At 46.0% G+C, this 134,743-nt stretch overlaps 1 protein-coding gene across 3 annotated transcripts; it reads left to right on the forward strand.

Annotated features, from left to right (window-relative positions):
• The first annotated feature begins 15,155 nt into the window (after window positions 1–15,155).
• STUM (stum, mechanosensory transduction mediator homolog) lies at window positions 15,156–121,639 on the forward strand. 3 transcript variants are annotated; one of them, XM_089777472.1, is made up of 4 exons: window positions 15,156–15,576; window positions 81,501–81,676; window positions 97,685–97,701; window positions 118,816–121,639. In XM_089777472.1, exons 1-4 carry the CDS (start codon window positions 15,384–15,386, stop codon window positions 118,901–118,903), a joined length of 474 nt encoding a protein of 157 aa, XP_089633598.1. In that variant the 5' UTR covers window positions 15,156–15,383; the 3' UTR covers window positions 118,904–121,639. The 3 variants fall into 3 exon arrangements, with proteins under 3 accessions (XP_089633598.1, XP_075781424.1, XP_075781423.1); XM_075925309.2 differs by lacking the exons at window positions 97,685–97,701; window positions 118,816–121,639 and adding an exon at window positions 101,500–105,444 and having other exon boundaries at window positions 81,501–81,680; XM_075925308.2 differs by lacking the exons at window positions 97,685–97,701; window positions 118,816–121,639 and adding an exon at window positions 101,660–105,443 and having other exon boundaries at window positions 81,501–81,680.
• The last annotated feature ends 13,104 nt before the right edge of the window (window positions 121,640–134,743 follow it).

The raw sequence follows: 134,743 nt of genomic DNA on the forward strand, positions 1-134,743 counted from the left end.
GAAGAAACAGAGTACTTAGTAAAAATCCTTTGCCTTGTGTTTACAAGGAGGGATTGAGGCCATGCCCAAAACAGCCATATTAAGGGAGACAGTAGAAACACTGCCAAAAGTTGAGCTCATGCCAGGAGCAGTAATCAGGAAAATCATAATGCCACAAAACTGACACAACATCAGGGCCAGGTGGGACCTATCTCAACAAACTAAGCAATTAACTAAAAAAATTATAGCAGATGGGTAAGGAAAGGAACATAGGAGATCAGAAAGACCAAAGTTCGCCCATTTCTAACTCTGGCAATTGCACAAAATTGACAGAGCAAATCACACTTCATCTGATCCTAATAACGATTCTGATTAAAGTTTCAGAGGAAGATAAAACTCTTAAAGTTCCTGGAAACATGCTGCAGGGAGAAACTTTTGCCCAAATCTGGCAGTTAGCTGAAACCTGGACACGTGATTAGTCGCCCTAAAAAATATATCTAATCTCATGTATACTTTATGGGAACACTGGTGTCCACTGTCCACAATATTGCCTATTACTTCTTGAAGCCTCAGAAGGTGGTTTCTGATTTTATCTTTGTGGCAAGAGAAGTTAAAAACTCCCAAAGGAAATAAGAAAGAAGAGAAGTTAATAGGCTGGAGAAAAGTTAGTGTTATGCCTAGATTTATGAAAGGATTTAAGAAAGAAACAGAAAGCTACAGCTTGACTTTCCCAATGAGGGGGCAGATGCATAGAAGAGGCACTTTTTAAGGACAAATAAGCATCACTCAGGAAGTTATAACTTCATTAAGGATAATGAATAGTTGGAGACTTATACCTAACAAATCTGATGACAGATTTTCCGATTTAATTGGACTTTAGGGAAGCCTTTCCAAACACATGCTGTCTCATATAAAAGGTTATGCTATAAAATAAGCCCAGCAGGAGTCTGAGTGTTGCTCAATGGACCAGTGAATGGGTTTGAATATGGGAGAAAAGGAACCATGAGAATTGTAAGCAGCTCCTGCAGATAAACGACGAACACTTAGGGCAAGATTGTGGCGTTCTGTCACTGGCCATCAGCTTGAGCAGGGCAGCCTGGCCCTTTTGAGTAGGTCACTGCGGGGCAGGACTGCCAAATGGGGAGTAAGAGTAGCAGCTGCCCTGGGGCCTGGCAATTCAAAAGGGCCCAGCTCCTGGCTGCTGCCCCCACTACTGCAACACAGTCCAGAGGCTGGGGCCCCAGGTTCTTTAAATCACTGCTGCGCAAGCTGGGCAGCTCTGAAAGGCTGGCTGGGGGGGGATGCAAGCCCCAGCCCTGCCACTTCCACCATAGGCCCTACCCCTTCTGGGGCTTGGAGCCACCTCTCCACCATGACACTTCTGTTGGCAGCTCTGCTGGTGAGAGGCGCAGGAAGAATACCAGCTGCCTTAGGCTGGCTGTCATGGGCAGCCATAGATTTATGCACAAGCTAAGTAAGGTACATTTTAGGGCCTCAGATTATGAGGGACCTCATAAAATTACAAGTTTTTAGTTGCATCCTCACCTATGTACTGGAATATATGCAAATATAAAACTTTATTATTTCTATTTTACTTGTCCTTTATATGAGAATAATACATTTTTTTTAGTGATGCTTCTTAAACTTGATATAGCTCAGGGCCTCAGCATGTCTGAATCCAGCCCAGGACAGTGTGGAAATGTATGCTGTAGTGAGTGCTTCTGTGCACCTAGTCCAGCACTGATTCCCTGTGAGGAGTCCAGTTCCACATCTGTCCCTTCAAGAGATGCTTTTGAGCACAGGAAAACCCCCTTCTGGACTTGCTTTTTGCTTGCAAGGGCCACTGTGCAGTGGTTCTAGAGTTCCTATGCGTCCACGGTTACCAGAGAGGGCTAGACTTGGTTGCAAACTGGGATCTTAATAAACAGGGGGAGGGGAACTTCCTGGCTGGCAAGTCCTCTAGTTGCTGGCCTGTGGTGTTTAGGTCCTCCTGCTATGCCCTGCGAGAAGTGAGTGACTCTAAAGAAGGAATGGAGTGAAGGAAAAAAGAGATCCCCCAGCATGTGAGAGTGCCAAGGAAGTAAACAAAGGATAAAATAACCAGTGAAAGTAGCAGCAGGAAGGAGGCACAGTCCTGTCTTCGTGCAGCAATGGCACTCACAGTGCAGATGGCTCTGTTGGAGAAGTTTGGTTTTGGCAGCTCAGACAGCTTCCTTTGCTGCATCCGTAGATCTGAGTGACAGTGGATGGCTTTTGATTTAGCAGAAGAATCCACAAGAATACCAGATAAATGCCCTGATATGTGCCATGGGTGATGCTGTTGCTGATATTGTATGTGCCCTACCCCTCACTGATGAGGAAAAGAAAGAATACTTCAAAGTGAAAGAGACTGCTAATGCCTTCATAGGCAGACTGAGTATTATATATAAAAGGGCCAAATTTAATAGGAGATTCCAGGACCAAGGGGAAACATCAGAGGCTTTTATTACTCCAATTCATAGTTTTGCTGAGCATTATAATTGTGGATTGTTAAAAGAAGAACCAATAAGAGAGGGGTTAGTTGTTGGCATAAGATAATTGATGTGTATAGCTTCAGTTAGATGAGATCTCACACTACTGAAAGTAAGAATGCAAGTAGGAAAGTAGGAATAAGAGATCCTCCAGAAAAGGGCTTATTTTCCGGAGAATCACGTCTAGACTGGCGCTTTTCTCCGGCTTATCCCCAAGCCGGAAAAAAGTGGCAGCCATGTTAATGCAAATACCGCGGGGGATATTTAAATCCCCCGCTGATTTTGCTATTTCAAAGTGTCTAATCTGCATCCCTTTTCCGGAAAAGGGGTGCAGTGTAGACACAGCCCTGGAGATTCCACCAGCAATGGACTTGCTTCAACCTGGGGATGAGCAGGATTTTCTTTGTACTTGCAGCTCTGGGCTGCTATGGGGTATGCTGGGTCCAGGTGCCTGAAATGTGGGAAGGAAAACTATCTGTGTGCTCTTAAAACTCTTCCTGCTGGGGCCAGGCAATGTGTAGGAGGAAGCTGCCGGAATCAAATGCAGCAGGGACAAGAACCAGACATGGAAGGGAAAATGGATCAGGACAAGGAGCTAGGGAGGTGGCTAGAGACTGAAGTGGAGGGAGGCAGGAAGGAGACAGGAAAACGGACTGGAGACTGAGGTTAGGGGACACTGGAGCTTGCTGGAGAGGGAGACTAGGAACCAAAGTGTGATGGGATTGAGGTTGGGAAAGCAGCAAGACAGATTTGATGAGAAGCTGGGGCGCTCCTGCAAGAAATAATTAAATAGTTTAAAGAAAGAGAGCCTCAGGATGCTTCCAAGTACAGCAGCTGCTTTCCCATGAAGGAAAACACCAACCAATCTATAGCGTAAAGAGAATTAAATGATCCAGTAAACAAAAAATTAAATCAGCTAGTCCCTATTACCCTGGAATTTTCCATACTTCCAAGCAAATAAATACTTGGGAGCAGTGGTGAAAGTAACTTAAAAGTTCTTACAGGTACTATCCTATTCCAACCCAGGTTCCTGCCAGGTCTTTAAATAGCTCCCTGTGGGCTTTTGCTGCAGCTCAGCCAGCTGTTGCCTGAGCGGCGCACCAGGGCGCACCCGCTTCCTTTCACCCCTGCTTGGGAGGATCATGGGTCTGTGATCTCAGAAGGGTTCATGCTGGCTTTGGCAGAAAGGACAAGGTTGCTTAAAGCAAATGACAAAATGGCTTGTGAAATGCTGTTAGAGGAACATTTCCCTGAATAGTGCAGGCAATTAGAGGAGAAAGGAGGCGGTTTGCTGCAGGGAAAAAGGTAAAAGGACCTTTTCAATACTGCCAAGGAGAATCTCTAAATCACTCCCATTACGCTCCACTGCCATCCAAGCATCAGATGGCAAAAGTCCTAAAGGGGAATGAAGATGTCCATGGCTCCTGGAAAATAAGCAAGTGGTGATGAGAATGACCAATTAAGAGTTGTACAGGTAAGAATCTTTGTGCAAGGCAGTGGGAGTGGCATGTTTCACACAAAAAAACTTTAATCCCAATAATATTCCCCATGAGCTCTTGAAAGAAGCCAGACATTGTGGTGATATAGTGATAGATACCCAGGAACTGAGAAGAGATATGGGTAGGGTGAAATTGGGGCCTTTTGTATCAGAAGTTGAAAGGGACCCAACTTGCAGGTTTGCTGATCTTGGAGTAGCTCAAAACTGGATCAAAAGCAGCACATGAATTGCCTGACTTGGGCTCGTCTCTAATAAAAAGCTGCTTGAGAACAAAAGTACTAGAAAACCAGGGTCTTAATCCTGTGGGCAGAGAGCGTGCTGGTGTAGGATGGCTCACACTGACAGCATTGTAACAAGCAGCTCTTGGAACAATAGCAGTGACACTGCTGTTGCATAGATGATGGCACAGGCTCACCCCACCCACCCAGGACTCTGAGTACTACCTGAGTGGTTACTCTGTGCTGTTGCCTGTGCTACCACAACTTTACTGCTATTGTTATTCTTGAGTTAGCTTTGATTTAGCTAGATCACAGATGGTTTGGATCTATCTACATGGGCTGCATCACATCTCCCAATTGCAGTGCAGACAGACCCTAAGGGTACACAGCAGGGCAAAAGTCAAATTAAGCTACACAACTTCAGCTATGTCAATTGTGTAGCTGAAGTCGAAATAGCTTAATTCAGCTTTTGGCACTGTCTACACAGCAGAAAATCGAGGGAAGAACACTCTCCCTTCAACTTCCCTTATGCCTCATGAAAGAGGGTTAAAGGAGTCGGAGTAAGAAGTCCTCCAGCTCACTTATTTTGAAATAACGGCTTGCTGTGTGGACGTGCATTTGGTTATTTTGAAATAACATCAGTTATTCCGAAATAACACTGCTATGTAGACGTACCTTTAGAGGTGGCTGTTTGGCAAGCAAGAACTGTGAGTGGATAACATAGGCAAAGGCAGATATATGGAGTGATAACCTGAAACGTTCGTAGGTTTTATTAGCTAACCTCTGTGTTAGTCTGTAACAGTGACAGACAGGTAAATTCTAGAGGCAATCTGTTTGAACATTTAGAGATCAGGCTAAACGCACTAAATCATTCATTTAGATTAGCACAAGCTGTCAACTAGTTTCTGTGTATCTTAGTAGCCTGAACTTGTAATTTGCAGGTGAGTCAGGGATGCGTTTGAACAAGACACAGCCAGGGAGTCAAGCACTCCTGTACTGGGAGCGAAGGATTAAGGATGTGAACGCTGATTTGCATGTGTATTTCATAAAGGGACTCTTATCCTTTGGCTAAAGCAAAACCATAGGCCCGAACAGCTCCGCTTCAGAGAGTTTAAAATCTAGACCCTGATCCAAATGCTCTGGCTTGTGCTCATCTTTCACTTCAAACTCTGAACCTCGTGATGTTCAGTTGTCACTAATATGAAAGTGTTCTTCCTCCCAAAGAATTCTTGATGTATGTAAAAGTCTTATATGGGATGAACTCCCGAGGGCTGGTACTATAATCTGTGCAAAATGAAGAAAGGCAGAATAGGACCAGAAAACCATCACTAGCTTGCCTGCCTCACGTTTATACGATGCAATGTAGGGCAATAGCTGGGGAGTCAGAGTAGTGGTTATTGCGGTGGTTGGCGCTGTAGTTTCATCTTTCAAAGCAAATGTGGATCACCCTTAATAGCCAGGGGAGGGTATAGTCGGAGGTCTATGCCAGGAGAGATTGCTGAGCAGTGTACCTACACATGAACTGTTAGCTACATAGTTCTTCACTCTGATGCCTGCTCTGCCAACTAGAATATCATCTCTCATTCTCCAGCTGTGGCGTCAAGGTTAGAGTAGAGACTGAATTTCCTAGCTGTCCTCTCCCACACCCTGCTTGGACAATTTTGCTTTTGCTCTCTTTCCCGCTGGGCTTTCTGGTCCATGTAGAGATGCATAAGAGGCCACAGAGCCTGATAAATGACAAGGGGATTTGCCACCGCCAGGAGCTGCTGGGGACAAAGGGGGGTTCTGGATACCCAGTGATGGCAGGATCCTGTCACAAGAAGGAAATCTAGATGTATTAATCCAGGAGGACCCCATTAAACCTAGGGCCTGCCTTGTGACAACAGCCTAGAGCTTCCTTTAGCCGCTTGGATATGTACAGAAAGCAAAGGTGAAGTGAGGATTCCAAAGAGTAGACCTGAGAGCTAAATGGCTGAGAACAAACGGGAAATCTGAAGCTCGTGTGCACTAGCACCATGCACTCTTAGAATGGGTCTGAACACATCTGCAAATGCCACCATTAAATCACACAGGCCAGCTGAAACTGAGGAAAGAACAGTATTTTGTGTCATAATGACAGAGACAAAGCATGTGACACAAGAGTAGGTTACAAATGTAGGGCCACATCCTTGTTCCACTTGAAATCAGAGGTGTTGCTGACCGCTTTCAGGAGAACAAGATTTTGCCCATATGTCCCCATTCTGCCTGCGGTTTGATAGGTAAGAAACATCAGTTGGAGTTCTATCACAGACTACACAATGACCATGATTTCCTCTGTACTGAAGTCAGTGGACCAGCTCCTATTCTCAGATGCATCTGTGTGAGCCCATGGACTTCTGTGGAAAGTCTTTGGTCTTGCACTGGGATGATGGTGAGATTCACTCCTGGGCAGACAGATAACATGAGGCCTAGATACCATTTAAGTCAAGTTAAAATAGAATTGGTGCTTAACCTGAGGCTGGTTCTCTGCACAGGTGCAAATTTAATCCCAAAGGGGAAGGTTTTGGCATAAGGAGAGTTACCTCTGTGTAAAGCACTGCAAATTGGGGCCTTAATCTTAGTTTCTCTGACCAGCCTGATTATCTGACAATATTATGATGTTTGCAATACAATTAATATTATCCCCTCCATTGTAGTACAGATTGAATTTCTCTAGTCCAGCCCCTTCAGAACCAGACTGGTGCTGAACCACAGAATTTGCCTAACTATGGGAGGCCAGTATTGTCTAGTAGCACTACCAACACTTCCACTGCTTACTGGGCTCTTAGAGGACATTTAGGGGTAAATTAGAGATAAATAACAGCACAGAACACTGAGAGCCAGGACTGGTGGCTGTAAATAAACTTTATGGGATCATGGGAAACTTGGCCACACCCATGATAAGTGGACATTCAGCTAACTGAAATCATGTCCGCCCACAGATCTTGCTGGACTAGGGAGTGACAACCTGCAGTTAATTGACTTTTTATAGTATGATCAAAGTGGACTTCTGGTGCAAAATTCTGCCCTCCGCCACACTGCTATAAATTCAGATAAACTGTTCAAATCCATGGAGTAACTCTGGCTTCTTGGCAGTGTAACTGAGGGCAGAAAGGGGCTGGGGCTGTTTTCCTGCCCCTAGGAGTTTGATAGTGAGCTGGTAAGTCTACTGGGTTCCCTACTGTCCCTGTTAATAACATTCCTCATTTGATTTGTATTGGGGTTTATTTTTGTATCTCTCTCCTAAAATGTTTGTATATGTCAGACTGCTGTGGAAAGAATTCAAGATCTGTGGTGTGGGGAGTGTGTTAAAGGGACAGGACCCCTGCTCACTTCAGATTTGCTAAGCCATTACCAAGGCTGCTGGAAATGTTTTTATAGCTGTTCTACCAAACTGTAAAGCCTGTATATGATGGAAACCACTTTAAGCCAGGAGGTACTGCAGCACCCCCTGCAACTCTAATTCCAGCACCTTTGGCAGTTACTGATATTAGGATTTTAAACTTGCTATGACTTAGGCCTGGTCTACATTAGACAAGGCAGGTCAGCTTTGGTTTAGGCCCTATCACTACAGAATCCTTGCTTCTGCCTCCTATTGGTCTCACCTTGGGTATAGTCCTACCAATCTGGCCTAGAGCCTTGTACCAACTGTCTGCCCCAGAAACAAAAGTCAAACAAACACAGAGCACAGGTAGCTAAAGAATGATGTTTAGACTACTAAGCTATGCCCTAACCTTCATTTCTGATTGTTTGCCTTCCACACCACTGCTGCATAAAGTCTGAGGAGGGCTTAGGGAAGATGTAATCACAGTCAGACACAGATTAAGAGATCTACATCGATACAGGGATGTTTGCACTGTGGTGCACAATGGGAGTAAAGCTGTAATCTGGGGGGCCCCAAACCCAATCTGAGTGCTGTTTTCATGCTAAGAAGATGAAGCAAGACTTTTATTTATGAATAGGGTTACCAGATAGTCATACAAAAAATACCGGACACGGGGAAAAGGGGGGAGGAACCAGCCGGGAGGGGAGCAGTGCTGGCTGGGAGGAAGGGGGGGCAGCGGGGCTGGCCGGGGGAGATGGGGAGGCCGACGGGAAGCAGGGCTGGTTGGTGGGGGGGAGGGGTGGACGGAATGGGGCTGGCTGCGGGATATTGGGAGGGGCGGCTGGCGGGGTGGAGCTGGTCAGGGTGGGGGGGGCTCAGGAGGAGAACTGGCCACTGGAAGCAGGGCTGGCGGGGGGTGCAGTGGGACTGGCCAGGGAAGATCCGGAGCAGGAACTAGCCAGCAGGAGGCAGAGCTGGCAGCGGGGGGAGGGACTGGCCAGGGAAGACCAAGAGGAGAAGTCGGGGAGAATCAACCAACTGGCCAGCTAGGAGGGGGCGGGGGAGCAAATCAGCTGGCGGGGAGCAGGACTGAACTGACTCAGGCTGTGCAGATCTCAGGGCGCTCCCATACTGCGTGAGTCAGTCTGGCTGCGGCTCCACCACACACTTGACCAGCGCGCAGGAGCATGGACCGGGCTGCCCCATCTCCTCCTCACATGCAACCAGGGCTCCGTGCCGATCGCACCCCACCTCCCAGTCACTCCCTCCGCCCCCACCAGTCTTCCGTCTGGCGCCCACCTGGAAAACCAGGAAATACCAGACATTGCACATGTCCGGTATTTTCTGGATTTTTTTACGGGACAGAGAGCCCAAAAACTGGACTGTCCAGTAGAAAACCAGACAGCTGGCAACCCTTTTTATTAATAGTAAATGTACCTGGTGTTGCCCAGGTCCTTCAGGGCAGGGCCTTGGGATAAGGGGGCAGGACGCTGAGGGCCAAAGGCATGTGCTCTCTTCCCCCAGGTTGGCTGGCCAGTCAGCCACCCACTCAGCCCATCGGGGCCTGCTATCCCCCAGCCCCCACCAACACTGCGTGAAAGGGCTGGGGCAGAGGGGCTACTTACTGGTGTGCTAGCAGGCAAGATGGTGGAGCCCCAGCCCTGCTGACAACTCCCTTAGTGGCATAGCTGCCCCCAGTGGCCACCCTGCTCTCCCCTGTGGGCACTCTGCTCCCGTGGTCACTCTAATATTGTGTCCCTTGGAACAGCAGCCCCTTCCTTTGCATGTTATGGAAAACTGTCCTTTTCCCTTGGATTCCAATTGTCCTGGCACAACTAAACCCTACCTTGCCTTAAGTTAGAAGAGGAAACTACAGACCAAATTCAGTGGTCTGAGCTCTTACCGTTTAGGAGTTCTTAAAGAAACAGACTCACAGACAGACACACAGACAAACAGACACACTCTCTCTATATATATATTAATTTGAACAAATCTTAATAAAATTTTTGGTGATTAAAAATCCCACCTTTTGTAAGAGTAAAGCTGTTCACCCCATTATCCTAGCCAAATTCCTGCTCCAGTAATCACACTCTTCTCAGGTTCCTGCTATAGTTATTCAATCAAGTATCGGGATCTTCCTCATTTTAAGTCTTTCAAAGTAGGGAGCTTTTTTCCTAAAAGTACCTACACTCTAAGGCTATATGAACAAATACTTTATTGAGTAGTGTTGCTGGATGCTACTAAATTAATGATTTGTTCCACTCCAGAAGTGACTGCATTTCAGTGATGGGTAAAGTGATCCCTAGAGATTCCTTACCCACCTCAAAGGAATCTGATGAAATGTAATTAATTTGTGTTTGTAAAGCACTACAAGTCTCTCCAAGGCAATGTTCTGTAGAAACACTAACTTATTATTAATAACATCTTTTTTAAAATTGATCAGTGCTCTTGTTTTGTCTAGTCTTTTTCGTGCAACACAATGTTTTCATGTTGTCAAATCATTTTGGTGCCTCACGGAGGTTTACTGTTTGCCTACTTTATAATCTACACAACCAAGACAAAGTGAGGGATTTGAGAGAGTTATGAAGGGTTTGCATGCAGAGAGATGGCACGCAGTGTCCCTGTTACTGGTTTAACGAAGTGAGCAGAGAGAGAGTTTGTTGTTACAGGGATCAGCATGAAACTGTGGACCCCAACCAATGGGCCAGAGAATGGAGACCTCAACAACTGATGATCTGTTGACTGGGAGACCCAGCTCGAACAGTGCAACTAGTTCTGGCCAGTGGGAGGACAATGGGTAGTGGAAAGAGGATCCCGGTGAGGTGACCAGCTGGTTCCAGCCAAGGGGAACAAAGGAAGATTAGAGGCAAGGTGGAGAAGAGAGGGGTTCAGGTGTTTACCTGGACAGAAGACAAAGAACAAAGGGAGGAGCTGCTGGGGTGAAATTTCAGAGGCTTGTCTGAAAGGAGGGGGCTTCTGGAGTGGGCAGAGAAAGCAGGCAGAGCCCACCTGGATGCAGGAGAGACTCAGACATGCTGTGTTGAGGGAGGCCAGCCCTACAGACCATGAGAGTTCCCATGCTGTGTTCATACGCCCAATAAACCCTCCTCCTGTATGCTGCTGAGAGTTGCTACAGTCTAGAGAACAGGGTTGCAATGTTTTCTGTGGGAGTGCAGGTCCAAGGGATCCAGAGTGAGGGGACTCCTTGAGGGGCCCATGATGAGAGACAGACATGCTGGAGGCTCAGAGAGGTGCAGTCCCACGAGGCGGAGGGGCTTGATCCCCAAAAAAGAATGAACCCCTGAGAAGGGCTACTGCATTTAAGGGGGTTCAAGTGTGGGCACTACCTGTGAGTTCATGACAATAATGAAGACTCATCCTCCCACAATGACCAGAATTGTTAGCAGTGTCCCACCCTGGCTGAGAATGTAGAGACTAATTCTGCTATTTATTATATACAATCTAGTTAGACAATCTTCTTGGCTTGAGGATCTTATGGTCTAAATGTAATCTTATTGCATAAATATTAGAGAGACTGATAGATCCAAAAGTAATTTCCATAAGAATTTTCCAAAAACAGGGACACACCTGAAATAGCCTTCTGATCTAGTGTATTTAAAGTCCTGGTGTGTGTGTGTGTGTGTGTGTGTGTGTGTGTGTGTGTGTGTCAAGATTTATTGTGATACGAATAAATGTTATTGTGATAATTATTCAAGATGCCTGTCAATTACTATAGTCCAGAAAAATGTCCAATTAGCTACTTAATCAAAAGAAATTAGAGAAATTTGCAGATCAAATACATTTCCAGAAGTTAGAGCTAACGAATATAGTTAACAATGTCAGAGTTTACATTGGATGTCTATATTTTGGAGGATCATTGCATATATATTTGAAAAATGATAACCAAATTTAAATACACACAATTATTAAAAAATACACTGTAGGGAACAATTATTAAAAAATAAACCTACCCTGGCCATGGGATTGTTTAGAGTACAGAATAGTCTTCTCCATACTCATTTCTGTAATCCAGTTTATATTGTTAAACTGTATGTTCACATGAGATGGAGTGCTAACTAGATGTATAAACCACTTAAGTTTGCTGTCATGGTTAAAATTCTTAAGAACCCTTAAAGCAAATGCATCTTTGAACTGTAGAGAGAGACACAGGTTCTTCTCTATTGATCATTGCCACAAGAAATACAAAATGCATGTCACGCTTACACAATGTACCGTGATTAATGCCGCTGATATTTTCCATGATTTCTTCGCTCAAGACTATCTGCAGTGATCAGCATTGTCATCATTTCTAACAACACATACCTTCAAGTTCTATTACCATTTCATCCATCAAATGGCATGCTGAATGGTAATCGCTAGTCAGACAAAAGGATATTACATCTTATGCTATTGATATAAATTAAGATATATTTTCACTCTGTTCCAAACCCAGAATAACTTCTGAGGGGTATGTATTTGTTTGTTCTTTACATTTTCAGACCCACATTTTCCCTCTAAAGCAACATTTTGCCAGAAAAAAATGAGTGTATGTGTGGGTTTAACTTTCAATTCTAACTCAAGAGCAGCTTTCTTCTAATATGAAAAGCTTTCAGTTTTAGTTATCTTTGTGTTTTTGTGTTTTTTCAATGGATTCTTTCCTTCAAAATAATTAAATCAAATACCCTTCTGCCCTGCCTTTCTCTTATCCTCATTTCCCAGATGTATAGTGTCTGAGAGACAGTCTCTAAGTGTCTATGTGCAGCATATATTTGAGATGGGGGAGAGCATGTGTGAGACAGTGTGCCTGCTTTTCTCACCAACAGCCATGTTACACCAGTGTGGCTCTATTGATATCACTGGAATTACTCTTGGTTTATGCTGATATAAATTCTGCATGTTTGTGTGGGTGAGTGACAGAGTTGTGTATGTGTAGAGTGACAGAGTGAGTTGTGTAAGTGTAAAGGTCTGTCTATATTAAAGCAGTACAGGTAGGGTGGTACCGCTGTGTTGCAGGTAGCACCATAGTGTAGATCCGTGGTCACCAACCAGTAGATCGCGATCTACTGGTAGATCTCAGGGGCTCTAAGAGTAGCTCTTGAGCCCTCTCTGAACTGCGCGCCTGTGCAGTACATTTACATTAGATTTCCTCATTTGAGGAGCAGCTACACAGGTGAGTAGCTGCGAGGAATGGTGGGAGCTGGGAGGTCGGGAGGGCTGAAACACCCCAGCCAGCTGACTGTGGCTTTCAGCTGAAAGCGGCTGTCCCACGCTCCAGCTGATCGGCAGCTTCTCCTCTGCACCTCCCCACGTGAAGCTTAGTGCACCCTGGCTGAGCGCCATGGCCAGCTGGTTGGGCAGCCACTTCTCTTCCCTCCAGCCCAGCTACCCTGCGCTCAGCCCAGGGAGGCTGCGTCTAGCTCCAGATGTGCTGGAGCAAGCTTCCCAGGCTGAGCGCAGGATCACAGATGCCCATCTGATGGACTGTGTATGACTAGCAATCTCAGACTATAACCCAGACTTCAAGACACTGGCAGATACTGTTCAGTCACAGGTGTCACACTGAGACTTTGTTATTGGAAGAAAAATATATAATTATCAATACTTGATTTTAGATTTACAAAATAGCAGAGAACAAAATGTATAATTGTAAATGCTTCATTTGACATTTATAGCATGAATTAAAAATGGACCATTTATTTAACTATAAACGTGATTTTAATTTTATATATTGCATAATTTAAAAATGAACTGTTTAACAGAGTGTATAAGGGCTAGGGATGGACAGGAGAATAGAGAGGGCGGGGCTTCAAGGAAGGGGCGGGGAGGTAGATCTTCGCCAGTTCTGAGACTTAAAAAGTGATCTTGGGTGTAAAAAGGTTGGAGACCACTGGTGTAGATATTTTCTGCACTGATAGCAGGGGATTTCCCACCAATACACCTAATCCACCCGAGTGGCAATAGCAAGCGTGGAAAAAATCTTCCATCACCGACCTAGCCACATCCATGGTGGTAGTGGTATAGGTTAAGATTTGCCAGCCCAAACAACGTAGTGAGGGGAATCTGATTTTTAAGTGTAGGGTAGACTAGGTCAAAGAGAGCCACAGGCAGGTAACGTGTGAATGTCTGTGAGTATAGATGGACATGCAGGAGGCTATGTGGGTGGATCTGAGAGACTGTGGGAAAGCCTGAGCATATGGAGGCTAGGTAAAAGGGGCATGTTTTAAAACATTAGTTAATATGCCAATCTGACATAGTCAGAGTTGACTAGGATTAACTAATCTGTTTTAATTAATTGATTTCAAACAGGACTTTGCACCCAGCCTACAAAAGCGCAAGGCATATTTGAAAATGTGAGCTTGGCCTGCTTGGGAGCTGAATCTAGGCTTGTCTATACTAGGGATGTTAACTATCAGTTAATTGAATATTCCAGTAACCTCAAGAATTCGTATCGGTTCATTGGCTACTCTATAGTACTCGGGGGCGGGGATGGCAGCCAGTGCGGTCCAGCCCCACTCCTGAGAATCCCCCTGCCACTCCAAGCTGCTGCCTCTCGTACCTGAGGCAGCAGTGTAAGGTGCCATGTGGGAGCTAGTCCCCAAGAGGCACCAGTTTAAAAACCAGCTCCCCTTGTGGACTGGCTACCTGTTGCCCTGTGCTGCTGCCACTGTTTAGGGTGGGTCTGAGCTCCCGAACCTGGTGTGAGACAGAACTGAGCCAGGCTGCCCGCCCACCTGGCTTCTAATACACTTTAAATGCAGAGCCACAGTAGGGGTAGGTCCCAGACCCGTTTCAAGTTAGGACTGAGATGGACTGCTGTCCAGCCTGCTAAAAAAATCTACTAGCAAGTGGGTGTGTGAAATGCATGTAGTCTATAGCATTAACCTATACGAATTTGCTTATTGGTTAATTGACTACACTATTACATCCCCAGTCCACACATACAATATCATATAACCATGTCACTTTGATTTTACCAGTCTGAATCCCACTATGTGGATGCTTACTTCAGAATAAGAGCATTCCAGCTTAGTTAACACATATTTTTAACATGTGTTAACTACTCTGGAAAAGGGCACTCTCATGCTGCAATTTTATTTTAAACATGACCATCTATCCTAGTCTGGAGAGACAACATGAGGAGTGAGACTGGATGTATGTATGTGTGTGTGTGTGAGAGAGAGAGAGAGAGAGAGAGAGAGAGACTGTGTGATGAGGACTGTTTGTGAGAGAAAATGTGCTTTGGATGGAGTGTGTGAGGATGGAGTGTGTGAGGCAGAACTATTATGTGTCAAAGAGGTTGTGCATGTGTGTGTGGGGGGGGGGGGGGAAGTGTACCAGAAAGACTGCGTGTGTATTGGAGGGAGATTGAGGGAGAGTGTGTGTGATGGGGGATCCTGTGAGAAAGATTTCACTGTGGGTGTGAGATTGGGTGGGTGGTAAGGGTGTATGTGAGAGAGACTGTGTGGGAAAGGGTGCGTGTATGAGAGGGGGTGTCTTGGTGTGTGTGTGAGAGAGACTGTGTGGGAGAATGTGTGTATGTGAAACTGTGTGGGAGACCGTGTGTGTGGGAGACCATAAAGGGGACTGTGTGTGTGTGTGTGGGTGGGGGGGGGGACGGGACTGCGTGTGTCTGAGGTGGTAGCGCTCTGTCTCTTTAAGCCCCGCTCTGAGGAGCCGGAGCGCTCCTTCAGTACAGCAGCCGCGGCAGCTCGCACTCCAGACCCAGGGGCTCCAGCAGAGACAGGCTCCCGGTCCCCGCACCCCAGCCCAGCGGAGCCCCCGTCGGGCCCGGTCGCCTCCCGCTGCGGGCGAGCTCCCTCAGCGCTGCGCCAGCCATGGATGCGCTTCCCAAAGAAGGGGAGCCCGCCGCGGCGGCGGCTGGGGAGCCCAGCCGGGGCACTGCCTCTTCCAGCGGGGTGGTGGTGCAAGTCCGGGAGAAGAAGGGCCCCCTGCGGGCTGCCATCCCCTACATGCCGTTCCCCGTGGCGGTCATCTGCTTGTTCCTCAACACCTTCGTGCCAGGGCTGGGTAAGGCGCCCCCGAGCTGCCGCCGTGCCGGGGAAGGGGGCCCCGTAAGGGCGCGTCGGTGCGGGGTGGGGGTCCCCGAGCCATAGGTGGCCGCGTGCAGCTCTGCCCGGCCTGGGCGTGGCGGTGCCGCGCCCTGGCGGGCTGCGCTGTGCAGCGGGGCACTGCGAGGGGTCAGGGGACTAGGGCTCCCGTCGATTCGATGGCGTGGCCATCGCCGCCTTAGCGCCCCACCGGCCCTTCTAAGCAGGCACGAGCCCGGCGCCGTCCCTGAGCCCAGCGGAGCTGCGGCTCCACTTCGCTCCCCGCTACTTGGCGATTGTGCGAGCAGTTCAGCGCCGGCTGGGTGCGGGAGGGCGTGGGGACCGCGGGCGAGCTGGAGGACTGGACTGCATCCCCCCTTGCAGCCAGGGGGCTACTCTCCCAGGCCCACTGGGGCGGCGGGGACGGGAGTAGAGGCTGCTCACAACTTTTCCTGGCCCGACCGCACAGGGAAACCAGGCACGGCGCCCTGCCCGCCCTCCCTGCTCCTCCCGGGCAGCCACTGCCCGGCCCAGCCTTGTTTCGCTGAGCTTAGCTCGGGGCGCTGATAGGTGAGGGATGGGGTCATCTGCGGGAGATCGCCCTCCAGGCGGGGCTGGCGAGGAGGGTGGGGGCGCCCCGGGCACTTGTCTAATGTGTGGCGATTATACTTTCGCAAGAGGGGAAGCCAGAGGCGAGGAAGGCAGGGACGCCTGCCTCCCGGTCCCTTGCTCTTTGACCCCGCGAAGATCGACATTTTCGTCTGGTGGGGTTGTTCTGCCCAGTGCTAGATGTGGATTGTGCAGCACTGTAACCCCGGCCCGGGGAGAGAGGCAGGTGTGGGGGTTGGCCACACTGTTCCCCGCTCCACCGGAGGTGGCAGGCAGGCAGGCCCCCCACCCGAGCATAGGGAAAGACCAGTTGGGCAGAGGTGCCAGGTGACCGCCCTTTGCCCGGGATTCCACCTATGCCAGTCGTGCTGCAACAGTTTGTGTAGTCGGGGTGCTGGGAGCCACTGAACCAAACTGAAAACCCTGTATAGAATGGAAACCGCTTCCAGCCAGAGGGTGAGGCAGCACCTGGGGCAGTCCTAGTGCCAGCACCTACACCCATGTGCACTAGTCTCTGTGATGGAGATGGCACATGTTTGCACACTTGAAAGGTCCTTCACTTCTGCTGCACAGGACCCCCTGCAAAATGCCTTTGCAGTAGTGGAGGATCAAGGCATGTGTGGGGGGAGTCTACAGTGTGCATTGTGCTGCTGAGTGCCCAGGATGAAACTCCCTTTCCCTGACTTCAAAGGGCTTTGGATCAGCTGCACGCTGGAGCTGTCACTAACCTGCTGTGCTTTGTAGACCAAGTGCTTATAGATCAGTCTCCTCAAGTCACTTCTAGTCTGTTCCTGACAAAGTTCTTCCGAACCTAATATAACTAATGGTCATAGGAGCTGAGGGAAGGGGACAATGTCAGGGAGACCCCTCCATTCCCAGCTTTGCCTGAAATCTTGGCTCCACTGAGGTCAGCTGCAGGGCTCCCCTTTTCTTTAATGGTCAGGATTTCACCTTCTGCTGCCTGTTCCTTGTTAGAGGATGTATTTATCCCCTCCCTGTTCTGGTACTTTTGTCTGCTCTGCATTGTTCTAAGGATGACACACACAAGTCAGCGGCTTCCCCCATCCGTTCGAAGAAGTGGCACAAAACCAAACTGTTGATTTTTGTAATACTCCAAAGAAGTGCATTCTGAAAAATCAGTTTGTTCGAACCAGTGACATTCAACTGTGTCTCACTTCCTGCAGCTCTGAGCACAGACACTAGAAAGGAAGCAGGAGAATGTCATTTTAGTCACAGCTGAGTTTTCCACCTGCTAGAATGAAAGCAGATTTTTCTTCAGCTGTTAAAGCAGGAATTAATAGCAGCTACTGTACTCCCATCTATATTTCATTTATTTAAAAAAAAAGTAATGATGGAAATGCCACAAAATGAATTTTTACAGCAGCCAGGAAATTATGCCAACATTGAGAGGACAGCCTTCTGGTTCCCCTATCCTGTACTCACTGCAAGGGGTTCACAGCTTGAAGGGATTGCATAGAGACTCAGCAATCTAATAATTATTCTTATCATAAAGCTCTTAGTAATGTCTACCCCTATTGACCAGTTAACATGCCTTCTAGGCAGGGCTTTTCCTCAGACTGTTTGGAAGGCATGCTGTCTAGTGGTCAGAGAAAAGGCCTAGCACTTAGGACTCCTGGGCTCTAATATCCTAGCTGGTATAGTGACTTTCTACATGACCATGGCCAAGCCACTGAGGTAAAAATTTCTGGAAATTGCCATTAATTGTGTTAGCCTCCATGTTTAGCTGCCCCCTCTAAGGAGCCTGGGTGTTTATTCACTTTAGTCAATGATGTCCATGGAAGTTGTGAACGCCAATGACTTTGACTATCAGATGTCTGGTTACTATAGTAGTAGACACGCCCAAACAGAGGCCACTCTTGAAAATGTTAGTTTTAACCTCAGTGTTCTCATTTTTAAAATGGGGATACTTGCCTACTGCAATGCAGAGCCATTTGAATTCTCCAGCCTTATCAGTACAAGGATTCAAGGAATGCAAGGCCAAGTCGCAGTTGATTAACAACAAAACACACACACACAAATCTGGAGCAACCCATACCTCAGAAATCCCATTCTGGACTGCAGAATCCTTACTGTTGTTCCTGCTGGTCTTTCTTTTATGAGAGCCTTCCTTCAGAAGATTATATATATTCTAGAAAGATTTCCCACCTTGCCCTACTCTTAAAGCCATAGCACCCTACCACAGCTATTTTGCAGGTGTATTTATGTGATTTAATGCATGCAAAATGACTGAGTTCCTGCAGTGAAATAAGTTTCATTTGTATATAATGTTGCATTTATGTATGTCTTTGTAAATGTGTGCAATGCTTTTAAAAAGCCAAGGATCTATTTCAAAGGAAAACATGAATTTTTTTAAAAAGTTTTTTGTTATATAACTATGACATTGAGGTACATGCTTCCAGGGTCCGCTATTACACTCTTCAGGAATGTTACGTTAGTGTTCCTTGTACTCAGCTACTTGTAGAAAATAGATTAATGAACCACACAGAAAAACTCCACTTGAGTACCTCAGTGTTCTCCTCTTAAAAATATTTTCAAAAGCAAAGTTTTCCATCTTACTGAATATATCTTATAATCACAGGAAAAGATTTACACCCCCCTGTAAAATTATAAGAGAATCTAGAAAGGAAGGGGCTGTTAGTACCCTTTTCCCAACTAATTTGAAGACTTTATTGGAGGACTACTACAAGCTTTTCTGAGACCCTAAAATTGCCTCATCATCTTCCCTCTGCCATGTGAGCATAGAAAGGGCTGTCCTTGTGGATCTTTTTCATTCTTCCTATTGGCTTTCTTCTGATCAAACCATGCAGAAAGCACTGTGTTGTTCATCCATGTGGTTCTTTGCAGAAGGTACTCCTTCCCTTCTATAGTCTGCTGCCTCCACAATACCTCTAGTCTTTGCCAGGCTGGGCACTTGAGGCTAGGCCAACCCAACAGCCTTTTTTCTTAAAGATTATTCAGACCCCTCTTCACCTTGACCTGCTGATTTCAGTGGTACTTTGTGGCGGGACCACTTTCCACTCTGATTTTCAGCTGGAAAAGTAACAGCAAAGAAAAAAACAAAACCCTTTCTGTGTGTGTGTGTGTTGCTGTGAAGGGGTTTACTCACAACTAGGCTATGTCTACACTGTTCCCTCTTGCGCAAAAATATGCAAACGAGGCAAAGTATGGAATATCGCCACACCTCATTTGCATAATTAATGAGGCTCTGTTTTTGCACAAAAGCCTCTTGTGCAAAAACAGAGCCTCATTAATTATGCAAATGAGGCACAGTGATATTCCACGCTTTGCCTCATTTGTATTTTTTTTGTGCAAGAGGGGCAATGTAGACATAGTCCAAGTATCTTCTTGTGGAGGGGCTTGGCAGCTGTCTCCCCATCAGGTATCTGTGGTGGAAAGTCGTTTCTGGCCTGTGGTGATCTGTCTCTTCCTGTGAATTGGTCTGTCGAAGTCATGTCAAAATTTCTCTCATTCTGGGGTAGTCAGTGAACAAAAACAAGGGGAATTGAGTTCTCAGGTCTGAGAGGGATTGAGCCCCTCTCAATGCCCATTAGTGCTGGTAATATTCAAAATGGCAGCCTTAACCTGTTGAATTCCATGCAGCCACAGAGTCAAACCTTCAGTAGGCTGCCAAGGCTGGGCGACTCAGGTAGGGGGCATTCACAAAGGCTCAGTATTCAGCAGGCCATTGGGAAGCCACTGCTGCTCGCCCAAAAATGATCAGGCCCTATCTTAGTTAGCTTCATAAGTGCTGGTGGCTTCCAACCTTGCAGCCAGAATCCCAGCCGCCCTAGCAGGCTGCAGCCCTGTCAGTAGCTCTTGTAGGAAGTTTGGTGGGAGGTCCTTCTCCTGGATTGCCATCTCACCTAGCAGCTGTTGCTGTTGGGCTGTTTGTAGCTGTTGTTGAATAGCACTGTTGCAAGACTTGCTGTTGAAACTACTGTAGCTGGTTGCTTGTTTCACTGTTCTCTCCATAGGCCACTTGCACCCCTGCTCTGGATCAGTGGTGCTTAGATTCTCTGTCTCTTCCGTGCATGTGTTTCCCACTAATTTACCCGTGTGTAATGGCTGGAAAGTGCTTACCTGCATTTGTAGCAACCCACATCTCTCTACCACCTTTGGAGAGAGGGTGGATGCTGCTCCTGTCTCAGATCCAGGTGTGATATTCAAGGCATTGAATCTCTTGTAGGAGGAGGGGGGAGTTAAATTTATTGAAACAAAATATCAGTGTGTTTCTTCAGGCCACAAAAAGCACAGTCCTAGGCCTGTGAGAAGCCAACGAAAAGAAAAATATCAGCTCTTCTCCTTTCTGAGAGGACCAGGGCAGCCCAGGCTTACAAGCTGTTTCACAGGTCAGCAACCCCTGCTTCCAGGGGCCAGGGAGCTCTGAGTTACAGGCCTGCTCCCTCAGAGCCTCACACTACACACTGAGCAGGGATCCTCTCCTTTAAGGACCTGCCCATTTCCAGGCTTCACAGGCACACTGATTAGGGGGTGATTATGCACAGCAGAACACTAATGCCTTTCTGACTGGGGTAGGGATCTGCCCCAACAAAACATGTCCTAAACCAAACTTTATCACTTTGTAGAATCTGACAACTTTAAACATCTAATTTATTTTTTACTTGTAATGCTAATTGCTCCAGTTTTGAGAATGAAAATGGGTTAGTGACTTCCCCTTGCTTTGCCATAACTTTAAATTCAGGCCATATACCACCTGCAAAAGTCCCTTTAGATCATCGCATTGCATGCTGAGGGTACTTACACACTGCTTGAATTCATTTGTGATATTTAAACATAACAGCATGTGGAGATGCTGGGTCAGAATTTTCAACAGGCCTGTGCAATCTGCATTATCTGCACTTCTTCTAGCTCTGCCTGACTGTGCAAGACACAGTTGTAGAAATAATGGTGGGGTCACAAGTTCAGGGTCAGAAAATACAGACTATGAGAGAGAAAAGGGAGAGCCAGACTCAGACAGAGAGAGAGAGAGTGTGTGTGCGCGCATGCGCGCGCGTGTGTGTGTGCAGGTGCGCATCTCTCCAAAGCATAGGACTGAGCATCAGAAGGTCGGGCTTCTGTTCCTGGCTCTGCTTCTGACATGCTGGTAACTTTGGGCAAGTAATGTCCCAGCCCTGTGCCTCAGTTTCCCCTTCTGCAAGCGGAGGTAATGATACTGCTCTGCTATATAACAGTATAGTGCTTTGAGAGCTACAAATGAAAAAAATTAGCAGAATGAAGCATTATTTCTAGCTCTGTCCGAGCTTATATCCACTTACCCCAAGATGGATGTTCCGGAGATTGATCTCCGAGGATTCCATTTAGCAAGTTCTGTAAGGACCCACTAAACTGACCATTGATGGCACCCAGTACGCCACTGGGTTGCAAGGAGCAAGGGAAGTCAATGGGAGTTTCTCCTGCAGTGGGGATGCCGCAGAAATTTGACTTAAGGTACATCAACTCCAGTTACACAATTTACATAGCTGGAGTTGCATATTTTAGGTTTACTTTTTCCAGTAGTGTAGACTTGGCCTCTCAGCCATTTCAAAGTCTATATCCTGCAGTGAGAACTTCAGGAAGAGAGGCGGTTTTTAAGCCTCGGTGCCAAATCCTGCTCTGGACTGTGGGAGTCAAAGGATGTAGCAGAGACAGCTCCATGGATCCCATAGGTCTTGAAATGAGGAGTGTAGGGGTGCTGCCATACCCCTGGCTTGAAACAGTTTCCCTTATATACAGGGCTCAGTTTGGTTCAATGGGTTTCTGCACCCACACTGTACAAATTGTTCCAGCATCGTTGACAGATCCTGCTGGATTTCACAGTGCGAGCCTCCAGCTAGCATTTGCTGCAGATGGTTGCTGAGATAACGGGCTGGCCATGCCCCTTTGCTAGCAGACTATACTCCCTTGGGGCTGCCATGTGCCAGCCAGCGTGGGAGTAGATATGGCTCCCTAGCATTCCCTCTGAGCCAATACACTAAAGTCATGCACCCCTCCCTAAACATTTCTCTTCCACTAAAGCACATGCATATGTCTGGTGCTGTGGGGAGTGTTGGAGGAAATATGAAAAGTGAGTGAAATGATCTGAAAGTGGGAGATATGCTCCGGTACAACAACCTCCTTTTGGGGGCGGAGAAGGGGGTTACGTTTAGAACATCCTGTATTGTTCAGACTTGGTGGTTTTAAAGGGAGCATCTTTGTGCATTAATTGAAAGAAATAGCATGAAATAATGAAAAAAGAAGACAGGGGGAGCTGCCACCAGGTAACCTCTGAAGGTCCCAGTTGAAGAATGTGCAGTCCACTATCTCCTACATATATGCAAAGAAGCAAGGAATGATTCTCATCCCACTGAATGGTGGTTTTTTTTTTTTTTAGTGCTCTGCCATTCTTGTTTATCCTGGATGTTTCCACTCACAACTCTTCCCTTCTTGTCCATCTGTTTATTCAGTTTACAATCTCCTTGTCAAAGTTTAAGGGTCGGATCCTTAGCTGATAAATTCATGTAGTCCCATTAACATCAATGGAGCTACATTGATTTATTCAAACTAGGGCTCTGTCTGACGATTCTGTGACAGAGGGCCCCATTGAGTTTCTACAGACAAGCTGAATAAGGTCTCAAAATACATCACCAGCAACAGTCAGAAGAATGAAATCTGCATCAATATCCTATTTATTTTTGCAGTCATATTAATTATATGGATGCTTCAGGACAAAGTTTCTTCCTTTGTTATCAAGACTAGGGTGGCCGTATAGCAAGTATGAAAAATTAGGATCAGAGGGTCAGATTGAATTACTAGGTCCTGTATAGGACACATTGGGTTGTCTGCTCACTATTACCAACAGCACTCCAATTTATTAAAATGAAGAATTGTAAAACATTCTCATCGCCACATGTAGTGTCTGGCAAATAATACAAAAAGGAAAAAAAGCCTTTCAAACCTCTGTGCACTAAACCCAGGAACTTGTGGGGTTTTTTTTTGTCCACAAGTGGGGAAACTAGTGCTTTTGTTTGTTTGCAAGCAGGTGTGTAGAAGGCAAATAACCTGTGCATGTTTGTGTTTGCGTGAAGTTTCACAGTGGAACCTTAGTTCAGAACTCTGGCTAAATTTGCACTGTCAAAAAAGACCTGTCAGTGGTTGCTGTCAATGGTGAAAGGTGTAGTATAGATGGATCTCAGGGTTAGGTAATTCAGTGACTGTAGTAAGAACATTTGAGCTTGCATACACTACAACCCCCACCATTGCATTCCCACCACTGCAGATCCCATTCTGCCAATATAGAAAAGGGCTTTGATTTCCCTCCTCATGTTTACAACAGTTTCACTCAGTTCAGAAAGAATACCAGGTGTCTTAGACTGCTGACTGCAAATAAAGCGCTGGTCAAAGTGAATAGCTCTGCAATATGTTTGTACCATGAAGAGTATGGACAATGTGGGATAACAAACAAACTCATAGAGTGTCTATTCTCAGATCATTTGTGTACAGAAGAAAGGGCAACATTCACCCAACACATAATTTGTTACACAGTCGTTCTGGCTTCAGCCGTGTCTCAGGTCCAAAAGGGCTGAGGTTTTAAATGTGCTGTGCACTAGATGGAATTCACTTCCCATTGAGAGCCACCTCCATCCACCTTTCCCTATATCTAGGCAACAGCTTGCATCTGTTTTCCTCCCCATTGTATTTGATTATGGCCACTACTGCCCCTCCCATCTTATTACCTTCCTCTTCCCCACTTTTGATGTGTTGGACTCCTTCAGTTGGGTTTAATCTGCCTGGCTTTAAGAGATTATGAACCGACTGTTTATTATAGGGCACAATATTCCAAGCACTTGAGCAAGGACGGGCATGGGCTGTGCTTTATAAACACAGTTCTTAGCTCCCTGGGACAGGGACATGGCTGTCTGTGTATGGTGCCTAACTGAAAGAGGCTCTGATCCTGACTGGGGAGACTTCCATGATACAAATAATATTTTTATTTGTGTTGTTTAGTTTTTGCACTTTATTCAGCTTGGCCAGTGAAAGAGCTCTGGTCAGTTTTGATTACAGTGACTCTAGTCAATTTCATTTTTGGGCTGCCATGCACTACCAGCCCATAGCCTCAGTATTTGGGGTGTTGTCACTCAGGACTGGATTTACATCTTGGGTGCCCCAGGCACAGGGGCTCTGAGTCTCCTCCTGCCATCTATGATGACATGGAGCACCCTAGGTTGCCTGTGGCAGCTTGGAGCCCCACCCCTCTGCCGACCACAGTGTTCAGCACGATGCCACTGCTACCTGCAGTGGCTTGGAGTCACCCCCCCTTGTGCTCAGGAGCTCTGGGGTACCCTCCACCCTCAGCAGTTTGCAGCTCTTAGCTGCTGTGGGTGGTAGGGGTACCCTGCTGTTTTTAAACTTTTATGCATTGTACAGTGTTTCTTCACATACAGGCCCCTGAGACCTGTGTCTCCCCTCCCCCAGAGCCCCACAACAACTCAGTACCCTCAACAGACACCCCAATGTCCAGAACCCCCCCAAACTCCTCCATACTCCACCCCCATTCTCCCAAACGCTGACCCTCTGGCCATACTCACCAGCCCCGCTGGGAGATAGTGGCTCTGTCTTTAAAATTGAGTGAGGAAGGCTTCAGCAGGGCTGGATGGGGTGGTTTCACCCTCAGCTGGCCCCATCCCTGCCCCTGATAGACCCGGGAGAGGCAAAGTTTGTATTTTTAGGCACCCCTAGAATGCTGACACCCCTCGGCACTACTAACTACTTTGCCTAATGGGAAATCTGGCCCGGCAGCCACTTCAGAGCCTGATTAAATCCAAGCAACCTTTCCCCACCATTTTCATCAAAATGGGGGTGGAAAGAGGTAAATAAAAGCATGTCTGTTCATTGCTGTTGTCTATGTCAGAGGTGGATGTTGCACTTATCAAACAGCCACAGAAGACAGAGTTCGCTGAGCATCTCTTGCAATCCAATTCATTCTCTACTGTAATTTAGACATACTTTAGGAAGATTAAAGGTGAAGGTGGGAGCAGACAGCAGCAGGGAGAGGAGATTGGTGATACATGGCTACATGAATAAAGTGATTTTTAAGGAGGCTATTCCAGTCACAGAATATATGATATAATGGAAAGCACAATGTCAAGTGTGGGAGGAGAAAGGCACTTTCAGGGAAGAGGACTGGATCTGAGGGGGCTTTATACAAGGAAATGAGAGTTGAGCTGTTTGCAGGGGTCAGAGCTGTGATGGGGGGGGGCAGGGAGCAGAATAAGGAGCTTGCACTCTGTGCAAAGGGAGGGGGAAGCCAATGAAAGAATTTGAAGAGACTTGGACAAGGAAGGTTCTGTTAGCTGGAGCATGTTGGCCAGACTGGAAGACCGTAAGAGGCAATATTCCTATACTCCCCTCCAGCTACAAATCGCACAAGAGTACTTTTATCAAGGTCTGTCAGGCTCTCTGAGAAGCAGGTTAGTATTATCATCCCCATGTTTACAGTGAAACAGAGAGGTTGTAGATTTGCTTGAGAGAGTCAGTGTGACACCTGGGAATAGAACCCAAGTTTCCTGACACCTTAGATCCGTGGTGTCCAACGTGCTAGCCACATGTGGCTGTTTGAGTGTGGCTAGTTGGCTTGAATAATCTGGCTATTTGGCCCATTGAGTGTGGCTAATTCAGAACTGGTGGGACCATAGCCTTAGATGCTCATCCCTGATCATCACCTCTGTGCCAGCAAAAGAAACACTATCCCAGTATAAGCACTTTGGTACCATTAAACATGCCTCCAACACTAGTGGTAATATTGATATAACTATAGCAGTAATAGATAATGACATCATTTTACCAGTGCAGACCAGGCCTTGGATATAGCAAGAGTGGCAAGTCTGGATTTTCCTGGTTTTGATGAAGGTATCTGTTGCAGATTGCAAGCTTTTTCATTAATTTGAAAGGGCAAAGGTGTCACATTTTTAACAAGGAGATTTTCCCCACACATTTTTTAGGTGTTAAAAAAAAATCACATCTAAATCAGAATCACTTCCTCTGTCATTTAACTGGTTTTCACTTGTTGATATATCTAATGTACACTTCCTAGTTCTGTAGTCCATGGACTCTTTCAGGAAAAAACCATGGTAGATAAAAATTGAATTTCTAATGTAAAATACAAGTAGAAAATGTCCTCACCCTCTTTCTTTCTTTTTAAAACTGCTTAGGCCTTTTACATATGTGAAAATGCCCCTCCCCCTCTTTCTCCTTTTGCAAGTCACCTTTAAGATACACTAAATCTTTGTTTTAATCCATGTGTCATTGCCCACTAACTCTTTGTTTTAATCCATGTGTCATTGCCCCTACAAAGGGCCTATGTAAGCTCTTGCAATACAGGCAGTCCCCGACTTATGTCGGATCCACAGTTACGAACGGGGCTTTTCTCGCCCGGGAGGACACGGACTGCGGGACCTCGCGGTCCCGCCACCCGTGTACTCGGGGGCGAGAAAAGCTGCTCCGCGTCTCCCTGGTCTGCAGACCAGGAAGACGCGGAGCAAAGCCGTGGAGGGGCTCGGGCAGCGGGGCAGCCCCGGCACGCCTGGGCTGCCCCGCTGCCGGCTTCCCCCGAGGCTTTGCAAAGCCTCTGCTCCGCTGCCTGAGCCCCTCCACGGCTTTGCAAAGCCTCGGGGGAAGCCGGCAGCGGGGCAGCCCAGACGCGCCACGGCTGTCCCTCTGCCGGCATCCTCAGCGGCTTTGCTCCCCGTCTCCGTGGTCTGCTGGTCTCCAGCAGACCAGGGAGACTGGGAGCAAAGCCGCGGAGGACCCGGGCGGCGGTACCGCAGTGCGTCTCGGTCCGCCACCCGCGTCTTCCTGGTCTGCTGGGGCGGGGGGGGGGGGCGCAGCTAGTACGCCTCATCCCCTCCCAGCAGACTAGGCTTTTATCTGGATGCCTGTGGCAGAGCAGTTGGGGCACTGCCGGTTGGTCCCGCAGCGCCGCTCTGGGCGCTACTGGACCAACCCGGCAGCACCCCAGCTGCTCTGCCCCAGGCGTCCCCAAGTCAGCTGCTGCTGAAACTGACCAGAGCTGACTACAGGAAGCCTGAGGCAGAGTTGCTCTGCCCTGGGCTTCCTGGAATCAGCCGCTGATCAGTTTCAGCAGCAGCTGACTTGGGGACGCTTGGGGTTCTTAAGTTGATTCTGTATGTAAGTCAGAACTGGTGGTCAGTTTCAGCAGCGGCTGAATCTGGACGCCAGTTCCGACTTACATACAGATTCAACTTAAGAACAAACCTACAGTCCCTATCTTGTACGTAACCCGGGGACTGCCTGTAGATGGTACTGTTCTTAGTTGTACTCCAGGTGCTGGGAATCTATTTCAGTTAAAAAAAAATCACACACCTAACTAAAATAGCTATACTGGTATAAAATCTATGTGTAGACCAGACCAAACACCTATGGGAATGCTAATTTAGGCATAGAATAAAGATCAGGGATGACATATTGGAGCAGGGGGAGGAGCATGAAAGATCACATGCCACCAAATTCCATGGATGAGAGGCCAGCCAGCAGCTGCTGGGAGAACTAGAGAGGGGTGGCCTTTCCCCCCCACCTTACTGGCAGCAACTGGGGGAAGTGAAGCAACTCGGCTTCAGCTACGTTTTTCTTTTGGCCACACCGCTCTGGGAAAGGGGGCAGGATTGCCCCTGCACTCCACGACAAGAAGTGGAGATAGGCAGCCAGGGGAGTAAAGCGAGCTGGGTCTGCCTTGCTCCATTTCCCTTGCCACTGCTGGTGAGTGTGGGGGGGACAGCACTGGCAGCAGGGGTCCGCCCCAGGCTACCTCGGTTGGGGGAAGAGGTGGAGCAAGTGCAGAGAGGGGTGGGGAGCAGGGGTGGAGAGGGTTTGTAATGGCCCTTCCCCAAGCTGGGGTGTGTGTCCTATGGCTGGTGGCCACTGCCATACTCCTTCACTGGTCGCCTTGGATAAAGATTCATAAAGTCCAAGGCTAGAAGGAGCCATTGTGATCATCTAGTCTGGCCTCTTGTACATCATGGCCCTTAGAACTTCCCCCAAATATTTCCTAGAGCAGAACTTTTAGAAAAATGTCCCATCTTGATTTAAAAATTGCCAGGGATAGAGAATCCACCATTATCCTTCATAAGGTGTTCCAATGATTAATTTACTTTTACTGTTTAATACATGCACCTTATTCAGGGCCGGCTCGAGCCATTCCTGCGCCCCAGGCAGCAGGCACACGATGCATGTACGGCTCCACCCCTGGGCATGACGCATGCACGGCCCCGGCACACCTTACAGCTGCCATCAGACGCCCCCCCCCCATAGGTTGGCGCCATGGGCAGCTGCCTGGCTAGCCCCCTCCTTAATCCAGCCCTGACCTTATTTTCAGTCTGAATTTGTCTAGCTTCTCCCCCTCTCTCTTTGTTGAGCTAAATAGTCCAGCTTCTTGAGTTGATCACTAGAAGGCTCCTCGAGTCAATCACTATATAGGCACTAACCCTACAATCATTCTCGTGACTTTTCTCTGAACCCCCTCCTATTTATCCACATCCCTTTAGAATGGTGGACGATAGACCAGGACACACTATTCCAGCAGTGCCTATTGCAGAGGTAATAACCTCTCTACTGCTATTCAAGACACTTCTGTGTATGCATCCAAGGATTGCATTAATCCTTTCGGCCAAAGTGTAACACTGCAAGTTTATATTAATCTGATTATCCACTACAACCCTCAAATCTTTTTCAATAGTCAGGGCTTCCAAAGCTAGAATCCCCCATCCATTTATGTATGACCTATGTTCTTTATTTCTAGATGTGTATATTTACATTTAGCTGCATTAAATGCATATTGTTTGCTTGGTAAACTGAGCACAAGCAATCTAAATTGCTCTGTATCAGTGACCCATTCTCTTCAGTTTTTAGAACTTCCCTCAACTCTCTCAATTTTTCTTCCACTAGCAAACTTTATCAGTGATGATTTAATGTTTTCTTCCAGGTCATTGATAAAAAGGTTAAATAGCAAAGTTCTACAAACCATTCCTACTGGCCCCACTTAGAACACATCTGGTCACTAATGATTTCCCATTTACATTTTGAGAGCTATCAGTTAGCCATCATTTAATCCATTTAATGTGTGCCCAGTTCTTTGTATATTCAGTACCAAGTCAAATGCTTTACAGAAGTTTAAGTGTATTACATTAATACTATTACATTTATGAACAAAACTTGTAATCTCATCAAAAGAGACATCAAGTTAGTTTGACAGGATTGATTTTCTATAAACCCATGTTGATTGGCATTAATTTTATTCCTCTACTTTAATTCTTTATTAATCAAATCTCATATCATTATCTTGCCTAGGATTAATGTCAGATTGACAGGCCTATAATTATCTGGGTCATCCCATTTACCCTTTTTTAAAATATTGGCACAACATTCAATTTCTACCCCTCTTATAGAGCTTTGCCAGTGTTCAAGATTTATTGAAAGTCAACATTAACCGTGCAACATGCTCCTCAGTAGCTCTTTTAAAACACTTGGGTACTAGGGATGTTAGATGTTGTGTAATTGACTAGTCACATAACCACATGAAATCTTAGTTACACAAATAGTCGATAGTCCTTGGGGGTGGGTGGAAACTAGTGTGTTCATGGCATCACTTCTGGGGAGGCCCCTGCCACCCCATGCTGCTGTCTCTGTATCAGAGGCAGTAGTGCGGGGTGGCAGGCAGGAGCCAGTCGGAGGGGAGCCAGTTTAAAAAACTGCTCCCAACAAACACTAGCTGCCTGCCACCTTGTGCTTCTGTCTCTGATATAGAGGCAGCAGTGCGGGGTGGCAGCAGTGCCGATCTGCGGTGGGGTCTAAGCTCCCCATGGACACAGGCTGCTCTGCATCCCACAGAACGGCCTCTGTCCGCGGGGAGGTGGGGCCCTCTGTGGACAGAAGCTGCTTTGCAGCAGCCTCCTCTGCTCCCCATCCCTGCATTCTGCTGCCTCTCAGAGGCAGCAGCAGAAGGGCAGGTGGCTCCAGGAAGCTGGTGCTGGAGGGAACTGGCTTTTAAGCCAGCTCTCCCCAGCACAGGCTTCTGCCTACCCCCCTTTGCCTCTGTAGGATGCAGCAAGGTGGGGGCAGGCGGGTCCACTGGAACCAATACGCATGGGGAGCTGGCTTTAAAGCAGGCTCCCCACATTTATTGGCTCCAGCCTGTCCCCCTTCCCCCGCACCTCCACGCTGCTGCCTCTGTCAGAGGCAGCAGCGTGGAGGTGCGGGGGGACAGGTGGATCTGGTGCTCATGGGGAAGCTGGATTTTAAGCTAGTTCCTCATGGGCATTGGCTCCTGCTCCATGCCCCCCTTGCTGCCTCTGATATAGAGGCAGAAAGGGGTGGGGAATGCGTGTAGTAGACAAGGTTAACCGATAAGCCCATGCTTATTGGCTAATCGTGTATTCATCTACATGCTGACATCCTTATTGGGTACAAGTTATCAGGAGCTGCCTATTTAAAATGCCTGACTTTAGTAGCTTCTGTTTACATTCTCCATACTAATGGAATGGAAAGTGTTATTATCATTGTGATATAACATCTTTTTTTCTCTTCAAATACAGAACAGAAATATTTATTGAACGTGTCTGACTTCTCTGCATTTTGATTGATAATTCTACCCTTTCCATAACATAATGGACCAATATCATTGCCAGGATTCTTTCTGTTCCTAATATGCTTTTTAAAGAGGTTTGTCCAAAGCCACAAATATTTGTTATTTACTCTAGGCTGAGCTTTCAGCAAACCACAAACATTATGCATGTCCAAGCTGGAGTTTATAGCCAGGGTAATTAATACAAGTCTATTGGCAAACAATTAGCTTGAGTTACACTATGACCAAAACACACTATGACCAAAACTCAAGCAAAGGCTAAGCCTAAATGTCCAAATTGTTTTCTTTGACAAATTTTCAGTTAAAAAATCATCTAAATAACCAAAGAGCTGCTTTGCTGTAACCTGGAGCCACATACATTTTCAGAGGAGTGTTATAAACCCCTGAGAAACTGCATTTTAAAATGGAGATTCACAAAGTCAGAGACACCAGGATTAAATACTGTTACAAATGTACTAGGTTAAAAAACAGAATAATCTTACTGAGTATGAATCATAATATTATTTGTGACACAATATTTTACCTGGTGAGAAACCAATAACTCTAAAGTGTTCTGTATGATGATCACACTGAAACTGAGCACTGCTTTTCTGAATTAAAGAAGAAAGCATCCACCAACATCAGGAAGCAAAATCTTCACTTTAGAGAATCTCTTTCTTGTGTAGGTAAACCATTTTTAAAATTCTGTATTCTAAAAGAATGGATTTGGGATTTCATAAATGGGTTTTGTTAATTTGCTATTTTTAAAATACTGGTGAGACCTTTGCTGTTGCCATGACAATTTCATTTCCATAAACATGATTTTGTATGTGAGTGCATATTCAACATTTCAGTTCTGGGAAAAGTAGGTGGCAACTTGGCATGGGAACATAGGAATTTACCATTCCAAATCACACCAGTGGCCCATCTAGTTTAGTATCCCATCACTGATAGCTGTCATTACCAACTGCTTTTTAGAGCAAGGTGCAAACAGCCCTGTTATAGACAATTATATAGCTTGCCCAATAAAGGAAGTTCTTTCCTACATCCATGTAGTCAGTGATTAGTTTGGATGCTGGAATCATGAGAGTTTAGATCTCCATATCTAACATAACTGGGGAAATTGTCATTATTCATGTAACTGACTAGTCCTTTTCTGAATCTCAAGCAAAGGCTGAAAATTTAATTCTAAGAATCCTAGGTGGAAATTCTGCCAAAAAGCACAGCTGGGCCCCAAATGGTTGCACATCTACAAAGCAGTCATGAGAACTGCATCTGAGAACTACCAAGTATCCTCATCGCCCATTGCCTTATAATCCTCTCTGTGGCTGCTGACATGGCTTTGAGGCGGGAGGACACAGAATCACAGGACTGGAAGGGTGCATCTACACTGCACCTTTAGCTCCAAATAAGCTATGCAATTTGAGCTACGCAAATGACATAGCTTATTTTGTAACTTTTTTCTAACTTTAATTTCAAAATAAACCACTATTCCAAAACATCCCTTAATCCTCATGGAACGAGGTTTACAGGGACGTCAGAATAGCGAGTCTATTAGATTTAGAAACAACAGGCATAGCGCCGCAGTGTAGACGTACCTGAAGAGACCTTGAGAGGTCCTCTGCACAGTGGAGCCAGTGATATAGTGATTCTGAGACTCTGCTGGTCACAGTCACATGTCTGTGAGGGACGCCTATAGCATTCTAAGTTTCCCCATGCTGTGCCTGGGTAGGTCAGAACTCCATCTGAAGCCCTGTGTAAGGCAAGCCCTGAGTCTGATCTCATTTACTCCAGACACTTTCTCCAGTTATTTAGTGTGAATGCTGGCTCATTGGCATTGCGATAAGACGACTCCTCACTGATGTAAGGATTTTCAGGATGGGGCCTTACATTAGCCAAATAAATCTGAAAACACCGCCAGCTCCACCCATATAAATGGCAGTGATTATATATGTTTTTATGATGTGTTTTCGGAATAAAAGGAGTGAAGGCGTTTCTGAGCTCTGAATTTGACAAACAAACTATGATTAATGTCTTTGGAGGTAAAAGGGGATTGAGAGAGAGATGTTCAGAGTAAATGATATTTTGGTCTCTGTATAGGGAAAGACGTCAACTTTCTTCTCCCACTGTCGATTCTTTACGGTTATGGAGACCATTTCTTGTATAACAAAGGGAAAAGGAGCTGCTAGGAGACACTTGTATCGCATAAAAGAGCAAATAGATAGCAGGAGCTATACGATGCTCTAGAGCTATACGGTTCAAAGGGGCCTGGAGCTCTGGCTGCTGCTGCCACTACTGCAGCAGTCGCTGGATCTCTGCACCATGCTACAAAGCCCCCAGCAGCGTGCTCCAGATTATGCTGGGGAGGGAGAATGGTCCAGGTGGTGCTGATGACTAGCTGCCCTGGCCCCTCCCATTCCTCCAGAGGCCCTGTACTTTCCATGAGCCTGGATCCACTCCTCCCCATCTTGCCCAGAGGCCTGCCAAACCTGTTGGCTCACCTCCTGCCCAGTGACTGTCCCTCAGGGCAACCCTACACTACAAAATTAAGATGACATAAATTACATAGACATATAACTTACCACAGTAACTGAATTGCTTGTGTGTGTCTGCACTACACTCCTTGTGTTGGCGGCGTGTCTCCTCACCACAAGCAATTGCGCCATTTACACGGTCATTGTGGGCATTGAGAGACAGGTTCTCAAGTCAGCAACAGTTGATGCAAGCAATGTAGTGACTTCACTGACTGCGTTCACCTAGCTACATCAACCTAAGCGCTATGCTTCTCGTAGTGGTGGAGACACTGCAGTGAGTTGGTTCCATTGATGGGAGCTACATTCTAGCTAGAGTTAGGTCAACATAAGCATAAGCTGCTGTGGACCAGTCCTCAGTTGCTATACAAAGGCCTCAATGTTGAGTATTCTTTTAAACTGTTTTTCCTTCTCTTCCCTCACACTATGGTGACTCATGGCAGTTCAGATCGGAGAAATTCCCAGTAGTCTTAATGTCTTTCCATTAACTTCAGTGGTCCACTGTTATCCTTTCCTGGACTGGACCACGGATAATTACTTGGAGTCAGTTTATGTAAATATCTGGTAGGGGAGATGCGCTTTCTTGGGTAACTATTCATTGCCCAGCTAAGAGGTATAGCTGAATGTTGAAGCACAAATTATGAGTACAGTATTATGTATTTGTCTGTATATAAATGCATGACCACAATCTGTCTACATCTCATAATGACCATCAAGTTCAGAACATTACAAGTGTTCCTAAAATACATTATCCAGGATACTTTTATAGTACAATAATACCTCATGCAATCAGTTGGTTTAATTGCTTAGTTGTGGGGGAGGTTAAACCTTCTGTCTTCCTCTTAGTGAATTTGGACCCTGTTCATCACGCCACTCTGAGAGGCAGTAGCTAGGCTTACAGAATAATTGTTGTCTAGCTGCAGCTAACAGTGGAGGCTTAGGAGCTTCATGGGCTAACCGAGTTAGTCTGTTACAGAAATAAACAAATGGTCTGGAAGCACTTTATAGACTAACAAAACATGTAGATGGTATCTTGAGCTTAGGTCAGCCTAATCCTACGAGCTGAGACATTTTCACTGCCTCAAGCAATGTATGGGTGTAGTAGAGCAGGCCTTAGTGAAGTGGACATTCAGCTGCAGTGGAACTGATGTATTAGATAAACTTCAGGTACCCTGAATGGCCTCACTCAGATACCACAAGGACTAGCTCCTTAGTTGGGGCAAATGAGCAGAGCTCCATTGCACAATGGCATTTTAGATCACCTTTGCACTGCTGCGAATGGCTGTGCAAGGTGCAGGGCAATGCTGAAGCAAGCCTTTTCTGTGATGAAAAGGAAGGAAGTCTGTGACGGTGTCTACACTGAGGGTACATCTACACTAGCCCCCTAGATAGATCTAGCGAGGCTAGTGAGGGCAACTGAAATTGCAAATCAAGCCCGGGGTTTAAATATTCCTCAGCTAATTCGAGTTAGGGATTTAAATCGGAATCCCGTTTCACTGCCGCGTGTAGACACGGGCAGTTACTTCGGGCTAGTCAGTTTCTAAAAATGGTGACCAGACAGGAACATGCAAATCAAGCGCGGGATATTTAAACCCCGGGCTTGATTTGCAATTTCGGTCACCCTCATTAGCCTCCCTAGATCTATCTAGGGGGCTAGTGTAGGCGTACCCTAACAAAACACCTACCGCTGGCATACGCTCATGGGGTTCAAGTTGTGGAGCTATGAAATTGCAGAGTAGTCGTTCAGGCTTCTGCTGGAACATTGGCTTCTGGGGTCTTGTGAGTGATGACTGAGAAGAGAATTGCTCCCTTATAGCATGCACATTCAATGGAGATCTGCTGATTTATACCAGTGGATGAACTGGCCATAAAGGCCCCCCCCTTTCATAATATTTTAAATCCACTGAAGACATTGTCACTGCTCCTTGAATACGTTGGCATCCAGGTAATTAGGGAGGTAACCAGGCCCATAGAAACCCTTACTTCTAATTACCCTTACTTCTAATTACTCTAAGGACTTGATCCAGCATCCCTTACACTTCTGCAGTAATTTACACCCGAGGAAAGTGGGTACAAGATGGTATCCTTCAGAACTGTCAGCGTTTTATACCCACATAGCAGGGCTGTGGCTACATAAAGTTCAGGGCAATATCAAATCAAATCCTGAGGACTTAATTCTTCAACTTCTGCTCACCTTGAGTGATTATCTTCTCACACTGGTGGAAATCAGTGATAGTTTCACTGGTACCAATAGGTTACACCAGTGTGAAAAGAGAGAGATACTCAGGCCCACAGAGTTGTACTTCCATGCAGGGCCCCATTGAAATAAATGGGTCTGCTCATGTGAATAAATGCTACTCAGTAAGGAAAGGTTGCGGCATGGGGCCACCTTAAACTCCACACCAAACAATAAACACTGGTTATTTGCACTAACGACTAGGAAATCTATTGAGAATTGTGTTTCCAAATGAGCAAACAGCCAAGATTAAAAATCCCGGAATAATGCCTCCCAGAGCATACTTTTCTTTATTTGAGAAATGCAGTTGTATGCTAGGTTGTATATTTTGTAAAGTATTGAAGGCTTAATAAAAGGCAACCTCACTCCAGTGACTGCTCTGAAATCTTTGCTAAGAAGTGCACAGAGACTGGCAATTACTGTGTTTGAAATATAGAGTAGGCACATTAACAAGGCTTGACTATAGTATTATCATTTTTGATTACAGTAGCACTTAAAGGCACCAAACAAGATCAGGGCCCCATTGTGTCAGGTGATGTACAAATATATTGACAGACAATCCCTGCACTCAGACCGCTGACAATCTAAATAGACAAGACAGACAAAAGTCTCCTTCCTTGCATTAATCCTATCAAGTGGATCATTTGATGATTAAACTGTTCTGCTCCTTCCCTCTAGGTCATCTGGTATTGGCCACTGTCAGAACAGAGGATACAGGGCTAGATTAGCTTTTGGTCTGACCCAATATGGCTGTTATGTTCTGTGTTATGAGCACACTATTCAAAAGTGCTTGGTTCAATGCCATATCCTCTATCACAGCACATGCTAATATATCTTCCCTCATGACATCATAACACTTTTTTCTTGGATTGGCCTTTTTCTTTCTCTCTTTTCCCTTTCTTTCTGATCTTTTGTACTCTTACCCATTTAGTTGTCAAGACTGTACTTTATGTGACCAAACTGTCTGAGCCTGCACTCCCTCATTTTTTCTTTCATGGGCATTATTTTGAACATGTCCCTAACATACACATCCCTCAAGTGTTGCTTACACCACTCAATCTCAACCACCACTTTTCTGTGGAATAGTCATTTGCTCAGGTTTCCTCTGTTATCCAACTTTCAGAGTCAGACATGAATACTGGATGGCCCACCACTTTATAGACTTGGTATTTTCCTGTCACACACTACATCACTTATCTCTCTGTACATTTGAACCTGCTTCTGATTTTGTCCTGCATTTGCCCACATTCTGGAATCTAAATTGTTGAAACTTTGTATTTTCAGTATTATATGCCCATCTAGGTTCAAGGAAATTCTTTAGCGTTTACATTGTTGAATATACATCCCATACACTCTGTTTTCCTTTTGCTTCTTTGGGCCTGTAACTCTCTAAAGGTATGTCTACACTAGCCCCCTAGTTCGAATTAGGGAGGCTAATGTAGGCATTTGAAATTGCAAATCAAGCCCGGGATTTAAATATCCCGTGCTTGATTTGCAAGTTCCCAGCCAGTCGCCATTTTTTAAAAATTTACACGGCCGGACTAATAACAGGTAGTTCAATTTAGGGCTTTATTTCGAATGCCCGTTTCCCTGCGACGTGTAGACACGGGCAATTAGTCCGGCTGTGTAAATTTTAAAAAAATGGCGACTGGCTGGGAACATGCAAATCAAGCACAGGATATTTAAATCCCGGGCTTGATTTGCAATTTCGAATGCCTACATTAGCCTCCCTAATTCGAACTAGGGGGCTAGTGTAGACATACCCTAACATACCTCTTCATTTATGTTGATCCTCTTCTAGGCCATTTATCACACCCCTAACAAACAACATTTTTGTCAACAAAAATGCTAATGTACACACAGCCTTAGTAGGTGCCCATTAGATGCCAGGCACCTACTTGGTGTGGCTAGCCCATAACATGGCTCAGGTGGCTATACTCCATATTTAGCACACTAGCTGGATGATAGCTAGTGTAGATATGTCTCCTTGAGCTGGGAATCTCATTCCAAGTTCCAAAAGGGTATGTCTTCATTGCCTCCTAGTTCAACTTAATTTAAATATAGCAACATGGCCATAGTAGCAAGGGTGGTGGTTTGGGCTAACTGCCCAAGTGTGTACCTTAGATGTCAATGGGATTGTTTGAGGTGCCATCCATGCCACTGAGGCCATATTAATACCTTCAGCATGCTAGCTTGAGCAGAATTAACATACGTGGGTCTACCCGACCTGGACATGATACCCTTAGGACATGTCTACACTGGAATCAGGAGGAGCGATAGCTTGGGTATGTCTACCAATCATTGCAATCTGTGACCTAGGTGCATCAAGCCTAGTAAAAAGAAATTTATAATAAAACACACACAATGCAATTAAGTGAGAAATATTTTCCTGAGTTGTATGTTTAAACGCAGAGTTTTAAAGGCACAGTTGGGACTGGTTTCTTAGCAACAATGCTCATCTAAGCCACGTGAACCCTGTCATGTTGTGAAAAGATGCCCACTAGAAAATTGCAATATAAAAGGACTAGAAACAGCCAGTTTTGGGGATGTCTTCCTGAACACATAGGAACATTTAATCAGCACTACAAAGCCTTCAGGTGGTGGTCAAGGACATTCTGATAAAGAGCACTAATCACAGCAAATAAATGTGGGAAAGATCTCACTTTCACCTGACTTGCTTAAAAGGGAAGAATGACAAAAGTATTAGAAAAAGGAATAGGTTCTTCAGTTCAGATCCTCTCCTCCCCTTTTCATCCACAATAAGTTCATTTTTTACATTAGGGCTATTGCAGTCACTATGCTGGATCAAACCCATGGTCCATCTAGTCCAGTGTCCTATCCAGTACTAGATGCTTTGGAGGGAAGTATAATACATTTATTTTGAACATAGGTAATTATTGGTTTACTTATGCACTGAAACATGGAGTTCATATGGCTTATCAATTAGCGAATGGTGACTGTTATTCTCATTAAGTACTATGTAAAAGGAATGTTGCCTTTGATCAACTTTAAATGTGTTTCCTGTTCATATTATTAGCTGTCCTCTTGTTCTTGTCATTATGCGAAAGAATATCTAGGGCTGACCTTAGAGTGTTCATTAATTTATATTGATCTAACATCTAATATTATTTGTCTCTTCTCTAAGCTAAACTATCTTAATCTTTTTAATTACATCTCACATAAAAGCTTTTCTGTGTCTCTAATGGTCATCATCCTTCTTTGCACCTTTTGTGTTTGCTACATCCTTTTGAAAATGGGGTGACCAAATATAGTATTCCCAAACAGTATTCAAGAGGAGGGCATGCCATTGATTTCTGTACTGAACTTGATGTGCTGAAATACCACTGAGCCCAAATACCTGCCCTCTTGGGCACCCCTCAATTATGTCTTGCTGAGCAAGGCCCTCCATTCCCCTCCAGCACTGACACAAGTAGTAACACAGCCCTTTACAGTATAATAAGGATAAGGGAGAAGCGGTGGATGTCATGTACCTAGACTTTAGTAAGGCATTTGATATGGTCTCTCATGATATTCTTATTGATAAACTAGGCAAATATAACATAGATAGGGCCACGATAAGGTGGGTGCATAATTGGCTGGATAACCGTAGTCAGAGAGTTGTTAACGGAGCTAAATCCTGCTGGAAAGGGATAACAAGTGGAGTTCCACAAGGGTCTGTTTTGGGACCCGTACTGTTCAATATCTTCATCAATAATGTAGATATTGGGATAGAGAGTACGCTTATTAAGTTTGCAGATGATACCAAACTGGGTGGGGTTGCAACTTCTTTGGAGGATAGGGACATAATTCAAAATGACCTTAGCAAGTTAGAGAAATGGTCAGAGGTAAACAGGATGAGGTTTAATAAAGAGAAATGCAAAGTGCTCCACTTAGGAAGGAACAATCAGTTCCATACATACAAGATGGGACGCAACTATCTAGGAAGGAGCATGGCGGAAAGGGATCTAGGGGTCATAGTGGACCACAAGTTGAATATGAGTCAACAGTGTAATGCTGTTGCAAAAAAAGCAAATATGATTCTAGGTTGTATCAACGGGTGTGTTGTAAGCAAAACTCGTGAAGTCATTTTGCCGCTCTACTCTGCACTAGTTAGGCCTCAGCTGGAGTACTGTGTCCAGTTCTGGGCGCCACATTTCAAGAAAGATGTGGAGAAATTGGAAAGGGTACAGAGAAGAGCGACAAGAATGATTAAAGGTCTAGAGAACATGACCTATGAAGCCAGGCTTCATGAACTGGGCTTGTTTAGTTTGGAAAAAAGAAGATTAAGGGGGGACATGATAGCGGTTTTCAAATATCTAAAAGGGTGTCACAAGGAGGAAGGAGAAAATTTGTTCCTCTTGGTTTCTGAGGACAGCACAAGGAGTACTGGGCTTTAAGTGCAGCAAGGGAGGTTTAGATTGGACATTAGGAAAAAATTCCTAACTGTCAGGGTGGTCAAATATTGGAATAAATTGCCAAGGGAGGTGGTGGAATCTCCCTCTCTGGAGATATTTAAGAACAGGTTAGATAGACATCTGTCAGGGATGGTGTAGACGGAGCTTGGTCCTGCCTGAGGGCGGGGGGCTGGACTCGATGACCTCTCGAGGTCCCTTCCAGTCCTATTAGTCTATGATTCTATAATTCAGACACTGAGATCAGATTAGCTCTGGGAAGGCTCAGCCAAAGGGACTTGGCTCAGCACCCAAATGCACAGCGTGAACCCCAGATAAATCCATCTTACTTTTTATAAGACTATATACAGAGTAAGCTCATGTTGTTCACCCTCTTAGGGTAAAGAGAGATATGCACAGACTCCTTGCCCCTTCCAGGTAACAATTACTTACATTGTGTTTATTATTAAACAAATGCGATTTTATTAAGTTTAAAAAGTAGGCTTTAAGTCATCACAAGAGACAGCAGACAGAACAATGTAAACTAAACAAAATAAAACCCCCCACACAAATCAAGCTTAATACACTAAAAAGCTGGTTACATGTAATATCTCACCTTCAATTATTCTTTCACAGACTGAAGAGCTTCCCAGTTTGGGCTCAATCCTTCCCCTGTTCAGTTGAAGGCAGGGTGGGCAATAATTTTTCCCTGGGTGCCACTTCAAAATGTTTTGAAGTAGTCCCAAGCCACCCTGGAAGGGGTGGAACCTAAACAGGAAGGGGCAGGAGTACCCCACCCCCAGACTATGATTGATCTGGGGTTGGGGGAGCCCTTTTACCCCCTCTTCCCACTAGGAAGAGGCTTGGCACACTCCTCCACTCTCAGGTCAATCAGGGTCTGGGGGAGCACGGAAACCCTCTCGCTCTGAGAGGAGCACATGACACTTTGAAGTGCAGCAGGCTCCTCACAAGGCTGGGCCAGGGAGAAGGAAACTTCATGCAGCTCCCCCATCTCCAGGCCCTGATTGGCCTGGGGGCAGGGGAGCACGCAAAGCTTCCTCCACTCTCTCCCCTGCCCTGTGAACAGCACTTCAAAGCACCACGTGCTTCTGGCAGGGCGAGAGATGCTTTGGGTGTTCCTGTGCCTAATTGGCCTGTGGGTGTGGGAACGGCAGGGCCTCCGTGGGCCAGATCCACCCGCTTGGCAGGCCAGATCCGGCCCACAGAGGCCCTTTTGCCCACCCCGGTCTAAGGCCATGCCTACACTGGCAGATGTAAAGCGTTGGTAGTTACAGCGCTGCTCACAGAGTGCTGCAGGGAAACCGCTGTTTGTGTCCACACTGTGATGGTGGAGCATGTCCACATTAACAGCTTTTCTAATGCCACAGAGAGCAGTGCATTGTGGTACCTATCCCACTGTGCAACTGGCCGGAGAGTGCTTTGGGAAGGGTTCGTAAGGTCACATGGGACAGTCAGCATCACATGATTCAGGATTCCCAATCCCATTGCTCCATGGTCATCTTGCTACAATGACAGTTGCTTTTCAAGATAAGTCAGGGGAAGGGAGGGCAGACTGCGTCAGGAAATAATCCCTCCTGAGGAAGGGGGAGAGGAAAACCCCAACATCTTAGCCCCCTCTCCTTTGCTGGCTCTTTGCACAGCAATTTCTCTCTCTCTCACACTCTCACACACACACACACACACACACACACACCCACCCCTCTGCCTCTCTGTTCAACAGCACAAGCATTTCATCTGAATGGTTTGCTCTATGTGCAGAGCAAATTAGCACAGCATGCAGGCTGTCAGAAGTAGAGCTGTGAAAGGGCATATGTACATGACTGCAGGGCAAACAGACAAGTTCCACAAAGAGCAGAGGGAACTTGAGGGATTATGGGCCATTTCCAGAGGCCAGTCACAACACCAAACAGCTGAAGTGTCCACACTGCTCCCCCAGCCCCCAAGCACTATATCCAGAATGCAGCAGGCTTGTAAAGGGTCCACATCAGCAGGAGGCTATGCTGACTCCCTAGACCACTCGGTTAAAGAACAATGCAGTGTGTCAGTCTGTAAACAGTTTGCCTGGCACATCTCAGGCCTAGCCACAGGCTGAGCAACAGTTTATAACGGCCACACCCTTGGCCAGGGTAGGCACCAAATAAGCAGTTTAAACAGTCAGGGACTCAAGCCTCTCAGCCTTCAGTTTGGGCAGAACCACAGATCATCAATTAAGGGCCCAACCTGGGATGCAGCCTGGGCAAGCAGTTTATAAGGCCCAGCCCTGGGTCAGGGCAGGGCAGACAGACAAGAGTGAGTCAGTAACAATTTAAAGCTCCATCCAGTTCCCAGCTGGGCAGGGGTTGGGTCTCCTTGCTGGCAGAAAGCCGACAAGCACGGGGATTTTCCCCCCCACGGGGAAGCCTGCCACCCAAGAGGAGGGATGGCAGGGTGGGGAGATGCAGGCCCACCTGCTCTGCTACGTCCCAGCCCAGGGCCGTAGCAACACAGCAGCCATTGGGTTGGCAGGGATCTGGACCACAAACACGCCAACCAGGTCTGTGGGTCAGCAGGGTGCCAAGCCTCAGTTGCCCCGGGGTCGGCTGTCCCTGGGCCACTTCCCAGTTCCCACAGGAGCCTACCTGGCTCAGGCATTTCTCCTTGGGGTCAGAAGGGGACAGAGGTGCGGACAGCACGTCCGTAGGTTCCGGATCTGGCTTAGGTAGGGGCCCAGATGGACTGGTCCAGTCGTCAGGGCCCAGTGAGAGCCTCGGAGGTCTCGGTGAATCTTCAGGTCATGGCTGTGGTCTCAGTAGCCTGGACCAGTCCTCAGGGACCTGCAGGGGTCCTGGCAGCCCAACCCAGTCCTCCCATCGAGCGCAGCTGGGCCCTTTGCTGCAGGAGCTGTAGCCAATCACCTGTTCAGCCACCGGGCTCCAGCTGAGCTCTGATACTCCTGGTCCCACCTTCCTGCGGGCAGGGCTGGGTGAGCCTAGATCCACCCACCAAGGGGTCTTAGAGGGACCTTCCTTTTCCAGGTCAGAGGGAAGCCATGCTGCTGTCCTAAACTCATTACAAGGCACTATGGTCCTCATCAAGGTGATTTACCTGAAGTGCAGTTACTGCAGAACTAATGTGCATTAAGTGCTTTGCCAGTCTGGACATCTTGAGAGTTACATCTCTGGGAGCTGATTGACTGTACAGTAACTTGCCAGGGTAGATTAGGCCTTAGATGTTTCCAGCAGTTATCTTGGGTGGTAAACAGGGGTATCCTAACAACTGGCAGCTGCCTCTATTGTTTGGCTTCCTACCTTTACGTCAGTTTTTCCAAAGGCAGGAATCCTTTGTGTTCAGTTTAAACTCTCACATTCGGTGAGAAAGTAGTGTCCAAGATAGGTCCCAGCACCAGGAGACACTGCCATAGCCCCTCCTCCCTGATTTACAGGAAAACCACATCCATTTTCAGTTCATTGGCAAGAAAACAATGAGCCGTTGTAACCAGGTTTGCCTCACCACCATGGACACCCCCTGCTGGTCACTCAGGAATTAGCTCATTCAGTCCTGGAACACCCTCTTGCAGCCAGTGTCTCACCCACTGTTACCTATTTTCTCTCCACCTCAGGGTACTGCCCTACCAGTGTCCCCACTTTCTGGGGTCCTCCTCCTTTGGGAACCCCTAACCCTCTATACCCACCTTGCCTCAGTGACCCAGGTCCTGAGTCAGTCTTCATCTAGCCCCTGCCACAAGGACAAACTACAGTCTGAAATAGCCACTCACCATTGGCAGGGGTGTATGGACCTGCTGCCTTTGCCTACCCCTCTGCAGCCCTAGTAGCCTCAAGCCTTGCCACCTGGGAGCTTGTCTGGCCAGAGCTTCCCCAGCCCTACTCTTAAGTCAGAAAGCCTCTAGCAGCTAAGTCCCTCCTGTTCCCCAGCTAGATGAAGGGTGAGTCTGTCCTTCCATTCCACCAGGAGCCTTTATTTATACTCCCATCAGCTGGGCCGTAATTAGCTAGTACCTGCCTCAGCTGTGGGGCTTTGCTCTCAGCCCTTTCCCAGGGCTGGGTTTTACCCTTAAAAGGCCAGGGCGGAGCAGATGCCCCATCACAGCCATCAAGATCCCGAAGTACCATTATTGCCCTCCCTTAACAGGACTACATTAATAACAGATTTATACTCCATATTTCTAATTTCAAATACATGAATGGTACATTCATACAAATGGGTTAATCATGTTCAGTAGATTGCAAGCATTCCAATGATACCTTAAGCGAGGCATTTTGTGTAAACCATATTCCAGATAAGTCATATTCATAAACCTATTTTTACCTCTGGGGAAACTGTGGCAGGGTGATTAAGTGACTTGCCAAAGGCATCAGGGGAGTCTGTGTCAGAGCTTATGGAATTCCCCATGACACCCTAATCCTGACCGCTATGAAAAGTTAAAACATTCCTAGAACCAACAAGGCGGATGAGGTAGTATCTTTTACTGGATCACCCGCCTTGTCTGCCTAATACCTGGGGACTAACATGGCTACACTTGAAGTAACATGATTGATGATAAACTTCATCTCTCACTACTTTGCTTTGATCCTCATCTGTACTGTACCTATTTAGTTCATAAGCTCTTTGGGCCCAGGATCTGTCACTCTTTACCTTGTCCCAGCTGCTATGCTACCCCCACCTCCTGTGTCCTGGCTGCCACATGGCCTAGCACCTGGGGTACCTAATGCTGCTCCACTGGGGGTCTTGGCTGCAGCTCTGGGACTCCTCTCCTGGATCCGTGCTTGTTCCCAGCTCGGGGGTGTGTGTGTGTGGCAGAAGACAGGGATAAAGGACCCAACTTTCAGCATCCCCACTAGTAAAAATGTTCCCATGCCACTGTTGAGGCTTGACTGTAAAGGACCTAGCATAATTGCTGGTATGAAGATCTAATACTAATTGTAACAGTTTAAGTCACAGTGACCTGCTGGGCAAGTGTGGCCTTCAGAGTTCTATAATTTGTAGATCTTTAAGAGGGAGGAGACTACTGGCCACAGCACATATGCTCCATGTTCATCACAGCAGAAAGCCTTGAGGAGAGGCATGGTGTAAACCAGGAACACCTGAATTTCAGATGAATTTCAGACTAGCTCTGACACATACTCCCTTGGGGCCTTTGGCGAGTCACTTAATCACCCTTCCACAGTTTCCCCAGAGGTAAAACAGGAATAATTCAAAGCTACCTGCTTCACTGGAGTAGTGAAAGGATTTATTAATATGCACAAAATACCAAAGATAAAAAGTGTCACTTTCACTCAAAATGCTTAGCTGAGTTAGGAGAGAAGCAGCAATATGTGCAAATCAGAATAAAATAGGAGGATATGTGCAGAGTTATTTGCATATGTTTAAAAAATTCCATTCATTATAAATAGTTCTGAGCCAGACATTTGAGAAACATGAGAGCTATGTTGGTAGTGTCTCCTTGGAAGGAATTTGGCTTGGCTGCTAATATTCTGCAACAACTGGAAAATAAAAGGTGCTTTGGAAAAAGGTAGTGGTAGAAGGGTAGCTGAAATTTTGCAGTTAGATTTGCATTATAATTGTGATATTGAGTGGTGCCCATCTAACACTGTTTGCCATACAGCTAATAATGCTGATACTTAGAACCTAAATAGCACTGTACAGACATAGACACTGTCACGTTTCTCCTAACTCTCACGCATTGTTGTAGGGCAGGGGTTCTCAAACTTCATGATACCATGACCCCCCTCTAAGTTGCTCGTGACCCCTCTCTAAGTTGCTCGTGAGTCGGGACGCACAGTTTGAGAAACATGGGATACAGAGGCTACGTCTAGACTGCAGGCTTCTTGTGTAAGAAGCTTTTATTGAAAGAGATCTTCCGCAAAAACTTATTGCGCAAGAGCGCATCCACACTGCAAAAGCGCTGCGAAAGAGAGAGTCCAGACTGAGTGGATGCTCTCTCAAAAGTGAACTCTCATTGTTATGCACAGAATGGCCACCAGGGCACCTGTGCTTTTTTCTCTTTCCTCTTTTTGCACAAAAGCCCCCTCTTCCCCGTCCACACACACCTTTTTGCAAAAGAGCTCTTTTGCAAAAAGGTGTTCTTCCTCTTAGAATGAGGAATACTGATGTCGGAAAAAACCCTCTGTTTTTTTTATTTTTTGGGGGCAAAAACGCATTTGAGGTGTGGATGCTCTGACTTTTTTCAGAAAAACAGACTTTTTCCAAAAAAACTCTGTAGTGTAGACATAGCCAGAGGGTGTAAGCAGTCCTGGAACATGTTAGGAAAGCCAGATGATTGTTCAGGTAGTGAGGGCTGGAGGTGTTATGTCTGTGTTATGCAGGATCATGCCTACAAGACACTGGAGAGAACATAAACAAAAATTCCTCTTGGTTTAACATTAAACATGATGCAAACAGTGCCCTTGCAATGTTCCAGCCCACCCACTGATAGTCTTTGGATAGTGGAGTGCCGTTAGCAGTCCATGGAGAAATTACTTACAGGGAATCTAACATTAAGACATTATTTTTATGTGCATTCATCTGTCTTAGTGCAATATGTTCTGGCCATTGTGAAAAGCATTAATCATCCTGCCTGCTGTTTTGCTCCATTTCTTCTCCCCATCCCCACCCTTCTCTCTGTCAGGAGACCAATAAGAGCAGTCAGGGCCAAAGGGCAGAGCAGGGGAAAACCTGTAGCTAGGAGCAGCTGACCAGTTTGTAGTCAGGTCTAGGCCAGGGTCAATACAGAGTCATCAGAGTCCACGTCAGGAGGCAAAGTCCAAATCAAGCTAGGAATTCAAAAGCACAGTAATGACAGCTAGAGTAGCTCCACACCATTGCCCGGGCACTTCCTGAAATGCCTCTTGAGTTTATATAGGGCAGGGAGCCAGTCAGGAGCCAGGGGACTAATGACTATCAACCACTTGTGGTGGAACTTCCCATGATCTGCGCATACAACAGGTCATGGGAAGTGGACACAAGCTAGTTACAGCTGCTGCAGGGTGGTGGTGTGAAGATGCCAGCTATCTGGTTCTAGACCCATGGTGCCTTACACTCTCATTTGCATGCACAGAGCTAGTTCCCTGTCACTAGTCAGCTCTGCATGGAGTACCAGCAAGTGGCTCAAATTAGTTAAGAAACTTCTGCTGTAGTAGGCTATAAAGTACTGCCTCTCCAGTAAAGCTTGGAGGGCTCGTTGCAGTCTTTGTATTAAAGATCTCTGCATTGTTCTAGTTAAAAAATGTAGCCAAAAGATCAAATGGTGACTATGAAGTCCTATACAGCGCCTCATATCTGCTTGCTGGGCAGGGAGACTTTAAACAAACAGCAGGTTTTGGTCATCTATCGCAGCAGTTCTCAACTTTTCCAGACTACTGTACCCCTTTCAGGAGACTGACTTGTCTTGAGCATCCCCAAGTTTGACCTCACATAAAAACTACTCACAGACAGACATAAAAATACAATAGCGTCCCAGTGCACTGTTAGCGAAACTGCTCACTTCCCTATTTTTACTGTATAACTGTAAAATAAATCCATTGGAATGTAAGCATTGGACTTACATTTCACAGTGACATTGAGCCTGTTTTTCAATTGTGAGCCTTGTGTGAAGCCCTAGCTCTGCCATCTGGGGCTGGAGCATGTAATTTAGCTTTGCTGGGGTCAATGGAAGGGTCTCTATGGCGTGGGGCCCTGGCAGTTGCTTGCCACCTCCTAATGCTAGCCCTGCATTTGTGATCCCCCTAAACCTGTCTCATGACCACCCTTGGGGCTGCAAGCACCAGGTCAACCTAGATGAGTTGAGTACCTCCTGGAAGACCTCCGAGTATCCGCAGGGGTCCATATCCCCTATTAAACTAGATACAAACAACAGCAGCTGTGATAGTTGTAGCAGCTGGTGGTAGCAGCTGGTGGAATATTCTAAACCTCAAGCTCAACACAAGCAGACCCATGTCCTCCGCTGCGGTTGAAGAAAGCATAATGTAACTTAGAAAGGAGGACACATAGGGGGCTCTAAGTCATGCTTCTGCTCTCCTGAAGCTGAACTTAGTGGCTGTGTCTAGACTGGCAAGTTTTTCCGCAAAATCATGGATTTTGCAGAAAAACTTGCCAGCTGTCTATACTGGCCATTTGAATTTCCGCAAGAACACTGACGATCTCATGTAAGATCATCAGTGTTCTTGCGGAAATACTGTGCTGCTCCTGTTTGGGCAAAAGTCCTCTTGAGCAGATCATTTGCACAAGAGGGCCAGTGTAAACAGCACAGTACTGTTTTCTGCAAAAAAGCCCCGATCGCGAAAATGGCAATCGGGGCTTTTTTGCGGAAAACCGCATCTAGATTGGCCACAGACGCTTTTCCGCAAAAAGTGGTTTTGCGGAAAAGCATCCTGCCAATCTAGACATGCTTTTCCGAAAATGCTTTTAACGGAAAACTTTTCCATTAAAAGCATTTTTGGAAAATCATGCTAGTGTAGACGTAGCCAGTGAGTGTTGCCACAGATCCAGTTGGGCTCCCCCTGCCAGCAACCCACCAAATTTCTCCTCACTCTGGCTCCCCCTTCCTTTGGGTGACATGCAGACCCAGCCTTGGAGCAAGGTGAGTTGCCTTTGGTCCCGTGCCTTCAGGGCCCCATGCTTCCTAGCACATGCCCACCCGCCCAGCTGTGCGGTGCAGCCAACCACAGAGACAAAGTTTGCCAGGCTCCGCCCCTTCTTCCTTCCTGTAAAGGGGAGGAGACAGAAACAGCCACCAGCCCATCCTGTGACTGCTCGCAACAGAGCTATGCCCATACCCCTGGAGCCTGCCCTGCAGAGGGGATGCACTGGCGAGGCAGAAGAGATTCCCAATCTGGGATCATCCCTGCCTAGGGGGATACCCTGGTCAGAATGAGCAGAAGAGAAACCCTGCTTCATTGAGAAAATTCCTCCTCCTCCCCATATCCTGTAACATGATGGGGAGGATGTCTCATGTAAGGGGGAGGAACAAGGTAGAGGGATCCCTAGATCTCACACATGGGGTAAACTTGCACCAGTTTACTGAAACACTGAGTTGTCTTCAGCCATATTGAAAATTGTCTTAAGTCACAGAAAATTGTAAACTAATCTCTGAAATGAAAACATTCACCTTCAGTGCGAGTGTTTTACTCTGTTAGACAATGGGGCTGTGTCTAGACTGCATCCCTTTTCCGTTAAAGGGATGCAATTTAGACATATCGCAATTGCAAATGAAGCGGGGATTTAAATCCCCCCCGCTTCATTTGCATAAACATGGCTGCCGCTTTTTTCCGGCTCGGAGCTTTGCCGGAAAAAAGCGCCAGTCTAGACGGGGAACTTTCGGAAAATAAAGCGTTTCCTTTTTTTTTTTTTTTTTTTTTAAAAAGAGGAATAAGGGATCTTTCAGAAAAGGCTTTATTTTCCGAAAGTTCCCCGTCTAGACTGGGGCTTTTTTCTGGCAAAGCTCCGAGCCGGAAAAAAGCGGCAGCCATGTTTATGCAAATGAAGCAGGGGGGATTTAAATCCCGCTTCATTTGCAGTTGTGATGTGTCTAATTTGCATCCCTTTTATGGAAAAGGGATGCAGTCTAGATAAAACATGTGGTCAGTACTCCCAGGCTGTAATAGATGTCAGATCTGTTAAATATACACCGGGGCTGTGTCTACATTGGCAAGATTTTGCTTTTGCGCAAAAATCTTGCCGCCTGTCTACACTGGCCGTGAGTATTTGCACAAGAACACTGACATTCTACTGTATGAAATCAGTGCTTCTTGCGCAAATATTCTGACGCTCCCGCTCAGGGTTAGAATCATAGAATAATAGGACTGGAAGGGACCTCAAGAGGTCATCGAGTCCAGCCCCCCGCCCTCAAGGCAGGACCAAGCTCCTCCTACACCATCCCTGACAGATGTCTATCTAACCTGTTCTTAAATATCTCCAGAGAGGGAGATTCCACCACCTCCCTTGGCAATTTATTCCAATATTTGACCACCCTGACAGTTAGGAATTTTTTCCTAATGTCCAATCTAAACCTCCCCTGCTGCACTTTAAGCCCATTACTCCTTGTCCTGTCCTCAGAAACCAAGAGGAACAAATATTCTCCTTCCTCCTTGTGACACCCTTTTAGATATTTGAAAACCGCTATCATGTCCCCCCTTAATCTTCTTTTTCCCAAACTAAACAAGCCCAGTTCATGAAGCCTGGCTTCATAGGTCATGTTCTCTAGACCTTTAATCATTCTTGTCGCTCTTCTCTGTACCCTTTCCAATTTCTCCACATCTTTCTTGAAATGTGGCGCCCAGAACTGGACACAGTACTCCAGCTGAGGCCTAACTAGTGCAGAGTAGAGCGGCAGAATGACTTCATGAGTTTTGCTTACAACACACCTGTTGATACAACCTAGAATCATATTTGCTTTTTTTGCAACAGCATCACACTGTTGACTCATATTCAACTTGTGGTCCACTATGACCCCTAGATCCCTTTCCGCCATGCTCCTTCCTAGACAGTCGCTTCCCATCTTGTATGTATGGAACTGATTGTTCCTTCCTAAGTGGAGCACTTTGCATTTCTCTTTATTAAACCTCATCCTGTTTACCTCTGACCATTTCTCTAACTTGCTAAGGTCATTTTGAATTATGTCCCTATCCTCCAAAGAAGTTGCAACCCCACCCAGTTTGGTATCATCTGCAAACTTAATAAGCGTACTCTCTATCCCAATATCTACATCATTGATGAAGATATTGAACAGTACGGGTCCCAAAACAGACCCTTGAGGAACTCCACTTGTTATCCCTTTCCAGCAGGATTTAGAACCGTTAACAACAACTCTCTGAGGGTTAAGTCCTCTTGCACAAGTGTTCTTGCGCAAGAGGCCATTGTAGACAGGTAACATCAATTTCTTGCGCAAGAAAGCCCGATGGCTAAAAATGGCCATCTTTGTTGCTCAAGAGAGCATCTACACTGGCACGGATGCTTTTGCGCAAAAGCAAATCTTTTGCGCAAAGGCACATGCCAGTATAGATGCTCTCTTATTCAAATACTCTAACGCAAAAACTCTTGAGTTTAGAGTATTTGCACTAAATCCTGCCAGTCTAGACGTAGCCCAGGTCTTTAATACAAGCTGGGGGTCTCGGAGAGTTTGTACTAATAGATGCTGGGGGCTTCTATTGGGAGTTTTATAATAGTGTATAATGATGTCATAGTGAACAGTGAAAGCATAGCAGATGACATTGAAATGGACACCAGTTGAAATTTTTCTTAAATGTAGAGGTGTTATGGAATATATCTTGCAAGCGACTTGTGCTGCTCGGGCTGGGCTCTGTAACCCCTCAACTGAGTTTGACTTAAACTAGAGTGTCTACCCGCTGGGTCCAACTGTAAGCATGCTGCCTTGGGCCCACAAACTCTTTCACTGGGCCTAGAGATGTGGATAGCATTCTTCCTCCTCTCCCCTGATTACCTCATCCAGCTCATGCAGTAGCTTCCCTCATCTTAAGCTGGTAAAAAATTGCCAAAGAGAGACCACAAAAAGAGCACCTTTTGCCCTTTTTAATCTTTTCATCCCTCAGTCAGGAGACTTCCAGTCAACCTCTACAGAGGCTACAGAGTCCTACCAGGTTATTTCATTTTGGTGACCTTCCTCTACTAAACTAGTTCTTCTAGTTGGCAGTCAGTCTCTTGTTAAGGGTGATTACATTTAAATGAGAGAGCACATAAGACAACTATCCTCTTTTGTAAGCCCTTTGACACCCAATCTTGCAAATCCAATCTAATATGGAGGCAGATGAACAATGGAGAAAGTAAAGTGCTACATATTGAAAAGGGAGTGTGCCACTTGATAAAGGGATAGACAGAAAGTTCAGAAACTCATATGGAATTCATAAAATTGTACAGACAGACTTCCCAAACAATCATGGGACCACACCTGTCCCTTTGTGTGGGCTGAGCTCCCTTAAGATTTCAAGTAGACACAAAGGCTCTAGCTATCCCTAATTTCTGCCATCCCCCGGCCTCCTTTAGTCAAGCGACTACGTCTAGATTGGCATGATTTTCCGCAAATGCTTTTAACGGAAAACTTTTCCGTTAAAAGCATTTGTGGAAAAGAGCGTCTAGATTGGCACGGACGCTTTTCCGCAAAAGCACTTTTTGCGGAAAAGCGTCCGTGCCAATCTAGACGCGCTTTTGCACAGAAAAGCCCCGATCGCCATTTTCGCGATCGGGGCTTTTTTGCGCAAAACAAATCTGAGCTGTCTACACTGGCCCTTTTGCCCGAACAGGCACAGCATAGTATTTCCGCAAGAAGCACTAATTTCTTACATGAGATCATCAGTGTTCTTGTGGAAATTCAAGCGGCCAGTGTAGACAGCTGGCAAGTTTTTCCGCAAAAGCAGCTGCTTTTGTGGAAAAACTTGCCAGTCTAGACACAGCCTTAGGGTATGTCTACACAGCAGTGTTATTTCAGAATAACTGACTACAAGCAGTTGTTTTCATATAATGTGAGCTGGAGGATTTCTTATTCCAACTCCTGTAACCCTCATTTTATGAGTAAGGGAAGTCAGAGGAAGAGTGCTCTACCTTGGACTTCCGGCTATAGTCCAAAAGCTGAAATAAGCTATTTCGACTTAAGCTATGCAATTGATGTAGCTTAAGTTGCATAACTTATTTCAGCTTTAGCCCTTACAGGAATAGTGGTGGAATAGAATCTGCTATGGAGGCATCATGCATCCTCACAATCAGCTTCCTCTGGGTTGATCTTTCAGTAACAAGTTACTTTATTTTTAGGGCTGCTTTGTACCACCAGTGCCCCACAAAAAAAACACAGCCCAGCCCAACTCCAGCTAGTGTCAGTGCAGCTCTTCATTCTTCCAAGGCAGAGGTACTGAACACAGAGTAGGTTAGAGTGCAAGGGAATTTGGACAAGATCCTAAATTCTGAGATTAGCTGCATGTGGTCATTAAAGACCCCATGGCACTTTTCGTAAGTGCACATGTTTGTGCCATCATTTTTGGCCCTAAAGCTCCCATCCCTCACTACTGAGATGTGCGCCAGTTTGCTGCTTTCTATCCCAACAGGAAAAAAGTGCTTTTTGGGGGTAGTACACAGTATGGTACAGTGGTTAGGGACATTCTCTCCTGTTGCAGTTTTGACACAGACATCTGCAAGCTATGTATGATTTTTCCTAGGTGGCCATGTGTGTCTTAGAGTCTAGTTGATCCTATTGTAACCTGTCTCAGAGCAAAGGCAAAGGGATGGCCTTGGTACTTTGGTATCTCTGGATTTCACTTGGAACCAGCAAACTTTTTCTGTAGAACATTCTGATCAGAAAAGTGAAGGTAATTTTTTTGACTGCATCTGATTAAACAAGTGTTCTTTTGAACAACAAACTTCTGCAATCAGACTGTTCTGGGTAGCACAGTCAGCTAAAAATACTTGCTTATTTTTTCACAGAATTCACAATAAAGGAGGGCAGAATGGCTCCATCTAATGTGGCAGTGTGAGCTATCTTTGAATGATAGTGAACTTAGACTTTTTTTTCTTGTAAAAGACTGATGGGAGAGAAATGCTACATTCCTACCTTTAAAGAGAAAGAAAAAGGAATTTTAGCTAGAAATGTGGGGTTATTTAATGCTTATATATTAGGGTATAATGACTATATAATTATGCCATAGACACCTCTGTGAATTAAAGTAGCAGAATTAGGGATCCTCTTTGGAGCTCTCTTTCTATGGAGCTAAGCAGACTAATGGCACATTTCACTATAATCTTCCTATCTAGGATCCCTAATTCTGCTGCATCAGAGAGCACACTTTACACTTTCTACTGAATCATCAGGCAAATTCTCCTCAATTTGTGTCACTGGTTAAAAGTAGCAGAGGGAAATTTCTTCCTGACCTTAGTTCATCCCCTGAGGCATAAGAATGTAAGAGCCTTTGTCATTTTATTTCAGGTGTTAGAACTGCAGGTGCTTTTCTTATTCATTGAGATTTCTAATCTACTGCTTGGTCTTAAATTTCTGTGACAGAAAATTGCCTGGATTCACTTTAGTAAAGTCCTACAGCAGCAAGTGTCACAGATTAACCTCAGTGAGATCCTGTGAAGGAGAGAACCATGGATTAATCACTGAAATCTCCTGCAGCAACAAGTGCCACTGGGTAGGATCTTGTCATGCTAAGACCTCTAACAGTAAGCATTCTGTATGGACTGGAGGAGGAGGGGTGGCTTTTAGGGAGGCTGGAGAGGAGGATGTTGTGGTCATTGAAGTGGGGGGCAATGAGTGACTGGATGAGAGATTTAGATGTGGAGATGGAAAGAAAAGGAAGATGGGCAGGATTTGGAAAGGGTCTGGATGCACGTATAACACTTTCTCAGGATACCCAACGTAATAACTTAGCTGGAGTTGTGTATCCTAAGTTGACCTTCCTCTGCAGTGTGGAGCAGGTCCTAGATATTTACCTAGATTTCCAACAGGCTATATAAAAAGCACTAGTGAAGTCAGTTCAGATTAAAATTTCATACAGACAATGACTTGTTTATTCTGCTGTATATATTATACACTGAAATGTCAGTACAATATTTATATTCCATTTGATTTATTTTATAATCAGATGGTAAAAATGAGAAAGTGAGCAATTTTTCAGTAATGGTGTGCTGTGACACTTGTATTTTCATGTCTGATTTTGTAAGCAAGTACTTTAAGTGATGTGAAACTTGTGATATGCAAGATAAATCAAATTTCTAAAGGGGTATAGTAGACTGGGGAGGTTGAGAATCACTTCTTTGTAGTGTTGGAAACCAAAACACAACAGCACTGCCCAAGACCATAGATCCAGAAAGAGAAACTGAATGGGTACAGACTATGACTCAGTCCACTTTCTCAAGCTAAAAGAATTCCAAAAAATAAGTAAACATAAATCTATCCTTTTCTGCTTAGGCTATTGCAGTCTGCCTGTCACTGTAGTATCTGCTATACCAGTGTCCATGTTCATTTTTAGAATGTTTGGTTTTAATAATCTAAAGTGCTCATAGCCAGGAGAGGAAATGTATAGAAATGTGAGACTTATTTTGACATTACCCTTTTAATATTAAGGCCAGTATTTTCAGTAGTTTGCCAGTAGAGATTTAATCTATTTCAATCCACTTATGGACCCCAAAGCCCAATATATCCATTTTTAATTCTCAGATAAAATAAAGAACCACAAATAACATGAAATTGTGTTAACTTCTGGTTTACCTTTTTATGGCATTTCGCCCAGTACTTCGCAACCTCGTATGTATCTCTTCTCTAATCTTTAAAGCAAAGCATTCTTGAATCTTGGCATAATAGAATTGTAATTCTTCATGCTATACTCATGATATAAGTGATGCAGGAAATTCAGTTCTTTGATATATATGAACATATACATTTTTTCCATACAAAGACATGCACAAATACATATTTAAATGTGTGAGTGCATACCTAGCCATAGATGGTCAAAATGTGACACACCCAAACCAAGGGTAAATGAGATCCAATTTACAGGAAATTGGAAGCCCCAAGAATTCCCAGAAACAGTGGTAGGTGGGACACATTCAGATCAGTGATTCTGATTTGGCCCATCTCTAGCAAGCACAGCGGGTGAGCACTCACACTCATGTACCCTTCACAGTTTTGCTCTGATTAGGTCTTGATGCAAATGCAGCTGTAGGAAAGCGATGAGACAGTGGCTAAAGAATTTTAACGGGATTCAAACAACCCATATGCTGAGTGTGGGGATCTGCAAAGCTATTTCTCTGACTCACCTTGGCAGCTATACGAGGTGGGTTCCTTCAGCCCACATTTGGAGATATAAAAGGCTGAGAGGCTTTCTGTGGAAAAGAATTTTGGCTGACATAACCCATTTTACATGTGGAAGCATAGTTCTGCTTTAGGGCTTTGCTACTAAATGCAAACCCCAGGAAGTGTGGAGAGGGCTTGGACAACAACATGTATGTGGTCACAGAGATGAGTGTGGATTGTTGCAAAAGTATTTCCCATTCAGACGTAATTCCTAGGAAAGTAACTGGATTCATATGTTCAGGTGTCAGACAGATGAATATGGTGTGGCCACACAGCCATGAGTGTCATGTTCAAGGGTGGTCCATGCCCTGGTGGCACAAGAACATTGCATGGTAAAAAGAAGCTGAATTTTGATGTTGATCATGACAGACAGAGTGTATTTTACTTGTGTATAAAAACCAAGGGAAAAGGGAACAAGGGAGGGGAAGGCAAACTCCCTGTGGAGATTACCCAGGCTTGTCTTTATCAGCAGTTTATTTTTTTTAGTATGTAAAACACAGATGCTTCAAAAGGTTTGGGAGTCTATTAGGTTTCCCATTAATCAGCCTCTATTTATATCAGCTAAACCTAGAAGAGACTGGCTGGAATTCCTGAAATATACAGGATATTTGCTAAGTGCCTGGTAGTGCTGAGATGGTGCATCAGCTTCCATATTCTCTGCATTCTGTTAGCCCCAATAGGAAATCTTCCTTTCAGAACATGGAGCACGTTATCTGTAGCTGGGTTTATATTGCCTGGTTTATCCCTAAAATGGACTTTCCTATCTAGTTGGCTACGGTTTCTCTTGTGCACAGCCATAGTGAATTTCATCTCATCTTCACAAAGCCGGAGCTTTGGCTTTCTAAGGTGATCAGTGCGTAAAATCTATTGACTGAAGTAGCAGCCCCGTCATTCTACATCCCCTAGATTGCAGAACCTGTGCAGTCATGTACCCCCCTGGTCTAGAGTCTCCCCTTCAGCCTCTCACCACATGTCACTTATATACTGGGTGGTTTGGAGCCACCAGAAAGCACCTTTCCTAGCATGTAGGTGGGTTGTAGTTATGCCTCTGCATTCACGATCCTCCCACAATTCTTCTCTGAGACGCTAAATGGCAAGGCATACATTGCGTGTAGAGCCCTGCATTGAATTTCACCTGTCACGATTATGCACACAATTATGCCAGTCACACCCAACCAGGTTACTCTTGTCATCCTCACTTCAGGCTGTTCCTCTCTAGAAACAATCCTGCTTTGAGAGTCATCATTCAAAGGATGTTAGTGTTTGCTTTGACTCCTGGCCAGTTATCTGATTAAAAGTAGGTCTGATAACGTCCCATGCACCTTTCCCCATTTTTCCAAAAGGGACAAGTGGCTTAGTTTCCTTACAGGTTTTAAGTAGCTACCCTGGTGAATTTGTGTGCCCATTTATCCATCCAAACCACTAAAGAGCATGAGAGCCACTTTAATGGAGAAGCCGCATTACCCTAAACTGGGAAGCACCCTGAATATTGTTAATGCCCTAAAAAATAAGTGGCTTTGCTGATAGTTTAGAAGCAGCACCAGGTGGCCCACAGAAACAAGAACCTGGAGCTTGTCACCGGTCTCTTCTGTAAAAAGTGTATGATGGTCAGCTGTAGCACAACTGAGATCCGGCCCCACTGAGGAACTGTATAGACACATGATACGAGACAGACCCATGCCCCCAAAGTATTTACAAAAGGCAAACAAGGAAGTATCATCATCCTTGTTCTATTGAGGGGAAACCAAGGCAGAAGCAATTAAAATGACTTGCCCAGGATCAGATAGTGACTCTGCAGCAGCTCCAGAGACTAAAACCTGATTTCCCAAGTCACAGACAGTGCAGTGGTGGACTGCATGTAGCCCATCAGGGTTTTGTGTGTGGCCCACAAGATATTTTGTTTAACATTGCCCTTGTGCAGGGTTGCTAGATTCCATCTATGTATTTTTTTTCCTTTTAGTATTACTAATGTGACATGTACATAAAGTAAGTGCACATGAAGTCAGGTGCACGCTAATTGCACAGAACACTGACTGCAAGAGCTGAGCATTCCCTCTGTATCCAATCAAAGCACTTGTATGGTTCAGTTGGCACCCCGCAAGCTCTAAGTAAGCAAATGCAATTAGCAAAAGTACCCTGTGCTGAAAAATTGTCTTAGGGTAGATCTATACAGCAACATTATTTTGAAATAACTTAGTCTGTGTCTACACAGCAGGCAGTTATTTCAAAATAATCATAGAATCATAGGACCGGAAGGGACCTCAAGAGGTCATCGAGTCCAGCCCCCCGCCCTCAAGGCAGGACCAAGCTCCACCTACACCATCCCTGACAGATGTCTATCTAACCTGTTCTTAAATATCTCCAGAGAGGGAGATTCCACCACCTCCCTTGGCAATTTATTCCAATATTTGACCACCCTGACAGTTAGGAATTTTTTTCCTAATGTCCAATCTAAACCTCCCCTGCTGCACTTTAAGCCCATTACTCCTTGTCCTGTCCTCAGAAACCAAGAGGAACAAATTTTCTCCTTCCTCCTTGTAGATATTTGAAAACCGCTATCATGTCCCCCCTTAATCTTCTTTTTTCCAAACTAAACAAGCCTAGTTCATGAAGCCTGGCTTCATAGGTCATGTTCTCTAGACCTTTAATCATTCTTGTCGCTCTTCTCTGTACCCTTTCCAATTTCTCCACATCTTTCTTGAAATGTGGCGCCCAGAACTGGACACAGTACTCCAGCTGAGGCCTAACTAGTGCAGAGTAGAGCGGCAGAATGACTTCACGAGTTTTGCTTACAACACACCCGTTGATACAACCTAGAATCATATTTGTTTTTGCAACAGCATCACACTGTTGACTCATATTCAACTTGTGGTCCACTATGACCCCTAGATCCCTTTCCGCCATGCTCCTTCCTAGACAGTCGCTTCCCATCTTGTATGTATAGAACTGATTGTTCCTTCCTAAGTGGAGCACTTTGCATTTCTCTTAATTAAACTTCATCCTGTTTACCTCTGACCATTTCTCTAACTTGCTAAGGTCATTTTGTATTATGTCCCTATCCTCCAAAGAAGTTGCAACCCCACCCAGTTTGGTATCATCTGCAAACTTAATAAGCGTACTCTCAATCCCAATATCTATGTCATCGATGAAGATATTGAACAGTACGGGTCCCAAAACAGACCCTTGTGGAACTCCACTTGTTATCCCTTTCCAGCAGGATTTAGCACCGTTAACAACAACTCTCTGACTACGGTTATCCAGCCAATTATGCACCCACCTTATCGTGGCCCTATCTAAGTTATATTTGCCTAGTTTATCAATAAGAATATCATGCGAGACTGTATCAAATGCCTTACTAAAGTCTAGGTATATGACATCCACCGCTTCTCCCTTATCCACAAGGCTCGTTATCCTATCAAAAAAAGCTATCAGATTAGTTTGGCATGACTTGTTCTTCACAAACCCATGCTGGCTATTCCCTATCACTTTATTACCTTCCAAGTGTTTGCATATGATTTCCTTAATTACCTGCTCTATTATCTTCCCTGGGACAGACGTTAAACTGACCGGTCTGTAGTTTCCTGGGTTGTTCTTATTCCCCTTTTTATAGATGGGCACAATATTTGCCCTTTTCCAGTCTTCTGGAATCTCCCCTGTCTTCCATGATTTTTCAAAGATCATAGCTAAAGGCTCAGATACCTCCTCTATCAGCTCCTTGAGTATCCTGGGATGCATTTCATCAGGACCTGGTGACTTGCTGACATCTAACTTTCCTAAGTGATTTTTAACTTGTTCTTTGTGTATCCTATCTTCTAAACTTACCCTCTCTCTGCTTGTATTCACTACGTTAGGCACACCTCCAGACTTCTCGGTGAAGACCGAAACAAAGAAGTCATTGAGCATCTCCGCCATTTCCAAGTTTCCTGTTACTGCTTCTCCCTCCTCACTGAGCAGTGGGCCTACCCTGTCCTTGGTCTTCCTCTTGCTTCTAATGTATTTATAAAAGGTCTTCTTGTTTCCCTTTATGCCTGTAGCTAGTTTGATCTCATTTTGTGCCTTTGCCTTTCTAATCTTGCTCCTGCATTCCCGTGTTGCTTGCCTATATTCATCCTTTGTTATTTGTCCTAGTTTCCATTTTTTATATGACTCCTTTTTTATTTTGAGATCACGCAAGATCTCCTTGTTAAGCCAAGCTGGTCTTTTGCCATATTTTCTATCTTTCCTACACAGCGGAATTGTTTGCTTTTGGGCCCTTAACAACGTCCCTTTGAGATACTTCCAACTCTCCTCAGTTGTTTTTCCCTTCAGTCTTGCTTCCCATGGGACCTTACCTACAAATTCTCTGAGCTTATCAAAATCTGCCTTCCTGAAATCCATTACCTCAATTGTGCTGGTCTCCCTTCTACCTTTCCTTAAGATCATGAACTCTATTATTTCATGATCACTGTCCCCCATACTGTCTTCCACTTTCAAGTTCTCAACTAGTTCCTCCCTATTTGTTAAAATCAAATCCAGAACAGCTTCTCCTCTGGTAGCTTTTTCAACCTTCTGAAACAGAAAGTTGTCTCCAATGCAGTCCAGAAACTTATTGGATAGCTTGTGCCCCGCTGTGTTAGTTTCCCAACATATGTCTGGATAGTTGAAGTCCCCCATCACCACCAAATCTTGGGCTTTGGATAGTTTTGTTAATTGTTTAAAAAAGGCCTCATCCACCTCTTCCACCTGGCTAGGTGGCCTGTAGTAGACTCCTAGCATGACATCACCCTCATTTTTTACCCCTTTTAGCTTAACCCAGAGACTCTCTACACAGCTATCTCCTACGTTCATCTCCACTTCAGTCCAAGTATGTACATTTAATATACAAGGCAACCCCTCCTCCCTTTTTTCCCTGTCTGTCCTTCCTGAGCAAGCCATACCCTTCCATACCAACATTCCAATCGTGCGTCCCATCCCACCAGGTTTCTGTAATACGAATGATATCATAGTTGTATTTATTTGTTAGCAATTCCAGTTCTTCCTGCTTATTACCCATACTTCTCACATTTGTATATAGGCATCTAAGATACTGATTTGATCTTGCCTCCCTGTTGTGCCCTGACCCTCCTTTCTCCTTGCCATTATAGGCCGTAATCCCCCCATTTCCAACCCATCTCCCAGTCCCGCATATAATGTCCAAATACTGTCAAGCTGGAGGATTTCTTACAGCCCTCATTGTATGAGGAGTAAGGTAGTTGAAGGAAGAGAGCGCTATTTCAGATTAAGTGCTGTTTAGATGCTCCCAATTTTGAAATAAGCTATTTCAAAATAAGATATGCAATTGACTTTGGTCTTTGTCCACCATCAGTGCAGATTACCAGTACTCTTGCGAGCTAGTTGCATATATTGCTCCAAAACCTGGAAGTGCATGTTTATGTGTTTTGTTATATTCCTATGTAGCTGCACTACTGGGTGGTGGGCACTTACTCTATTACAGATACGCTCAGGTTATTTTGGTCTGCATCCCAGTCTAGTTGCTATAGGTCCCCATCTTAACTTTTTAATAAAATCGATTCTGTCTTGTGTCTCTGTAGCCTTCAATTAATGTAATTTGTCCCCATGGTAAAAGGCTTTCAGGCATCTCAGTAAACCATTATTCAAACCACCAAGCACTGAGGAGTGAATCTGGGAAGTATTTAATCTCTTCCTCCATAAATGAAGAATTATTATTAGGCAGGTGAATTAGTTATTAGGTAGGTTATGTTGTTATTTAAAAGGGCCAGATTAGATTTACAATTCAATTGGAGATGATGGCTGAAGAGACACAGGGAGAGGCCTCAATCCTTGGCTACTGTTGGACTGTACGCAGAGGATTGTTGTGGGTGGCTTAAAGGTCAACTTTATACTCCCTTGCTCCTGCTGCTATGGAAAGTGCAGGTCTGATCTCCTTGTGCTGAACTAGAGCAGCCTGGCTGCTTGGTCTCTCACTAGCTTCTAAGGGGCTGAAACCCCAGTTGGGGATTAATGTGGACCATGGGCATCCCGACCATGCCCCTTTTTCTCTGGGCACACCATTTTTCCCTACCATACTGGCAGCAGGTAAAGGGAGTGGGACAAGAATCCCCAGATCTTGGAGATTTTCCTTTATAGAAACTATGTGGACTTTTCCCCAACAAATTATGTTCATCTGTGTAATTTTATTATTTACCATAGTTTCAACTAATTTGCCCAGTACTGATGTTAGACTTAGCAGTCTGTAATTGCCAGTATCACCTCCAGAGCCCTTTTTAAATATTGGCGTCACATTAGCTATCTTCCAGTCATTAGGTACAGAAGCAGATTTAAAGGATAGGTTACAAACCACAGTTAATAGTTTTACAATTTCATATTTGAGTTTTCAGAACTCTTGGGTGAATGCCAAGTTTTTATATCCATTCCCTTCTTCCTGACCCTTTTCTTTCTCCTTAGCTCCCCTCTCTTGACAATATGACTATGCCTAGACTACAAGCCTCTTTTGAAAGAGGGCTTCTAGATTACAAGCATATTTTTCAAAAAAGCAAGCCTTTTTTGAGAGTCTAGACGCTCTTTCGAAAAAGCACAGTTTGAAAGAGTACTTCCAAAGAAAGGCATTAGTCCTCATAGAATGAGGTTTACTGCGATTGGAAAAAAAAAACTGCCGCATTCTTTCGATTTACTTTTAAAAGAACGTGGCTGCAGTCTAGACACAGGTGACGTTTTCAAAAAAAGGCTATTTAAAAAAAAAAAAAACCTGTAGTCTACACACACCCTCATAGTCAAACCCCTTTCTTTACTCCCTCCACATTCCCTCTTGAACTGCCGCTCCCCCTCCTTTCTTCTCTTCCTCTATGCACACCTGAATGCACTTTCTATAGCTGTAGCCTCGGATTCACCTCCAACTCCATCCTCAGTTTCCTCCAATCTTCTGATTCCCACCCTCTCCCTTCAACTGAAGTGGCCAAGCTCACTAATGCCTGCTTCATGACCAAACTTAGGGCCTCCACTTCATCCTTCCCTGGCTCCTTTTGATGCCATCTTTCTACTTTAAATCTTAGGCCCTCTCTGCTTCTATCAGACAGTGCAGTACTCTGTCTTCTCCCCTGCAGTGACACCAGCCTTCATGATCTGTCTGTCCATTTCTGACACAAATATCTTTGCATTTATCTTTCATGCCTCCCCAAACTAGTCCATAAAGCCACTCCAGTCTTCCTTCAAATCCCTCATCAAGATCTTCTCCTAATAAGATCCCCACAGAAAACCGAACAGAATCAGCCAGTAGGGGATTTCCAATTTCCATTTGATTTATGTAAAGACGTTCTTTTACCAACATTTCTATCATTCTTCCTCCCTCCCCCTCCCCTCCAGTCTTTCCAACTGTTTCTTATCCCCACTTGTTGGCTCTTTTCTTAAACTGTAAACTCTTTTGGATAAGGGCCATCTTTTACTCTGTGTTTTTACAGCCCCTCCCATCATACAGCCCCAATAGAATGCTGATGCTAATAGTGCTGCATGGACAGAAGTTTGGGAGAACCCCCCCAGGCAAAGAAAGGATTGAGGCTCACTATTATAAACTAAGAAATGCCCCAAAACAGCTGTGGTGAGGTTCTCAAGTCCAAATTGGGAATGGAAAGTGCTACATGTGCAGCTACTTGTTTTCTATTTGATATTGACAGCTTCTGTTTTCCCTTCCATTTCATGTCTTTCCAGATATAGTGGACAGAAAGCAGCCAAAATTGCTAATTGAAGCCTCCCATAACTATTAACTCAGTTTGTGAATACAGAGGCTATTGTTTCAACCTCCCATTAGGAAAATCACCAGCTGTCAAAGTTAATGAATTTGGTAATCCTCTTGGTCAGCAGACAAGACCATAAGAAAACAAGAGACGGATTTCATTAGATTTTCTGTTTTAGGAAATTCTCAGAGTCTTTATGGGCCCAGTCCTGCAAAACACCAAGCACTCTCCGCTCAATAGATTGTAACTGGAGTTGAGGCCAGTCAGCATCTTGCTGGAAAAGGCCCAAATGTTATACTTTGCCAGAAGTACTTGCAGTTTAGAAATCCTATTAGGTCCTCTGTGTGGGAGATTCTGGAGCCAGGACTCCTGGGTTCTAGTCATGGCTTTGCCATTCACTGTGCAACAGTGGGCTAGCTTCTTACTTACCCTCTCTGGTCCCTTAAGGTCTACATCTGTAGTAGGGAGATACCTCTGAGACAAGGAATGATCAGTATCATAAGCAGAACTGGATTTTAAGTTGCACACAGTGGGGCACCAGTGTTCCAGGGCCACCTGACCTCTCTAAAATTGTGTGAAAAATGAGAATCAGCTGCAGGTGGGAGGGGTGATGAAGATGCTGTGCTTAGAGGTGCGTAAAGTGTAAATTGGCCCTGAGAAGAAGCCTTGGTTCACTAATGACTGCAAAGTGATTTGAATGTAAGTCAGTAGAGATTGGTAACGAGATAATTATTGTTAATGGGGCATCAGCAGGGTATAAGCGTGACTAGATAACAGTTGCTATTGATAAGTTTGGGTTGAACTGATCACCAATTTAGAGCTGGGAATTTCACCCTGTTGTCTGTTAGGATGTACCTTGGGAGGGTGGGGTTGTTAGTCCTAAAAACTGAGTGAGGCTCATTCCTTAGGACCAAGAGAGCTTTTCCCAGCTGATAGGTTTCTTGGGATTGCAGGCACTGGTTGGTAGGTTCCAGTCTTTCCTGCTTACTATTCCAAATTTTCTTTGTAATAAATGTTTGTTTCCCTTTGGGAGATTATAACTTCACCCAAGAATGTCCCTGTGGCCTGCAATGCTGCCTGAAAAAATCTCAATGCTAGGAACACATTTTTATTTAATGCCCTTGTGAAGAGATATGTTAGTTAACCTATTGAGCAAGTGTAATGACAACTGTAAAATCAGCAGCATTAGCTACCAGTCTTGTATTGAGATTGGCATGGGCAGACCTGTACACCCATTTTAAGTGCCCCACTGAAGTTGAAAGGGCTCCACATAGGTCTGCCATTGCAGGACTGGGGCCTTAAGCAGCAATTTAGTCAAACACTTGCTTAACTTGAAGCATGAAGTCAATGGAATGTAAGCCTCTGCTTAAAGGCTTTGCTGAACTAGGGCCTTAGGCAGAGACGTGAGGGGTTGGACTCCTAACTAATAAAATTATTAAGAAACATTGGCAGGAGAACATGATGTACTGTGGTCTAACTATTTATCAGTAGTTGCTGCTGGAGATTTGTTTACTTTTTTTAAATGTACAAAAGTATAGTAGTGTTACAGGATAAAAATAATCCGTTGGGTTAAAGGAGGCATCAATACATCACTTTACTTCACAAAAGCCTGTACAACTTGACATATTTGCTATCTATATTTTATATTTTCACAGCTGCAAGTGTGTCAGTGAAAATCATTTCACAGCAATCATTTTGAAGCTTACAGCAAAATTTGGAACATTTCAAAATTAACTAATAGGTTTTTTCCCCCATGGAAGAAAACCTCAACTTTGAGGCAGGAACTGCATCTTCGTTTTGTGTGCATGGACAGCACTTACTACTTTGGGGATGATACCACAAAGCAAATTAATAATAATGAAGGTCATGCTGACTGCATGAAACAAACCAAATTAGAATGTAAACAACTGGAGCTCTTTTTTTCTGAGCTCTAATGACATATTTGGAGATGTTCCAATTTATCTTGAATAAATTATGTGGTTTGTAAACATCTTTTAAAGACATAATTAATTAATGGAACAACAAGATAATTCACTATCAAAAGCTGCTTCTTAAAGGGACATTGAAGTTGGGATAAACCTAACAAAGAAGGGAGACAGAAAGTGCAAATATAAGTCTTCAGCTTACACTCTTCAAGTTGTGTATTTTTGTTCATAGTGAGTCAAGGACTGGACAGCGAGTCAGATTTCAATTAGAATTTCCTTTCTTTGCTTGGCTTCAGCTATAACCTTTGAATATTATCCTAAACATAGCTGTTTTCATGGCAGACAAAAAAAATTCATGAGAGATGCACTCAATGGCAATGGCTGGATTCCAGTACATTTAATCAGAGTTTTTTCCCCTCTAGTTTTTTCCCTCTCCACTTCCTATCCCCTCTACTCCCATTTGTTACTAGGATCCTATGTGAATTCCTCCCCCCCAGCCCCATGGGGACAAGCTTTAACATTTATGGTAGCTGGTCTCATTGAGGCGGGTGTGTACCTGTTTATCTCACTAGTTTTTTTGTCTTCTTTCCACCCCAAACACAACAGTTTTGTCTGTTGTGCTGAAGGCCATTATGCTTGATGATCAACATTGGCTTGTGGATCTGCAATTCAAATTCCCCACTCTAAAGTATGCTCTTTAGGACTGAACAAACCTATTTACTGAGCCCTTTCTTCATCTGTTAAAGACACTTATCCCTCCTAGCCTTTTTTCACCTTATTTGTGAGGAGAGTAAGTAGGCCTTGTAACATTAGCTGGAGGGATAATGAAGCTTGCATAGCTATCTAATAAAACTTGATTTGAAAGTGAAAATGTATTACATTTAGGAGACCAATTCTTCAAGAAGAGAGGCAGCTAATTGCAGAGATTGAGTCTCGATATAATTCCAGCATTTAGATTAACAGGGTAATTGAATGCTATGTGTTGTGTTTCATTGACCTGCATATCTCCTTATCGGTGAAATTCTGCAGCTTGTCAAGTAATGTCTTATTTCTAGAGCAAAGAAAATAACTGGATCTTTAACTGATTTTTTTCCCCTCTTATTGATTACAGCAGTCATGCTATAAGATGATCATCCGCTCATTTGAGACAGGCCAATTCTGCACTAGAAACTTTAGTCGATATAATAATATCGACTGAAGGTGTAATTTATAAAGAAAATTTTCTACTGACAGAAGAGTATAGTGTACTGTAGGGGCAGTTGTACCAACAACTGGTATACCTTGTGGAGAATCAGTATAAGCCATAAAAGCACTATTTTGCTTAGGACAGCTTACTGGTATAGTGTCACGCAGCAGCCTGTGCCACTCTTTGGCCTCTCCCCCATGTTCTCTCTCCGTGATACTCACGTGCACTTTGAGTTCACCATTGGTCCAGTGTTTATTTACACATTTGCCCACACACCCTGGGGCACACACCCCTCTCCTTTTGCTTCAGTTCCGCAGTCCCAGCCAAGTTCCCTCTCACCAGGCAGATGCCTCTTTTAGCGCAACTCAACCGGTGGAGGAAGGGAGACCTGGGCCTCACCCTCATTCCAGGTCCTGACCCAGGGTCCTAAAGACAGGAAAACCCTTCCAAGTTGGTTGCTGGGGTGTTTCCCCTAAACTCACCAACTCGCGGGCATCCACTTCGTCCCCAGTGCCTCTGTGGTATCCCGCTTCCCCGTCCTGTCGACAGGTTCCCTCTTTCCTTCCCCCAGCTACCCTCCCTTTGTGTGCCGGATTTCCCATGCGCCGCCCCCCCATCATGCCGGGGCCCCTCCCCTTTTATGTCCGACGTGGGAATGTCTGCTCTCCTCCGCTGCGTCTGTGTCCTCAGCAGGCCACCGTAGCTCCCCTGCGGGGCCCACGGAGTCGCTCTGCCAGGAGTGTGGGGTGTGGCTGCCCCATCAAATATAGCTATACCAGCAAATCTTTTCTGGTATCGATTAGGCCCTAGTTACAGCCAGAATCATTCATCTGTCCTTGTGGCCAAAGAAGCTTCATCCCTAACAGTCTATTTAAGGGCTTTAGCTAGTCTGCCACTTCAAGCAATGAGACCTGTTTTGAGAAACTATTCCAAAGTAGAAGGGAACATATGCTCAGGAGATGTTTCCAGATCATCAGCTTGAATTTTATTTTACAGTTTCATTCCATGACTTATAAGCAGTGCCCTTTGGACAGTTCTGTATTTACTCAGATTGAAAACCTGAGGAAGAAAGGAGAAATTGTATAGATAGTTAACAGACAGCCCCCTTGTTTGGCTAAGCATTTACCTTAGTTATTTTTCTCTCTCCTCAGAGTGTAACAATCACTGTCTTGACTGACTCTGGCATTGAACTGAAGACATGCAGAGCCAAAAACACCTGCCTTTATAGCTACCTCTTAAAAGCTAAGGCCTGTAGTATGCTCACAACATCTGTGGCTCATGCCCAGAGGTGATGCACAACACAGATTGACTAGTGGGTTACAAGTGTACACGTATACCTCACCCTGCACCATTGACCTAATCCTCACACAAGTTTTTTCCTCTTTTTGTGTCACATGCTCTGAGCAAGCCTTGGGTTTACTACACAACCCCACAACACTCAGTCACCACACCCACAGATACCTGCCAACACAGTTCAAACACAACAGAGCATCATTTTCATGTACGTGAAACTGAAAATGCAGCTGTACATTCCTCAGCAATTCTGTTCCTCAACAATTAATTCTGCTGCCTTTCCTTCTCACAATCAAATTCTACCTCCCAACACAGTTGCCCACCTACCTCTCATACACTCCTTTCTGTTGTGCTGTCACTGTGCCCTTTTGCCCTGGGCTCTCACCTCTACTTCTCCTGCTCTGTCTCCATGCCTTGCCACTCCCTATTAAATGCTTCTGTTTCCTCTGCTAGGGAGTGGGAAAGGGGCCCTTTAGACATCTTAAGGTTCTGCCCCCTGCACCTATTTCAGGCAATAGGGGCAGTATCATGAGAATCATCCAGTTTTGGAAGAAAGTGTGCTCACTAGCAGAATTGCAGAGTCAACAGGGAGGAGCTGTTCCCTAGCTTGTTTGCAACCCTAGTGCTTCACATCTTGGGTATGTCTACACAGAAACTAGACACTCATGGCTGTCTCATGCCATCCAAATTGGGCTCATGGATGAAGGCTGTTTTATTACCATGTAGACTTCCAGGCTTGGACTGGAGCCCAAGTTCTGGGACCCTTCCACCAAATGTAATAGTCTAGACAGCAATGAAACATCTCTGCAGCCTAGGTCAGCTGGCATGGACCAGCCACCAGTTTTTTCTTTTCTGTGTAGACATAGCTCTTGGATTTGAATGGGAGAGGAAACATTGGCTGTTCCATGTGCTCAGAGACCAGCTGTCCGTGATCATATGGAGCATCTTTGATTGCTTGCCCTTCTCCATTCCCCAGCTTCCTAAGGCAGACAGTCAGATGAGGATTTCCTTGTTGGCTAGGGTTTTTCCTTTAGTCGATCCAGAAAACCCCTAGTCTATGGGAAAACCCATGGGATTGGCTGGTGTGCCCAGCGCCCCTACAGTTATCCTGCATCCCAGTCCTCACACCATCACCCTTATCTCCTGGCTGGCACTCCTGCTTTAATCAGACTCCCCCACTCCTGTCTCAGAGAGGAGACTATCATACAACTAGCAACAGAGAGAATGAGCTGGGAGTTTGAAGCCATCAGTGTGTTTGGGATGGGGTGGAGAGCTGCGTCTTGAGTGATTATCAGGGAAGAGCAAGAGGTCTTGTCTGGTAGAGGAAGGCAGAAGGGAGAAGAACCGTGGAAGGAGAGGAGTTGACAGACTGGCTCCTGAGTACATCTACACACCAAGCAGCAACTTGTCTCAGAGAGCCCAGGTTGACCCTCAGGTCTCAGGCAACTGTGCTAAAAATAGCTGCATTGCCATTCTGGCTCTGGCTGGAGCTCAGGCTCTGTAACCTAGATAGGACAAGGAGCGTCAAATGTCAAGCTCCAGCCCAGGCAGCAACATCCTCAGTTATTTTTAGTTCTATAGCACAAGCCCCATGAGCCTGAGTCTGCTGATCCATTGCCGCAGGCTATGTAAAGTCCCCCCACACCCACGAGTGTACTCCCTGCCAGGGTCAAACTGCTGAAATGGAAGCCTTCCCAAAGTTGCTTGTATCATTAGAAATAGTTTGATTTTGTTGATCCCGAAAGCAAACACAGCTTCTCAAAGGCTGCTTATCTTTGCTCCTGCAATCTGTCTTCTCTTTCTTGCCTATTATCCATTATGAGGTCCATATCCTACTGACAGCCTGGTGAAAAGAGAGCCGTGACAGTGCCACAGGCTTCCTGATCCTGTCCAACACTGCTGCATCTGATGGTTTCACAGCTGCGTTCCTCAGCTGCTTTAGAGATCCAAGATTCTACCCCAGTCTACCGTGCAATCTCTTCCCACTGCCTCAGGACCTAGCACCTGAGAGTTCCTTACAGATCCCAAGCTGAGGCTGTGAAGAGCAAAACAAACACACCCAATCAGTGTCTATGAGGATCATTCACGGGGCTGTGATAGGACTTGACAAACTGAAGTGCCATCACCATTAAGCAGAGCTGACAAATTATTTGCCACAGTCTGTCTTTTTTTTTGTTTGCAATTTGTCTACACAGAGATCACAACATGTATTCACTGCTCCACATTACTACAAAATATTTAAAACAGTTAATTCTTGGATGCTGTGTCTATATTGTGTTGCCTAATGCAATTTTTTCTCAGTACAATCTAGGGATGTGAACGGGTAATCACCTCCAGCTGGGAGTCAGCAGCAGCAGCCCCAGCATAGGGACCAGGAGCTGGTGGCGGTAACTCCTGCCCCAGTGTGGGAAACAGGAGCTGTCATGAACAGCGCCAGTCCCGGGGCTGGAAGCTTGCAGCCAGCTTCAGCATGGGGCTGGAAGTTGGCAGGCTGCCCGAAACGGAAGCCCCCCAGGCTGAGGGCTATCCCCTGCCCAGGATCCCATTTAGTCAGTTAACCAATTTAGCATTTAGCATAAATCTAGCATGATTTACCTCAAATGCTTTTAACGGAAAAGTTTTCTGTTAAAAGCATTTGTGGAAAAGAGCGTCTAGATTGGCACTGACACTTTTCCTCAAAAGCAGTTTTTGCGGAAAAGCATCCGTGGCTAATCTAGACGCGCTTTTGCGCAAAAAAGCCCCGATCGCCATTTTCGCGATCGGGGCTTTTTTGCCCAAAACAAATCTGAGTTGTCTACACTGGCCCTTTTGCGCAAAAGGACTTTTGCCTGAACTGGAGCAGCATAGTATTTCCACAAGAAGCACTGATTTCTTACATGAGATTGTCAGTGTTCTTGCGGAAATTCAAGCAGCCAGTGTAGACAGCTGGCAAGTTTTTTCCGCAAAAGCAGCTGCTTTTGCGGAAAATCTTGCCAGTCTAGACACAGCCTCGATGTTCCCAGACATGGTCAAGTTAACTTGCTTTAGAATTCACAGAAATACTCCGTAGTGATTGTCCCACCCAACCATCGCTGAGCTCTGTTGGACTTCTCACTGGGTTCTGTCATTTCAGATGGTCACTGGCAGGCCTAAGGTTACCATCTCTCAGGTTCCCAAGCAGAGACATGGGAGGAGTGCAGGGGGAGGTATTGTAGAGAATGGGTGGGGCAGGAAGAGCAACCGGAGGGGGTATTTGGTGGAGAAGCTGTGTCTCCAGATGTCACCCTGCTATCCAGGCTCTCAGACTGGATGATCACAATGGAGCTTTCTGGCTTTACAATCTGTGAATCATACATATCCTAGTGTATAAACAAATTCTCTCTCTAGGCTTGGCCACCTCACACTTCTCTGTGAAAAGGAACAAACGTGCTTCTCCATGGACATGGTTACACAGCAGCGTTATTTCGGAATAACAGATGTTATTCCACAATAACAAAGTGAGCGTCTACACAGGAAGCCTGTTATTTCAAAATAATATCTAACTAACCGGTGTCTTTATTTTGGATTCTGTAACCCTCATTTTACGAGGAATTACACCTATTCTGAAACTGCTATTTCAGAATAGGGTGTGGGTAGACGGGGCAGATAGAGTTATTTTGAAATTAGTGGCCTCCAGGAAATCCCACAGCTGCCACACTCTGTCCACACTCATCAGAACTCGATAGCTTCCCTTCCCCTGCAGGTTTGAAAGCTGCAGGCAGAAGGGAGTGGCTTGTGGCATGAAACAGGCCCTGATTGCACCATTATACACAGTAGGACCCTACACAGGCTTCCCTGCTGCTGTGCTGAGCTCACTGCTCCAGCTGAGCCCCCCCACAGCTGCCAGCATTGCCTCAGGTAGCTTTGAAGCTCCTGCATGGGCTGCATCCTGGTCTGGTGCAGAGATCCTGGATCTCCTTGAGATCTGGGATGAGAAGGAAACCAGTGGGATCTCCGTACCAGATGCAGGAATGTAGACATTTATGGTCAGATGGCAGAAAGCCTGGGCCACAAGGGTCATATCTGCACACAGGAGCAGGTGCGCATGAAGGTCAAAGAACTGCGTCAGGCCTACACGAAGGCCAGGGAGCACAGCTCCCGCTCAAGGGCGGTGCCACAGACCTGCCCCTACTACGGGCAGCTCCATCGCATCCTGGGAGTGGGGGCAGTCCCATTCGCCACTTTGTTGTGGACTCAGGTCTGGAATCGCTCATCATGAGTCACCCGGACATGGCCAGTGTGGACACGATGCCCACCAGCCAGGAGGTCATCTTGGCCCTGGAACCGGTATCCCCCTCCCAGGGTGTCAGCTAAGGATTGGACAACGGCAGGGAAGGCCTATCAGGTGAGTTCCATTACTTGGGCCAGAAGTCCCCACACTTGGGGCGGGAGGCAGGGGGTGGTGAGGGGCTGCATGCTCCTCACTTGGCCTTCTCAGCCTGGGGATCGCACAGCAGCCCGTGCACATGGGTGTATATGGAGAGCCAGTCCACAGCACACAGCCCTGGAGCCTGCCAGAAAGGAACTTTGTGCTCCTGCTGACAGGGTTTCTGGAGAGGCCTGCTTTGCTCCCAACTCTGTGGTGGGACACCACGAATGAGGATGTGGTCATGGACACACACAGCAGTGCCGCACACACCACACAGTCCTGCCCATTCTCCCGGGGCAGCATGTGCTCCTGGGCAAGTGCAGCGAGGTGAGGACACCGAGCCCCTACATAGGAACCTGCCAGGGGGAAGAAAGCGAAGGGGGGCTCAGCAGCACCCTCCCCGGCAAGCAGTGTCTGCTGCGCGCGCACACACACACACACACACACACACACACACACACACACACACACACACACACACACCTCTCCAACACCCTCTCCCCTCTCCTCCAGGGGGCAAAGATAGAAGTCCTCTCCCTGTGGGACACCGCCACTGCCAGACCTGGCATGTGCACAGCATGGAGGGAAGCCCTGAAGCACTGTGGCCCCTCTCCTGCCTGCAGGCTCCCAGTCTAGGCAGCACTTTCCCATGCCAGCTTGTCCCCAGGATGTGGGGGTAGCGAGACTCCCCTCTGGGATATGTGTGCCCCTGCAGGAAAGCCCACTGCCCACAGATGGCCTTGCTCAAAGCACATCACCTTTGTCTGGCTCAGAACTTCTCAGTCTCAGCTCAGAGATGAGGGCTGGCTCCAGGCAAAGTGTCTCCAGGGATGACTGCCCTTCTCTTTGTTCTTCACAGCTGGACCAGCTGTGAGAGGGACACACTCAACACCTCCCATGCCATCCTCCTGACCCTGCGAGCCCTGCAGGCACAGGCGAGCCCAGGATGACCTGCAGCGAGAGCACAGTGCCTCCCTGCATGCCCTGCAGCACTCCCTGGACCAGCTGGACCGCAGACGAGATGGACCTGGAGTTGTGCCGAAACACCTGGCAGGAGCTGCTGCAGCAGGTGGCTGCTCCTGCTGCTGCTCCCAATCCAGCTCTCACCCCAGCTCCCAACCCTCCAGCTTCTCCCCTTACCCCTCATGGCCGCCAAGGACCCTGCATCCAAATCGATGGGACCCCCTGATGGCAGGCACGGCTTCCAGCACCACCCAAGCCTCTCCTCCCCCTTCCAGGTTCTTTCCCCAGTCCCTCCCCAGTTACATTTACCCCAATAAAAAAAACAGAGTTGTTTATTTCAAAACAAAAAGTGTGGTTTATTGTCTGTGCAGGGGAGGGCCAGGGAGTGGAAGGGAGAAGTGTGGAAAGAAAGGCAAAGAGGGGCAGTCCACAGGTCCCTTGTGGGGAGGCCCAGGGGAGTGTCACTGTGGTCCTTGTGTGAAACTTTCCCTCCGAGCCTTTTGGATATGCACAGCTCCCTGCTGGGCCTGCTGGATAGCAGCCATGCGCGGCTGCTCAAAGGTCCTGCTGAGCTGTTCGGCATCTGCCCCTCACCCTGGCAGGAACGTCTCCCCCTTGTTTTTGCAAATATTGTGAAGGACACAAGAGGCCACCGCCACTTGTGGGATTTTCTACTCACTGATGTTCAGGCGTGCGAGGAGGCAACAGAACCTCCCCTTCAGATGGCCGAAGGCGCCCTCCACAACCATGCGGGCCCTGCTAAGCTTGGTGTTAAAACGTTACTTGGTGGGGTCCAGTGTTGGGCTTAATTAGCCAGAGAAGCAGAGGGTAGGCTGCATCCCCTACAATACAGATCGGCACGTCTACGTCTCTGACCCTGCTGGTGTGATTGGGAAAAAAAAATGCCAGCGTGCAGCTTCTGGAAGAGGCTGGGGTTTTTGAAGATGCATGCGTCGTGCCCCTTTCCCGACCACCAGATGTCAGTGAAGCAGCCTCGGTGGTCCACAAGGGCCTGCAGCACCACAGAAAAGTATCCCTTCCGGTTGATGTATTCAGATGCCTGGTGGTTGAGGACCTGGATGGGGATGTGAATCCCGTCCGTGGCCTCCCCACAGTTGGAGAAGCCCATGGCGGCAAAGCCAGTGATGATGGGGTCCACATTGCCCAGGTTTGAGAGCCTACGCTGCAGGATGGTGTTGATGGCCTGCACCACCTGTAGAAGGCAACACACAGAGAATCACAGGGTTGCCAAGGCCCTTGGCAATTCCCTGAGCCCAACCCCCTACACACACACACACACACACACACACACACCACCCCAACTTGTCCCCATCCCCTAGCAGGGCTTTATGAGGACGGGACTTGGGACAATAGTATGAGAGCACCATACCTGCATGACCAAAACCCCAACAATTGATCTCCCCACACTGAAGTGGTTCCCAGCAGATCAGTAGCTGTCTGGCGTGGCAAGCTTCCAGGTAGCGATGGCTTCTGTAGGGGGATGGTGGGTCGCATGTGAGTGTCCCATCGCTGGAAGGCAGGGGCAAGCGACACACAGAGATGAAAGAAGGTGTTCTTCCACAAGCTAAAATTCTGGTGCCACTGCTGGTCGTCCATGACGATCTGGTCCCACCAGTCAAAACTGGTGTTCCGTCACCAGAAGCAGCGGTGCATGGTGTGCAGGGGAGGTCGGGAGGGGTTGAGCTGGATGAGCAGCACATGGAGAGGAGAGGAGGTGCCCTGCAATGAGCTGGGGGTCCTCCTGCAGAGCCACGATGGCAGCCTGTAGAAACTGCAGCAGGAGTTGCAGCATAAAACATAAGAGCTGTTGGTTGCTTGGAGGCAGGTCTGGCTCCATGGCAGGAGTGCTGTGGTGTCTGCAAGGGCAACTAGAACACTCAGAGAAAAGGCTTTGCTGTCCCTCAAGGACAGGGATGGGCAAAAGGTCCTCCGTGGGCCGGACCCTCCCTGCCAAGCAGATGGATCCAGCCCACGGAGGCCCTGATGCTCCCCGGTCCAGGCCATTTATGGTCTAGGGGCTGGGGAGCGCCCGAAGCCTTCTCCGCTCTGCTCCCACCCTGTGAGCAGCACACAGCGCTTCAAAGCTGGGGGTCCTCCAATTAAGGCCTGGCGGTGTGGAAGCTCCCAAAGCCTCCTCCCGCCCTGCCAGGAGCATGTGGTGCTTAGAAACGCTGCGCGCTGCTTCTAGGGCCGGGGGGAGAGCGGAGGAGGCTTCGTGCGCTCTCCTGCCCCCAGACCAATCAGAGCCTGGGGGCAGGGGAGCTGTGTGAAGCTTCCTTCGTCCTGCCCCGGCCCTGTGAAGAGCCTGCCGCACTTCAAAGTGCCATGTGCGCCTCACAGGGCAGGAAGAGGCTTCCTGTGCTCCTTTGCCCCTAGACCCTGATTGGCCTGGGGTGGAGGAGCGTGCCAAACCTCTTCCATGGGTGCCTAGTGGGAAGGGGGGGGGGCAAAGTGGCTCCCCCACCCCCAGACCAATCATGATCTGGGGGTGGGGTAGCCCGCCCCTTCCCGTTTAGGCCCCACTCCTTCCGGAGTGGCCTAGGGCTACTTCAAAAATTTTTGAAGTGGCCCTGGGCAAAAATTATTGCCCACCCCTGCTCAAGGAGGTAGGCAAAAGTGAGGAGCCTGAGACACGACTGTACAGGGGGTCCCTTTAAGCACAAACCTCACATGGCCTCAGGCAGCAGCTACAGGAAGTGACTGCTGTCCTGATGACCTGCCTGAACTGCTTCCGGTTGGCCTTAAATGCAATTCAGCATCGAATGAGTGTGGACACTCTGTTTTGAAATAGCTCAGCACCCTTTCAATGGGCATTTGCTGTGTAGAAGCACTATTTTTATAATAAGCTATTTCAAAATGGCTTATTTTGGAATAAGCATGCAGTGTAGACAAAGCCTATAGTACGAGGTGTTTGGGAAGGAAGACTAGTTCATGCGATTCAGCATTCTATTGAGAATTATTTTTCATTTACAAATTATTTGGTAAGCTTGGAGATTAAGGTGGGGGAGGGAGGGTGGTTGGGTTACTTTAAATGTACACTTAAACTGCTGTCCACTGGAATAGAAATGTTCATTCATCTTCTAATCTATCCCTGAACCAAGTTGGATCAATTCTCCATTCCTAATCCAGTTTTCTGCAAGGTTGGCAGATATGCCAACCCCTTTTCTTGCCTTTTTAAACATAAGGTACAGGGACAGTTAGGTGACATGGGGAGAGCGGCATCAGATATTTCCTCTGAAATGATAGCAAAGCCATTGTCAGAGCAGGTTGCTTCTGAAAACAAACAAGAGGGAGACTGATACAGCACCAAAAAATTATCCTCTTTCCTGCCCAACCAGAAATTGGCTCAGTCATCTGTCCTAGAAAACAAACTTCCTTATCCCACATCACTGACTACCCACAGCCAGGTGGCACCAAAGTGGTTAATGTTACTTGCCCTTGTTTTCCAAAGGAGGATTTCTTTCCCTTCCCGATCTTCCCCAGTTGGGCCAGGTCTACACTAAAGGGGAAGGTTGAATTTAGATACACAATTCCAACTACATTAATTAAGTAGCTATAGTCAACATTCCTTAATTCGAGTTTCTCCGCCATCCCTACAGCGGGAGGCCAACAGGAGCAAACACTTCTTTGGCTTCCCTTACTCCTCGCGGGAGCAAGAATACCAACCGCCAGTGGAAGTTCCCTCTGAGTTTAATTTAGCAGGTCTTTACTAGATCCACTAAATCAAACCTCAGAAGATCGATTGTGGCAGCATCAGTCTTCTCCCTAGTGAAGACATGGCCTTAGAGAGACAAAGTGGATGAGATCGTATCTTTTAGTGGACCGTGATGGGGTGTCTGTCCCACGCTGGCCCTACAAGGGTTAAAACCGAGACCTGGGAGAAGACTAGAGTTATGGAGCAAGCAGCTGCAGCAGATAGCAGTCAATTAGGGCCCAGCCCAGGGCAATATAAATAAAGGCTCCTGGAAGGGAGGAATCTCTGACTCACTCTGGCTTCCGCTGTGGAACAGGAAGGACCTAGCTTCCAGGGAAGCTAGAGACTTTTTTTCTTAGAGCAGGGTTGGGGAGAGGTAGGCAGAGCTGGGAAAGCTCTGGCCAGGCAAATTCCCAGGTTACCGAGCAAGAAGCAAGGCCTGACGATATATGGGCTGCAGACAGGCAGCCAGGGCAGCAGATGGCAGCAGGTTGACACCCCCTTGCCTATGATGAGTGGCCATTTCAGACTGTAGTTTGGGGCAGGGGCTAGATGAAGACTGGCAGTAGGTTCACTGAGGGAAGGTGGACTTAGGGGTTGGGGTCCCTGAGGGGGAGGACTCCAGAGTGTGAGAGCACTGAGGCAAGGGGAAGGGCACCACAGTCTGGGAGGGATGTGACCCTAACACAAAGTGGTGGAGGAAAAAAAGGTAACACCAGGCATGACACCAGCCAGAAGGGGGAGCTCCAGCACTGAATGATGCTAATTCCCAAGTGACCCAACAAGAGGCACTGTGGCTGTGAATTCTGCTGTGTTATATGCACCAATATGTTGTAAGTTGTTGAGAGAGACAAGCTTTTGAGTTTCCACAGAGTCCTTCTTCAAGTTGCTAAGTGAAACTACTTTTTTTCCCACCAGTAAAGAGAAAGGTGACTGAAAAATGACAGTTCATTGTGGAGGGTGGCAGTAATTCAGCAGTCTGTCAAGGAGTTTTTCAAGAGACTTTCTACCACAGAATTAAAAAAAACCCCAAAACAAATCATAGCTAGATTCCTATCTTCTCATCTCTCTGTCCTCTGCCACAGCCCACCCTTCTTTTAAGTCAGCCTTCTTGGCAAACTATTGTAATATCACTCTCTGCCTGTCTGCCAGACTGGGCAAAAAGCCCTCAGGATAAGTAAAGTTTGTTTGTATCTAAGTCCAGATCATCAATGCTAGTCACAAGAAATTGTGGGCACCAGCATACGTGCAAACATCTGATCTGAATGTTCATATCACACAGATTTCCTATAGATTTAAAAGTGTAGCTGACATGCATGGAGGCAACATAGCTGATGCGCATGTGTGTGCAATATACCTGAGATGTGCATATATGTCTGATTTTTGTATGTCTGTACATTTGCACACATCTCTTTTATGCATGTCATCATAGGTAGGGTTGCCAGATGGTTTCAGAAAAAATACTGAACCAAAAAACAAACAAACAAACAAAAAACAAAACAAAACACATGCCAGGAAAAACGTTGAGCAAAAAACCCCCCAAAACACCATGGCCCCTTTAAAAACCGCGTGGTGAGGCTTTTTTGCCCTAACATCTTGCCTTCTTGTGCTGGGCAGGCACTAGGGTTGCTAGACTGCCTCCATATTGAGCCAGACATCCCGGGATTTTCGCCTCCTAGCCAGGAAAAAAAATCAGAAAGTAACGGACATTTTAGGTGTCCACTATTTTCTGAAATTTTTTACTGGACAGGAGGCAAAAATAATGGACTGTCCAGTTCAATATCGGACACCTGGCAACCCTAATCATAGGCTGCCAATGAGGCCATAGCCTGGGACCTCAAAAGTTAGTTGCAGCAGTGCTTTAAACAGGAACACACCACACAAGCTGAATAGTAGGTTATACATGCTCACAAATGCATGTTTCCATCTTCTGGGAGGAACTAGATTTGCCTGTCCATCCCTGCTAATCTGCTAGACTCCACGGATTCCTCTGTGCCATACTGCCCCACCTGGAAGAAAACACATGGCCAATATAGAGGAAGAGCTGTCTCCAAAGAACAGCATAAGACACAGTTTGCTGTTTACCAGGAAACTGAGATGAGGCTTTGATTGCCCTTGGCTGACAATAGGAGTTTTTCCAGCCTGCATACCTGGCCCAGGGGCTGGTACTGAAAATACATTTTGTTTTAATGGACATGAGGCAGCAATGCAGGGGTTAATTACACAGATGAAACTTTAGGCTTCAAAATCTCCAAATGTAAAACCCTGGGTATCAGAGACTTAGTAGTAGGAGGCTAAAGCCTGAGGGGATTTCTCACTTGGGGGAAGGACTCCCATCTTCCCTCCCCGCAATGTTCTCATGTGGGGCTGCCTCCTACTGCTTCAGCAGTTCCCACCTACTCCATTTCTCTATGTTGCTTCTAAACTGCTTCCCCGCTCCCATCTTCAAGCTGCTGCAAAGGAAATCAAGTGGGAGTATGAAATCAGTTCAAGGCAGCCTCAAGAAGAGAAGTGGGGGCTTTACGCACTTGGGAAGCATTTGAAGGCAACTGGAGTTGGAGCCTGCAGAAGTCTGAGATTAAAAATAGACTGTAGCCTCTCTCCTTTTGCCTTCAGCAGGTTTTTTGTTGTCTGACAGTCCGCCTCACCCCATACCTCATGGAATAGTTAAGACCAAAGCAGACTGTGAAGAGCTTCGAAAATAACTCACCAAACTAAGTGATTGGGCAATAAAATGGCAAATTAAATTTAATGTTGATAAATGTAAAGTAATGCACATTGGAAAAAATAATCCCAACTTTACATACAATATGATTGGACTAATTCAGCTACAACTACCCAAGAGAAAAATCTTAGCATCATTGTGGATAGTTCTCTGAAAACATCCACTCAATGTGCAGCAGCAGTCAGAAAAGCAAATAGAACGTTAGGAGTCATTAAAAAAGGGATAGAGAATAAGATAGAAAATATCTTTTTGTCTCTATATAAAACTATGGTATGCCCACATCTTGAATACTGCGTACAGATGTGGTCGCCTCATCTCAAAAAAGATATATTGGCATTGGAAAAGGTTCAGAAAAGGGCAACAAAAATGATTAGGGGTTTGGAACAGGTCCCATATGAACAGAGATTAAAAAGACTTGGACTTTTCAGCTTAGAAAAGATGAGACCAAAGGAGGATGTGATAGAGGTCTATAAAATCATGACTGGTAGGGAAAAAGTGAATAAGGAAAAGTTATTTACTTATTCCACAATATAAGAACTAGGGGTCACCAAATGAAATTAATAGGCAGCAGGTTTAAAACAAACAAAGGAAGTTTTTCTTCACTCAGTGCACAGTCAATCTGTGGAACTCCTTGCCAGAGGATGCAGTGAAGGCTAGAACTTTAACAGGGTTCTAAAAAGTGTTAGATAGATTCATGGGGGTTAGGTCCATCAATGGCTATTTGCCAGGATGGGTAGGAATGGTGTCCCTAGCCTCTGTTTCTCTGGAGGTAGGTAACAGGAGAGAGATCACGTGAGGGTAGGTAACAGGAGAGAGATCACCTATGTTGATCCCTCCCTCTGGGGCATCTGGTATTGGCCACTGTCAGCAGATATTGAGCTAGATGGACCTTTGGTCTGACCCAGTATGGCCGTTCTTATGTTCTGAACCAAAAGAAATCAGAAATGGTTGAGCTCGTCCAGTCCGCCCCCCTGCCAGGGCAGCAGTAGAGAACCTTCTCCTCCCTACCAATGATCAGCTCCCTGAAGACCTCCTTACTCAGTACATGAGAGAAATCGAATGGCCCCTCTTCAGTCTAGAGCAGAGCACAACTGTAAAGAGACCTTTGGTAGAAGGACTCAGGCATGCAAGTCCACTCAGCATTTGAGCATGTGCCACTCACATTTGTAAAGCTACTCACATGTTTCAGTGCTGTGCGGGACTGGGGCAATACTGCATGGACATAGCATAGAGGTAACTGGACATGTTTACACAGGACTCTTTGGGCATGTTTACACTGCAATAAATAACCTATGGCTGGCCTGTGCTCCTGGAGCTCAGGCTAAGGGGCTATTGAATTGTGACATTTAGACTCCTGCAGGATCCTGTGCAGCTGTACCTCATGGAAGGAGTCAGTGCCTCTTGAGATGTCTGGGCTAACACTGCGATGTGTTCTGTGTCTGTACTATTTCTTTAGCTGCAGCAATAAAAAGGTGGATGCTGTGAACCAGGGGTGAAAGTAACTTACATTTCTTACAGGTACTGTCCTATTGTAACTCAGGTAGCTCCCTGCTGGCTGTTGCTACAGCTCAGCCAGTTCTTGCCGGAGCTGTGCACCAGGCACACTCCCTTATTTTCACCTCTGTTGTGAACACTAGATCTAAAACAAGAGTTTGGTGCAGAGGTCAGGAAAGAGTTTTGCTGTTTTCTGGGGCAGCGCCATCATCCCAGCTCAACTCCTGCTGGTTTTGTGTCAGACTCTCCACTGATCATTTCCTGTTGCTGTTTCCATAGGGACGTTTGTGTCGGCCTTCACTGTGCTGTGCGGAGCCCGGACTGACCTCCCTGACCGGCACATGTGCTGTGTCTTCTGGCTGAACATCGCCGCGGCACTGATTCAGATTCTGACGGCCATCGTGATGGTTGGCTGGATCATGAGTATATTTTGGGGGATGGACATGGTCATTCTTGCTAGTAAGTACAATGTGCAATCATTTTCTCCACCTCCACATTGCTAGTGCTCAGCTAGTGTCCTGGAACCCAGCCCTCGAAATGAGGAAAGTGGAAACTGTACCAGACAGCTTTTATTAAATGGGGACAGTCACACTAAAACATGGGGCGAAGAGACACAGAGTGGATCTGCCTCAGCACAAGGGTGAGGCTAGTGTTCGCATCTGTTTGATTTCTTCCCATGATATCAAGCTCTGCTCCCAACCTCAGAAGTAGCTGAATATTTCTGTAAAATGATAAGCACTGAATTGCTTAATAAAGTTCATCTATTAATTGGCATCATTGTGCTTCAAAGAAAACAGTGTTGTTGCATTCAGTGGAGCAGCCCTCACTTCCCAGAGTGATTTTTCCTCTGCTGCCTGGCAGACTTAGGAGGAAAGCACCCGTTGATTCACAATTGGAAGAATTTTTCCCCCCACAACCATTAGCATCACAACCAAGTGATGGTCTTTTCCATTTTAGAATGAAAGCTGTAGAAATGAATGGGACCGCCAGAGAAGGGCTGGCAAATAACACTGGTTCAGCCCAACCCCCGTTTCACGGTGCCCCATTTCCTGATGTTGCATCAATCAATGTTCAAATAAGCACTCTTGCCCTCAGCAGTCCTGCTGCATCCTCCCATTTTACCATACACCAGCTATCAGAGGTGAACCCAAGTTTCGTTATACTCTCTGGTGTTGTACTTTTAAATTATATCTACACTATGCACTAGGGGTCTGTGTTCCCTGCTTCTGTACACACAGATTGGTTGCCATGAAGCTAGTATGAGTATAAACAGCAGTTTAGCCATGGTAGCATCATCGGCACCATTTGGGAGGGAGGACTAAAGGGACAGTAGCTCCCCCTTCCCAATTTTGGGTTTTGTGTTTGAGGTCTGCTTAAAGCCGCATGCCCTGACTCAATAGGCAGTTCTTAATTGCAACAGAGTTTGAGCTGCTTGCAGCTTTGCCTTTGGAACAGGGAGTTTGTTATAAAAAGAGGGAGGGACAGGGTGATTAAGAATAACAAAAGACTGGGCACTCCAGTAATTGAAGGAGCATTAGATCATCATGAAAATTTAACTTAAAAGATGGGGGGAAGAGAGTAGGAATGAGTGTTGTGCTGTTGGGATTTGCATTTGGACCACTGCTGATAAACTTCTCATAAATGTTCTTGAAAAAGGAGTAAACAGGAAGTAGTCCAAAGCCAACAGCAAAAGAGCTACAAAGGGATCTCACAAAACTGGGTGACGGGGCAACACAAAGGCAGATGGAATTCAGTGTTGATAAGAACAAAGTAATTCACGTGGAAAAATATAATTCTAACTAGAGATACAAAATAGCTGTTACCACGCAAAAAGGAGATCTTGGAATCATTGTGGATAGTTCCCTGAAAACATCTGGTCAATGTGCAGTGGCATTCAAAAAACTAACAAGCTAACAGACAATTGGGAATCATTAGGTAAGGAATAGATAATAAGAAAAATTCCATATTGCTTCTACATAAAGTCATTGTATGCCCACATCTTGAATACTGTATGCAGACCTGATCAACCCATCTAAAAAAAGATATATTGGCTTTGGGAAAGGTACTGAAAGGGCAACAGAAATGTTAAGGGTAAGGAACAGCTTACATACAAGGAGAGATTAACAAGACTGGGACTTTTCAGCTTGGAAAAGAAATGACGAAAGGGTGGGGAGGATATGTTAGTTGTCTAGAAAATCATGAATAGTGTGGAAAAATAGAATAAGGAAATGTTATTTATTCCTTCACTAACATAATATGAGAAGCTGACTGTTATAAGTCTCCCCCTCTCCCCAGGGTTCCAGTGGTCCCGCAACGCCACTTGCTGTGGCTCCGGTTCCCTCAGTCTCAACTTCTACAGTCTATGTTTGTGTCCATTCTCACACCGCTACCGTCTGGATGGACGGTCAAACGCCCTGTAGCTTACCCCCGGCAGGGTTCTCGACTTGCCTAGAGTGATGGGGGAAGGGAGCTCGGGCCCACCCTCTCTCCGAGCCCCAGCCCAGGGCCCTAAAGCAGGGAGCTTTGTGTGCTGGAATGCTTGGCAGAGGGGGCAGTAGCCCCTAAACCCCTCCACTCACGGGTTCCATGGCCCTGCCCTGGGCTGCTTCTTCCCCCATCCCTGGGCCTAGCTCCGACTTGCTGGGTTGGGGCAGGACTCACCACTGCCGACCCCCAGTCCAAGCCCTCTTGCCGGGCGTTCCTCCCGCAATGTCTCCTCTTCTTCTTTCCTTCTTTCTTCTCCTTCTTCCCTTTTCTCCTCCTCCCCTCGGGGATCCCCACACCCTTTTAAACTGCCCACCAATGCAACCAGAGACGTCCTCCCGCTTACATCCCCGCCCCTGCCTCTTGGTGCCCCCAGCGTGACGCTGCAGATGACGTCATCTGCAGGCGCCCCCGGTGGCGGGAACACCGTGGCTCCTGCTTTGCCGCTCTTCCTCGCCCCGGCTGCTTCCCGGCTGGGGCTTTCCGGCGCGCTTCCGTCTCCTCTTGGCCCCTCCTTATACTCCGCGGCTCGGGATTCGGGGCTTCCCCAAGTGCAGGGCAAAGGCGCCCCATCACACTGACCCAATTACATTTATAGACAGCAGATATAAAACAAACAAAATAAATTATTTTTTCACCATCAGCTTGTGGAACTCTTTGCCAGGAGATGGTGGAAAAGGCCAAACTATAACAGGGTTCCATTAAAACAAAATAAGTTCAAGGAGGCTAAGTCCATCAGTGGCTACTCACCAGAATGGGCAGGGTAGTGTCTCTAGCTTCTGTTTGCCAGAAGTTGGGAATAGGTGACAGGAGATGGATCATGATGATTGCCTCTGCTGTTTATTCCTTCTGAAACACCTGGTATTGGCCGTTGTTGGAAGACAGGATGCTGGGCTAGAAGGGCCTTTGGTCTGACCCTGCATGGTCATTCTGATGTTCTTATATAGAGCTGAAATGTATCTGCCCCCATCCTGTAACCCACTAGATCCCACTCTCCTTCTAGAGCTGAGTTAGAGCCCAGTAGTCCTGATGGGGTCTCTCTCTCCACAGAGTTAGTAACAAAGTAAGAATATGTTAGTGTTAGAGTTGAGTTGGTCTAATATTTATTTAAATTTTCTTTCTTTTATACAGGACTTAGAGACAGTGCTTTTGTTAGCTAACTGCTAAGTTGTCTGCCAAGAAAAGTAGAGTTTTCCAGTACCTTGGTAGCCCTGGATAGAGACGATGTGTGTGTGTGGGGGGGGGGGGTGAAGGGGGAGGATAGGGCAGATGGGGTTGGTTCCCCTACTTACCATTTGGTGCTTGGCTTGTACTAAGCATGCTCAGTAATACTACTGAAGCCTCTGTCCTCAGCCACCCCCCATGTTTTCACTCTTCCCCCCCCCCCCCATCATGGCATGCATGGGTCCCCCCTCAAATCTGAAATGGCATCCCTGAAAAATATGCATCCTTGGAACTCTGGGAAGTAGAACTCAGGTTCCTGACATTCAATTTGCCTCATCCCATAAATGTCCCATCATTTTTATACTTTTAAAAAAATATCTTGCAAACCCACCCAACAGATTTTGACACTAGCCATCTTGAACAGAAGCTGCAGAGCTACAATTACAGGATGCATAGCCTCCAGTACGTGCTGCCCTGCAGTTAGAAGTGCAGCAGCAGGAGACATGAGGATTTCTTCGAGGCCAGTTTGCTAAGGAACATAGCAGAAACCAGTTCCAGGTTGTCGCTAGCATTCATGAAACAGCTGCAGATGTTGAAGCGCTGCTTCTGGGCTTTAGAAATGAGCACTGAGTGGTGGGAATGCCTTGTAAGGAAGGTTTGGGACAATGAGCAGTGGCTGCAGACATTAAAGGTCATTTTCCTGGATCTGTGCCAAGCTTGCCTGGCCACTCTAGCACAGGGACACCAGAATGAAAGCTGTATGGATAGTGGAGAAACAAGTGGCAATCACAGTCCAGAATCTTGCAGTGTCAGATCTCTGCCAGTCAGAGGGAAATCATTTCCATTTTGAAGCTGGAAAATCCACAATGGCAGTCATTGTCATCATGGGCGGTAGGTTTGTATAATTTTTGGTGGTGCCCCATTAGCCACGCCCCCTGGCCCCTGTTAGCCACTCCCCCTGCCCTCCCCTCTGTTAGCCACGCCTCTGGAGGTAACACGCTCGGGGCAAGATGGACACATGACCAGAAGTAAACGGTGTCATGTCACCCCTCTCGAAGGGCTTTTCCCACCATCCTCCCCACCAAAACCCCCTTATGCAACTGTCCCGTTCAGAAAGCTGTAAGTAGTACTCTAAGCGAACGGTATTTGTAAGTGTACAGCAAGCAGCATGTAATCCAGAGAGAGTCAGGAAACATGCAGTCTTAGTTATAAATGCATAATCCACTTGTGGTCATTCTTTCCTGCCTGCTGGATTACCACGGGCAATAGTGAAATGCCTATAGTGATTCTGGGGAACCTACCCTGCCCCTTGCTCCTCTGGCTCATGAAACTCTGCACCAGTCACTGGAGAGTACAAAAGAAAGATTCAGCTCCCTGCTTAGCAAGTGCAGAATGACAGTTGAATGTTTTTGGTAGCCCAGAGGGATGCTTGCCTCTCACTTAGACTAAAGCTCAGCAAGAACAATATCCCAATCGTTATCACTGCTTGTTGTGTCTTACATGGTATCTGTGAGGCAAGTTGCTGCCAGGATGAAGGGTGAGCAGCTGCCTGCTGCCTTTGAACAGCCAGACACAAAGGCCATTATAACAACAAAACATAGAGATATGTGGTTGAGGGAGGCATTAAAAGAACATTTTAGCAACAGTAGCGTTCTCCATTGGAGCATTCTTTTGGCCTTTGGGTGCCACTAAAAATTGTTGTGCAGTTATAAGTAGGACTGGGTGTTTTTCTGAATCTCTGGATTACAAGATGCTTGCTGTCCATTTACAAATACTGTTCACTTTGAGTACCACTGTGCATTCTGCAATATGCATTGTCAATGAATAAAGATAGTTTTATTCTCCAAAAATAAAACTTTGAGTAGGAAAACAGTGCAGAAAATCAGCGTGATCCTACCCTTACGAGGCAATATAATACAAACTTTTGATAAACTAATGCAGTGGAACTTGAAACTGGAAAGGTAGCAAACATTTCTGTCCATTTCAGTGCACAAATGTAGATCATTGTAGCTACATGATACACCAGCCATGGTTCTCAGTCACGGGTCAGTGTACATGCAGCGGTGTTTTTCTTGGCTGTCCTTAGGAATGGAGTGGTAGGGTAAGGATGTGGTTTGTGATACCACATGGTATGTTGGGGGATATAAGAAGCAGTGATGGTGGAGCTCTCCAAAGGCTGAAAAGAGTAAGGAGACCAGGAGTTTTGGATCTGGAGGTCAACCAGGACCTACAGCAGTGGTCCCCAACACGGTGCCCATGGGTGCCATGGCGCCCGCAGGGGCATTTGTTTGCTCCGGCCAAGAACTCGGGGCTGGCCCCGCTCCAGGTGCGTGGCACATGCGTGGTGCCGGCCCCGGGCGCATGGCGCACGGGGAGCAGCCCTGGGTGCACGGCGAATTGGGTGCTCTGGCCCCCGGGCGCGTGGCGAATTGGCTGCCCCGCCCCTGGGTGCATGGCTATGGGGGGTGCCAGTCCTGGGCGCGCGGCTATGGGGGGGTGCTGGCACTGGGAGAGCGGAAAATTGGTCTCCCCGCCCCTGGGCACGCAGCAATGGAGGTGGGCCGGCTTTGGGCATGCAGCTCTGGAGGACGCTGGCCCCAGGCTTCCTGCGAATGGGCAGCCCGCCGCCCGTGGCCACGCGGCGCATAGGGTTGCTGGCCTCAGGCATGTGGCTCATGGGGGTGTGGCGTATGCACGGCCCTGCCCCCAGTGTGTGAGTGCCCCGTCCTTTGGCGCCCGGCAGCTTCAAATGGTTAGGGACCACTGACCTACAGCATTTGGGTTTGCTATCCTGGTGTATTTTCATCTCTTTTCATGCTGGAACTCCTGGGCCTCTCCTGGCATGCGCTTATATCAGCCTAACTTTGTAGCGTAGTCCAAGCCTTTAGAAATACATTTGTCTCTTTCTTCCCCTAAGACTGAGGTCCTTCTTAGTGTTTCAAGGTTTCAAAAGGGGACTTTTACATTGGAGGAAACTTTTAAGATGCATTGATAACCCCATTTGCTTACAAATTAGATGAACTCTCATGAGACTTTTGGATAAATGGGATTTATGAGGAAATGGAGAGACAGCCACTCAGAGAGTGAAGAGGATTTAAGGCATCTGTGGAGAAAGCTACCTGAGGTTTTGTCTACATTATGAGCACAGCTGAGCCATGCAGAGTATGTATCCCAGGGGCATATGCACTCTGCATGGCTCTGTTATGCTTCCACTGTCACTACCCATGTTACCCAGGGGTGCCATTTCGTACAGGGGCAGCATATACAGGAGGATATGCATCTTGTAATTGTAATGTTCATGAGAATAGTGCAGAGCTCTGCAGGCTCTGTGCTTCTATTAAAGATGGCCTGCGTCCATCTGTTGGGTGGGTTTGCGAAATATTTTTTAAAAAGCATAAAAATAACAGAACTTAAAAAATAACAAATAGTCTTGTAGCACCTTAGGGTATGTCTACACTACCCTCCTAGTTCGAACTAGGAGGGTAATGTAGGCATACCGCACTTGCAAATGAAGCCCAGGATTTGAGTTTCTATTATCAAAACAATACCATAGGTGCCAGCATAGTTGCTAGATGGAAAAGAGCCACCAATTAATCTAGATACTCAGGGGAATCCCCTGGGCTCAGGACTTAGTTACAAAAGAGAGGGAAAATCCACTTTTAACAGCACAGACATCATTTCCACATTCCCAAACCAGAAAAACAATGAAACCTGATGGATGATCTAACTTTGCCCTACTTACACATTTTGAGGAGACTTTTCTTGGAGAGAGACAGGCCTTCCTATCTCTCTGTTACTTGGAAGAAACTGCTCTGTCTCAGACAAAGGAGGGAAAGTTAAAAATTCCTTTGTCCCAGTTTGAAATCCCTACCTGCCTTACCATTGGCTGACCAGATACCTGGCTAGGTACAAGGGACGTAGTTAACTCCTTAGTCCCCAGGTGTTGGCCAACCCTCATAGCTATGACCATCTCCTTATTTTCAATCTAGGTCCAATAGGCTATAACTTGGCAGGCTAAAAATTAAGCTAAAGGTGTTAAACTAACAAAACTGGAACTTTCAATCAAGTTAAACTAACTTAGTTGAGCTAACAATCAAACAAGCACCTTTTCCCATAGTTTAGGGTCTAGGCAAGGCCCAGCTGTGCCTCTCTAATTCATTGGATCTATGCCAACCTACCCCCTGGGGTAGATGCAGCAAGGCTGATGAAAGAATGCCTCTGTCAACCTAGGTCCTACCATTCAGGGAGGTGGAATTCCTTCAGCGATGGAAAAACCCCTTATATAGCTGCAATATTACAGTACTAGTGCTATAACCCCACAGTATAGCTGAATCCCTAGTCCCACTGGTGAGCAGACAGTGCAATGTCAATCATCTGGGCAGCAGCAGAAAGCCTGGGTCTCAGGAGGCTTTCAGTAATTTTCCAGCCTGGTTGCTAGGAAGGAAGGTGCAATGGAAAGCATCTGACAGGAGTGGCCTCTGTTGCAAGTGTAGATCTCCGTTGAATTTGAAAGCTGGCAGATACCATCTCAGAGAGCAACACACATCTGCCAAGCAGAAGGAGGCATGTGATTAAGTTCAGGTCAAGAAGTGCCAGAACATAACAGCAGGATTTAGCGAGTGCTGCTCTGTTTGTTCTGTGCAGGGAAGGAGAGAGACACCAAAAGCACATTTATTCTCCTAGGAAATATGCATGGCAACAACTATTGGCAATCTGGCAGCCAGGGCTTGTGTCAGCTTCTGATTTGGTATCTTCTCAGAAGAACATCCCTTTCCCCCCCGCTCCCTCCCCCGCACTGTGCTGGCATAAGGGCCTCTAGATGTGCCATTATATGGCTTATGAAGGGCTTTTTGGAGGGTGAGGTTAGCAATGAAAAAAGGAAGTAGGAAGTGGGAGAGTCCTAAGTCTTTGTTTTGGGACACCTTTTGGTTTTGTGCATGCTCAGTGATGGAGTAGTGTAGTTTTACTGGCTAGATGCTGGTGTAAGGCACTGGGTGCTGACAAAGGCTTTGGCCATCTAATGGTAGCTTTGTAGTGGCAGTTGTATCCTGAATGGTGACTCCCCTTGCCATTCGGGACCTGAGTAGATCTGGCACATTTTTTCAGGCAAATAGTTTGACTAAAAACCACAGCTTTGGTTGACTCAACCCACAACTTCAACCTGAATTTGCCCACCAGTTTTGGCCATAAATTATTTTTTACACTCACAGAATAGCTGGCAGAGGAGGTAATGTCCAGCTTGTAGTGAGATGGTTCAAGCACTCACCTGAGAGGTGGGAAACCCAGGTTCAGTTCTCTCTGCTCTAAAGCAAGGACTTAAATACAGGTCTCCCTCCCCCCAGGTGAGCACCTGAGCCCCCTGGCTATAGGCTATTCTAAGGTTGGGCCTTATCCATATTTCCCACTGGGTATAAATATTAATTGGAGTGGGGACAGGGACTTCAGTTTGGGTCTTCTTCCCACCCCTGTTGTCTGTGAATGTTCAGGCTAATGGAGTCATTCTCTTTCGGGCCCATATAGTTTAGCACAAGCAGAACAGCTTTATCCAACTAGCCTACAAGCTGGAGGTTAGGGTACTCACTTGCCAGTGGGGAGCTGGCTTCAAATCCCGGCACCAGAGAGGATTCCAGCTTGGATCTCCCACATCCCATTTGTGTGTCCTGACCACTCCTCAGGGCAACACATTTTAAGTGGCAACACTATCTCCTTCTCCAGCCACTATGTGAATTTGCCCCTTTAAAAGCACCCAGGAACAAAACATTGTGGCTCAGACATCACCTTTCATTCAACCCAAAATGGACTTTTTGGACTCACCAAAAGTCTTCGGCATTTTCAGCTTTGGTTCAGCAACAACCACATTTTCCCCCAATCGTTCTGAATGGCCAATGAACTGAGAAATCAGTTATTCACCTAGAGCTGGACCCCACTACAGCTCTGCTAAGCTTAATTACTAAAAAGATGTCTGGTGTGTTATTGATGACAGTGGTCCCAGGCTTATTTTAGGCATGTATTAGATAACTTACGCTTACAGCTGACCCAGTAAAGGAGTCAGAAGAATAGTTGCCTCTCTCATAGGAGAGCTTTGTACTTAGAGAAGAGACATCAGGATCTCGTTTTAGATCCCTGCAAAGTTTCATCAAGAACCCCAAGGGTGCAGGTTAAACTATAAATCCTGTGTGTAAACTCCCAGGCAACGTCTACACCGCAGAGTTTTTGCACAAAAACAACTGTTTTTGCCCCAAAACTTGCGGAGCGTCCACACTACAAGCGCATTTTTGCGCAAGAAAAAGTACAGTAGATTGTCAGAAGACAGGGCTTTTTACGTAAGAGTTATTCCTCTTTCTACAAGGAATAAGCCTTTTTGCTCAAGAGCTCTTGCGCAAAAAGGCATGTGGATGGACAACAGGGGTTTCTTGTGCAAGAAACCCCTGTCAGAAAAAGTACAGGTGCTCTGATGGCCATTCTGAGAATGGCCATCAGAGCTTTCTTGAACAAGAGTGTCCATGGTAGTGTGGACGCTCTCTTGCGCAAAAGCACATCTCTTGCACAAAAGCACATGGCAGTGTAGACGTGCTCTTGCACAATAACTTTTTGCGGAAGATCTCTTCTGCAAAAAGTTCTTGCACAAGAAGCCTGCAGTGTAGCTCCAGAGAGATAAGCATAGATCACTTTGCAAAGTTTCTCCCTGTAAGAGCCTGCTAGATTCCAACATTTTGTGTGGAAATTGTTGCTGGAGATCTCTTCAGCTTTCTAGAATAAAAGGTGTGGGTTGAGTTAGTTCGATGAAGAGGGCACAGAGGATGAGGCCCTTTTGTCAGGGAACAACTTCAAGAGAAACAGTACTTGAACTTTATTTTCACAGATAATTATTTTTTGACTGGCCAATTTTAAGGCACATTTCCCATTTCTTTCCTAATTTAAATGAATTGCCAGCTGGCCTCATTAGCTAGCAAACAGGTGCCATCTCTAACCAACCATATATGGCTTTGGAAACATCTTCCTGAAAGAAAAAGAGCTGGCTGGCAATAGAGGTAGGGAACTTTTCACAAGAGTGCCTCCTTGTGGCCATGTGTGGCATAGTAGCTCTCTCCCCACCAGATACCCGCTACCGCCAGTCACTCTGACACTGCAGTGATTGATTTTCTTGTAACTCAGCCCTCTGGGCAGGGCCCAGTTTAGTTCATGCCTTCCAGGGTAACAGAATGCCCAGCAAATAAATGATCCAAATGTCCTCAACCAAAGATTTTTGGCCCCAATTCCAGACCTTTTCGTTATCACAACAATTCCTCTCAGAGCACTTTTCTGGCCCTTATGCCCTTCTCAGGGCTTCACACCACCTTCTCCGCTGGCTGGCAGGGGAACCTATGTTTTCCCTCATCACTAGATACCAGCCCACCTGGCTCCCTATAACCAGCAGCCAAGGGCTATGCTGACTCACTCCTTTCTGCTGTTTCCTGGGGTATCTTCCCACTCAGCCTCTCTCAGGCCTTCCCTCCCCCCACTCCCCAACCACTCCAGTGTCAACCTTTTTACAGAGGAGGGACTTTCAGGGCCCTCCCTTATGGTCCCCTAACAAAGTCCCATCACGAAAGCACAATCAAAAACCCACTTCCTCCCTCTGAGTTTGACTGTACATCTCTCAATTAGATGCATTTCAGGCCCTCTGACTGACAGTCCAGTTCCTGCCCTTTTGTCAGGGCTTCTCCAGAGCCAGCTCCTCTCCAATGCCTTTTCTGTATCACCTATGGCCATTTGCCAACCTCTTGTACTTAGGCGAGGATCCCAGGATTTATTCCTCCCCTCTCCCAGTTACTCTAATCCCAGAGAGTGACTGTAAACTCTCCCTCTACTGCTCCCTTCTGCTCCAAAGCTTTCTCACTTTATGATCACCATCCAGCCCCTCCCCAACTGCTAGTGGCTGAGCCGTGTTTAAAGTCTAAAGCAGTGGTCCCTAACCATTTGAAGCTGCCGGGTGCCAGGGGGCGTGGCCGTTCGCCTGCTGGGCGCCAGAGGGTGGGGCACTCGCGCACCCGGGGGCGGAGCCGTGCATATGCCACACCCCCACGAGCCACGTGCCTGGGGCCAGGAATCCTATGTGCTGCGTGGCCACAGGCGGGGGGGCTGCCCATTCTCAGCAAGCCTGGGGCCAGCGTCCTCCAGAGCTGCACGCCCAAAGCTGGCCCCCCCAAAGCTGCGTGCCCAGGGGTGGGGAGGCCAATTTGCCACGCATCCGGGGGCCAGAGCAGCCAATTCGCCGTGCGCCCAGGACCGCTCCCCGTGTGCCGTGCACCCGGGGCCGGGGCCAGCACCGCGCATGTGCCACACGGGCACCGTGTTGGGGACCACTGGTCTAAGGTTTCTGTGAATCCTTTACTGCATCCATATAGAAGCTGCACTGATCCACAGTGAAATGGAGCTAATTTTGTGTTACCTGTCCAATGAAACAGATGTTTTTGTGTGAGTTCCTTCTCCCCCCCCACACACACAAAAATCAGCCCTTGAGGTATGTTTTCACCATCTCAAATGTTAGTCAAATGAATGCCAGAAAGTTGGAATAAAATTGCCCTTTTTACAAGTTCACACATTTGCTAGAGGTAGTGCCTCACTGGCACAAAATCATACTAGTTGTTGCAATCTACACAGAAATCAATACCATATCTAGGTAGATAGGCTAGCTAGCAGGAAGGGACACACTGGCTCAGGAGATTGGTAATGATCTGTGGGGGGAGCCTTTCACCTTTAGGTTGAGTCTCAACTCTACTGATGACTTTAAACCAGTTAAAAGTCATGACATGTGAAATGAGCTGGGGATTGGTCCCAGCCCAAGTCCTAGGGTCTAGTGTCCACAGCAGAAAAGCCCTCCATATTAATGGTCTCAACAGAAAATGAAAGATCTTAGGGTAGGTCTACACTTGCACCCTAGTTCGAACAAGGGATGCAAATGCAGGCATTCAAAATAGTCAATGAAGCGAGGAATTTAAATATCTCGCGCTTCATTAGCATGATCTCGTCGGCTCGCTAGTTCGAATCACAGCTGATTCGAACCAAAAAGTGTGCGCCGGGATGCGTCAGTTCGAACCAAACCCCTTGGTTCGAACTAACGTTATTCCTCAAAAAATGAGGATTAAACAAAGACTGTGAATGGCTAGCTAACTACAAAAGCAGCTTCTCCTCTCTTGGTATTCACACCCCCAGATCAGCTACTAAAAGTGGGCCTCATCTTCCCTGATTGGATCCACCTCGTCATCTCTAGCCTGATTCTGGCCTGCATATTTATACCTGCCTCTGGAAATTTCCACTACATGCATCTGACGAAGTGGGTCTTTGCCCACAAAAGCTTATGCTCCAACACTTTGGTTAGTCTATAAGGTGCCACAGGACTCCTCGCTGCTTTTGCAGATTCAGACTATCACGGCTACCCCTCTGATAAATTAATGTATCTAGTTCTCTTTTAAATCCTGTTATAGTCCTAGCCTTCACAACCTCTTCAGTCAATCTGTGGAACTCCTTGCCTATGCACTGTGTGAAGAAGAACTTCCTTTTATTTGTTTTAAACCTGCTGCTCATTAGTTTCATTTGGTGACCCCTAGTTCTTATATTATGGGAACAAGTAAATAACTTTTCCTTATTCATTTTCTCCACACCACTCATGATTTTATATACCTCTATCATATCCCCCCTTAGTCTCCTCTTTTCCAAGCTGAAAAGGCCCAGTCTCTTTAATCTCTCCTCATTTGGGATCCGTTCCAGACCCCTAATCATTTTTGTTGCCCTTCTCTGAACCTTTTCTAATGCCAGTATATATTTTTTGATGAAATATATTTAATATATGAAATATAATTTATGCTATCATGTGCCGAAAGTGTCAGTCTGCTATGTACATTGGACAGACGTCTCAGACACTTTGCCAAAGGATCAAGGCCCACAAAACAGATATTAGACAGGATCACAAAGAAAAAACAGTTTCTTGCCATTTCAACCAGAAAGGACATTGTCTCAACGACTTAATTACCTGCATCCTGCTTCAAAAGCCTTTTAAGACTGCACTTGAAAGCGAATCCTCTGAACTGTTATTCATGCTTGAATTCGACACTTTACACCTGAGTCCGAATAAAGAATCTAATTATCTTACCCATTACAAAGATAGCTTCCCCAATTATCACCTCTAATATCATTAGCTCACAGACATTTACCTTCTCCCCCCCCATTCCCCTTCTGTTCTGAAATTTGATTTGTCCTTTTCATATGTGTTCATTTTTTTAAATTGTATCCTTTGGTATACATGGTTGTGACAATTTTCTTCCACTATTTGATCTGAGGAAGTGGGTCTCGCCCACAAAAGCTCATCACCTAATAAACCATCTTGTTAGTCTTTAAAGTGCTACATTGTCCTGCATTTTGTTCTATTTCGCCCATCTTATTTTTTAGACTTCTAGCACTTGTGTACAAGCACTTTAAAAACTTGTCACTGTTTATTTGCCCTTTTCTGATGTGTCAGATTCTTTTTTATGTGAATGTTTTTCATCTGATCTGGCCCATACTTTATCCTCTTCCATCCTCTCCTCCTGATTAAAACCTAGAGAATCTCTATCAATAGACTTTCCTCTAAAAGACGTCTCTGCCCGATCCATGTGCTTCAGTTGGCTTTCCCCTATCTCTTAGTTTAAAAACTGCTCTGCGACCTTTTTAAGGTTAAGTGCCAGCAGTCTGGATCCATTTTGGTTTAGGTAGAGCCCATCCTTTCTCTATAGGCTCTCCTTATCCCAAACGTTTCCCCAGTTCCTTATAAAGCTACCTCCTCCCTACACCATCATCTCATCCACACATTGAGACTCTGAAGCTCTGCCTGCCTACCTGGCCCTGCATGTGGAACTGGAAGCATTTCTGAGAATGCCACCATAGAGGTCCTGGATATCAGTCTCTTTCCTAGAGGCCTAAATATGGCCTCCAGGACGTCTCTGCTGCCCTTCCCTATGTCATTGGTACCTACATGTACCACGACCACCAGCTCCTCCCCAGCACTACACATAAGTTTATCTAGATGCCTCAAGAGATCCGTAACCTTCGCACCAGTCAGGCAAGTCTCCATATGGTTCTCTTGTTCATCGCAAACCCAGCTATCTACATTTCTAATGATCGAATCTCCATTACTAACAGCTGCCTTTTCCTACTGACTGGAGTTCCCTCCCCCAAAGAGGTAACCTCAGTGTGAGAGGATACCCCAACATCTAGAAGGAGGGTCCCAACTATGGGAAGGTTTCCCTCTGCTTCCGTTGACTGCTCTCCTTCCCTGAGCCTTTCATCCTCCTTAACAGTGCAGGGGCTGTCTGACCAGAGATGGGACAATTCTGCAGTGTCCTGGAAAGCCTCATCTACATACCTCTCTGCCTCCCTCAGTTCCTCCAGTTCAGTCACCCTGGCCTCCAAAGCCTGTACATGATCTCTGAGGGCCAGGAGCTTCTTGCACCGAATGCACACATGCACCACCTGTCCATAGGGCAGGTAATCATACATGCTACACTGAGTGCAATAAACAGGATAGCCCCCACTCTGCTGCTGGGCTTCTGCCTGCATTCTCTCCTACAGCTACCTACGTTATTGATAGGGTTTCTAGTTAAATCAGAAACCCTAACTTTTGATTAAAAGTTTTAAACTAAACTATAAAGAAAGATAAGTGTACCTTGGCCCCTTCCCAACTCCCTCTCAAAACTCCCTGTTTGCTGCCCCTAGTTGCTGACTCACTGCTTTATAAAGCCCTGGCCTTCCTGATAGCCCGGCCCCCTGACTAAGACTCAGCCAATTAACAGAGGCTTCTAGATTCAAACCTTTAGACACCCACAGCTTCCAACTGCCGGCCACAGCACACACTCCTTCAAGCAAACAAAACAAACAGACAAACACAAGCTCAGCACACAGCAAGTAACCCCCAAACACACACTACAGACAGATACTTTCCTCAAGGTTCCCATATTTGCTCCTCCTTTACCTGGAGAACTCCCTCTCAAAACTCCGTTTGCTGCCCCTGTTTGCGAATTGTCTTCATTGGCAACTGGTAATAAAAAACTATCTGTAATCATGCTGTCCACATGTCACTCATTTGCTAATTGCTGTGCTCAGAACCTGCTAGCAGCACAGAATGATTACATGGCTGCTGTACTTTTGGACTCTAGGGGACTTTAGAAAAGCATATCCAGCATTCTTTTCTTCATGTTGCAGCTGCTGAACCAGATTTCAGTGGCTAGGTGGGAGGGTAGCAAGTGTTGCTAAAACACACAGTAAAAGAAAAGCCAAAACCAGTTATCTGATTGAGAAAGCTCTCCTGCAAAGAAAGAGATTGAGATGAAATTTTGGTTGCTTATGTGTTTTTTTACCCCCAAAGCTGTACTTAACCTCTGCCAGGGGAAAGTATGTAAAAGTAGCCTGTTCTGCACTTTCATACTCAATACTGATCTACTTTGTAATAGGATAAGAATCTCAATGCATTTTACAACTATCACCAAGCATTGCAACACTTGACCGAAAGATAGGCATTGTCCTTATTTCTGAAATAAGGAAACAGACACAGAGTGGGAGCTGTGAGTTATCTGTGGGCACAGATCAAGTCAGTAGCAAAACTAGAAAAAGAACTCAGAAGTTTTGTTTGCTAGTCCTCTACTCTGACAAATCGGATGTACTTCTATTCAGAATTGCTGTGTTGCTAATGCAAGTTTTGTCAGGTAATTATTTTGGTCATGAAGTATAAAAGTTTGTTATTGGCATAGGTCTAGTTCAGGGGTCTCCAAACTACGGCCCGCGGGCCGGATGCGGCCCGCGAGGCCCTCTCATCCGGCCCGTGGAGACCTTTTGTCTGGCCCCGCCTTCCGCGTGCCGGTGTGACGAGGCGACCCCCGCCCGTCCCTGGGGCGCCGCCGAACGGGCCCTTCTTGCCGCGGGGAGGGGGGCCCTGTCAGGGGTGTGCGGCGTGTACTCACGCCGCGCCGGGGCAGGAGAAGCGGGCCGCTCCGCTGACAAGCGGCCGCGCGGCGGCAAACGGCGCAGGGGGCGGGGGTTAGCACGGGCGGCGTTCCCCCGCCCAGACTGACAGGGCAGCCGGCCAATCAGGGGGCAGGATGGGCGGTGGTGGTAACGCCCGCCCGGCGACGTGGGGGGGAACGTGAACCCCGGCGGGAACTTTAAAAAGGTGACCCCTTCCGCCCGGGGGGGGGGGGAAAGGAGTGAGCGGTGGCAAGCAGGAGGGGAGGACAGCGTGCAGAGGAAGGGGAGAGCGGGGGAAAAGCCCCCCCCCTCTCAGGAGTCCAGACCCGACGGCCACCCAGACGGCAGGACCAGCCCCGGCGGGAGGGGTGGGCGTCTGGATATACGACCGTCAGCCTGACGGACGAATCAAAGGTGACCGCCCCACGGTGGGGGGAGGTAGAGGGTCACACGAGGAGGGAAAGGAAGCAGCCCAGGGCAGAACTCGTTAGAGTTGGCGGGCTGACGAGTTACGGCAGGAGCCCCGTCAGCCGGACCGGAGCCAGCTGGTTCCGTGTCCTTAGGGCCCTGGGCTGGGGCCCGTGAGTGAGGGTGGGCCCGGGCCCCCCTTTCCCTCCCCTTCAGCACTGGAGGGAGTGCATGGTCAGAGTACCGGCCGCGCTGCGACAGAAGGCGCAATAGGCAACTGAAATTCCCCGTCGTGAAAGCGGCCCCTGAACTGCTGTTTGATAGTTAATGCGGCCCTCGGGCTGAAAAGTTTGGAGACCCCTGGTCTAGTTACATAAAAGCAAGTAGGATTTTCCCCTCACAGAATGAAATCAGATGCTTGAAACTGAAGGATTTTAAATCAAGAAAGTTTTGACAATGTTTAGCTGTGTGTGGATATTCAATTTGAATCAAAGAATTGTAGGACTGGAAGGGACCTAAAGAGGTGATCAAGTCCAAACCCCTGCCCTCATGGCAGAACCAAGCACCATCTAGACCATCCCTGACAGGTGATTATCTAACCTGCTCTTAAAAATTTCCAGTGATGGAGATTCCACAACCTCCTTTGGCAATTTAGTCCAGCTCTTATCCACCCTGACAGGAAGTTTTTCCTAATGTCCAATGTAAGTCACCTTGCTGCAATTTAAGCCTATTTCTTCTTGTCCTATCCTCAGAGGAAAAGGAAAATAATTCTACTTCTTCCTCTTTGCAACAGTCTTTCAGGTACTTGAAAGCTATCATCATATCCCCTCTCAGTCTTCTCTTATCCAGGCTAAACAAACACAGTTCTTTCAATGTTCCCTCATAGGTCATGTTTTCTAGACCTTTCATTATTTTTGTTGCTCTTCTCTGGACTTTTTCCAATTTGATCCTATCTTTTCTGGAACGTGGCTCTCAGAACTTGACACAATATTTCAATTGGGGCCTAATCAGCAATGGGTAGAGTGGAAGAATTTCTTCTTGTTTCCTACTAACAACACTCCTGCTAATACATCTCAGAATGATATTTGCTTGTTTTGCAACAGCTTTACGCTGTTAACTCATATTTAGCATGTGGTCCACTATGACCCTGGTACTTACTCCACAGTACTCCTTCTGAGGTAGTCCTTTCCCATTTTGTATGTGTGCGGTTGATTGTTTCTTCCTAAGTGGAGTATTTTGCATTTGTTCTTATTGAATTTCATACTGTTTACCTCAGATCATTTCCCTAGTTTGTCCAGACCATTTTAAATTATAATCCTATCCTCCAAAGCACTTGCAGCCCCTCCTATCTTAATATAATCTGCAAAATATGTGTACTCTCTATGCCATTATCTAAGTCATTGATGATTATAACTAAACTGTTCTCTGTTTACTATGTAGCCTCAATTTACTTATTCTTTTCTAGTTCTTTATATGCTTCAGATGTTACCTGTATTGTTATATTTTTCCCTTTTTTTCCCCTTTTATTCTTCTTTTGCTTCCGTTTGTTCATCTTCAAAGTTTCACAAGGTAAGGTTTTCTTATTCTTATCAACTTCCAGTGGGTAAAATCCTGCTCTAACTACTGTAGCAAATTTCCACTGAAGTCAATGAATGTTTACCTCAATTAAAGACCTTAGGATTTGGCTGAGCATGTTTTACTCATTTTCAGCCAAAAATCTGACCTTGTATGTGTGTACAGAAGGCTTCCAGTTATCTGAGTAGGAAATTTTTGCAGGCACAGCCTAGGGAAGAGTTCTCCCCTCTGTGTGTGTCTGTATGTGTGCGCGCGCGCGTGTGTGTGTGAGAGTGTTGGTTTTTTTAATGCTCCATCTGCACATAAAACTGCCTCGGTTTAAGTAAAGGTGTGATACTAAATTGGTGCAAATTTATGTGTGAATCCTAAGGTCTGTTAACACAGTGTGGGGATGATTCTAACTTGGGTTTTGTTTTTTTAAATCTGTATCTCTCTATTGCTTGTTGAAACAGTTCCTCAAAGATACAGGTTGGGATACTTTCCAGTAGTTTACATTGAGCATTTGTATTCACAGGGTTTGACAAACTGTGCTGTATAAAAAAAGAAAGAGTAGAAAGCTGTTTTAGGATTGAAATGTCCTTCTGAAATGCTGGCCATTTAAAAATTGCTTGAGATTCAAGAAGTGATATTGACCAGTCTAATTTCACTATCCAAGGTAAAGGGTGGGAAAAAAGGTGAAAACGAAATGGCATTTTAATTGTTTCATTTTAAACATCTTCATTGTTATTGGTCACACAGAGAAGGATAACTGTTGTTTTTTATATAGGTGAGTGCCACATTGATGTAATGATAATAACCATTGGCTCTGTTGGGAAAAGTCAGGTGGCCATATTGGTAAAAACATTGTGAGCACCTAGAAAAAGTAAAAAAAAAACCAAATGCCGCCCGTCATGGTCATATGGCATCATGACAAATAAGCAGAGGGAGGGTTTTCCAATAAGGTTTCTCTCTCCTGACCATTGTCATCTGGGGAGCAGTTGCAGGGAATAGAATTCTGACCTACACTGCAGCTGTACAGTCAATAAACCCAACACAAGTGACATGATTTCAATAAGCTGCAGTCCCCGCATGCCACTTGCTCTGTTTGCTGTCTAGTGTTTGTAGGCAGCACATCAGAGGTAAATTTTAAGGGGAGATTTGAAGGATGATTATATACATTCCAAAGGGAAGCCTGGGCTGGGCAGGATGGAGGTATTGCCAGATCCCCTTATCTTTCACTGGTCCCTCCCTCCATAGCACTCTGAGGCCAGCCATATGGGAGGGAGCTGCAGCCACTGCTCCCCAGTGTACTTAGCACAATGCCCTAATAGGCACCCTGAATGGACTGGCTCTGTGTCCTCCAAACCACACCTCCCAGCCCTCCCCAACACACCTGCCACAACACATACCCAAATTCCTCTCAAAACTGCACATCAGAAAGGGCAATGACCAGGCTACCCCCAAATGGGTTAGTCAGAAATGATGACCCCAAGCCCAAGCCCCCCTTAACGCATGCCATTGCACAGGGGGAACTAAGTGAAAGGAAATTCTCTGCCCTCCTTCTTAGCTGACCAGGGTGGCAGCAGGTCCTGTTAAACATGACCCATTGGCGATTCATTGTTTGCCATTCACCAAGGCTATGGACCATGAAACAACATTTTAATCATGTTCCCTTCCCACCTCCCCCCAACAGGCTACAAGGAGCAGGGGATCCCACAGCAGCTGTAATGGCTGGGACAAGGGTGTTCCAAGGAACATGGTGAGAGGTTATGTTTGCCACTGTGGGCACAAGGACCTTTCCATTTTCATTTTTCTTTTCTTTTTTTTTTAAACCAATGCGTGCGCCTGTTCAGCGGAGCGGAGGTGCAGAGCAGCAGATGGAGACCTTCACTGAGCCCTTTTAGAACCAGAGATGAGTCAAACACGACAGAGGTTAGGACTGGCACAGCCAACACATCGTGATGGGCAGCCACTCCCAAGGAGGGAGGAAAACTGGTAGAATGAGATGCTGCTAAGGAAGATGGCACTTGGGTCAGCGGTGAGAAGAGCGGGGAAGCTGCTTTCTCCATCCTCAGGGTGTGAGGCAGCTGGAGACATTTGGCCTCCTTGTAGTTCACCATGAAAGGAGCCCAGCTGTGAACAGCAAGATGAAGTAGATATTTATAGATATATGTACAGTATTTAAATGCAAAAGCTGAGTGGTACCTTGTTTCCTGAGAGCCCTTTTTGACTGCTTCTTGATAACAGGGGCTCAGCTCAGCTTTGTCTGCTGCCTGTGTTTATGATGCTCTCTCGAGCTCTGTCGTTGCAGATGCCCTGAGGTTTTGCTTGTGGCCATTCTAAATCATACTTTACTGGTGACCTAGGCTGTGAATATGCCCTGCCTGCTTTTCTACCTGTCGAAAGAAAAGATTGGACCTGCCATGAGCCAACAACAAACTGGTTCTTACAGAGGATTGGGATTCCGTGGCATGGCCTGTGCTTTGTGTGTGTATGGGGGGGGGGGGGGGGGGGGAAGGGAAGGTTAACATGCTGTCTAAAGCTTCTGGTGTAAACTGGTATTTACAGAGACTAAGATCACTCTCCCCCACCTGCCCATGAAAGAGACTTCAGTTAAATAGCACCATACTGGGAAAATTAATGTAGTGTGTGTTTTAATTAATGTACTGGGCTGCATGATTTAGTGGTCTTGGTCCTTTTTCTAGTGGACAAGTGCCCATATTTCAAAGACCACTTCAACAGATGGGGCTATCTGGACACCATGTTAGTAACCTTGGCTACAAGGTTAAGGACTTACTGAGGCATGGACAATTAACTACCCTTTCCAGCCTAAAGCGGTGGTCCCTTCAGGTCAGGGCTGAGCCATACTGGTATTGTGAAGCACAGCCTCTGTCTATTGTCTGCCTGAAGGCTAAAGGCAGGACTTCACTCTCCAGGCCCTTCAGAGTGAAATTGATGGGAAGACTGATGGCCTGATGTTCAGTGGTACTGTGGGTATTCAGCACTTCTGAATATCAGGCCCATGGAGCATTGTAAGTTTGCCAGTCACTTTCCTTCAATGAGAAGATGCCAAGAGGAGCCCACAAAGGAGCAAAATCCTACTGCCATTCCCACCCTTTGGGAACTATCTTTTCTGTGAACTAATTAAAAATCTGCGTAGCCTTAATTGAGATGCATCATAACAGAGACACATCCAAGTGCAAGTCTCCTCAGTCACTCCCTCTCCCTTTCTCTTATGCACACCTCTCTGTTTCATAAGTAAGAGAACCAGTGGGGGAGGGGCTAGGATAAGCTCCACATAGCTTTCTATCCAGATTTCCCTTGCCCTAACAGTCCGCTTTTGGACCATGCTAAGGTTTCCAGACACTCAGAGCAAACAGTTATGTTCAGTGAGAATGACCTTTAATCTAGTTGAAAGAGATAAAGAAAGAACAGAAGTAAAGTCTCTATGATGGACTACCAATGGCAGATATGGGCCTCCTCTATGATAGTCAGCACTAGCCTGAACACAAAAATGGCTGCTTCGCTGTGCAGACAGCCAAATCCTTTCAGATTTAAAAGTGGCAATGCTGAGAAAACCAAGAAATAACAGTTATGTAATTAGATACACCACAACTCAGCACCTCTCTCCAGACTAAGATGTGCCCTGCATCTGGATGTAAATAATTACCACAGGAGTCATAGATGGGAGAGTAACCCAATTTCAACACTATCATCACCACTAAGCAAGTAGCTCAGACCATCTCAGATGCTCTTCTCCCAGCTGTAACAGGACAGCTGGTCTTCATTTAAGGCTGTGCTCTCTCTTCTTCTGAAGCCAGGGTTTCATCCCTCACCCCACACATCACTCACATCTTCCTGTTTGGTCAGGATTTCACCTGTGCATTTCATTCATCTTTTGTCTAAATTTCAGAGACACTCCTCCAATATTCCCTCTAATCTTTTCCATTAATGTGCAGAATAAATTTTGTTGTGGCAAAATGTGCAAATGTGCAAATGTGCACTACCAGTAGAAACAAAAGCCTTTCTGTGGGTACACTGCTAATCAGCTAGGCAGCATTTAAATCTCTCCTAAGTGGCTGCACAGGCATCCAGTTTACAAGGAACACTGCTCCCCTCAGCCTTTGTTTGGCTAAACTAGCCAAACTCCTGAAGTCTCATCTCATAAGATAGGTTCTCCATTCCTCTTATCATCCTAGGAACCCTGCTCTATACTGTTCCAGCATGAGTTTATTTTTTGGAAGAGCAGAACTGCACACAGTATTCCAGATGAGGTCTCACCCGTGTAATGGTAATATCACATTTCTGTCTCTGTGAGCAATACCTCACCTCAATCTGGGCATTGAGACTGAGAACACAGTGAGGACATACCCAAAGACCAGGCATGGGAATATAGATCCACACTGAAGTCAAACTGCCCTAATGGGCAATGGGTTGAGGATCTGTCAGACATGGAAAGAAAGGAGAGTGAGTTCAAGAGCCCAGGTATCCTCACTGAAAGTTTCCAGGCCTCTTACATTTAAACTTGGGGGGTGCTAGCTGAAGTACTTTAACTGATCTCAGCTGCCTTGATATCCCACATGGAGACTGCAAGAGACTAGCTATGATGACCCAAATCCTCAATATAAACAACTGATTTTATGTTGTTATATGTTTATTAGGCCGCTGATGTACTTTAGGCACGCAAAGACACTACCTAATGGGTAAGCACCAAGCTAGGAAGATCTCTAACCAGCCAACATGCTTACACAGATGCAGGGTTACTTGTGAAAATGAAGAAGTTCAGCTGAAAATGAATCCCAATATGTGGGGGAGAGGCGCACAGCCTTTGATTAGTTTCTGAGGGTGGTGGACATCTGGTTCTTCAAGGACAACTGGCACAAATTTAGAAAAAGGAGCAGCACTGGGCACAGCTCACTGAGGGAGCATCTACACTGCACCTGTAGCTCAAAATAAATGACATGATTTGAACTACACAAATTGTGTTACTTATTTCGAGTCAATCTCAAAATAGCCTATGTTGAAATTTGGCACTGTCTACACAGTATTTATTTCAGAATAAATTGCTATTCTGAAACATCCCTTACACCTCGTGGAATAAGGTTCATAGGCACATCAGAAAAGTGAACCCATTATATTTCAAAATAATGGGTGTGCTCAAAAGACGTGGAATAGCTATTTGGCGATACCTCCAGTACCCGAAATAGCGCTGCAGTGTAGACGTAGCCTCAGGGAAAGATCAAACAGCCCTGGGTTTGCAGCTCAATCAGATCAGCTTTCCTTTCCATGGCAGAGCTGCCTGAGCTAGCCTTTCATGCACAATAGCGCTGTCTGCCTCCAGCTCTCAGACCACTTTATGAATGTAGGCATCAGTGTCTCCATTTTATCAATGAGAAACTGAGGCACAAGGAAGTGAAATGACTTGATGAAGATCATGCAGCAAACCCATGACCTTGGCCTGATGCCCTTTGCATTGGACTCCACTGCTAAGTTAAAGACCTAGGCTACGTCTACATTGGCATCCCTTTCCGGAAAAGGGATGCTAATGAGACGAGTCGGAATTGCAAATCCGCGGGGGATTTAAATATCCCCCACGGCATTTGCATTTACATGGCTGCCGCTTTTTTCTGGCTTGGGGATAAGCCGGAGAAAAGCACCAGTCTAGACGTGATTCTCCAGAAAATAAGCCCTTTTCCGGAGGATTTCTTATTCTTATTCTTGAAAGTAGGAATAAGAAATCCTCTGGAAAAGGGCTTATTTTCCGGAGAATCGCATCTAGACTGGCGCTTTTCTCCGACTTATCCCCAAGCCGGAAAAAAGTGGCAGCCATGTAAATGCAAATGCCGCGGGGGATATTTAAATCCCCCGCGGATTTGCAATTCCGAAGTGTCTAATCTGCATCCCTTTTCCGGAAAAGGGGTGCAGTGTAGCCACAGCCCTAGCATTCTGCACCCATTATAAAAAGAGAAATAAATGCCCCTTAAATGTGGCTGCTGTGCATGGCTAGAACTCGCCTTTCAGCTCTGCACTGCAGAGAAGAGATCTGCAAAGTGGGGCAGAGAGGAAAATTTCGCCCTTTAAAATTATGGATGAAAGTACATTTAAAGAACAAAACACCAACTCTGGAGACTTTTTTTTTTTTCTAAATCACACAAAGCAGACAGCAGCAAAGTGGGTTTGTTTGAGTGATAGGTGCCAGTTTTTGCTTTTCCTTAATACAGGACTGGGAATGATGAACAAAGAAAACTGCTATCATTGTCATTACCCAACATGCAGAGGCAGAGATGGTTACTTCACTTTGTCCCTTAGAAAGTTCCACAACAGCCTCATGTTAAAAAAAAAAAAAACAGGGCCTGGTTTATCAATAGTGAATGACATGGGGAATACTCCCCAAGCATTGTATGAATCACCTGGATTAAAGCCAAGTGACAGGATCATCAGGATTACTATTACTACAGTAATTACCCTCAGCAATCCCCCTCTGAATTTAAATCTTTTTTGTAATTGACCCCATAGAATACAATACTGCATGGCTGTTCATTATTCACTGATCGTACTAGGCTATAATAGTAGCTTGCACTTCTTAGCTCCCTCAGGCTCAAAGAACGCTACAAGTATGGAGGAATTAAGCTTCAAAACACCTTGCAGCATGTAGGGCTTGTCTTCACACACACGTATACAGTAGTAAGTTGCACCAATGCAGCTGTACAGCTGTAATATTTGAGTGAAAACTTTACTACCCTCACATAGTTAATCTGCCTCCCCAAGAGGCGGTAGCTAAGTCAGCAGGAAAAGCTCTCCCCTTGACATAGAGCTGTCTCTACAGGAGGTGTTAGAGAAGTATACTTATGTTGCTCAGGAGGAGTGTTGATTTTTCACCTCTCTGGGCAGCGTATTATACAGATACAAGTCTGGCTTTAGCCCTCACTTACTCTCCCCACAGACAACGATATCCCTTTTACAGCTGGGGAAACAGAGGCACAGACCTCACTATGGTAAAAAGGTGAGTTGGTTGTACAGCCATGAACAGAACTCCATCATCATATGCTCTGGCCACTGGGCATCACTCTCCATCTGGGTACATAGTTCATTGCAACTAGTGGCTGACCCAAATCAAAGGGCTCAGTGATTCGACTGAGGTGAGGGCGGTAATGTAGACCCTCTAGTTTTCAGTAGTTTCAGCAGCTCAGAGATGAGGCAGTAGCACAAACCCTCCAGATGCTGCTCTTACCTTTGAGTCTGAACATTCAGATACTGTCAGTGTTGTAAATAGACCAGTGCTGCCACAGGACACTAAAATACCCACAGACATGTCTCCTGTGACTTCAGGTACCAGACTCTATATCCAGCCAACACATGCCTCTGGCACAGCAGTTGGGTCCGACATGCCGGAGTTCAGGATGCCTCAGAAAATCTCTTGATACCAAAAGGTGATAAAGGATTTAGCAGCTTGTCTGCATTGCTGAGATTTTGCCAGTCTCTTTTTTGTCTAATGTTCGGTGTTTTCCATCTGCGCTTTCTAGCAAGAGCAGGAAAATGGGATTAATCAGGGGATAGTTGCTATGGAAATGTTGAACTCTGAGGGGCTGCTTTGTATCTTTTGAGACTGCAGCGTTTTAATTAGTCCTGTGTCTTGGCTGCTTTTATTGTGTTAGTGATATTGGCATAGACAGCATCATGCATTGCATAAACAGGCTATGGGACGTATCATTTACATGCAAGTTCTGGTGTTTTGTTAAAAATGGAGCTATTTTATCAGACTGACTGAGGCACGGAAGTAGCCAGCCTGCCATTTAAGAAATTCTGAAATATGTAAGCTGAAGCAATACTAAGTCCTGTGTGTGACACACGAAAGGCAATATTTTTGCCTGGCACATTAGATTTGCTTAATCAGTTTTAATTAGATCATTCCAGCTGATGCTGTTTATTATTGATGCCGCTTATTGGCTAGTGATTTTCAACAGTGACTGAAGAACAAGCTTAGAATTGGATTTTCCTCAAAGTACCACCATTCAAATGAATAATCACCTTATTCCTATCTAATTGCTCTGACTAAAGAATGAGTCTTGTTTCGGTGGCTAGGACTGGAGTGAGCACACTCTGGGTGTGTCTACACTGCACCTTTAGCTCGAAATAGGCTATGCAATTTGAGCTACACAAATTGTGTAGCTTATTTCAAGTTCATTTTGAAATAGAGCACTATTCCAAAACATCCCTTAATCCTCATGGAACGAGGTTTGCAGGGATGTCAGAATAGCATGTCCCTTATTTCGAAAGCTATTTCAAGATGCGGCATAGCTATTTTGGGATACCAGAAGTATCCAGAAATAGCATCACTGTCTAGACGCACCCTCTGAGTTCTGTCACTGATTAATTGGCCTTGGGAAAATTGCTTCACTCTTCGGTCTCATTGCCTCCCTCATCTGTATAGTGAGGGTAAGGCCTCATCAAGCTCTTATGAACATTGATGAGGGAGGACCAGATCATGCTCTTAGTTATACAGCTCCAATTCCCATTGCACCATTAGCCATCCAGATCTGAACTTTCCCAAAGTTGAGAGCTGATGTTTTAGTCTAGGCCACAGTATAGAGCAGAGCCAGCCATAAGGTTTGGGTTTGGATCCATATGTCCCAATGTTTCTGCTCATTACCATCTTCCTTCCCAATAAACAATACACTAAGATGTATCAATCTGACAAAGCAGCTGCAACAAATTCTTCCGTAAATCTAGAAGCAGGAGGTAGGATCTGAATGATCCCTAATGGCCTTCCTCTCCTGTCCTGCAATTGCTTCTCACATTACTTTCAGTGCCCCCTGCGAGACGCACTGGAGGTCCATCTTCTAGCATTCGATTTATGGGTCTGACCTGTAAATTGAACACGGAGGACAGCCCCCACTAGCGTCTGGTACTCCTCCTCTTGTGAGGAGTAACAAGCCAACGGGAACATTAGCTCCCATTGACCTGCTGCAGTGTGGACTCCACCAAGGCTTGGCTTAAGGCAGGGGTGAGGAACCCTTTTTGGGCAGGGGGCTGCTGACCCACACAAAAAATTACAGTTGGGGGCTGCACAAAAGTGAAAAGCAAAAACAGACAAACAACCCTCTTCACTGAGCTGGTACGTGGCCCCTGACACGGAGAAGCAGAAGGACATTCCACACATACCTCTCACACCAGAGACTGCCCCTCACCTGCCAGAGCCTGGGGGCCCCAGTCTAGTTTCTGGGGCAGGGCCAAAAATGAGGGGTTCAGTATGTGAGGGGGTCTGCCTGGAAGCAGGCTTGGGTTGTGGGGGCTGGGCAGGAGCAGGCTGGGGGTGCGGGGTCAGGGCAGGGGGTGGGGGCAGAGGGTGCTTTCCCTCTGCCAGGCAGAGTCTGTTGGTCAGATCTAGACCCTGACTCCAGACTGTGAGGCTTGGGGCTCCTCCTGCCCCCTACAGCTTAGAGCTGGTGCTGCTGCTCTAGCCCCGCAGGAGGAGAACTGAGGGGCTGCAGGGCTGGAGCACCAGGACCAGCTCCCTGATGCCTCGGGTGGGGGAGGGGGAGAAAGAGCACTGAGTCTCAGGGGGCTGGATCTAGGCAAGCCAGAGGCCAAAGCTGATCCCCGGGCCTTAGGTACCCCACATCTGGCTTAAGGTAAGCCAACTTCAGCTACACATTTTATGTAGCTGGAGTTACATATCTTAAACCAACTTTCCTGATCTCGTGTAGACCAGGTCTAAGAGTCTGAGCAAGGAGCTGAGCACAGTAGAATCAACCCTATTGTATGTAGTTCATTGGAAAGAGCAGAGAACCACTGCCTTTTTATGGAAGGCACCCAAAATCCTCTCTTCGGCCAAGAGGATACCATTTTTTTAAATGTTTGGTGAGCTCCAAACAGAGAATTTTAAGCACTTACAGAAGGGAAGCTCATGTCAACTAATAAATTAAAACTAAATATTGGTTCTGGATTCTGTCCCCGAAATGAAAAAAGAGTCATACAGGTAACATTCCTGTAGAAGTGTGGAGTTGGAAGGTGGTGTTTTCCCCTCTATGTAAGAGGGTGGTTTTTATTGTTGTTTGGTGAGGGATGGATTCATAACCAGGAGCGTTTATACCTCCTCCTAGAAAAATCACACCAGAGGAAGGCTGCCTCCTTCAATATGCCAGCAAGCAATGTGGGTTTGATCATTTGCTTGTTGACCATGGGAGTTATACAAATGCTTCCTGTAACTAACTCCTGCCACACCATGTTACTCAGATTACCTGCTAAATGCTCAGCTCTTGGGAGAAAACAAAAACTAGGAAACAGGAACCTCAGTCACATTTTTAATGCTTCCACCAAAACGGTCAGTCAAATCTCTCCCAATTTTCACAGTCTCAGTAAAGAAATCTCCAAAAGCCTCTGACTTCGTTTGCTGTTTAGCTCTATATTGTTTAGCAGTTTATCTGATCTGCTTTTCCAATGTGCACAGCACAGGGTATATATAGATGTTTTCCCCTTTATATATATGAATGTGTTTGAGGTGAAAAGCTTTATAAGGGGGACAGCACTTGTCTCTTCTGCATTTCCATTGTCTTGAAGGCATGAGACCACACCAAAATGTTGCCTGTTGGCATTTCTCAAAATAAAAACAAAGGGCTTATTGCAGTTATTCTTTGGTACCTGTCACTCTAGTTTCTTTTTGCCTCTCCCAATGGTGCTGTCCAGTAGAGGTCAGAGCACCACAGTTGCCCACCTCCCACTGAGCGGTGAGTGCTTGGACCAGACATGGATATTCCACACCCCCATCTCATAAAGTGCTCTCACATCTGAAGGAGAGGTGGCACACACTGGCTGATACAACAGAGTTCTTGATCTAGACATCTGGCAAATTGATCCATTTGCCTGAAAAGGCTGAGACTCGCTGTTCAAGCACACTGGGTAATGAGATCAGTGGTTAGTAGAGTAGGAGCCCTCTGATGGTTCTGCAGCCTTTGCTTTCTTTTAAAAAAATGCATGTGCCATAAGTTTGTGAAAGGTAACACACAACTGATTAAAAATCCTTTAGGTGCTGGTGTAAATTCCCCCGTGCTCATCTCTCTCAGCTGTATGCAGCATGCAAGTTCTTTCGGGAGAACTTCTGTTTTAAGGCACTACACAGATCACACCGATTTGAGCTGGGGAACCACAAACCAGTCCAAAAATCTAGGTTTTAACCCCATTTTATTCCATATGTATTGTGGGTATTGCAGCTGCACAGCAAAGTGCACCGTACCATTCCATTGTAGTTATACAGACTATCACAGCAAACAACAGTGAGGGAAGAAGTCAAGGACCTCCTGTGCCATAAACATAGGCCTTTCCGCTTGGAGCCAAAAGAACATCTGTTTGGTGTACAGCAGCAATTAAAGCTTAGAGACACTTAGAATCCAGCCTCAACCATAAGATCTCAAGAGGTGCAACAGTCCATCCTGGAAAAAGCAGTGCTCTTTTGCTAATTCACCCTCTGTCCCCAGCCAGTGTGTGACAATTCCAGTAATACTGTACATCCAACTTTCCTTCATGTTCAGGCAGACACCATACCTGCAAGTCACTATCCAAATTAGGACTATAGTATGCATTATCTTCCCTCATGTACTACTGATCTGATGTGAAATTAGATTAAATTTAAGTCAGTTTTAAATTATTTCTAATGACCTCCACTGTACACCTAGAACCCATACCTTTTCCTCTTAATCTTCTGTATTTATTGCTAGGGCTCAGATAGGATTAACTGATTGGTTTTCTAGTGCATCAGTGAACAAGCCAAAAAAACCTTGTTTCCTTTCCATGATGAAAGAGTAAAATGGAGGGAGGGGAATATACAGCGAACACAAATAACGGTTAGGAAAGTCTCCATACATGTGGAAATTGTGCTTTAATTTACAATGATAAATCCAGAGTAATTCACTGAATCATCTTCTGTCTGCTACAAGGCTTGTTGACTTAATCAGGAATAGCATGCTTGCAACTTGGTCCCTTGATGCAGTGGGGTTATTCTGGGATTACATGAATATCATCAGAACATGGCCTATAGCCAGTCTCCTTGAAGGCTAGCAAGAAGGTCCTGAAGTGACCTCCTTCAGCAAATATTTACACAAGAGTTGCTGCTCTGTATGGAATAGGGTAAAATTCTTTGCTATCAAACAAAAAATTGGATGATGCCCAAGTAGTATCAAGGAATATTTTTTTCCCCCCATCAGCTATATATTTTTTTCCATCCCCAAAGGCAATGGCTGTGTATGTCTGGTTTCCCTTCCTATCCTTACAGGGAAGCTAATGGTTAGTCTTGATTTTAATTCATATGCTCTGTATTTGTTTATATACATACATACACCCACTCATACACCCACTCATCCACCCACCCACACAAAGGGCTCGACAATCTATTGAATCTACTTGCCCATGGTGAGTAGATTTCAGCCCGGCGCCCCGTTTACTGGCAGCGTGCACATGCGGCTCTTGCGCATGTGCAGTGCGGGGCTTACAAGCGGCTTTTGCCGCGGTTCGTCAAGCAGTGTGTGTGTGTGTGTAGAGAAAGAGAGAGAGAGAGAGAGAGAGAGAGAGAGAAACTGTTTGAAAAAAAAATGTGCGCTGACTATTTATATCACAAAGTATGTTACTGTGACTTGCTGTGTTTGGATACTGTGTATTTTTTTTAGTTAAATATATTCACTTTCTGTATAGTTTGAATGAAGCAGAAGGGATTCTCTCTATACAGCCATGAGATGCTGTATTCTTATTAGGTTGAAGTTAACATGTGCCCCTTTCTTGCTACCCACCAGTTGTAGACCTGGTAGTGATAGGGTTGCCAGGTGTCCCATATTGACCTGGACAGTCCGGTATTTTTGCCTCTTTTCCGGTAAAAAAATTCAGAAAAGATGGGACACCTAAAGTGTCCAGTGTTTTGATTTTTTCCTGGCCAGGAGGCAAAAATACCAGACTGTCCAGGTCAATACTGGACACCTCGCAACCCTACACACACTCAGCAACCAGGGCCAGCTGCCCTTTCCCCCCCGCACCCCGACTTACCTGGTTCTGCAGGGGAGCTGTCTGGCTGCCTGCGGAAGCCTGTTAGAAGGGGCAGAGCCCAGCCTGTTCTTAAAGGGGCCATGCTGGGTTTTTTTAAGGTTTTTTTTTTTTTTTTGCTTAATAACTCTCAAGTATTTTTGGTTAAACCATCTGACAACCCTAGGTAGTGATGAGTAAACTTAGACACACACCCATAATGTCTAAATGGAGACTGGGAACATGGCTCAGCTTTCTCAAGCATTAATGAACCCATCTAACATAACCTGAGTCCACAGCCTAGAAATCAAGGATTGAACAAGACACATTAGCTTACCTGGTTCATTCCCCTTCTAAAGCAGACTCATTCCCTGTCTTGCTTTCCTTATTATTTATCCAGCTTTGAAATAACTCTAGCAATGGGGCTCCCAACACTTTATCTAGGAAACCAGTCCACAGTCTAACTGAGCCATCTCCGCTGTAGGAAGATTTTCCTACTAGCCAACCCAAGTGTTCCATTGCTCAGAAAACTACAAATAGACATGGGCAGGGGGCTGTTTGAATATGGGGACTATCACAGTTTGATGAAGCTGTGTACGGTGAATTTTCAGCTATCAGGGGCTGTCCATAATGACCCCTTATAAAAGGTTCCTGTCCACAGTAATGTCCATATTAACATACAGTGTTTATTAGACATGTTTCAGAGAGGCAGCAAGGAATTAATCTTCCAGTGGTAGCTACATAGATTGACATGGACCTTTCAGACATAATTCACCTTTTGCTGTGTGAAACTGAATTTCATGGTCACAGACAAAGATCAAGGCAGCCAGACAGCGGTGGCCACTGGTAGGACCCCCAGCTCTGGAGGCAATGCTGCTGCAGCCAGCAGCAGCACAGAAGACAGACTAGCCAGGTGTATGGTGTATTGCCACCCTTATTTCTGCACTACTGCTAGAGGTACTGCTGCCTTCAAAGCTGGGTGTTCACCCAGCAGCCGCTGCTCTCCAACCACCCAGCTCTGAAGGCAAAAAAATCTCGAGAACTGCTAAATTAGATGAAATGTGTTCACACTGTTTCACATGTAATTTTGGGAATGAAAAAAAATTCAACCTTGGAAGGCTCTACAGAACAGCTGATCTTTCTGTACATCATGAAGATGGCATTTCCTATAGGGTGTCTCTTATCTGCTCCATGTGGCTAATTTAATACAATGCCATGAGAAAACATCATTTGTAGATCATCTTTCCTTCCTGCTGCCCTGTTATTGCAGAGTTAATGTTTTAAAACAAAAGGATAAAGACTTGTTTTACCTGTTTTGTTTTTGTATTTGTAATAAAAAAATTCTTTCAAACATTCCAATAAAACAAGATAGCAGAAATTCCTGTAGTGCCTATCCATAACTGGGGAATTGAGTTTCAAGAGATTAAGGGTTAAAAAACATTAATAATAACCAGTTAACAGGACACAGAACACACAGCACTTGGTTCGCCAGGGTTCTGTTGTTATAATTGTTTAACTTAGCAACTACTTAGCAATTTCTTGGTTGGCTAAAAAATAAAAAGAAATAATAAAAATATATAAATAAGTACAAAACCCATGGCATAAGTGGTATACATTTTGGACTTGGACATACATTGCCCAAGTGGCACAAAAATTATAATTTGATTAAGCTACTCAGTATTGCAAAAGTTGATTCTAGTGCTTATTCTGAAGAAATTATCTTTATTAGGATTGAATTTGTAGGGAAATTCCTTCTGTGCAAATCCATACATTTAACAACATTTTAATAACACATCTGCAATATCTCTCAGAATCGGCAAGAAAACACGCTTTCTCTCTCACAGCACATGCTCTATATAGCCAACAAGAGTGCCATCTGTAATTGTTAATTCAGGATGCAAAGACTGTATGGTACAACAGTGGTATGGTACAACTGTATGGTACAACTATGGGTCACACTGTTGAACGTCAGGCACTGGGTCTCATTGTTGCAGGATGATCAGGTGACCAATGGGGGTGCTCAGGAAGGCTGCCTCTCCTGGCACCCCAGACTGTGCCGCACTCCAGAAGTAGCTGGCAAAAGGCCCTGATTTGGGGGGCAGGGTAGAGCGCATGAAGCTCCACACACTGCCCCTGTCCTGAGCATTAGCTCCACACTCCCATTGGCTAGGAACCTGCCGCTGGCTGCTTCTGGGGCACAGCATGGTTTATGGTGCCAGGGAGCTTGCCTTAGCACCCCTGCTGCACTGCTGACTGAGAACCACTCAAGGTAACACCCTCCTGCCCCAGCCGTGGCCCTCCCTCAAAGCCAGAGCCCCCTCCTACACCTCAAAGCTCTCACCCTCAGCCCCACCCTAAAGCCCACACTCCAGTCAATTTACATTGGGCCACAGGCATCAACAATTTTCTTCAGCTGGGTCATGAAAAAAAAAAAAAAAAAAGTTTGAAAACCACAGTGGTAGAACATAGAACTGTTCTTTACTCCTTGTGGCAGTACCAAAACATTAGGGCTGCGTCTAGACTGGCATGATTTTGCGGAAATACTTTTAACAGAAAAGTTTTTCCGGTAAAAATATTTCTGCAAAAGAGCGTCTAGATTGGCACAGATGCTTTTGCGCAAAAAGTGCTTTTGCGCAAAAGCATCCGTGCCCAGTATAGACGCACTTTTGCGCCAGAAAGCTCCAATGGCCATTTTAGCCATCAGGCTTTCTTGCGCAAAAAATTAAGGTGCCTGTCTACACTGGCCCTCTTGCGCAAGAGGGCTTATCCCTGAGCGGGAGCGTCAAAGTATTTGCACAAGAAGCACTGAATTCTTACATTAGAATGTCAGTTCTCTTGCGCAAATTCAAGCGGCCAGTGTAGACAGCTGGCAAGTTTTTTGGGCAAAAGCAGTTGCTTTTGCACAAAATCTTGCCAGTCTAGACGCACCCTACAAGTTTTACAGACAAATCAACACAGATATACTGCTGCTCCAAAACTCTGAAGTGATGAGCTATGGCAGAGGCTGGGGACAGATCTTGCAACTTTCAGGAGTTCAATGGGTTTGAGCATATGAGTAAAGACTCCTTGCAGAGTCAAGGTTGCATGGTCTAATCTTTGGCTACTGGTAAGTGGGGCATTGAGAAACCTAAGACTAAAGTAAGGGAAAGAAGGGGAGAACCCAGATGAAGGGAGAGGTGGACTCACCTTGTGCTAGAGCAGAGAAGCTGAGGGATGGTCGTCACTGACAAAACTGTGTGTGATTTCACATATCAAACCTGAGGTGCAGGCCTCAATTTATTTGTAAACTACAGAACAATAATCAGGAATAACCCCTCGCCCTCTAAGCAGCCCTCTAGCAGCCAACCCCTCCTGCACCCATGTGGAATCATGGAGGAACCATCAGCAGTGTCAGGCATTGCCCCCCCCAAACATCCTCCATGGGGAGGAAACAGGGAGAAATCTGGATGCCCTCCAATGCATTGCCTCTGCGAGTGCCCCTGCCCAAACTCTGTTCATGTGCAGTGCTCCCATTACTCACTTCTCCAGGCGATCCCCTGCCCACTGGCAGCGTACACGGCACTCCCCTGACCAGACCAAGGCTCCCTGGGTGGTCACCCACTTTACCCCCCAGGATAGCCCTACGGGGTATAGCCAGAGACAGGTTAGGAGCGACTCAGACGTGTGGCCCATCTATTGCCCTAGAACCTAGGTACTAAGTGCCAAGTGTTAAAAAGGTATTTAGGCCCCTAAGGATGCAGATAGATACTAGCTGGATTTTCAAAAGCACTTGGCATCTTCAGGAGCTAATTTCCTTTAAAAATCTGGCCCCAAGTTCCTGCCAGGCTTTCTATTTATATTATCCCAACATGTTAGTGTGCTTAATACAAAATAAAAACACAAAAAATTATCTACAGAATTTTGTTTTCATTCCTATGTGCTTGAAAATGATTTGACTGTTTCTCATAAAACTTTCTGGCTGACAAGTGTGTCAAAATTCAGGCCCAAAAGGTGAAACTTTGAGAAACTTAGAAGCCACAAAGTGACTCTATAATGGAAACACTTAAGCAACTTTAAACAAAGGCCTTGCTCAGAGTGCCCACTTATTACACAGCTACATGTACACACACAAATGCCTGGGTGCCATTTTTTTGCAGGCTCTGCATTGGTAACGTTTTTTTTTTTTTTAACAAGAATGTTTCAGTACCTTTATCTTTTCCTTCCCTGCCTTTATATGTAACAAGCACTAGTGTGACATTAGGGTAGGGGAAGGAGTTTATAGCAGTTTTCTCTCAGCCTTTGGGGGGGGGGGAGGTCCCTGATGTGGGTTCTTTAAAACAAACCTCACCCCAATTTCTTTAAAAGTGCCTCAGCGTGAGCTCACCTGGAGCTTCTCCTCCACTGACCTGTTAACGTTCTCAGGCAAAACCAACCTGGCTGATGAGACATGTGCATACTTTTGGAGTGGTTGATTGGACACTCAGCCCAAAGAGTGTGGAACTGCCATTGGGACCCACATCTTCTGCAGGGAGAGTACTGGACTCTAGTTGTGATATGTGTGAATAAGGTGGGTTGCTGCAGGGGAGCCTGACCTCTCATCCCTCAGGCAATAATAGCCTCCCTATCTCCAAACTTGGCTTCATGCTATTATACAAGAGGCTGGGTGGAAAAATGCTCTAGGTAAAGCAATAAAGGGAAAATCTGCAGAGGGAGGAAAGAGTGGATGTGGAAGAAGCGGCAAGTGGATTTTATAGGATTCCTTTCCCTCTGGAGCAAAGATGGTTGCGGCAAAGTCAAATGATTCCACCATCACCACACCCACTGCTGACCCCTCACCAAAAGGAAGACACAGATCTTCAATCTCCATCAGTACTTGTGTCCCTCCCACATACCAATATTAACTGAGAGGAGGTCAGGGTGCATCTCCCACTCAGTTAATCCTGGAGTCCTTCCCACACAGAGACACTCCCCTCCCCCCCCCATCAATATCGATGTCACACATGGCCACAGCAGTTGGGGGAGGCTCAGCCCCGTCCATGAATCCACCTTCCAAGTCAGCTTTAGCTCCCTGAGCTTCAGGTACCTCTCCTGTCCCTCCGTTCCCTCACTCCCTTCCTAGCTCTGTCTGAGAACAAGGATGATGGCAGCCCATCACAATGTGCGAACAATGGACAGACTGGGGGTCCATTTAGCCCAGTATCCTGTCTTGTAACTGGCACCCCAGAGGGAATGAACAGAATAGGCAGCTGTCCCCCTCCCCCGCCCCAGTGATCCATCCCCTGTCACCCATTCCCAGCTTTCTACTCCCACCCAGGGCCTGAGATCATCCCAGACTCCTTACACATGGCACAGAGCCAGAAAGGAGAGAACAGGACTCAGCACTCCCAGAGGGCTCCCATCCCAGCCCTTCAAGTGGAAAAAGGAGCTCTGCCTAGAGCAGGACAACTCTCAGCTCAGGCAGCAGCTCTGAGGGGCAGGCTTTTCCCAGGAGGCAGGGGGGCGGAGGAAGCATCCTGACCACCCTACACCTAGAGGAGGCTTTGGTGATGTCTGATAGAGTTGGCAGCCTTGCTTTAGGAATGCCTGACTCCGACCAGCCTGCAAGGCTGACTGTTTGCCCCATGACTATTCCACACTGAGCTCTTGGTTCCACAGCTGTGATGTTTCCACTCAAATTGCCATTGATCGTATTTATTTGCCACCTTACCCCACGTCCCCGCGAGCTGCTGGCAGGCGACAGGCTGGGGGTTCAGGCCAGGTGTTGCAGGCAGGCAGTTGGAGCGAGGGAGGCTGGCTCAGCTTTCTGGTGGAAATGCTCTTCTAATACATGGGGGGAGGATGTAGGAAGGGATGGGAACATGGGGGGGGGTGAGCCCATTTCACAGACAGAGATTGCTGTGCAGGTGTGGGGCACATGTTAGCAAGAGTTGGGGGAGGTGCAAGTGAAGGGCATACGCTCACCCTAGGTACTTCCCTGTAATTTCATGAGGATGTTTATATTCATCCTTAAGGTCCTAAGGGTTAGGACAGGAATCCTGCATGTGAGGCTGAAAACTCCAAGATGGCCACGTTTCAGCAGTGAAGCAGAGGTAGGGCAGCAGCCAGCACTGTGATGTGTATCTGCTTGCTGTCCACCAGCCACCTGCTTGGGTGGACTCAGTGGGAAGATTCACATATGGGAGGAGACTGTGCCACTCTCCTAGATGTTGGCTCTAAGGCAACGTCTAGACAACAGGGCTAGTTCGAGATACCAGAAGTATCCCAAAATAGCAATTCTGCATCTTTAAACATGCCCATTATTTATTTCAAAACAACAGGCACACTATTCTGGCATCCCTGTAACCCTCATTCCACGAGGGCTAAGGGACTTGTTGGAATAGTGCTTTATTTTGAAATTACCTCAAAATAAACTATGCCTTCCGCACAGAGCATTCAGACAGTTACCAGTGCTCGTGGATATTTTGTAAACAGAAGAAAGGGTTCCCAACTATTTCTAAAACTGAAGTCATTCTGTCTGGGAACAGAGCTATTGCCATGTGACAGAAGTAATATCTTATGGCTCAAATAACAAATAGAGTGAACAGAGTGGCCATTGCTGGAAACAATGCTCTGCTAATTTACACTAATAATTCACCAAATGATTATGAACATTGAATAAACTTGTACAAATCACAGTCTGTTTGCAGATCTTTTTTGTTAAAAAAACTAACTAGACTGTTCATGATGAATGTACCGAGTCCAGCTTTGTACCTTGGCATCTGCCTCTTGTGTGATTTCTTAGTTAAGCTACCTGTTCACTGATAAAAACAGCTGTCTACTCCTGTTCACCCTGCAGAGCCAATATCTCTCTAGAGGCATGAGCTGGATTCTGTTCTGATTTTCAAAATGGCCAAGTAAGTACTGTTGAAGAGCTGTTAGTGGTGATAACACAGGAGTAGGAAAATACATAACTTGATTTTTCAAATCCAAGGTTGCGTTTACAGGGTTGGAAATTAGAAAAATCATTTGACACACTGAGAACGCTTGATGCGGATGCCATTAAATAAGCACATCTTAGTGGTTTTCTAAGATGCCTCCCCTTTGCAATTTAGTTCTGTGTTCTACACTTCCTAGTTTCAAAGACACAAAAAATCCCAACCTTTGTTCCAAGAGGAAAACACCAGGGAGAACCCTACAATGGATCAGTCATCATCAGGATTTGAACCCAAGAGTTTCAGCAGAGATCTCTACCATGTAAATTAAAGCAGTAACTCCATTATCAGAGAAACTATGTAGCACTTTAAAGACTAACAAGATGATTTATTAGGTGGGCCAGACCCACTTCCTCAGATCATATTTTGGAAGAGAATTGGCATGACCAGGGCTTGCCAAGTGGCGGTGAGCCCTGCTCACCAGCCGCGCGGTTTCATGCCGTTCTGCATTCTGCGCATGCACAGATCGCTCTGCGCTGGCTCTTCCAGGTCGTAATCTACTCACCACGGGTGAGTAGATTACATTATTTGTCGAGCCCTGGGCATGACCATATATACCAAAGGAATACAATGAAAAAAAGCGAACAAATTATTAAACTGACAAATCAGATTTAATACAGAAGGTGGGGTGAGAGGGAGGAAAGGAATAGCTATTTATGAGTCAATGAATGGCTAATCAGGGATGATAAGTGGGGAAGCTATCTTTGTAATGGTTAAGGTAATTAGCATCTTTCTGAAGGCCCATTCGTAAAGTGTTAAATTTAAGCTGAAAGAAAGTTCTGAAGTTTCCCTCTGTAATCTGGGGTTAAAGTCTCTTTGAAGTAAGATGCATGTAGTAAGGTCGTTAAAGTTATGCCCAGGTAGGCTGAAATGAAAAGCAACTGGTTTTTACTTGTGAAGATGTCTGATTTGTGGGCATTAATTTTTTGGCGAAGCGTCTGAGAAGTCTGTCCAATATACATAGCAGAAGGACACTGTTGGCACATGATGGCATAAATTATATTTCTGGATGAACAGGAATATGTGTTCTTGATCATATAACTGACATGGTTAGGGTCAGTGATGGTGTCACCAGAGTAAATATGTGGACAGAGTTGGCAACGGGGTTTGTTGCAAGGGAAAGTTCCAGGGTTGGTATTTGTGTGATATCTGAGGAAATGGGTCTGCCCCATGAAAGCTCATCACCTATTAAACCATCTTGTTAGTCTTTAAAGTGCTACATAGTTTTTCCTTTTGTTTTTGCAAGATCAGACTAACATGGCTACCTCTCTATTACTATCCATTATCAGAGAGGAGAGGTAGACTATTGTTCTCCAAGACCACAGCTACAGTAGACCTGGAAACTAACTAGCTGCTTGGGTAGACTTACCCACAGTAGCTCTGCTCAAGATAGCTTGCTAAAAATAGAAGCATAGTTGCAGGTGCATGAAGGCAATAAGCCAAAATCCATGCCTAGAGTTTCAGATAGGATCCTATTTGTGCTGCCACAGCTGCCCTTCTATTTTTAGCATGCTAGCTCGTGAGAGCTAGCCAGGTACATCTGCTGAAGCTGAAATGTTTACCTTTCAGCTCTACTGCATACATGAACCAGCCACTAGAGAAGGGACATCAGACATGCTGTCCAAATCTTTTACAGGAGCATAGACTTTCTCCGTGTCCAACAAAATGATGACTTCTGGTCAAACCAGCACTGTGTTGTAATATTACATTGCTAAGTTGAGACCTTGCAATTTTTTGTCTCACGCTCATAAATCTCCTAAAGCTGACAGCTGTTGCTATTTCTTCCCCCAAATCCAGTGAAGCAACTCATGATCAACAGGGATGTTTAAAAACAGAGAACCCAACCCTGCAAGGTCTCCTATGAAGACCATAGGAATTGAGCACACTGAGGCTACGTCTACACTGGCCCCTTTTCCGGAAGGGGCATGTAAATTTCACTAGTCGTCGTAGGGAAATCCGCGGGGGATTTAAATATCCCCCGCGGCATTTAAATAAAAATGTCCGCCGCTTTTTTCCGGCTTTTAAAAAAGCCGGAAAAGAGCGTCTAGACTGGCCCCGATCCTCCGGAAAAAGTGCCCTTTTCCGGAGGCTCTTATTCTTACTTCAAAGTAAGAATAAGAGCCTCCGGAAAAGGGCACTTTTTCCGGAGGATCGGGGCCAGTCTAGACGCTCTTTTCCGGCTTTTTTAAAAGCCGGAAAAAAGCGGCGGACATTTTTATTTAAATGCCGCGGGGGATATTTAAATCCCCCGCGGATTTCCCTACGACGACTAGTGAAATTTACATGCCCCTTCCGGAAAAGGGGCCAGTGTAGACGTAGCCTGAGTGCTTTCAGGATGATGGCTCACATGTGGTTCTGATGAATGATAGTGTGCATAAGTCACAGTAGTTGCCAGAATACCTGGGGGAGTGAGGGCAGAGATGTATTTAAATACTAAATAATGCTTTACCAAAGTTATTAGCTGAGTTTATAAACCTAGCGCTGGCACTACCGCCATAGCACACAGCCCAGAGTCATAATCGGGAATTGTAGCTCAAGCCATTTAGTATGTGACGTGGTTCTTGTTTATTGAAATAGAGTAGTTGTCAGTTCAAATTACATTTATTGAGCACTGCATGGTTTTATTGTGAATTAATTTACCTCACTGCAGTCATGTACCTAGAAATACCAGATCCTGCCTCTTTCGCTCTCTTTTTGTATAGTTTCAACATTTTTTTAATTGATGATTTTACATTTCACAAAGGTAAAAAGTCGGGCCATTCACCACTTTTTGGGTGAGGCCATATGAACCAGTTTCCTGTAAGGAGCTCTAAGGTACTTGTTTGTGCTTGGTATCAGGGCTCCCAGATGCTAGACACTGTACAAACTAGGGCTATGTCCATACTGCACAGTTTTGCACAAGAAATATGCAAATGAGGTAAAGCATGGAATATCACCGTGCCTCATTTGCATAATTAATGAGTGGCTGATTTTTGCACAAGAGGCTTTGGGCAGAACCACCAGAGTGCCTTTCTGTGAGAACCAAAATGGCTATAAGTTAATAGTTTAGACATGGGGGCATGCACATTAGCATTTTCCTTGTGCCGTATGAGGAGCTGATGCTCATATTTCTCCTTGTGTTTCCCTAGAAATTAAAACACTGCTGCCACAGCACTGGTGAACTAAGAGAGGAATTGGTCCTCAACAAAGAAAGCCTCTAGCTTGGGAAGGCAGGTTTGGAATAGTCTGGCCCCTTCCCCTGCCCCTTGCTATGACAGAGAGAGACCGTAAGTTCTTTGTAGGACACCGTGTAACTTTCTTTCCATCCACTGAGACTGAGGCTCAATGTGCGCCATGCATTTAGACTTAAACCATCTGTAATCACAATCATAAGAACATAAGAATGGTCAGGCTGGGTCAGACCAAAGGTCCACCTAGCCCAGTATCCTGTCTGCCGATGGCCAATACCAGATGCCCCAGAGGGAGGGAACACAACAGGTAATCCTCACTTGATCCCTCCCCTGTCTCCCATTTCCAGAGAAACTACATCATAACACCACAATATGAGTACGTTCCTTTCATTATGCTTATTCCTAACATGGCCCTGTGCCAGGAAACTCATACTCAACGGAAGAACATTTAATTAAAAGTTCTGCATTCCTGGACAATACCTAGACCTTTTTGATTCCTTCGCCCAGATAGAAAATGTTTGCTGTAAGCACAGAACCTCTGCCCCATCTAATTTTAGAAACAGAGTATGTTTCTCCTGGCTTCCAGCTGTCTCATATTCAGTAAGTCTCACATGGACAAGCCCTGTGAAAGTTCCAAACTTGCTGGCTTTCTTTCCCTCTCCCCTTTTGAAACCCAGTTTGAGAGGTTTATTAAAAAACCAAAAACCTCACAGGAGCTTTATGTGAAAGGACATTTGATGAGCAGCAATTTAAAACCAGTTGCATATTTTATGAAGAAATTTTGTCTTGGCTTAAGCTACTCTAAACCAGAAATAAATCTTCTTTATGTTGTTTTGTTGTCCTAGCTTCTAAATACCTGTAATGTGAATTTCAATGATACTAAGAGCAAAAATGCCCCTAACCAGTGTGAGCTGGAGAAAATAGATGTATGTCTACACTACAAAGTTAATTCGAACTAACGGACGTTAGTTCGAATTAACTTTGATAGGCGCTACACTAGCGCTCCGCTAGTTCGAACTTAATTCGAACTAGCGGAGCGCTTAGTTCGAACTAGGTAAACCTCATTGTACGAGGACTAAGCCTAGTTCGAACTTACTAGTTCGAATTAAGGGCTGTGTAGCCCCTTAATTCGAACTAGTGGGAGGCTAGCCCTCCCCAGCTTTCCCTGGTTGCCACTCTGGCCAACACCAGGGAAATTTGTATGCCCTCCTCCCGGCCCCGGAGCCCTTAAAGGGGCACGGGCTGGCTATGGTGCCCGTGCCAGGTGCAAGCCTGCCAGCACCCAGCCAGCAGACCCTGCACCTGGCACGGCTCGAGCCAGCCACCCGATGCCCCCCAGCCCTCCCCCTCTTCCCGGGACCAGGCTGGCGGCTCCCAGGAGCTTGCCCAGGACCGCAAGAGGCAGGCACCCGCCTGGTCCAGTGCAGACATCGTGGACCTCGTCCACGACCTCCACATTAGGCACAGGAAAGTGGCCGTCTAGGGCAGGAGAGCTGCCAGCCTGGCCACCCAGGAGCAGGTGTGCATGAAAATCAAGGTGGTCCACTGAGACCCCCGACCCTGAGCCCTGAGCTTAGAATGGCCGTACTGGGTCAGAACAAAGGTCCATCTAGCCCAGTAGCCTGTCTGCCGACAGCGGCCAACCCTAGGGACCCTGGAGAGGATGGACCAAAGACAGTGACCAAGTCATTTGTCTCGTGCCATCCCTCTCCAGCCTTCCACAAAGTTCAGGCAGGGACACCACTCTTACCCCCTGGCTAATACCTCTCCATGGACCCAACCTCCATGAATTGATCTCACTTCTCTTTAAACTCTGTTCTAGTTCTAGCCTTCACAGCCTCCTGCAGCAAGGAGTTCCACAGGTTGACTATTTGCTTTGTGAAGAACTTTCTGTTATTAGTTTGAAGCCTGCTACCCATTCATTTCATCTGGTGTCCTCTAGTCCTTCTATTATGAGAACTAATGAAGAACTTTTCTTTATGCACCCTCTGCACACCACTCATGCTTTTATAGACCTCTATCATATCCCCCCTCAGTCTCCTCTTTTCTAAGCTGAAAAGTCCCAGTCTCTTTAGCCTCTCTTCATATGGGACCTGTTCCAAACCCCTGATATTGTAGTTGGCCTTCCCCTCTCCCACCCTCTCTCCTCCCCTCTCCCACCTCCTTTTCCGAGTCTCCCAGAGTTTTGTTCAATAAAGAGAGTTTCTATTTTTGAACACACATGTCCTTTATTTTGTACATCAGGAAGAGGGGCTAGGGAGGGGTAAGTGGAAGGAGGTGAGGGAGGAATGGGGTACGAGCCCCCGATGGGGAGGACTGGGCTGGCTCTGCGGGCTCCTCGGGGTGGAAGCTCTCCTGCAGCCCCTTGATTGACCCCCCCCCCCCACTCCGGATGGCAGCCTGCGGCAAGTGCAGCCGGGCTGATGGCCGAGTGCTGTGATGTGCCGAGTGTGGGCACTCAGGGCACTCCAAGCCAGGACTGCTTTGCAAGCGGGGAACCCCTGAGAACTGTCTGTCCCAGATAGGGGTCGGGTCCCTTTAAGCACAGACCTGGGCTAGCCTGAGACAGAAGCTCCACACTCTAAGTCCTAATCTGATGCCCTGCCGGCACTGCTTCCAGCCATCCTTAACCCCGGTTCAGGGTCCACTCAGTGTGGACATGCTAGTTCGAATTAGCAAAACGCTAATTCAAACTAGTTTTTAAGTCTAGATGTGCTAATTCGAATTAGCTTAGTTCGAATTAACTAATTCGAACTAAGTTAGTTCCAATTAGTGCTTTAGTGTAGATATACCCTAAAAGATTTATTTGGGCATAAACTTTCAAGGACAAAGACCGACTTCGTCAGATGCATGCATAAACCCACAAAAGTTTATGCCTAAATAAATGCTAGGGTACATGTATACTACAGAGGAAGATCAAAGCCGCTGTTGATCTTCTAGGGTTTAAATTAGCAGTCTAGTCAAGACAGCTAATTCAAAGTGAGAGGGGGCACACTGGTTGATGCTGGTAACCCTGCTCTCATGAGTAGGGGAAGACAAAGGCAGAGTGCTCTTTCTTTGACTTCCTGCTGTGCAGACAGCGCCAAAAGCTGAATTAAGCTATTTCGACTTCAGCCATGCAATTAATGTAGCTGAAGTTGCAGATCTTAATTCGACTTTGTCCCATAGTGTAGACATACCCTTAGTCTTTAAGACTCCAAAGGACTAGTGGAGTCTTTAAGGCACCACAGGACTAGTGTTTGCCTAGCTACTTACCAACAGACTGGAGATGGAAATCTTCTAACCATAAGCACATACACTGGCCATACTCAGTTCCTCAGACCAGATTTCATCACCTGTGATTCATTATGATCAGGTACAATGCAGGGACTCAGAAAGAAAGGAGACTACAGCTAGGCAATCCAAGCCCATAGGAGAGAACTGGGCCTTGAAGCACCTGTACTATGGCTCTCCTGAGGTGCTGTAGCAGCACTTCCAAATAAATATTTCTGAGTTTTGGCCAAAAGTTTTTTGATTTTTCAGCTGGAGCAATTAATATTTGGATGTTTGGCTGCAAAAAGGCAAAAATTTCCACAGAAGGAAATCCCATTGTCTGACCACACCTAAGGGGTAACCACACTTTTTTACTGCACTTCCTTAACTGTTAAAAAGCAGCTTCATTTCATCCCAGTGAATGCTTTTCAGTTGTTAGTGATGCTTCTGCTTTATGTATTAATAATAATAATAATAATAATAATTCGCTATCACCTTATGCTGTGGTCTGAGACACTTAGGCTACATCTACACTGGCATGATTTTCCTAAAATGCTTTTAACGGAAAATTTTCAATTAAAAGCATTTTCGGAAAAGCACGTCTAGATTGGCAGGATGCTTTTCCACAAAAGCACTTTTTGCGGAAAAGCATCTGTGGCCAATCTAGATGCGGTTTTCCGCAAAAAAGCCCCGATCGCCATTTTCGCGATCTAGGCTTTTTTGCAGAAAACACTACTGTGCTGTCTACACTGGCCCTTTTGCGCAAAAGCCTTTCGGAAAAAGACTTTTGCCCAAACGGGAGCAGCATAGTATTTCCGGAAAAGCACTGAAGATCTTACATGAGATCATCAGTGCTTTTCCGGAAATTCAAGCGGCCAGTGTAAACAGCTGGCAAGTTTTTCTGCAAAATCAGATGATTTTGTGGAAAAACTTGCCAGTCTAGACACAGCCATCGGTTATGTCTACACTGGCGGGTTCTTACGCCAGAAATATGCAAATGAGGCTAAGCTTGGAATATCACTGAGCCTCATTTGCATACCTAATGAGCTGCCATTTTGCAGAAGAGACTCTTGTGCCAGAAGGAGCATCTACACTGCTCCTTCTTGCGCAAGAAAAACCCTCTTGTGCAATGCCGTTATGCCTGAAAATAATCAGCATAGCAGCATGGCACAAGAGGGTTTTTCTTGCGCAAGAAGGGGCAGTGTAGACAGCTCCTTCTGGTGCAAGAGCCTCTGCCACAAAAATGGAGGCTCATTAGGTATGCAAATGAGGCTCGGCAATATTCCACGCTTACCCTCATTTGCATATTTCTGGCACAAGAACCCACCAGTGTAGACATAGCCACAGTGTCAGACTGAGTCCGTATTATCATTAAACTTCTTAGGGTACATTCACCCCCCCACTCTCACACACACCCAAAAAGCTCCCAAAGCTGCAAGTCTTAGAGCTCAGGTCAGCTGTAACCTGAGTTTCAAGACCCTCCCATGTCCCAGAGACCAGCTCCAGGCCGAGCCTGAACGTCTATATTGCTATTTTTAGCTCAGCAGCATGAGCCCTACAAGCCCAAGTCACTTGATCCGGGCTCTGAAGCCTGGCTCTTTTTTCTGCTGTGTAGATGTACCCTGTATTCTTACATTGTAATTTAGCACATAACTAAGGCACCAGCACAGGCTCTTTGAAGTGCTGTGTTTCAGTGTATGGTTAATGAAGGTCTCTTTTTTCACTGGGCTACGTCCACACTGCAGGCGTCTACTTGCGGAGCATCTACACTGCATGCGCGTTCTTGCACAAGTAAATTTACAGTAAAGCATCAGAAAAAAGGGCTTCTTGTGCAAGAGTTATTCCTCTCCCCATGAGGAATAAGTCCTCTTGCGCAAGAAGGCAGTGTGCACAGGCAACAGGGGTTTCTTGCGCAAGAAACCCCTCTGGCTAAAATGGCCATCAGAGCTTTCTTGTGCAAGAGACTGTCCACACTGCCACGGACGCTCTTGCACAAAGGCACATGGCAGTGTGGACGCGCTCTTGTGCAAGACCTTTTGTCAAGAATTCTTGCATAAAACAGTTCTTGCAAAAGCAGCCTGCAGCATAGATGTAGCCTTGGAGTTTAGCCCCTCTGTCCTAACAACATTTCAGCATGGGGAATAACATTTTGCCTAACATTTGACTCTGTAGAATCTAACTGGAAAATCTGTTTTTTCCACTTCATATCCTAAGATGCTATCTAATGTTGCTGTGCATAATTCATTGCCATGCTTCACCCCAGATATGGCTGAATTTTGGTGATGGAGGAAGCAACCCCTCTGCAGTTCAAAAAGTTCTGCGGCTTCTTTCCAGATGCAAAATGTTATATGAATGTAAGATTGCTGTTATTAGTGATAATAATGTAGCTAATTGAACTGCAACAACAGTGCAGACAAAAAATAAAATTAACTCAAGCTGTGATGAAACATCACAGGCAGAGAATGACAACACAGCAGCCTTTTGCCTGGCAGATTGTCTACAGACACTCAGATAAGAAAATAGCACTGATAGAGGTAAAGGATCAAGAAATTCAAGTAATAAATTCATCAGACATGGGTAAGAATCTATTTAGTATCAGGAGCTTCAACTATTACAAGCTCTGCTCTTATATCTGTGATTCTGCATTGGACACCTCTTTCTTCCATGTTTATACCCCAGAAACCCCACCACTGCTGAAATTGGGACTGTTGTATAGTAATCCTCCTTTTAGGCATTAACTCCCATCAGTTGGGAGTTAACATCAGAAGGTTAATAGAAAGGAAAAAGAGTTGTTCATACTTTTTGGCATGGGTCCTGAAAGTTCCAGGCTGGTTGGTAAGTGATGCAGCAGCACTGAGTATTAATGAAACCCAAGCCTTCTGTCCTCTTATGAGAGTGTCAGAGCCATGAGTACAAGGAAGGGAGAGTGTTTTTCTTGCATCAGCATTTCACTTTATTCAGTATATTAAGCTGCATGAAAATAATTTCCCACTCAGGTGGAGATGTGTCTATAGTGGATACTTCAGATGAGATTAACTGCTACAGGAAGCACATTCCATTGAGACATTACAGTTGTGGAGGTGACACATGTTTTGCACAGCAGAATTGAGAATGAACGGTGTTCACTAATGTAACCATGGTCACACAAGGCCATCAACCACTTCCCTTGTGTGTTTAATAGTTCTACAGGGCCCACAGCTCACAAATTACCAAATCTGTGAGCACACCACAGTCCCACACTGATGATGTTAATAAAGCAAATAAAAAGCAAACCTCATGAATAATATAGCTCTATAGCCTACCTACTGTGCTTGGTGTTATAGCTCTCCCATGATAGTCAGGTGTTCTTTGCAGCCACAGGTTTTTTTGATACAGCAACTTGGTTTTTTGTAGAGTCAGATGGCCAAAGTTATCCCTGATGAAATAACTGAAATCAGCCAAGTGACACCAGAGATGCATTAGGCCCTGAGGTTGTAATAGTACACCTATAGTGCATAGTAAACCTGGATTTGTGCTACCCGCAATTGCAAAGCTGGTCTTTCCAGGCTCTTGCTTGAGCATCTATATTACATTTGTTATTCGTGCCACATGCCAATGCAGCCAGACGGTGGGATGCAGACACAAGTCAGACACAGTGGCTTCTCGGGTGTATCTCAGAGTCCCTGACTCGCTTGCTAGCTGAATCCATGTAGAACTTGGCTCATAGTGTATTATGGGAGCACTTTTCTGTCCATCCTGCAGCTCTCAACCCAAAGTTGCAAAATAATCTACACGTGCAAATCACATTCTAACACTTTCTCCACTCCTGCAAAAATAATGATTGCAACACTTATGGGAGCTATTCCCACCCACCCTTTAATCAGTTAACTGGTTAAACATTACATTTAGCCAGTTAAGACAATTAAGCAGGATTTTACATCCCTAGTTCAGGGTGAAGACTCTGGTAGGAACCAGTCAGGAAGGATCATGTGTCAAAATCTCTAGGATCTACCAGTAGATCTTGATCTACTCATTGGTGATCACTTCTGTAGCTGTAAAGATTATTGCAACACACTCTACCTGCTATCTGTCAGCTTCAGCTATTGCAGAGTTCAGCAGTTTGCCTTAAAATAGGTCAGATTAGGAAGACACATACTACTTCTGTACTCTGTACTGGCTACCAGTGCACTTTCTGGTGTAATTCAAAGCTCTAGTTACCATCTACAACCCCCTCAATTGTCTAGATCCTATTATCCCATAGCTTGCTTCTCCCTACCATGACACCAGTGCTCAGAAGGTACATGTCAGCTGCCTGTCCTAAAGCTAAGGTGGGGATGACAAGAGAATGGCGCACATCTTCAAGTTGGAATTGACTCCTATCAGAAACACATCTGAGCCTGACCCTGTTCAGACAGACACACTGAAAAATTGTCCTTGTTCAGTTTTCCTTCCCGGCCCCTATTGTCCTGGGCTGTTATGGTGCCACTGTTTTCTCTGCACTGCTTGCTGGACCGAACGGTGCCCTTTTCAGCAGGTGCTTGGTTGCTCACTCACAGACCGGGATGTTCCACATCACCAGCTTTGGCTCCAGCTGCATAGCCTAGTTGCCCCATATGGCCACTGGCACCTGTCCATCCACTTCTAGCAACACACTTAAGACGCAGGCTGTCCTGAGATGTGTTTGCTGCAAATGGAGGAGGTTGGCGTGGAAGAAGCAGCTGCTAGCAGAGCAATATAAACAGTGAGCTCCATGGCATGCCCAGCGCTAGCTGCACCGGTCGTAGCTTCCAGCACACCTGGCTGGGAGGGAAATGGGAGAACTCTTGGTACCACTGAGGTTATTACATCCGAACGTCCTGCCCACGCAGCACAGCACTGCAGGAGACAGGCAGAGTGCAGAGGCCACAGGGCTGTGCACCTTGCTCAGAGCAATTCTGCCCCAAATGGTATTGCAGCTCTTAGAATGAGCTTCACTGGACTCTGCCTGGGGTGAGCTGGAAACAATCCAATAGTATCTGTATGCAGGGATACTGTCCAGCTCAGCTCTCCCAGCTGGATCAGAAGGGCTTTTTCACCCACCTCAGCCATCTGGAAGTAGAGTCCAAAGAGCCTGCTCTCATTCAAGCTGTCCCTGGGAGCATCTAGTAGCCCAGTCTCTTTCTACCACTGTCTCTGCAACTATGAGGGAAGAGACTGGTTATACACTTCTGTTCTTCCCAGAAAATGTCCTGATTGGCTGAGAGAGAAGGGAACCCTTCATTGCACAACACTATAAGTCTCTTAAGAGAACAGTAGGCTCAGGAACAAGATAGGGAGAACATGCTAGGGGAGACTACACGGATTAGCTTACCCCACTTCTCTAGACTGCACATGAACCTGGAAATGACCTTCTGGGCCCAGGTGAGCTGTAGCTAAGAGCAACAGGCAGGAATGGAGCTGGTGAAGTAACTCATAACCCTTCATACTACTTTATACCCTAGTATAGTACTGACTTCAGTGTTGGTCTAGCAATGCCAGCCCTGGCGATGCTTAGCTCTTTTTAATGACTCCCGTCTATTTGTGACAAGTGCCAACAAAGCCACCCTTAGCTAAGTTAAATTCAATTGAATGCCTGACTTTTAGTTAGGGCAGCAGATTCCTGATGCCCTCTGTGAGTAAACCAACTTAGCATCAGGGGAGTCAAGCACGGAGCAAGCAACTTCTTTGGTACCCAGATCAAGGGGGGTGGGGGAGAAGACCATGGCCCTTGATCCAAAGCAGCTCCACAGCAAAAATGGTTGGATCATTGTATACCCAAAATCAGACCAGGACTATGAGGTGACATAGTCCTCAACTACACACACCTGGGACTCACATCAAGAAGCAATGCAAAGTAATTACAGGTGTTCTGCTGAACAGTGCACACAGTATATTCAATGCTACTCAACTTGGGTGGTCTTGACCAATGATAAAAAAAAACAGAGATTCTTGCCTACAGTGCTCTGAATGGACTGGTTAACCAGCGGCTCAGCTGGATTGGGGCAGCCTCCACCTGCGGCAGGCTCAGCCCAGCCTGGCCAGAGCAGTTCGCAATATGACAGGCCCAGACAGGCTGGAGCAGCCCCCTGTCCACACTGCACTGCAGCTGGGTGCCCAGGCCCACCGCACCATAGCCAGGGGAGCCATTCCAGCTGGGCAGGCTTGCTGGCAGGATCCTGGTTAAGCGATTAACCGGTTAAATGGAATGTTTAACCGGTTAACTGATTAAATGGGATTTTACATCCTTACATCAAAAGCTATTGACATCTGGACAGCTGCTTGGTGTCAGTCCAGCTCCCAGTGGAAGTGACCACAAAATAAAATACAGAGAATGAACCATCCTCTCATAGTTAGAGGTGATTGCTCAAGGTCAGGTTGTAGGAACTTTGGCAGAGAGGGGGAAGGAGCAGTGTCAAGGGAAGGCTGTATTGTTGTAGCACATGCTGTAGCTGTTCTAAGGATAAACAGAAAACTAGTTTCCTGGGCCCTCAACCCTCCACCACTGCCTGCCTGTCTCTTGAACCATTCTAACAAGATTAAAGCTGTGATGCGGTTGGAATCTAACTGTGCCCACAACAACGAAAATATCCTGGAAGCCTTTAGTCTGTTTACAGGGGCACAGTTAGGCTTAACTGGATCCCCTGACTTGGCTATTGTATTTTAGACAGGGCCTGAAGAGAAGACACTTAAGCTTGCTGTACTCATTAGGTTTGTGCACTAGGACAAAGGCCCGTTACAGTTTCAGGGGGCTCAGCTCTTTTATTTAGCATCATGAAGGCCATTCCTCTTATGGTCCACAGAACGGGATATTTTGGCAGCAACTGCATTCTGAATCCCTTGCTCCTATTAGAATGACACAGCACTTGGGATGTCAAGCAGTCACTTGTGTTCAGTTGTATTAAGTGATCCATTAGTAAATGAAATTAAGCCACAACACAGACATCACTGTTACCGTGGCAACAGCATTGCCAGCTGAAATTAACGGGGCTAACCTGTGTGTATGTGCGAGAGCGGAGACACACAGAGCCAGCGTGAGCACCTGTGTTTGTGAAGTCCCAGTCAGATAGACTCGAGCCATGCCAGAGGAGCAGTGTGGGGTGGCTGCCAAAGTAGTCCTAGGGGGTAAGAGATGTAATGGTCGCCCTCCAGAGTGGAACACAGGGCCCAGTGACCACTGAGCCCAACAGAGTTACTTGGTGCAGCTGAGAGAAACTCCAGCAGCCAGAATAAAAATGTAATTGATGTACCCAATCTCCCTTTTTGTCACACCATCACCGGGGCACAGTAGGAACATTTGTTTGAGCTCTGCCCATGCCATATAGCTGGCCAGTGGTGACAGCAAGATATTTTCCAGAACATCCATGGTGACCCAGCACTATATGCACACACACAAAAAGGGGTGGGGGTGGGGAGCTTGAAAAGATTAAATAAAAAAGAAATCACTCCACCTTATTTCTCTGTATTCCAGAAAAGGGTAAGGAAAGAAAACTTTTTGTTTACAGTCATTTTTATTGTCTTATAACCCTGACAGAGCTATTCAGGCATGGCTGGTACCACCCTTCACCAGACGTGGAGTCTAGAGAGCGTAGTTTCCTAACCTAATGACTACATTTGTGCCATCACTTTTGTTCTTTGTTCTCCAGTCTTTGTTTGCCTGGGTACTGCAGTAAGTGCCTTTGTTTCTTCCCAGAAGGTTTTGTGTTATCAGGGCGGGGGGAGGAGCAGCAGAGTAAAAATAGACAAAAGCAAGACCAAAAATTCAACTGGGAAATCAAATAAATATATTGCTAGTGCTGGAAGCTTGTCAGATAGTCATTGTTAACTCCTCCAGTGGGAGCCTAAACTACTGGATGCCCGTATGTTTATAAATATTGTGGCAAGGAGCAATAAAAAGGAGAAATCTCCTCCCTGGCACAGAGGTGCGGATGGCTGGTGAGTTTCACAGGGCTGTCCCCATATTTGCAGCTGTCCCTCACATTCCTCTTCTGCCATCCTCAGTCCCCACTTTGGAGGTGGCACACAACAATAGCTGCTCTTTTTCTTCTCTAGCAAACACAGATCTGACCATGAGGAGAGCTAGTTAATCCATGTACTTCAGGGCAGAAGCAGATCAAAAACTGTCCGGGAAACAAGATCCCCTTATTTTCCTATCGCACCAATCAGAATCATTGCCTTTATATGGTATCGTATCAGGACAGGATGGCTATTCCAAAGACCAGATGCTGTAACTGTAATGCATGTGGGAGACCCACTGATTTCAAATGGAGTAGTGTGGCTGAGTGCCTGTCAGCGATTAGCGTGCTGTAGCAGGACTTTGAAATAATCCGATTTAGTCCATATTCATACTGTCAGATAATTAACTATCTTAGTAATTATACTAACAGATTGCACAAATCACCTAATTATCAGTGCAAAATACTTCTGTACCGAGGCAAAAGGTTTTTGGTTTCTTGTTTTTTGTTTTTGACCCCAGCTGGTGATTAACTTCTGCCTTGAGCCAACAGGAACGAGAGGCCTAGTAATTGTATCTTGTAAAGGGACATGCTGTTCTTATCCACATCTG

The sequence above is a fragment of the Pelodiscus sinensis genome, chromosome 3, assembly GCF_052426305.1.
Source record: "Pelodiscus sinensis isolate ZL-2025 chromosome 3, ASM5242630v1, whole genome shotgun sequence".
Classification (NCBI taxonomy): domain Eukaryota; kingdom Metazoa; phylum Chordata; order Testudines; family Trionychidae; genus Pelodiscus; species Pelodiscus sinensis.

What these genes read in the sequence shown, in the direction of transcription:
- STUM (XM_089777472.1), top strand. Translation starts at nt 15,384, where the DNA reads ATGGATGCGCTTCCCAAAGAAGGGGAGCCCGCCGCGGCGGCGGCTGGG. An exon ending in CACCTTCGTGCCAGGGCTGG is followed by an intron (nt 15,577 to 81,500) that starts GTAAGGCGCCCC and finishes CTGTTTCCATAG; the next exon opens with GGACGTTTGTGTCGGCCTTC.